This window comes from Mauremys mutica, chromosome 17, assembly GCF_020497125.1.
Source record: "Mauremys mutica isolate MM-2020 ecotype Southern chromosome 17, ASM2049712v1, whole genome shotgun sequence".
NCBI classification, from domain to species: Eukaryota; Metazoa; Chordata; order Testudines; family Geoemydidae; genus Mauremys; species Mauremys mutica.
In genome coordinates this window covers 25,394,826-25,507,059 of record NC_059088.1, presented here as the reverse complement: position 1 = coordinate 25,507,059, position 112,234 = coordinate 25,394,826, and the positions used below count along the sequence as shown (strand labels likewise).

Sequence of the window (112,234 nt, the reverse complement as noted above, 5' to 3'; positions counted from 1 at the left end):
TTCCGGTCTCTATGGCAACGATGAATCGGGTCTGTATAACAGAGACCCACCCAGCTGGCACACGGTGGATTTGAACTTGCAAGCAGAGAGAGGATGGCGCATTGTTAGCTGCCTAACACTCCCCAACCTCTGGTGGTATTAGCTCTTGCCTTTTGCTCTGTGCACCACTTAAAGCTGCCACTCCTGGACTCAAGTGATGACGCGAGACGCTCAATTTTCATTTACAAATAAATACCGAGACCCAGATTCTCAAACCTTTGAGGAGCCGGGCCCAAGCTTCTAGCCGAAAAGCCTGACCTATAAAGCTTCAAAAACCAGAAGCATAAATAAATGTGTATCCAAGAATTATTTATCTCTTGTGATTTCGGGGGGACCTGCGTGTCACCGCTTTTGAACAGGTGGGGCTGGCAGGGCTGCATCTCTCCTCCTTGATGTGCAAAACTTTTTTGATCCCAGTGTGAACTCAAAGCGAGGCAGTTGGAGACACACACACACACCCCCTTTGGAGCCTGAGTTTTGTGCTGGGGTTCATAACCATACAACCAATCCGTGCTCCATGGTCAGAAAGCTCCCAGCCCTGCAGGCAGGCAGGGAAATGCCTCAAAGTTTCTATTTTCCTCCTATCCATTTTCACTGAAATGTAAAAAGCAATTAAAAAAAAAATCACACCGCTGAAGCCCATATTGTCCGTCAGTCAGGGATCTGGCCCATCGACTTTAATGGCACAACAGCAATTGACAGCAGGGAGAAGACTAAAGCTAGATGTATAGGTGCGGCATCTGCTCTCATTTACACTGGTGTAAATCAGGAGTAACTCCACAGAATTCAATGCCCAAGTCTCCCCGCTCACTGGTGTAGATTAGAAGTAACTCTACGCAGTAGAGCCAGGCCCCACCACCCACACACTCTGTTGACAGGTTTCAGAGTAGCTTTGGACAGAACAAGAAGCAATGGTCTCAAGTTGCAGTGGGGGAGGTCTAGGTTGGATATCAGGAAACACTATTTCACTAGGAGGGTGGTGAAGCACTGGAATGGGTTCCCTAGGGAGGTGGTGGAATCTCCTTCCTTAGAGGTTTTTAAGGCCCGGCTTGGCAAAGCCCTGGCTGGGATGATTTAGTTGGGGATTGGTCCTGCTTTGAGCAGGGGATTGGACTAGATACCTCCTGAGGTCCCTTCCAACCCTGATAGTCTATGATCCTACCACCCCTAAGGGCAACCAATGTGGGGAAGAGGAGTGAACAGGGGGCGGGGTCTTAAGGAGAAAAGGCGGTGTGGGGGTGGGGCCTCGGCAGGAACGGGCGGGGCCACAGGGGTGACACAGCACGGGGGGCGGGGCCTCAGTTCTCGGGCGCTCCTGACTCCACAGAGGTCAATGCACGAGAGCGGGTCTACACTGAAAACTTACATGGGCCTCGTTACGTCGTTCAGAGATGTGACCCTTGAGTGGTGTAGTTAGGCTGATGTAGTCCCTGGTGTAGACCCCCGCAAGAATTCTTCTGTCAGCCTAGCTACCGCCTCTCAGGGAGGTGGATTAACGACAGCGACAGGCACACCCCTGCCATGGCTGGAGGGAGTGTCTACATTGAAGCGCGACAGGTTTAAATGTAGACGTGACCTCAGTCTCCTCACATGCGGGTGCACCTCAGAAGTAACTCCCCTGAAGGCAATGGAGTTGCAGTGGCGTAAAGCTGGCGAGAGATCAGAATCGAGCCCAGGGACGGTTTCCCAAACAGCTCGGTGCTATTCTCCACTGGCGCCATCATTTCAGAGCCTTTCCTGCTTTTCTTCCCACATTCCGAGGGTGCTGATGGGATGAAGTACGCGAGATCCTTGGGGTTGTCCCAGAAAAGGTGCAGGCTCCTTGTCTAAAGGGCTGGGGTGGCCTAGGCTACCAAGCTCAAATTCAGCCCGGGCGGATAGTCATTGGATCGCTGATAGATTTGTGACCCCCGTCCCCACAGTAACGGAGCACCTCACCATCCCCGAGGGATCTATGGTGCACAAGATTACTAGTTCATGCTGTGGATGGGAAACTGAGGCACAGAGGTCCACACATGCTCCAAAGTGCTTCGCTTCGAAACTGAAATCAGTGAGAGTTTGTGAATCCCACCTTACATGGTTTGCCTAAGATATTTAGGTGCCTGAAAGACCACCTAGAAAGTCCATGGCAGAGGGCGGAATTAAACCTTGTTCCCCAGAACGGCCAGCTAGCTTCCTACCCACTGGTCTGCCCTGCCTTTTTGGACCCGAGAGCTCTTTGGGGGTCTGTATGACATCAGTAGTGGGTCTCAGTTCTTAGCGGACAGGCTTTACCATCAGAAACGTCCCCCACCACACACACACAGCTGGTCCCCTGGCTCTGAAGAGAAGCTGAGGTCTCAGTGAACCCACTAGGAAATTTAAATTAAAAAATAATGCTAAGTGTTTGCATAAGCCAAAAACCACAGCGCTCATGTGGGTGCCTTAGAGAATTCCAGGCGCCTCTTCCAGCTCAACGCCTCTGGGGTCGGCCTGTTCATGCGGGAACGGGGCAAAGTCAGCTCCCCCGCAGCCCTGTGTGGTGCAAACAGCTGACTGGCAGGAAGCGAAGGCTGCGCCTATTACACTGCAGGGCGTTTGGTGACAGCTCAAGCTGATTGTCTTGAAGGCCGCCCCGTGTGCTGTCAGCACAGCTTCTTTCTTGCTGCAGCACAGCTCCCTGAGCGAGAGACAGGGACACGAGCAAGTAGCTTTGCTATAGGGCCTGTCAGGGGAAGAAGAGGACTTGTCTACATGGCTCCCTGCCTGGACTGCTGAGAGGCAGGAGACCTAGCGTCTAATCTCTCACCTCCGCCACTGACCTATTCACTGACCTTGGGCAAGTCACTTCCCCTCTCACCTTTCTGCTTACATTACAAGCTCTTTGGAAGCAGGGCCTCTGTCTTACCATGCGCAGTGCCTAGCACACTGAGGCCTTAATTTGCTCTGAGGCCCATAGGTGCTACTGTAATGCAAATAATAAGAAGCAATGAAACTGTGTTGCCGCAGTGGGGCTTATGTCCTCCATGAAGGGTGTCATTATATCAATGTAGTACACTCGTGCCAAGCCAATGTCCTTAAAGTAGACAGTGCCACAGGTGGCTCATGAGAGATCCCAGGGCTGCGTCCTCCACTTGCAAATCAGGTGTTGCGCTATGAAAGCTCCTGGTGGTGTAAGTAGGAGGAGAATCATTGGAAAGTCAACGCTCCAGAGAGGGAATTGCAATTGTTGGACCAGCTCCTTAGCTGCAGGGATAGCAACAGAGCTATTGCTTTCATCAGCAGATCTCAAAGCATGTCAGTATCCTTATCTGCATTTCATAGATGGGGAAACAGAGGCACAGAGGGAGGAAGTGGTTTGCATGAGGTCACACAGCAGGTTAGCAGCAGAGCCAGGAATAGAACCCATGTCTCCAGCTGCCTAGTGCACTACCCATTAGGCAACTCTCCCTCCCCAACATATAAGGATCTCGCCAATTATTCTTACATAGCACCTTTCACCCAGGAATCTTAGGCAGTTAAAAGCCAGGGGCTGTTATCTTTCCTGTATCTTATGTTTTTAGTCTGAATGAAGCTTATTTTAGATTTAAGGAGAACCACAAGAAAGAGCAAAAGTGAAGTCTTCATGGAGAACAAGAGAGAGCACAGTGTGTGCATCTCTTCTTTAAGAGCCTGCAGCAGCTCTGAGAACAAGAGAGCTGCTACTTCAGCAGACAGGCAGTTCCCAGAAAGATGTACAGTGGAAGTAGACTGAAAAAAAGGCATTCAGGTTTCACAGCCTCAGATCTGACTGCCTCCATTTTCCCAGGTGGGGAAACCAAGGCACAAAGAGGTTAAATGATTTGTCTGAGGTCAACCAGCGGAATAAAATCCAGGGGCCAGATCCCCAGCTAGTATAAATTGGTGTAGATTGAATTATATCAGCTGAGGACTAACCCTGTAGACTCCATGGTGGTAGGCGCTGGGAACAGAAAAAAAAAAAATAATGGTCCCTATATAAAAAGATCTTCTAATCTCAATATCCTGCTCCAACCACTGGACCATATGACTAACTCTGTATCCTACTCCTGGACCAACCCTTAGATTATATGACTAACCCTATCTCCAGTCCAACCACATGGTAAGACAAATGCTGAAGCCTGCAAAAGGGAAACAGGTTTGTTATTTTTAGGCCTGATCGCTGTTTAAAAATGCTCCCCTATATGAAAGACCCTCTCAAAGGGCCCGATCCTGTGAAGCGCTGAGCTCCTGGTCTCCTGCTGGTGTGGCTGGGAATTGGAAGGGCCCCTGCACCATGCACGGTGAGGCAAGCGTCTGAGAAGGGACCATTTACAACCCTGGAGCATTGAGCTCAGTGACATTCCGATGTCCTGCAATCTCTCCTCCTCACCCGGAGAAGGGAGCAGTGCAGAGCTCCAGTCCTTACCATACTTGGTAAGCCACCACTTATCTTCCCCAGGGGTCATTTCCAAGGCCTGATATTTGACCTGACAGCGAAACCACAAGTTCCCCTCCGACAGTGCCCAAGTCAGCATCACGTGCGAGGAGGATGCTGTGTTTCTGTCCTTTCCTCTCTGCTGGCTTCGCTTTCCTCTCCTCTTGCGTGAACGGAGCAAACATGCAAAGAGCCCCATCCCAGCTCAGCGTGCAAACTCGAACAAAAGAGCACGCTGGAGTAGAGAACGCCATGCAGCAACGGGCAGCCAAAGCTGATTGAATAACGATCCATCCCCCAGCGTTGCAGCAACTGCTAGCCACATCGCTGCCGTTGTCCTGCTACGCGAGCTTGGACTTGGCTCTGTTTACAGCTCACTGTTATTGCTTGTTTCATGGTAGCACCTGGAGTATGCAAGAGCGGGGTGCTGTATAAATCCATAGTGAGACAGTCCCCTGCCCTGAGGAGCTTACAGTTTCAATGGACATGACCCTATGTTACAGATGAGTAAACAGTATTGCCAGCTGTCATGAATTTATTGTTGGTATTATCAGAGAAGCCCCAGTGACAGGCCAGGACACCAGGGTGCTAGGTGCTGTACAAACGCAGAACAAAAAGATGGCCCTGCCTCCAAAGCATGAAAAAATCTAAGTATAAACTCTGTGGCCAGAAGCCCTAGAGATTACAAAGGTCGCTATTGACAGCTGGAGGTGAACAGGGAGAAGAGTGGCCCAGAGCTGCCTGAGAATGCCAGATGGACAGGGAGCCATAGGGAAGGAGCTCTCTGCTGCCATCTGTTGGTGAGCCAGAGGACACTAGAGAAGGGGCCAGGCCTCATTTGCATGCCAGTTTTATGTCACTCTGGGGACATTTCGGTCAAAATACAGTTATGTTTTGAGTTTGGGGGTCATAGAACATAGTTGTCCCTGTTGGAAAATGAAAGGACAAGAGAAATGCATCAAATATGCCTGAAGTGACGGAGTCACCCTGATTTTCTAGGGTCTGGCATGGATGGGTAGCAGAGGCCAGAACAAGCATAAAAAAGGCATTTCTATTTAGGATGCTTCTTTGGTGGTAAGGAATCTGTTAAGGGTCTTATATGCTACGGGTCTCTCTTTGAAAAGTCAGGGCAGAGCCACAGATAGCAAAGTGTTGGCTTTAAGATATATTGAGCTGGAGCTGCAGCCTAGGTGAGGGATGCTGGGTCCTCCCTTCCTGGTACCAAACCATGATCACTTTCACCTGGGACCAGTGGTGGAGCTCCAGCAGCAACACTTCCCTTAGCAGGCTAGAGCCAGACCTTCCCGAATTTTGGACTCCGCCAATCCTGGGACAACAAAGGGTGAGCATGCAGCAGCGGTTAATGCTAGAGTACGTTGCCTCCGTAGTCACTCACAATGGTGGGTGGAGGACAGAGGCTAAGACTAAGGCTGGGTGGGTAGTGGGGAGGAGGGTCCATACCTAATGGATATTATTGATTTATTAATTGTCAGTTTTCCCATGTTTAGTCTGTGCCTGCCCCCTTCACGTCCCAGCCCCAAGCTTGGTTTCAACCCCCTGGCCTGAGTGCCTGCAGGTGAGGAAGTATTGCCCATCCCAGGGGCCACATGGAAGTAATTTACAATAGGGCTACACACAATAAAAGGCCCATGGCACGGCCGCGGCTGACTTGGGGCTATACAATTGCAGTGTGGCTGTTCCGGGCTCACGCTGGAGTCCAGGGTCCGAGTCCCCACGAGAGCCCAGGCTCTAGCCCAAACGCCTCCCATGCTGTTTTAAGTCCCACAGCCCGAGCCTGAATCAACTGACCCAGGCTCTGAGACTCGGTGCTGTGGGACTTTATCACCACAAAGTAGACATACCCGCCGCTGTCCCAGGCTTGTACAAGGGGGCTCGAGCTGGTGTTATTTCAGTTCTCAGACAGAAGGCTTCCCTAGATAATTGAATCCGGCCTGACTTGCTGCTGCTAACACCTGGCAGAAGGGTTACAGAAGTATAGAACAACAGACGGAGACGGACAGACAGACGGGAGGGCGTGCAGGGAAACAATGAGTCAGTATTGGTCAGCATGACTGGCTGAGACAGCAGCACACCAGCAGCTTAACTGGCAAAGGCGAGTTTTAAGGAGGGACTGGGAAGGGGAATGAGGTAGTTTTGTGGATGGTTCCTGGGGGCGTCTCCCAAGCGTGGGAGAAAGCACAAAGATGCTTGTCTGAAAATTTAACAAGTAGGCAATGCTTGGTGTGTTCCTTAAAGCCCCAGCTGCTGCAGTCATGTGATTACATGAGACTCGCAGCTTTTTTTTAAAATAAAGAGCAAGTTTCTAACTCTCAGTGTTGCAGAGAAAAGCTTGAAAATGTAAATGAGTGTAAACTTAAAGGCTCAGAATCCAGAAGACCCATAAAGTGAGCCCCCAAATGGGTGCTGTGTTAAAAATCTCATGATTTTGGGAGGGCCTGACTCATGCTTTTTGAATATATGAGGCTGGCAATATTGGGTAACTGAAGCACAGAGAGATTACAGCCCAGATCCTCAGATGTATTTAGGCACCAAACTCCCATTGAAATCAGTGGGAGTTCAATAGCATTCCAAGGAGTTAGGCACTTTTTGCGGATTTGAAACTAAATGACTTGCCCAAGGTTAAAGAGGAAGTCTGTGGGAGAGTCAAGAGTAGAACGACTGTCTCTGGACTCCCAGGCCACTGCCATATCTTCTGAACATCACCAGCTGTATTGGTTGTTCAGGGGAAGGGTTATCCAGTGGTTAGGTCATTAGTCTAGGACTTAAAGATCTGGGTTCAAGTCCTTGTTCTGCTACAAAACTTCCTGTGTGACCTTAAGCAAGTCAGTGTGTCTCAGTTTCCCCATCTGTGCAATGGGGATAAGAGCACTGCTCTACCTTACAGGTGTGTTAGGAGGATAATACATGACAGAACATGAGGTGCTCACATACTATGATAACAGGGACCAGGTAAGTACCTAAAAAAGACCAGAGTTTTGAAAAAGCTCAGCTCCCATTTAGCCATCACAATTGTGGGTGCTGAGCATTTGAAAATCTGGTCCTGTGAGTAAGTCTCAAAATGCCCTTGAAGGGTCAGGTGGTATCGATAGCTTCATACGTCATTGCTACAGCTCTGTTTCTGTGGTCTCTACCTTTAAATCTCTAAGGTCATTGATGGCTGCAGGGCCTGGGAACCAGTCTGTGTTTATTTCGGTGCAGACTGTTATAGAATAGATGCACACACTGTGCTCTCTCTCTCTCTGAGACTTTATTTCTGTTTTTTCTTTGGTTTTGTTATTTTCTTGACCTAAAATAAATATCACGAAAGTGCAAAATACCTGCTTGCCCTTAGCTTCTCCAGGCACAAAGTACAAATCCCATTTTACAGATTAGGGAAACTACATGCAACATGGTGAGTCTGAAATAGAGCCTCTTTTTTTGGGACTTTCGGTTCCCTGCTCTAACCCACGCTTCCTCCAGAAGCGGCAATAAAACCCAGGAGTCTTCACTGCAGATCTAACCACTAGATAACTCTCTCCTAGGCTCAGGAGTAGAACCCAGGCAGCCTGACTCCCTGGTCTGTGTGTTAACCACTAGGCCATCCACACCTCCCAGCTGCTACCTTTCCAAGCTACCATTTCTTCTTCTCCTTCTATGTATGGCTGGAATTCCTGGTTCCCCTTCCTCACCACATAAGAGACTCACGTTCACACAATTAATCCCTGGCAGATAGCACCCTGGCCCTGTGTTCTGTTCCCTAATGCCCTCTCCAATCCCCACCCATCTCGGGCCTCCTCAAATTCTGTTCCCCACCCTAAATCCCCCTTAAACCTCATTCCCTCCTCAATGGCTGAAGTTCCTGGTCTAATTCCTGATCACTGGATAGCTACCTTCCAAGTGATCTACTATCCTCATGTCATCGAGGTCCTGTTTCCTTCACCAGCTCCTGCCCTGAGTCGATCTTCCTCACCTAATTGCCTACACAGCTCTCTCCTCTTCCTCCAATCAGACTTTCTCTAGATAATTGCATCACAACCTGATTGTCTCTCTCATCTCGGTCTCTAAGGCTCCATTTCCTCACTGAACTGGGCTCGCTAAAGCTGCATTCCTTGGTCTAATTATTCCAAGGCTCCATTGCGTTACCTAATTGCTTTTCTGCCAGCCTGGTTCTCTCATCTAGGTGCTCCCCAAGCACCTGGGGTCAGTTCTGATCTCAGTTACGTGGATGCAAATCTGGAGTGACTCCATTTTAAGTGAATGGAATTACTCCAGATTTATGTTGGTGTAAACAAGAGCAGAATCTGGCTCTTGAATAATTAAGAGTTAATAGGCCAGATTCTGTTCTCAGTTACATTGGTGTGAATCTAGAGTGACTTCACTGAAGCCAGAGGGTGAAATTTGTTGTTGGCCTCACCCAGTAAAGTTACTCTGTGTTAATGCTGGTATAAATGAGAGCAGAATTTGACCCAATGGCCCACTTACATAGGTATCAATCCAGAATTACTCCAAATCAACAGTTATACCTGCGTAAATGAGATCTGAATCAATGTACTCCCAGTTATTCCAAGCCTTTTCTTGCTTGGATCTACCTTCCTAGCTGCTTCAAATACAAGGGGCACATGAACTCTTTCTGGCAGTCCCTGAACTGGAGAGCTTACAAACTAATAGCCAAGAAGAATCCTGATATCTCCCCTTTTGCAGATAGGGAGCTGAGGCCCAGACAGATAAGGGGGCAGGTTTTTTAAAGATACTTATGCACCTAAAGATGTAGGTAGGCGTCTAACAGGACTTTCAAAAGCACCTGACTCCCACTCATTTCAATTTTCAATTCAAATTTCAAAGGCACCTACATACTTTTAAAAAATCTGGACCTAAGTGACATGACCAAGGTCACACAATGAGTCTGTGGCAGAGCCAGAAGCTGAACACAGGTTTCCTGAGTCCCATTCCAGTGTCTTAACCCCGACACGAGTTTCTCTCAACCTTTACTGTATTAGGGCCCTCACAGGAAAAAATAAGTTTTGGGGAAGTCCTCATCTAGCTATAAAGAAAACAAGGAGTGTTTGCAGCCCCCTGTTTTGGAGAACACCCCCCCACCCACCCACACACTGAGAACCAATCTGTTTGATCCTTCTTCCCCTCAAATCCTCACTGCATTCTTTGGATCAAGGCACCCTCTTTGATTTGCTTTACCAGCCAGTCCTTCTGCAGCTCCATTCCCCTCTTCTCATTATCTCCCAGCCTCGGCCTCTTTCTCCAGCTAATTGATCCACTGTTTTGTTTTCTTATCAAATTCCTCCCGGCCTCCCATGCCTCCTCTAATCAATTCTCGGCCCCATCTCCACTGAGGGCCCCTGGGAAGCTTTGTTTCCAGACACCCGCCGTATCTAATCGCTGGGGGACTTTACCTAATTGGTGTAAAACCTGATTTTTCTCTCTCTAATCATTCCGAAGTCCTGATTCACTTATCTAATCGCCGGGCCTTGTACCTACTCTCTCTCTGTCCCTGGAGCTCCAGCACCTTGACTAATCGCACTCTCTCTTTTGGATACATTCCTTCACTCCTGCAATGCCTTAGCTTCCCCCAGCTCTAATCCCTCACAAATGCGGCTGCTTTAGCTAATTGCTCCTCTGCTTGATCCCCGTGGCTAATCCAGCCACAGTTCAGGCCTCTTGCTCACCCTACTGCTGGGAGGTATAGCCAGGGTATGTCTCTATGCCACCTTCCTGGGTGAATTGTCGGCAGCAAGAATAGAACCCAGAATCTTAGGAGCATAATGCGTGAACCTCCTCAGCTTGAGGTAAAAGACCCAGCTCACAGATTCATAGACTTAAGGTCAGAAGGGACTATTATGATCATCTAGTTTGACCTCCTGCACAATGCAGGCCACAGACTCTCACCCACCCACTCCTGTAACAAACCCCTAACCTATGTCTGAGCTATTGACGTCCTCAAATCGTGGTTTGAAGACCTCAAGCTGCAGAGAATCCTCCAGCAAGTGACCTGTGCCCCATGCTGCAGAGGAAGGCGAAAAACCTCCAGGGCCTCTGTCAATCTGCCCTGGAGGAAAATTCCTTCCCGACCCCAAATATGGCGATCAGTTAAACCCTGAGCATGTGGGCGAGACTCACCAGCCAGCACCCAGGAAAGAGTTCTCTGTGGTAACTCAGAGCCTTCCCCATCTCACATCCCATCACAGACCACTGGGCATATTTACCTGCTAATAATCAAGATCAATTAATTGCCAAAATTAGGCTCTACCATCATACCATCCCCTCCATAAACTTATCAAGCTTAGTCTTGAAGCCAGATATGTCTTTTGCCTCCACTACTCCCCTTGGGAGGCTGTTCCAGAACTTCACTCCTCTAATGGTTAGAAACCTTCGACTAATTTCAAAGTCTAAACTTCTTAGTGTCCAGTTTATATCCATTTCTTCTTGTGTCCACATTGGTACTGAGCTTAAATAATTCCTCTCCCTCCCTGGTATTTATCCCTCTGATGTATTTATAAAGAGCAATCGTATTCCCCCCTCAACCTTCTTTTGGTTCGACTAAACAAGCCGAGCTCTTTCAGTCTCCTTTCCTAGCCAAGGGGGCACTAAAGGAGGACAGCACCACATGGACAAGGTGTGGTTATAACGTCTCTCAAGCTGCCTCGCGGTGCTGCTCTCAGACCGGCACTGTGGCATTAGGACTTCTGGGTCCGCGTCCCATGGTCCTTGGCGCTGCGCGGGCTCCGAGTTCGTTCGCAGCGTGTCGGGGAAGAGTTGTTAGCCCAGGAACTCGTTCGAGTCAGTCTTTTGCAGCATGGCGCACTCTGGATTCCTGGCCGCGGCCTTCGTTCCAACCAGCAGCAAGGCACGGCTCCTGCCCTGAGAATTGGCCGGCGCTGAATGTTGGCAGAATACACAGGTCCCTCGCTCATTACAGGAAGGCTCAGCTGAGACGGGAGGACAGGCTTGAAGGCCCTGGAGATCTTGGTTCTTTTCCCTGGCTCTGTCATGGGTTCCCTGTGTAGACACGGGCAAGTTGCATGGGGGTGTTTTCCCCCAGGACTCCCCAACCAGAAATGGGCCAGATTTTCACAAGAGTCCAGCTCCCGTTGAAGTGCCAGATCTTCCAAAGAGCTGAGGGCGCTGGGTGGAGTAACTGGCTCTAAGGGTCACAGTGGGAGCTGCTGGGGCATGAGCACCTGAAAACCTGCCTCTAAATGAATGCCAAGTTCTGTGGGGACTGAGCCCCGGGGTATCTGTCCTTCTGTGCCCAAACTCCCATCTGTAAATGGAGGAGGCTGGTCTTCCTTTTGTCTGGCTTCTGTATGTCCATTGTAGGCTCTTCAGCATAGGGTGGGGCTGTTTAGGTATCAGTCCATCACCTTGCACAACGGGGCCCGATCTCAGTTTCGGTTGCAAGGTGCTATTGTAATACAAAAACTAAAGGCTCCCGTGTATTTCCCATGAGATTTCAACCCCTCCCAGTGGTCGTTCCCGTGCCGACGGCATCGAGATGCTGCACCCCGGCAGAAAAATCTCTCCTTTCAACTTTTAATTGGGACCCTGGGCTCGACCAGTTCTGATTCTCTGCTGTACTTGTTTATCTGGGAGGGATGCAGGGAGTGTGGCTGGGAGGAGACAGTCCATGGCTGTTTGAGAATGAGACAAGAAGAAGAAAAAAAGAACAGATTCACAACAGTCAAAGCCTCTGGCCCTTCTGGAAAATGGGCTAATGCGGGATCTCCCCACATCATCCAACAATTGCATCGACTGATCTGATGCCACCTTTGTGTGGACTAGTGGTTAGAGCGAAGTCCTGGAAATCAGGATTCCTTTCCTAGTTCTGGGAGACAAGTGTTGTCTAGAGGTTAGCTTGCTCGGGTCAGTTTCCTGAGTTCTATTCTGTTTGTCCTCAAGCAAGTCATTACCCACTCTGGGCCTCAGTCTCCCCATGCATGAAATGGGGAGAAAATGCCCTCTGGAACAGTAGAGGGTTGCCCTGCTCAGCTATTTGATATCTGAAGGTGAAAGTGCTAAGTTGTTAATGACTGCAAAGTGCTGTGAGATCCTTAGGTGCAACATATTAACTAATTAATAACTTAGTACCTAGGTGAGTCAGACACACTGGTCCGGATTCCAATCAGGTTTACCTTTGTGAAAAGGAGGAGTAACTCCAGGGAGGTCAATGGGGTCACACTAGCATGTGGGAGAGCAGAATCTTGCCCGCAGAAGCTGAGAACATAGGGCAGACTCTGTTCTCAGCTATGTTGATGTAAATCCAGAGTCACCTCATTAAAGTCAACAGGGGGACTCTGGATTTACACTGGTATAACTGGCATAAGCCTCTGGCCCTAACTGCATTAATGTCAAAGGAAGGACTCCGGATTTACAGCGGTGAGACTGAGATCAGGATCAGGCCCTAGCTCTGTCAGTGTCAGAGTGACTCTGGATTTTACTCTGATCTTGGAATCTGACCCTCCCACCTGCCCAGGGTCTGTAATGAACTGATTAGAGGAAAGAACAACAGGGCTGATTTGGTACCATCCTCCCCATGTGGCTGTGGAAGGAAAGGGGGGAAGGGAGGGGCTGGGAGCCAGGGCAGAGGCTGGGAGCAGGCAGTGGAAGGCTGCATCTCTGGGGGCTCTGCACTCTGCCAAAGGCAAATCAAGGACACAGAGGCGAGAGGGCCATGGGGAGGCAGCTGAATGGCAGAGGTGGTGCATCGGGGACAGAGGGGTCTGGCAAACCTGAGCACAAAAGAGGCTTTGGCAGGAGGTGGCGCCAGGGTTGCTTGGAGCTGTTCGGCTGCTGGAGCAACATAAGGCCCACATGGGAGGCAAGGGACAAAAATCTGAATGAAAATGTGTGTGTGTGGGGGGGGAGGGGTAACATTGCACCCTGCGTGACCTTGGCCAACTCTCTCTCTGTTCCCTATCTGCACAGAGGCCTTCTGAGGCAATAAAATCATACCTGGCCTCGATCAAGGTAAGCACCTAAGCTAAATACGTAGGGAATGTTGCCTAGTGGTTAAAGCAGAGGATTACAAGCCGGAACTCCTGGGTTCTATTTCTGGCACTTGGAGGGAGTTTTGTCTAACGGTTAAAGCAGGAAACAGGCACCCTGGTCAGGCTCCTGTCCCCTCTCTGTGCCTCAGTTTCCCCAGCTGAGAAAGGAAAGTCATGATACTGACACAGGTCTGTAAAGAGGCTTTGAGATCCACAGACCACCTAAGCACAGTGCCTGCAGGCACTAAATACCCTCAATGACACATGCACCCAACGATGCCCCAGTCCTTCCTTGGGCTGGGAAGCCCATGGGTTTGTCTATGAGCCAGCGGCAACCCCGAGGCCAGAAAGAGAATGAGTTGGCTTTGAATCCAGGGCAGCAGGCAGACCCTGCAAAACGGGTGAGCCCTTCTGTTAAGGCCGCACCTCCTGGCTTCGGCTCAAATATGTGCCACTTGGAGACAGGATTGTTCATTATTTAATTCAACCAATCCCCTTAATTAACGCGGAGTTGGAGCTTTCTGTGCACCTCGGGCTGCAGGAGGAAATTTAAACCGAAAGAAAAAGGCCCTCGCCCCTTTGCACGGCAGGCTAGATAGGAGGGGTGTGTTGCCTAGAAGTTAGGACGAGGGGTGGTGCGGGGATGGGAATGGGGGGGGGGGTCAGGAAGCTTGGGTTCTTTTCCCCGCTGTGGGAGGCAAATTGGATCTAGTGACTAGAGCAGAGACTTCTGTTCGTAGCTGGGTGGCAGTGGTGGCTGATGGTCAGATCAGGAAGACCATGAGTGATCAGAATTTGTGGGGTCTCTGAGCCCTGGGAGGGGATGTTGTCTATAGACTAGACCTGGGCCCCTCCATAGTAATGGAAGCCGAAACCCTTCGGTCCAAGGTCACCAATTTGAATCCTGCTCTGGTCGGTAGCGAAAGAAAGTGGCCACCACCCACTGGTGACCTACGTGAAGTGAGTTTGCTGGGCCTCAGGCCAGTCACTCATGGACAGGCGTCCGTGTCACAAACCACCTCCACCGGTCTCCCTCGCTGGCAGCCTCAAGCAGACACAGAGGGCTGGACGCCTGGGATGCTGTTGCAGGGATAAACCGTGGATTTGAGGACCAGCATACAGGAGTCAGGGGGCCTGGACTCAGGCACATCGGGGCTGGCCCCAGACCCTGGAACGAACTCCCCCGGGAGCAAAGGATCATCCCACATCTCCTCACCATGCCTCCAAGCAGCCTTCTCTGATAGAAACACAGAGCGGTGTGACCATTTAAGTAGGAGACCCTACCAAAACAACCCACCCACCCCAGCGCATACTCCCTTCTCCCCTGGGCTTGAGACAGAAGCAACCACACAGGAGGGATGCGAGCCACGTGGCTGAATGCGCGATTGGAAGTGGCTCAAAGGCCGTGATGAGGATGGAATAAGAACCTGCCTAGAACAGAAACACACTTGATGCATCATTAAAACTTGAGCCGATTGGGCTGCTCAGAAGATGAGCCTAGCCAAGGCCAATGAGGCAAAGGTCTAGAGTGTCTCCAGCTGGGGGTCCTGACCCAAAAGGGGGTTGCAAGGCTATTGGGGGGGGGTCACGGTATTGCCACCCTTACTCCTGCGCTGCCTTAGAGCTGGGTGGCCAGAAGCAGCAGCTGTTGGGCGGGCGCCCAGCTCTGAAGGCAGTGCTGCCATCAGCAGCAGCGCAGAAGTAAGGGTGGCATGGTATGGCAGGGTTGTCCCTTTTGGGGAGGTGGGGGTCATCACAGCCTGAAATATTTTCAAAGGGGGGGGAGCTCAGCAAAATAGTTTGAGCACCCCTAGCCTCAAGGATGTTAACAGCCCCACTCTGCTCTCCTGGCATGTGCCCTGAATGGCAGCCCCCCCAGCCCTGGAGATGAGTGGGGCTCGGTCCGGTTGTCCCGTCAAAAGCAGATGACCCCAAAGAAGGTGGAACACGCTAGCTGCCTGCTGTGCCAGCGGAGCCATGACCCACGCAGGAGCCGTCCCAGCTCAGTGGAGCGTCTCGGCGCTGAGCTGCCCTCCTCCAGCACGTCGGGGGTTAATAGGCAGCCATTGACTGCGTGGGTGTTTCAATCCAGCTCTGTGCGGCCCCAGAGGGGAACTCTTCACCTGCTCCCCGGGAACAAAGTTCAGCCCCGGGGGACGCCTCTGGGCGTTCCTCACCGGCTGGGGGCTTGAAAGCGCCGCTCTGCCTGCTGAGGCAGGTTGCTTCGGGGCTGTGGGAGTGTAGAGGAGTTGGGGGGGGAAGGGCCCCCACCCATCCATCCATCCTCCCCTGGAGGTGGGCATGATCCTGTTCTCAGCCCCCGCCTGGCTGGGCTGGAATGGTTCCCCTGCAGATCATCTTACGGCCACTGACTGAGCAGGCAGGGGGATGGCACTTGAGATTTCCCCTGTGCTTAATGCAGGGCAGTGGGACTCCGGAGACCCAGCTTCAAGCCCCTCGTCACCACAGACTCCCTGCGTCACGTGGGCCCATCCCTCCCAGTGCTACGGCACCTTTGGAGCTGCTGCCGGGCCGCACTAGGGGGGTTGTACCAGCAAAACTACTGGGGAAAAAAATGCACCCCCTTAATCTGCTTTGCCGCAGGTTCAGCCCAATATTTCTTGTCCATTACTTCACTGGGCACGGGAGAACAACCAAGCACAGTTATACTGGTGCCAAACCTGTATGTAGAGCAGGCCTTGGAGTCTTCTGCTCTAGCCACTAGGCCATGATGCTAACAAACAGCGTCAGTCCTGCCCAAGATACCGAGTCAGGAAATCCGACGGTTCTTAACCTTATGGCTTCTCCACGTGGGGAAGTTAATTGGGAATAAGGCAGGGCGTGAATGTAAAGAGCTAGAGCCATTCTGGATTAACTCCCTGTGTGGACACTTTTATTCTGGAATAGCTATTCCAATCAATTTCCCCATGTAGACAAACCCTTCCTTCGTCTTCAGTGGGACCTAAGCACATGTCTACATTTAAACACGTGCCCCTAACAAACTAGGGTCTCCTGATGACTCTGATTTTTTTTCCCAGGCTGTTGAAATGACCAAAGACCAGTGAGGGAGGGAGGGAGGGGACCCCTCCCAGCAAAGCCTCCCCCTAACATTTTTATTAACAGCGCATTGGTACCCAGGATGCTGCAGCCTGGCATGTCTTCCTTGGCATTGCCATGGCAACCACAGAAACACAACAAACAGCGACAACACACAGCAGACAGTCGGCAAACATTCCCGTTTTATTTGCTTCCCCCGTTCGATTGGTCCTTTTCCCCACTCCCGCAAGGAAGCTGCTCCCCGCAGAAGAGAACGAGAATATTATTCTTTCATGTATAGTGCCCTCCGCCTCCCAGCCATAGGTGCTGAAACTAGGGGGGCTGCCACACCCACCCGCTTGAAGTGGATTCCATCATATCCAGGATTCGCAGTTTGGTTCAGCGGCTCTCAGCACTCCTGCTCCCAGCAGGATCTCAGCATCTTTTGCAAAGTTACAGTGCCATCAGAAAGGCAGCCAGCTCTGGGGTGGAGTGCAGCAACCCCCCCATACTGAACTTTTAAATCTAACAGGCCCTGATTTTTGTTTCCCATCGGTGTTGAGGGATCTGGATTTTCAGATGTGAAACAATCAAGGCTGCTCAGAAGAGGTAATTGTGGCTGAGAACAATGGGGCTTGTTCCGCCTCTTATGCCAAAGGGCTAGTTAACAGCCACACGCTGCTGTGTGCCCTCACCGCGATGTGCCCGAGAGACTCAGATATGTGGTACCTGCTGGCTAAGCCACTCCACATAGATGGCGTCCCTACAGGCATCCACCTCGTTCAGAATAAGGCCCTGACCCAAGTTACAAGGCCTTGTCTTCTCTGGGATTTCAACCATGGCGACTTGTTTCACCAGTGCAAACTGGGTAATGCCACCCCAGTGCAATGGGGCTATATTGGCAGGTAGTGTCTGCATGGCTTGGGGTGTGTGTGTGTGCGCGTGTGAGAGAGCACACTGGGTCAGGACGCAGGAGCCCTGCAGTGTTCCATTCCTGGCTCTGCCACTGACCTGCTTGGTGACCTTGAGGAACTCACTTTGCCGCTCTGTGCCTTAGTTTCCCCTATCTGTAAAACGAGGATGCTCTCCTCTTTTGTAAAGTGTTTTGACATCTGGGGAGTACATCGTTATTGCTGTTGTGTGTGTTATGTTAGCACCTAGGGGCCGCCATCGTGGCCCAAGCCCCCACCATGCCAGGCCCTTTACAAAAAACACAGAACAAAAAGATAGTCTCCACCCCAGATTGCCAACAGGTTAAGACTCAATTATCAGAATGGTCCGTTCGGGGGCGGGGATAACTCTGAATCCTGAAAATCTGACCACGTTACCTGTGAAATATTTCACATGCGCCCCATCTCCTGACCACCTCGCTCTCACGTGTCTGGTAGCATTCCATCACTTTTAAAACAACAACAACAACAACAACCCCCCCCCCCCAAGAATGCACCAATCTGTCACATCATTTAAAATAGTTTATGCTCACGGAGGCAATTATGATAATAAATAACGAGGGAGACGGAGCGGGGCTGGGGAGCGGGAACACTGTTGCTAGGGGTTGCATGGCAACTGGTGATTTGTCTCACTCGGCAGCCGCATCCCGGGTGAGGTGACACGCTGTATGCCGAGCTGGGAAAGTAGAGGGGCCGTGCTTGGTCTGGTGGGAATTTACAGCAGGCGGCCTAGGGGCAGGTGTATATTAAAGTCCTAGGTGACCATCCAACTGCCCTGCCTCTCTATCCCCAGCACCTGACCGCTCCCCCCACCCCAGAACGTCTCAACAATCCAAAAGAAGATGATCCCTCCTCCTGTATGTAGAGCAGGCCTTGGAGTCTTCTGCTCTAGCCACTAGGCCATGATGCTAACAAACAGCGTCAGTCCCTAGGAGAAGCACCTGGGGGTAGGTGGAGGGTGAGGAATAGCACAACAAGGAGGCTTATGAGCTGCAGGTAGGTAGGACAGGGTAGGGCCCCTGGGTTCTATTTCCTGGCCTGATGCATCACCATCCCTCTTTAATGCCTTATTTATTTAGATTTGAAGTTCTTTGGGACAGGGGCTTGTCTCTGACTACACACGTACAGCGCCTGGCACAACACGATCCCGATCCTGGCTGCAGCCTCTCGCTGCTAGTATTATTATATACACATAATAATTAGTATTTGCACTGAGGTAGCACCTAGGAGCCCCATAGACCAGGACCCCTGATGCTAAGCACTCTAGCCAGAGAAAAAAGGCAGCCTCCTCCCCCAAAGAGCTTATTATTTAGATTGTAACAATCAGCCAAGTCACAGCCCCCCCCACCCCCCGTGCCTCCGTTTCCCCCTCCTTAAAATGGGGGCAGCGTGACGTGCCCACCGCCAAGAGCTACAGCTGAATTATTATATAAACTCAAAATATTCTTGTCAAACTCCGGTGACCAGCATCGCCAGACCAACAGAATAGAATCCCCCAGCGGCGTGCGGTTCCCCAGGTTACAACGACATCTAGTGGACCTGCTGCCGGAGATTGTACAAGCGTGGGAGCTTGCTGACATTTTCAGCCTGGCGCCCCACCCCCTTTTTTTAAGCAGGCAGGGAGGAAACAAAAGCGGTCACCTGGCATCCAGGTCCAGGCCCAAAACATTGCCAGCGGCTTCCCAGATTTAAGGTTGGAGTCCCCAGTGTCGTGTGAGTCGACGCGGGCTACGGAATGGGGCCAGTTTACATCAGCTGAGGATCTGCTCCATGGACTTGTGCTCTGACACCAATGTTGAAACACATACACAGCCTGAGGGGGGAGCCCTGTGCTTAAGACACTGCTCTAGGATGCAAGAGATGGGGCTTTGATTCCTGGCATGGTCACAGACTCTCACGTGAGTCCCAATTCACCATTGCCCTCCACATGTGCAGATCTTTACACTAGTGAAAAGGGAGCTAAATGGTAGCGTGTTTCCCCATTCACTTTGCACTGCTGCAGATGACTGCCACCGTGTGCCTGGCAGCAGAGCACCAGACCTGCATGCTCTGTGCCTCAGTTTCCCCAGCTGTATAATGAAGAGAATACTACTGCCTGGGCAGGGTGAGCAACCACAGGGTGGGGGTGAGGTTTCTGACGCACAGACACCCTTGGGATAAGTGTGATAGAAGTGTCTCAGGAGTAAAGCTCCCACCAAAATCTAAACCACAATTTTCAAAGCGGGCAAGTGATTTTTTTAGGTATTCAATTAAGACACCTTCAAGGAGGCCTGATTTTCAGAGGGTGAGGAGACAGTCTGGCCTAGCGATAGAACACTGGGACTTCGGAGACTGCAGTTCAATTCCAGGCTCCGCCCTTCGCTTGCTGGGTGAACTTGGCCAACTCACTTCCCTCTCCGTGCCTCAGTTTCCCCAGGTGTGAATGGGGATAAATGCTACTGGATCTCCTTTGTAAAGAGCTTTGAGATTTAATGCCTCCCTCTTTACAGCAGTATTATTATTAAAGGGATCTCCCGCTGGGCCTCTACCCATTTGACACACCCAAAAAATCTTTGGTTACTTAGGAAAGTCTTGATGGCAGAAAGATTTAGGTTGCCGAGGGCAAGTGGAAACACACAGAGTCCCAACTAAAGAGAGAACTGTGTGCTTCAGAGAAGGATCTATTATTTCTGAGCCGCAAATGGAAGAAAAACCACATAACGCCCCCAACCTGACTATTCATGCACATGGCTCTTTCTCCTGGCGGCGCAGCACCCAACAGGTTAACTACCGCTCGCTCCTATTTTAGAGCGTGAAGCGTTTCTGCAGCTCGCTACAAATTTATTCTTTTAAAGATATAATCATAGTCTTTATGAGATGTAATCATAGTATTTATGTAAGAATTAAGTATGTCTGAAAGTGGCCTAAATTCCCTGCACAAGAGCTGAATAGATACCTAAGCATCTGACTCAGTGCGACTTAAATGAAGCCCATTCCGGGCTAATGTTGCTATTATCTAGCTCATTATAAACCGAGTCATCTGCGATGCATATTAATCTTTGGGAGGTGCAGGCGAGATATGGGGGTGGGGGGGCAGTTTGCTGCCGGAGCCTGTTTCTCAGCTCCATGGAATTTCAGTGGATACAAAAATTAAATAAGAATGTGACCTCCAGGCCTTGCCTGCTTGTCCACACTTCAAACTACACAACAGCCCGAATAGCAAAGCCCTGCCCACGTGAACACCACCTAGCTACAGTCAGTCATCCAGCCGGCCAGCAGCCCCCGCTGCCCGATCATTAACTTCGGCTGAGGTTCGCCAACAGCTATTTTGGAGCAGCCTCCATGGGGCTGGATTGTCAGAGGGCAAATGCTGAGAAATCAGGCCCCTTTAAAGAGATTGGGCATCGGGGGGGGGGGAGGGAAGATATCACTCCTCCTTTTTGGAAATGCCTGGCTTCATAGAGAAGCAACCCTAATTGAGCTGGGGGGGTCTCACTGTGCTTGGTGCTGTACATACACCAAGGGGGAGAGAGTTCCTGCCCCCAAAGAATGTTCAATCTAAACACGGGGGGTGACATTATCCCCATGTTACAGATGGGGAAATAGAGCACAGAGGTTAAGTGAGTTGCCCAGCACAATGAGGCTGTAACAGAGTCAGGGATTGAAGCCACATCTTGCCAGGCCAAACTCTGTGCTTTCACCCCAGTACCAGCCTTCCTGCCTGTAGGTCAGGCTGCTTTTTAACCTCTCAGCCATAAATTTTATACAGTATCTCATTGTGTAAGCTCAGGCTAAGGCATGCTTTGCAAGAGATGGTGCTCCTCACACTGAGCTGTGATGGCCGGGGGCAATGCGAGAATCAGAAGCCACTTATCCTATTTCACCCTTCATAAAAGCAGAGGGAGGGCAGTGCCTTTACATTGGCCAGAATCCCATGAGGGTAATTACATTTCTCTTGCTTTAAGAGATTTCATCTTGTGGTTTGAATTGGACAGAGCTGCTCCAAGTGAAGAATTGTACGTTGCTGTGGAATAACAGATGCGCTTCACCGCAGCAGTGGCTGCATTTCACAAGAGGGTCAAATGATTTTTGACCTCTACTCCTAGTGCTTTGAGATCCCTCTAGACATGAAGTTGCTGCTGTATAAATATCATAGCAAGGCACCTCCTTCGTCTCACCAGACTCAGCCCTTCCCCCTCTGGCAATGGTGGGTCTGGGGGGTAAATCAGCCCCCCTGGGGGCAGTGTTTACCTTCCCCTTCTGTGCTCCTTTGACTGTTTTCAGGGTTGGCCTAAGGGGTAAACCTCCACCATACAAAAAGGAAACAGTTTTGTAAACACAAAAACAAAAGGGGATAGATACCTTTTCCTGCCTCTCCGCTGGGGCAGTGTTGCTCTGTTGCTTGTCCTGGGGTGTCTGTCTTTCCCCTAGCAGGCACTGGGGTTTGGCTGTTCCCCTCTGGGGAGGAGCTCAGCCTGGAAACTGCTTCTTTCCCAGCTGCCACTTCCCTCACTCTCTCTTCCCCTTTGCTCTCCTCAGAGGAGGGGTTTTTTTAAAGGCCTCAGGCAGCCGTTAATTGGATTCAGGTGGCCCTAACTGACCTGAGGTAACCCCTTCTCAGCTTGTAGGAAAAAGGGCCTTTAACATTCTTGTGCTAACATATCAGCCTTCCAGGACCCTCCTGCAGCCCTCCGGCCTGACTTTGTCACAATAGAAAAGTGTTTGTTTGTGGCATTTCGAGATCAAGCTTGGGTCGTTTTTGGTAAGAGTAGATTGAAAAGCATTCGCCCAGTCTCCTTGCACTTTGAGTGGCCCTGGAAACACACATGTTTCGCCTGTTCAACCCACTCTGATTTACATGCATAGACCAGAGGCAGAATTTGGCCCTTATTGTTACTTAAAGTAGTATCTAGATGCCTCATTTTAGGATCACAGTCCTGCTGCGCCAGGCGCTGTCTGTCTAGATCAGTGATGCTCAGACTGAGGCACGGGAGCCGGAAGTGGCTCGTGAATGTGTCTCCTGCAGCTCTTTGTATCACATATTAAAAGACTGTGAGATTTAATTGTTAACCAATCTAAGTCATTAACCAATCAGGATGCTTTTACTATGTTATTAAACAAGTGTAGTTGATAAAATAATAATATTTGGTCAGTCATTTTGCTGTATATATATATGTGTGTGTGTGTGTGTATATAAATAGTAAATGAAACAATGCATTCACACTACTGCGGCTCTTTTGGGTAATGTTGATCATTTATTCGGCACCTGAAATCACTGAGGTCTGAGTATTACTGATACAGATTGTTTCCCCTTTGGCCATCTTATCTATTTAGGTTATAAAGACAGGAACGGAGGCACAGAGCAGGGAAGTCAGGAGCGTCACCCACCCAGCGTCACCCACTAGGCCAGTGGCAGAAATAGAATCCAGGTCTCCTGACTCCAAGTGCTGTGCTCTGTCCACTACACCACGCTGCCTCCTGCTTCAGAGTTGATCTGTATCAAGGACAACTTAACTACTGTTTTGTCCACATATAGATGTTTATTTAGAATAAACCGAGTGAGGCGTGGGCACAGAGAAGCCATGGAGATTTGAATACACCGGGCACAAGCCTGGAGAGGCAGGATTCACACACTATGTACAGCAATTGAATGACAAAAACAAAAAGACAGAAAACAGACAAAAATTCCTCCCAGGGACACTGCAGGAACAGAGCTCCAAGACAGACAGATTTACAGTGCCCCACTTAACCCCTCTGTGAGCGAATAACCCAGAGCAGCAAGACGACACCGTAAGGTGAATTACGTGAGTACATGTACAGGTGTGAGGGTCTGATCCTCATTCACACACAGGGCCCCTTTGTGCTGCACCAGCCGGGTAGTGGAGGCTTGGATTCAGTATAATATCAGGCCTCAACTGTAATTTAGACTCATTTGAAGCTCCCTTTGCTGCCAGAGGGGTGCGAAGGGGGCCCGAGTGTAAATGAGGGTCGGGTCCTCGATTGTTACCAGGATTTCTCTTTAGGAGCCTGTTCTGAGCGATTCCCCAGCGCTCCCTCTCCCGACTGACGTCTGCCAACCCAGCTCTGCTCACCGTTTTTTTCTCCTCTAGCAGTGAAACGCTGCTGACTGCTGCAGCGTTATTCTTGGTTTACTCCAATGCAAAGAGGAGCAGGATCTGGTCTCAAGGGAATGGAGCATGTGCAAACCTGGCCGGATCAGGCCGATTTGGGGGCGGGATGCTTGACAGTTCAGAGCACTTTAGCCCCCATTAAGCATGGCCAATAGCCCCATTCGCTTCAATGGGATTAGTCACCTGCCTAGCAGTTAAGCACATGCTTAGCTTTCCCGAATCAGGGCCAGCGTACTCAGCACCCTGCAGGATTGGGCCTAATAGAACAGCTGGCAATTGGTTGACTGCAACATCACTAGACAAAAAGCGCATCCCATGGCCTTTGGTTTGGGTTAAAAACCCACTGAAACAGCCCCCCAAATGTTTGATGTTTTAGACCTTTTCCGGCCATTGGGCTGGTCGGAAGTCTAAATCCAACATGTATCATTGCACGGAAAGCAGCAGCAGCGACGGGTTTAGCTCAATCCCTAATGATGCTACGTTTTAGAACGGATTCCAAACAGCATCAGCTCTTACTATAAATAGCGAGGAGCGCAGCAGCCGGGCTGGATGGGCGAGCAGCTCCCGTTTGGGCGACGCAGGCAGAATCCTGACGGCGCTTCGCCGTAGGAGAGCTTGCATTTGGCCAGGTCTGTGAGCCCTTCTAGCACAAGCCTCATTTATATTAAGGCCCCTTTAAGTGTCTTTGGTATTGATCTGCCTTCCAGTAACATAGTACCCAAGCACCTCGCAATCTTCAGTGCGCTTAGCCTCACAACCACGAGGGTGACTGATTTACAGCGGCTTTAAGACTTCTTTGTGCTGCCCCAGCATCATCAAGGGAACACGACTCAGGCCTTGCAAGGCTGCAGCCTTATGGAACTGGCAGAATTTCTGAGCGTAAATCCCCACCGCACCCTCCTAATTGGAGAGCCTAGCAGTTTAAGGCGCTGGATCAGGACTCAGACCGGGGTCTTTAAGTCTCAGCTTCTTGAGTGAAAGCAGGCTCGATTCTGTTGCCTGGCAGAGGGTGTACATTGCTACAGCAGGGTAGCATTTTACACTCCTTCCGGCTGGGCTAAAAAGGGCTCTGAGGATCAGGGCAAGAGAGAATCAAGCCCAGCCACTCTGGGTATGTCTGGGTCAGCTGCCTGGGGCTAGCGCTCTAAAAACAGCTCAGGTTGGGGATCAGGCTGGGAAGCCCAGGGAGCAGAGGGGGCTTCAGACCCTGGGCTCCAACTTTGAAGTGCTGCCTACACAGCTAGTTTGAGCACTAGTGTAAACCCAAGTCTGTGGACCGAGTCGGTGCTGGAGGCTGTGTAAACATATCAGTTCCCTGTCTGCATCCTGGAGATAAACCATCCCTTTCTCTCAACTTTTGTCTATCTTCCTTATTTAGACTGAGGCCACGTCTACACTACAGCCTTCTGCTGACGTAACAATGGCAATCCAGAGTGATTTCTGATCCACACGGCTGAGCCAGCAGAAAGCCCGAGTGCCGATCCAGTTACACTGGCAAAACCATGCTTGTTTCACTCAGCGGTGGGGTGGAATAAGCGATATTGCTAATTGTGCAGGTTTGCTAGTACAGGCTGCGTCCACACTAGGAGCACTTTGGCAGGATAGTGCACTGGCAGAGCTATACCTTAGTGCAGACCTGGCCAAAGCTCTATAGGGCAGGGATTGTCTCTGACCATATGTATGTACAGCTCCCGGCACAAAGGACGTCCAGGAGTCCTAAGTTTAGAGCTGGCTCTGTCTTCAGATGGAGTGTAGTATAAATCTAACAGCTGAGGAGGTTATGAAACAGCCAAGCGAGATGATCATGGATGAAGTACACCTGAGACTTTTTTCCTACTAGCTAACCTAAATCTCCTTTACTGCAGATTAAGCCCATTAGTTCTTGTCCTACCTTCAGTACATGTGGAGATCAATTGGCCACTCTGATCATACATCGCTCTGATCATATCTGAAGACTGATCCCTTCCCTTCAATCTTCTATTCTCAAGACTAAACATGCCCAGGTTTTTTAGCCTTTCCTCATAGGTCAGGTTTTCTAAACCTTTGATCATTTGTGTTGCTTCTTCTGGATTCTCTCCAATGTATCCACGTCTTTCCTGAAGTGTAGTGCTCAGATCAGGACACAGGACCCCAGCTGAGGCCTCACTCATGCTAAGTAGAGTGTCTTATATACAACACTCCTGTGTCTTATATACGATACTCCTGTTAATACGCCCCAGAATAATATTTGCCTTTTTGGCAATTCCACCATTACATTGTTGGTTCATACTCAGTTTGATCGACCAGAACTCCTAGTCCTTTTAAAAACGATATACGATTTAATAACACCTCACTACCCAGCTTCTGCAAAATCATGATGCCATTGGGGAAAAAATAAAAGGCTAATTGGTATAAAACTGCTTTGTAAAGCTAATGCCAACTCACTGTCCCAGATTCATGCTCATCCAAAAAGTTGAAGCTGAAATGTATTTTAAAAGGCAATAGTCTCTTAGGCCAGTAGGTGTCATTGTATCAGCAAAGGAGAAAAAGGGGGTCATCACCGATGCTGGATTTTTAGCTAAATTTTCGGCAGATGCTAAAGCAATTGTCCGTCGTTACCATGAATGCCAAACTCAGGGAATTTCTCTTGCCTTTTGAAGGCTGCACCCTTATACCTGCTGGGTCAGAGCCTCAGCTGGTGTAAGTCAGCCATGCTCCATTGCCAATTTGCATCAGATGAGGATCTGGCCAGCAGTATGCCTTGGCAAGCAGTACGAAAAACGCCAGCATCTTAAAAGTTATATATCTAGTCTCTAGTCTAAGATCGGTTGGGCAGAGACCTGCCCGTTTTAACCCATGGCATTAACACAAGGCTTTTCACCCCCAGATCTCAAATTGCTTTATACGGGTGGATGTTAAATTATTATCTATATAATGAAGTAGGTATTATTATATTATCCCTGTTTTACATAGGGAAACTGAGGCACATCCAAGCAGGTCCATGGCAGAACTGTGGATAGAACCCTAGTCTCCTGGCTGCCAGGGTACTGAACCACACTGCCTTATCTATGGTGATGTCTTCGCTGCAGACTCGGATCACGCCTCTCAAGCTAGCCTCGCTCCAGTGTGGCTGCTGACGCGTCGGGCTAAAATCGAGCTGCAGCTCATGAGCCAGCCGACCTGAGTTAAAAGGGGGCATGCGCCCGTGTGGAAGGAATCTGAGCTGGGGCCAGAACTCGAGTTCACTCTGCTGTGAAGACGAGCCCTGTGAAGTGTCCCGCCCACCCGTGACGCAATATTATAAACACAAGTAATTTCAAGGATTCACTGGCTGGTTGTGGTGCCTGACCAGACCAGGCACTTGTAAGCGTTCTCAGTACATGCCTCGGCACAGGCAGCGCAGCGTTACTGGTGCTAGGGTGGCAGGTTTCATTAGCGTCTTAATGGGGTTCTAAAAGTTATTTAAAAGGAATAAGGTGGCAAGAAAGAGGGGGGCTTTTTAGTACAGGCATCAGCCATCCTTGCCCCTGCTCCCACAAACGCGCGCGCTCAGCTTCAATCACCGACTCACTCTTGTGGCACTTTTGATTGAAAACGCTCGGGGGCAGGGGCTGTCTTTGCATTTTGATGGTGCCTAGCACCACAGAGTGCTGGGCCATGACTGGGGGGAGCAGGCACCCGACTCCCGCCCTCCGTTCAAATCAATAGCAGCACTTGTGCTTAAACACATGCAGGAGTGTCTCGCAAGCCCGAGGTCGTGGTTTGTACTTCCCTTCCTGTCCCCTGGGGATTATTCATTCCAGAGTCGCCTCTGTCAGATGTTAACCACTCGCGTTTACCCTCTTTCCTGTCCTTCCAAGATGGACAGTGATTCACCCCCCCAATTCCTTCCATTTGCCAGGGCTACACACCACCCAGAGAACATGAAGATTTAAACAAACAAATCACACCCTTGAGGTCTCCCCTAATTTTGACATGACCACACCCCCTTGCCCTGCACTGTACGACAGATTGCAATTGGTGAGCTGCGCTATGTTGATCCATTTTTCCCCACTGGAACCCCTTGGAGACTTTAAAATGAAGTGAGTGGCCTTAATTAGGGTTCAGCTGCTCTCTATTGCACACTGCTTTATTATTGTAGGGCTGCCCATGGGTCTCAGGCAGCCCACACACAGTGTTTATTATTGTAGGGTGGCCAGCACTGGTGGGTTTATGGGATTTTTCTTCATCTATGGGCAGGCTAATTCTGATTGAGAAAACAGAGGTAGCTGGGGTTTTTTTTGCTGGGGTAGGGAAAAAATAATTACAATCAACGTATCTTTTAAAAAAAGAGTGAAAGATCGAGTCTGCAGCCTACAAACCCTCAGTGTCCTTAAACAGCCACTGGCAAAGTGACCTGAGAGAACTAAACTCAGACCTCAAACATCTAAAAATACTAGTGTAAAAAAAGGGTTAAATATCCATTAAAAAGCCACAGAGACTGCTAACCCCCCTCCCACACACACACCCCACGCCTTGTGCTAAGAGTAGTCCAATACCAGCTGTTCAACTAGGCCTGAGCCTGATCCGCTGCCGTTCAGCAGAGACCCCACCTGGGAGAGGACCCACGCGTGGTACGTGGATCGTTTGCACGCGGCGGTGCGGAGCATGAGCTCTCACACGTCTCTCGCTGGTTTCACCCACGTTGGGGGGGGAGCGTGAAAGAAGGTCCAACCTCGCGCTCGCGTGGCTGAGAAGGGATAAGCCGGAGCTCTGCAACTCAATGCGTAAAGTCGCAGCCTAGTTAAAAAACACACAAAACAAAACAAACAATCGCCTTGTTCGTAGGAAGTGTGCGGCAGCTCGGAGTAATAGTGTTTCCTATCTAGTCAAAGCAGCAGCAGCAGCAGCATGGATAAGGCACTGAGGAGTCAGACCCTGGGGCACCGGCTCGATTGCCGCAAAGGGACCGCAGATCAGCCGTAAGCCCCCCAGCTGCAAGGGGGCAGGCAGATGGGGCAGACCTGCACACCAGTCATTCTAGACCACTGCAAAGCCCCCGAAGGACCATTGCAACAAAAAGGGCAGCTGTAAGGGGTGCTCTGCCCTCTGCCAGAGCATGCGCCAGCCCCTGAATAAGGGAGGCACAAGCGTCTCCCCCTCACCCCCCACGTGTATGCTGGGATCCAGATTTAACCCCCAAGGCAACAAGATACAGCTTGATGTAGAAGAGCTCGAGTGTGCCAGTTCTGGGCACGGGCGAGTTAACGGCAATGGCTCCGGCTCTGTAGTCTTCCCCTTTCCTTGGCAAGGTACCGTTCAGAAGCCGGATTCTGTCCCTGAAATCTCTTTGGCAGGTTCCCTCCCTCCCCCCATCCCACCCCCCAGCTACTTCCTGAAGAACTTCTTGTTGAGGAGGAAAATGAGCAGGTTGACGTTGACTTTGGCCTTGTCGAAGAGCTTCATGACGGCCACACCTTCGTACTGCAGCTGCAGCAGGTCCTGCGAGGGAGAAAGTCCCACTGGTGACAGGTCTTTGGGAGAGCCCAAGCCAACGCCCCTGGTGGTCAAGGGAGAATCTTTCCCTCGACTTCCAGGAGCTCTGGATCCTTCCCTCAGCTCCTTCTGAGCTGCTGTTGGCACATCATGCTGGGATTCTATAGCCAGCTGCATCCCAGGCTCTCTGAGCAGTGGATGAACGTTCAGTCTCCCAGCACCCCCGCCAGCGGTAGGGATTATCCCCCATTTTACAGATGGGGAAACTGAGGCAGAGGGGAAGCAACGTGCACAGAGAGTCAGTGACAAAGCTGGGAATATAGAACCCAGGAGTCCTGGCCCCCCCTGCTCTAACCACTAGATCACGCTCCCTTCCAGAGCTGGGATTAGAGAACCCAGGAATCTTATCAACCAGTTCCCTGCTCCAAGCACTCTTCCTCCCTAGAGGGGTTTACTCTGGTATAAATTAAGGATTCTAGGCAGACATCTCATCAGCCTCACTCTCCAGAGCACGCTGGCTGGGATCCCCCTGGGGGTGTCAAAGCTAACTGCCTGCTGGGTTTGCATTCCCGGGGATACTGGCGCCCAGCGGAGAAGGTACGTCACAGTCTATGGCGCAAGCTAGCTGCACGGTCAAGAATAGAACTAGGGAGATTACAGGTCTCCTGCTCCAAGCACCAGACTGCTCTCCCCTATCAGGAGCCGAACCCTAATTTATGTTCCTGGCTTGGGAAGGGAGTGTGGTCTAGTGGGTAGAGCATGTGGCCTAAGCCAGGACTCCTGGGTTCTATCCAGTCCCCTGCTCCAACCATGACATTAACCCTTAGGGGTCTATGTAATGCATACCTCTTGGACGGCCAGAGTTACAACGTAGCTGTGTCACCTCTGAACTCCAGCCACAGCTTGGTGCATTGACTCCACCTCTGTTCTGTGCTGCGGTTATGCTCAGCACAGAAGCATCCCCATGGGCGAAGGCACCAGGGCTGGTTCCCTACCTGATAGTGGAGCTGGAACTTCTCCATGTCGATCCCCATAAATTTGGCCTTCACCTGGAACTTGCCGGCTTCCCCACACGGAATGATGTCGAAGATCACGTTCCGGAACCTGGAAGGGGAGAGAGTTAAACGAGGGCAACGGAAAGGCTGAGACAGCAGCGCCCGGACGCCTGGGTTCTAGTCCCGTTCTGGAAGGGGAGTGTTGCTTAATGGTTACGGGAGGCTGGGAATCAGGACTCCTGGGTTCTAGTCCCACCTTCTGCCGCTGATCAGCTCTGTAGCCTTCACTCTGTTTGCTGTTGTACAGTGGGATAGATTATACTCTGATTCACAAGGAGTATATTCTAACAACCAGACTTGGAGGAAGAAAGCACGTGAGATCATCTCAATTGCTCATTTTTTGGCCAGCTTCAATAATTTTCCCTCTTACACTGCCCTGCCCGAGGCCCCTCTGACTCACAGCCTCTAGGCTGAGGCTGTCAGCAAAGGGGAAGTGAGCAGAGCCAGGCTGAGATGACCAGGTCTTATCACACGGGCAGCTAACTGAGTGGCTGTTGGACTGGGGCAGCTTTCAGACCGGAGCAGCACTGGTGGCGGTGAGGCCACTTACTGGCTGACAGGCAGGTCTTCTATCTCCAGCAATACGCCCTTCTCAAAGAGCCGCGCCGCCGTGTAGTGCAGCGACTGCTGCTTCTTGCTTTTCCCGTTGAGCCTTAAAAGAAAAGGAATTGGGGTGGGAGTTAGACGCAGAGAACGCCGGGGGCTGAAATGAGGTCACGCAGCAGCCTGCCTGGTACGCGATAAACGCAGAGAGTCGCTTACACTGACTCATCCGACTCACAGATCTGGACCTACAAGTCAGATCTCCAGTGGGGCCGGAGGGGGGAAGTCAGTGAGGTGGGGAGAGGCACAGAGGGGTTTCCAGATTAAAGGGATGCAGGGGAGAAGGCTCTTGAGCCCAGAGAGGAAGTATGTGCTGGATGAGCAGAGGAGGCCAACTAGCAAGGCGGCTTATGAGGTTAACTAAAGAGGGATGTAATGCTACATACAGAGTGGGGAAGAATTCCTTCCTGACCCCTGATCAGCTCCCGCCATGAAGCATGACATTCAGTTACCCTCTGGCTTATCCTGCATGAGGGTTGGCAGTTACAGCTTTGAGCTCTTTTCCGGCCCATACGTAGCCCAACGTACTTGCTGCTGGCAGCCAGGTTGCCCAGACACGTCCGGATGTACTGATTGTAATAGTCGATTTGCTCCTCATAAAACGAGGCCTTGGAGTTGAGGCCGCGGAGGGTCTGCCGCAGTTTCACTAGCTCCCCCTTGCGGTGCTGCCGGTAACGCCGCTGATGGCGGATATCCTGGAGCACGGGCAGGGATGAAAAAACAAAAAACAAACAAACAGCTGGAAAACCCCTTGCCTTGTGCCAGTTTACCGAAGTGAGAATCACGGCGACTCCTGCGGGGTTACATAGCTGACCGCAAGCTGAACGCCAGTCGGATTCTGGGAACAAGATAAGGACTACGTGGCTTAAAGTATTGGATTCCCTTTCAGGCACTTACAGGAACGTTCCGAGTGGCCGCCTACGGGCCGGATCTGGCCCACTGAACAATTCCATTCGGCCCCTGAACGCCTCCGCCCCCTCCAACACTAGCTGCTCCTAGTAGCTCTGTTGGACAGATCAGTATCGAACGTGAACTCCGTTATTGTCAGATCTGAGCACTGCACAATCAGTGTCTTTAATCCTCATCCAAGGTCACGCAGGGAGTCTGTCTGTCTGCCGGAGCCCTCTGTCTGTCTGTCCACCCTAGCGATTAATTTGGCTCCCATCTGAACTGAGCCCTTCCAGTATTAATGGACTCTGTGCATCCAACACCTTCGGCTTATCCTGTTATTGAGCCTGTTCCCAGTCCCCTGGCCTTCTCCTAGGTTCTCTAAGCCGGGGCAGGCTGCAGGGCGTGGTACCTTGGCCATCTCGTTGATGATCTCCTGGTACTGATTGGCCGAGTCCACCACCCCCAGGCTCTCCAAGTGCCGCAGGTTCCGGATGACTTTCCGCTTCTTCTCTTCCATGGAGAGCTGGCTGTTGCCAGCCAGGGAGCGGTTGCGTTTCAACCTGTCCGGGGTCTGGGCCTCGCGCAGGGCCCGTCTGTGCATCTGGTGGTGATGGAAGGCTTCCTAGAGAGAGGGGGGGGACATTTCTTCCATCAACATGGCACCTGCGGGAGCATCCCCAGAAGCAGGTTTCGAGACTTGGAGGCCGCGGGGAGAGCACAGGAAGTCAGCCCCCCAGCAACCGCACACACGCACGAGCCTCAGGCCAGAGAGAACTACGCCTCCTCCCTGAGCAGAGTGAACTCCGGCTTCTCAGACTGGGTGGGGCACAGGTGGGCCGAAGGGCTCGACAATGCTCCCGCGCCAGGGTGCGATTGTCACAGGCTGGCCTGCCCCTTTCAAAGGCCAGGAGGCCACTGGCCAGCCCCGGTTCAATTATTCGCCCCTGAGCCATAATTAGCTGCCTTCCAGCCTAAGTGGGATTAGCTGAGCTCAGGTGACAGCCCGATAAACAGCTGGGCCTCAGGAGAGGGCAGAGACCATGCTGGGCTCCTGGAGAAGGCCCTGATAGGGTGTGGAAGAAGCAGGAGACTCGGCTCTATCCCAGAGCGGATAGGGAGGCTGAAGGAGAGCCCAAGTGGGGCAGAAGCAGCTTTTGTTTGGACTTGTTACCCCGGAAGGGGTTAAGTTTTAGTCGGTGACTTGGCTGGAGGGCTAAGTCAGGGCATCAACTCCAGCTTGTGTGGGGAAGGCTGAAGGGGCCCACCTTGGAGGAGGAAATTTAGGCCGGGAGTGCCTGCAGCACCACCACACACGACTAGCAGGGGGCGCCATGGGGCAGCCACACCTGTGCTATATGCTCTAGTGAAGCTCCTCCCCTTTGCAATGATGTGTGCTTGCAGTATATATGTCAGCCAGTAGATGGCACTGTGTGCTGTAGCAAGCTCTAGGCAGGGTGTTAGCCCCTGGTAAACAAAGGAAGCAAAGCTGGGACTCGAGCTGGGTGAAAGCCTGTTTGTTATGTGTAGCGGTTGTCTTTAACAAACACCTCCTGTTTAAGACAGGCCTGCGATTCACCCAACCCCCAACATCCCCCACTGCTGGCCAACCCCTCTCTGCTATTCTCCACCCCACCTGATCCTCTGATGCAGGTGTCCGTAAGATCTCCAAGAGGGAATCCCCCGTCTGGGACTGGATCACGTCCACTAGCATCTGTTTGGTGCTAAAACAAAAGAAAGGGAGCACAAGTTACCCGTTTTGGTGGCTGCGGAGGATGGGGGGTGGGTTGAGCTAGTTAGCTGCAAGGCGATGAGCCAAACAGTGGAAGATTTCCTTGCAAATGCCACTACCAGGACATTTAAACATAGCAGAGCAAAACCAGGACTCCAGACCAAGATGGCCCTTTACTGGCTTGACTTCTGAGTGTCAGAAAAGCTTCATTGAATTCCTTGGGCCACAGGGTCCCTTTCAAAGGAGGACGCACCACGGACTCGCTGGATGCTGGATTGCCACGTTCAGAGGGCCGCTCTCACCTCAGCAGCAAGCTCCTTGTATCCGCCTCCTCGCTACTGGCCTCCACTGCATCGAACTTGTTGGTGAGGGTGAGCGAGACCTCCTGCTTCCCGAGCTGGGCCAGCACTTGCTCGGGGCTGCCATCGCCTGGATTCGGAGCGCTCTCGCCTGCAAGGCCAAAGAAAGCCGGGAGTAGCTACTCGGTCATTCATCAGGGAGAGGTGTGATCAGAGCCAGAGTGGGGGAGATCTGGGTTCTACACGGCACCCTGCCACTGCTGTTTGCAGGGTAAATCAATCAGAGCCCCTCTGTGCTTCTGCTTGCAAAGCAGAGGCTTTGATCAATAAACCATCCCACATCAAATCAGACGTCAAGAATTATAACATTCAAAAACCAGTCGGAGAACACTTCAACCTCCCTGGTCACTCGATTACAGACCGAAAAGTCGCAATACTCCAACAAAAAAAAAACCTTCAAAACAGACGCCAACGAGAAACTGATGAATTAGAATTAATTTACAAACTGGACACCATTAAATTAGGCTTGAATGAAGACTGGGAGTGGATGGGCCATTACACAAAGTAAAACTATTTCCCCATGCTAATTTTTCCCCTATTGTTACTCACGCCTTCTTGTCAACTGTTGGAAATGGGCCATCCTGATTATCACTACAAAAGTTTTTTTTCCCCTCCTGCCAATAATAGCCCACCTTAACTGATTACTCTCGTTATAGTTAGTATGGTGTAGCGAGTCGGTGTGGCTCCCCTCCTGCCCAGCAGAGGGCACCCCCTCCCAGAAGCCCAGCTGGGCTGAGCCACCACTTCCTGTCCCCGCCCCCCGGAAGTCAAGGGGCGGGACAGGAAGTAGAAAAGGAGAACGCCAGAGCTCAGTCAGGAGCCAGCCACCGCCGCGAGCAGACGTGCCGGCCGATATGGCAACACCCATTTTTTCCATGGTGTGTGTGTGTGTGTGTGTGTGTGAGAACTGTATTTTCCACTGCATGCATCCGATGAAGTGGGTTTTAGCCCACGAAAGCTTATGCTCAAATAAATTTGTTAGTCTCTAAGGTGCCACAAGGACTCCTCGTTCTTTTGGCTGATACAGACTAACACAGCTATCACTCTGAAATTATCCCACTGAGTGGTACCTGGTGCCATCTTAGTCCTTGCTAATTAGCAATCCTCCCAGCTCAAAGGAGGAAATGTAATAACCCCGAGCATCATAGAAATAAGTAATGGACCCTCCCAACTTGATCATAAGGATGAGAAACAAATGGATGCGACAGTACTGCCCACCCCACGCAGTCGAAAAACCCACAAGATGGGCTTAAAAAAAAAATCAGGAGGAGATCTAACATATAAATAGGGTTCTCTTTGCCTTTCTCCACCCCCACCCACCCGATCATAATGCACACAGGTCATGTTTTCAAGCTTTTTCCTGCAACTACGAGGACTAGAAACTTGGTTTTCTAAAAAGAACGTGAGTGGAGGTTCTATCAGTCGCATGACTGCAGGGGTTGAGGCTTTAAGGGAAAAACAAAAACCCAAGGAGGTGGCAACACTAGTTACTCACCTAACAAAGTAAATTACTTGGCCCAGGTGAATGGAATTTAGCCAGGCTACTTTCAGAGGTGGTAAAAGGCAATATATGTTCACTTGAAAGAAGACACGAGGGGAGGGGCGTGCTTGAAACTTACAAGGGGTCTGCACGTACCTATTAGAGACTGGACGGTAGGCAGCTCATCAAGGTCTTCCAGAAGCTCATGCAGAGGGTCCTTGTGATCGGGCGAAATGGAGTCCTGATGCTCTAGTAACAGCTACATCACCAGAGCGAAACCATGAGCGAGGTGGAGAGCACAGAAGGAATGAGATTAAAAACCGTATTCCAGACAGCAAGCGCCCCACCATTATATAAACCAATGCCTTGTCTGGAATATGGCACGTGCACCGCTCACCCCACGTCAAAAAGGAGATTTCTGAACCGCTCTCTAATTCTGCAAAGAGCACGCTGAGACGCCTCGGCACCGTCCCGCCGCGGCGAGGTGGCAGTAAGTGGCAGGAGCAGGGCACGCAGCCACTGCCTCGCTGAGCCCACGGGCAGGAGCAGAGCTGACCCGACCCGGGGGGGGGAGAGGGGGCAAATGGGTTTGTTTTCCGACCCCACCCCCAGCACTTGTCGCAGGTACTGGTTGGGTTGCCGAGTCCAAGGTTTGAGTCCTTTATGGTGATGGGCACCAGCGTGAGCCCTCCTTCCCCTCCCGACCGCGGCAACGGGTGCAAGGCAGACGCAGAATCCTTTCCAGACGGTAGGTTTCGGGCCCCTTTACCTTGTGGGTGTTAATGAGCTCCCCCGCTGTGATGTAGATGACCGGCTTGGCCACAGCTACCATCTCCGAGTACTCATCCACATTAAACCTTTCTTCCGGCTCAGGGACGGAACAGGCAGCACAGATGAACTTCCTAGGGGGAAATGGGGGGGAAGTATCCCTTCCGTGACTGCTGAATCCAGTCCAGGATTTAGGGCGAGTAGGGAACAGGCTGGGGAACTAGAGAGAACCACAGGACCTGCCTGTGTTGGGCAGCCTCAGTCAGGCCTCTGTCTTCTGTATCCTCAGGGGGGTAAAGCAGGAATGATACTGTAGGAAATTTCACTGCAATGTTTTATTGATCCAGTGACGGGAAGCAACAGCTGCTGAGCATGCAGCAGCTTATCCCAAAGCTACGCGGTTTTTCGTGTCTTCCTGTGGCCCAGGTCGCACTTCGAGACGCGATGCTGGGCTAGCTGGATCCCAGGCTGGCGAGTGCGGCGTTCCTGGCTGCAGGCTATGCACCCATCATGCCGTACGGTACGTTTGGCTGGGGGCTTACACAGGGGATGCCTACACTGCAATCAAAAGGTGTGAATGCAGCACATGTAGACATACCCGAGCTCGCTCGGATCTCGCTACCTCAAGTGAAAACAGCAGTGAAGCCTGGCTAGCAGGAGTTGTACAGGTCCACCCGGGGAACACAGCGGATTAGCTGCAGCGTTACTGCTATTGTTACTCGCACTAGCTCCGGACTATCTACACGCCCTCTGATTACCGTACAGTACGGTACAGTACACTTCACAAGCACAGACGCCCCCCGGGTTACGCAAACCCGCCTTGCGCAAACCCGCACTTCCGGAAAAAGTTCCGTAAGCTAGAGATAGGAGGGGGGTTTGTTTTGGGTGAGTTTTTTGGCGTAATGGTCGGGTATACGTTTCCGACTTACGCAAAATTCGAGTGACACAAGGCGGATCGGAGCGGAACGCGTGCGTAAGTCGGGAGGGGTCTGTACAAATCTTGGGCTATGAGAACCTGGTTCCTGGATCGTACCTTGAGCCTGCTGCTGCCCCAGGGCCAGAGTAGCTCCTGCTGCTGGGCACCGCAGTCCCCCCCACACCTCCCAGCAGGACTCTTTCCCTAGAACAAGCCCCTGGCTCTAACGAACAAATGGTTTGGCTCCCCAGGGGTTCGTTATAGCGAGGGCGTACTGTATCAACCACATGCTCCGTCCTGTGTGTTTTTGTCATGCATTAGCCAGCGGCATGTGCTTCTGAGCACCCAAACAGGCTAGAACTCACCAAGCAACGAGGCGTGAAAGGCAGGAGCGCTCTTGCGTTACCATGTCCTGCATCACCCTCTCCTGCCCCTCTAAGAACACACAGCTCCCACTTCTAGTGCCGTCTTCCCTCAGTCCCCCACTGGAGTCATGGAATGGAGGGTGCTGACTGAGCACCTCACAGGATCGGGCCCCTTCCAGCAAACCCTAGAGATCTGACGCTCTTTGGGGGCAGGGACGGTCATTTCGTTCTGTGTCTGCGCGACACCGGGCACCGTGGGGGCTTGTTCAGGACTGAGCCCCCTAAGTGAGGCTGCGATACAAACAGTCGATCAACCCTGACGACCCTGGTCAATTTCAGGCCTCAGCCTGGGCCAGGAGCTCTGTGCTGCTCCCGGTGCAGAGAGACCCTCTGCCACTTCTCTTCTGCTTCACAAGCTACCGCATTAGCCAAGTCCATCAGCTGTCCCCCCGAGAACCAGGTGGAGAAGCAAACACATGCATTCTTCTAAGTGCCTAAAAGGTTTTTAATTACGGACTAATTTATTCACTGGGGCCGAGGGGAGTGCCAGGAATGCTGTTTAATCATTGCACATTCGTTTTTACTCTGATCTGCTTATTGAATCCTGACGTACCGAGGGGCACACGCTAATTACTCTCAACTGTTGCCAAATGCCAGAAATGACAGAGGACAGGGGAGAAGAAGGGGCCGGGGGGAAGAGTTGAATAGAGTTTTGACTCTCTTCAGGGACAGTTTAAATTGGACAGCACAGAGGAGGCATCATTGCAATGGGATCTCGCACTGTGTGTGTCTGTATTAATTTAGAGCTGAACTGGGATCAGACCAAAGCCTTGTCTACACTAGGAACGTTTTGTCGCGTTCATTGTACTGGGCCTATTGAAAGTGATACAACCCCACCTAGGATGGATACAGTTACCAGTAGAAAGGAGCATAGACTGGAGAGTCGTGCAGGTTTGGAGAGCTAACATAAATTATGCTGATCTAAGTACAGTAGAACCTCGGAGTTACAAACCCCAAAGTTACAAACTGACCAGTCAACCACACCCCACATTTGGTACCGAAAGGATACAATCAGGCAACAGCAGAGACCCCAAAAAAAGAAAATACAGTACAGCATTGTGCTAAACGTAAATGACTAAAAAAATTAAAGGGAAAGCAGCATTTTTCCTCTGCCTAGTAACATTTCAAAGCTGTATTAAGTCAATGTGTAGTTGTAAACTTTGGAAAGGAACAACCATCCCGTTTTGTTCCGAGTTGCAAACATTCCCGAGGTGTTCGTAACCCTGAGGTTCTACTGCACAGGCATTCTGGTATAACAGAGGCCACACTATGCTTTTACTGGTGTAGCTTGATCGGTTTAAAAAAAATCACTCCCCTCATTCCTATTAATCACTTGTATTCTCAAAGTGCCTTGAAGCCTGAGCCACGGACCAGCACCCCACGGTGCTGCCTGCTGTAAAAACACAGAACAAAGAAAATGGGCAGAACTGGCCCTAAGTGTAAATCCTCTTTTCCACCCAGGTCCCTAGCTAAGGCGGCGGCTGCTCTCAAAACTCAATTAAGCTTTGCTGTTACCCCAGCTTTGCAGCAGCACTAGGCAGAGGAAGCCTGGCCTTGTGGTTGAGTCCTTAGCTTAGAATTTGAGACCTGGATTCTGTTCCCAGCGCTGCCACTGACTCCCTGCAGGAGACTCAGCAAGTCGCCTTGTACCTCAGTTTCCCCATTTGCGAAAGAGGGATGAATAATAGCTCATGTCGGCCTTGTTTGTTTCAATTAAACTCTTTAGGGGATCGGAGCAGTCTCCCTAAATGTACGTTCAGCACCTAGCGCAATGGGACCGTGGCTACAACTGCCACCGCATGGCACCAACCTGAACTTAGAGTGGGTTTCTTCCAGGTACTGGTTCACCACCCGCAGATGGCCGTTTTCCCCCTCAAACATCTTATTGGCCGCCGCGTGCTGCAGGATCTTGGCAATGGAGCCCAGGTTGCGCCGGTGCTCCGGGTGCAGGGCCACGCCGGCAGAGATATCAACGATATCGAAGCCGTCCGGAGCCACCACGGCCGGGTTCATGAAACGGTAATAGAGCAGGTTCCCGACAATCTAGAGTGCAGGGAGCAGAGAAAGGGAAATATTATTACTAATGATGCCTTGCTCTTATTGGGCTCTAGTCTTGTCTGGATGCTGCCTAAATGTTTGTTCCAGGTTATAACACATTGGTAGTTTCCTGTACAGCTTTACAGTACGGGGCCTATGAAACACAGTTCAGGAGTTCTGATGGCAACCCACAGGGGGCAGCAATGCACACACTCTAGCCAGCTCATTACCCTAGGATTATCCCTCTTACACAGATGGGGAAATGGAAGCACAGAGCAGGCATGTGACTTGCCCAAGGCCACATGGTATAACTGGAATCCAGATCCCCTAGGCCATGCTGCCCCTCTGACGGGATACTAGAGGGAGGGCAGGACGGCTATCCAACGCCTCTCTAGTCTTGATGTTTAGAGGCAGCCAGCTGCAGAGACCTTGCTGCTGTCACCTTGCCCAGCTATCTACGTCCTCTACGCACCTTGCAGATATCCTCCTCGCCGGCGTCTGGGAATTTCTCAGCCAGGGACGTCTTTAGGACTTTGGCCACGTAACGCATCCCGTAGCTAAGAGAAATCAGAGAAGAGGCTCATCACGTGGGCAGAGGTCAACCAGCAGGCTTAGAGTCACATGTGCTAAGGCCAGAGCCTGTTAACGATCATCTACTCTGACCCCCTACACAACCTCTCCCAATGGTTCCTGAATCCAGCCCAGGACAGCAGATCTGCGGGAAAGCTTTCCAGTCTTGAGCCGCTGGGGGAAATCCACCGCATCCCTAGCCCAGTTGTTCTAATGGCCAATTACCCTCCCCATTAAAAATCTGCTCCAAAGCGCGTTGGTGTCTTTGGTCTGTGTTTGTGCAGCACCTAGCACCGTGGGGTCCTGGGCCATGACTGGGGTGCCCCGGCACTGCAACAAACACAGCGACTTGGTACAAGTGATGTCTCCACTGCCAACAAAGCCCCAAGCCAGGCCCGGCTCTCCCTGGGCCAGACCTTGCCTAAAATGACAGTGTAAGCTCTTTGGGGGCATCTTCCTGCACGTCAGGCCAGCCTGTGATGCCATACGCCACCCGGCGAGCCTCTCCGAGAGCTCTCAAAGCCCTCTGCTGTCTCTTAGGTCATCTCCATGGCACCACCCTCTTGCGAATGGAGATGCAGAGTATTACTCAAAGTATTATCTCCATTTTACAAATTGCGGGGAGGGGGAAAACCGAGGCATGATTTGCCCAAGGTCGGGCAAGGAGGAAGCCCAGGTCTCTCCAACTCCCAGTCCCACATTTTGACTGCTAAATCCCACTCCATTACCGGGATGTGAACTGCGGAAAGGAGAGTCGCACTCCAGGAAAGGCAAATGAGTCAGAACAGACCCACACCCCACTTCTGCATCAGCGAGACGACACCTGCCGCAGGAGACGCCTCCCACAAGGCTCGCTAGATACGTTCTTCCTTGAAAGCACCTTTGGCATTAATTAATTAAACTAGCACAAAGAATCCTGCCTGACCCCTTTCCTCTGCAGGTCTGAGCGCTCCATGGAGGAAGGTCGGGACTGTCATCCCTGCTTTACACATGGGGAAACTGAGGCACAGAGCAGCGACATGACTCACTCCAGGTCATACAGCAAGTCGGGGGCTGGGAGTAAAACTCTAGCTCCCAGCCCAGTACCCTCTCCAGTAGGCCACGCTGCCTCACCGGCTGTAACAGACGGGCCCAGGGCTACCTACGGAATTTTCTCCACGGAAGAGGTGATGGCAGAGAGGAACTTGTCCGTCACCGCCAGGAGGTTGCGGATGGAGATGTCCAGCCGACGCTGAACCTCGGGGTGGCTCAGGGCCTGCTCGGGGCTAACATCATACGGGAGCTTGCTGCGGACAGAAGAAAGACACCCTTAAGCGTCAGCACAGGGCAAGCCAACGTGGCCTCTGTGGCGAGGCTGGGCCTGGGCGGAGCCTGACCTCTTTTGTCCGCTCTGAGACTCCAGCTGGTTGATCCAGGCCTTGTAGATGTCCACGGGGTTGGTGCGGATGCTGAGGGTTTTGTCCTGCAGAACCTCCTGCACGGGGCTGCCCAGGATCTGGCGCAAGGCGTTCTGCCCGCGGGCGTTCCGGTAAAAGCTCACCACCAGCCGGATCACGGTGGGGTTCCCCGTTAGGATGTCACGGAGCTGGTCGACTTTAGACCTGGACGGGGCGGGTGGGGTGAGAAAGGACAAAACTCTGATCTGGGCTCCAAGGTGCAGCAGCACAAATAGCCACTGAAGACAAGCAGCGCAGTTACTGTGCCTTAGGAATCTGCCAAGCTGTGGAATCAGCCGGCCGCCTGGTACCACTGCCTCCCTCCTGTGTGTATAGATTAGTCCAAGGGGGGTGTCCATGCCCCTCAGAGAACTTGGTGCTCAGACTCTAAAGGCCTGGCTGCACTAAACCCAGAGGTGTAACTGCAGTACGTGTAGACACACCTGAGCTAACTTGGGCATCAAGAGCAGCGAGGCCACGGACGCACGGGTTTGCTGCCTGAGCGCACCAAAACCTAGCCCGCGTCCTTGCACTGACAGCTAGGGAGCATCCACGTGTCTCAGAGGGTTCTAGGAATACCAGAGGCATCCAACCGAGACGGTTTCATCTGAATGCAGGGAAGAGACAGACCACCAGCTCCTTAAAAGACAGACAGGCCTTCAAGCCCCGGTCTTGGCCTCCCTAGCCGATGGTACGTGCCCGTAGCACTTACCTGATCTCCTCCTGCAGGGCGGTTTTGAAGAGCTGAAGGAGCAGGTAGGCCTCTCTGGGGTTGGACGCGTAGTTGTAGAGCGTGAAGACCACTGATTCCATGAACTTGGTCGACTTGTTCTGGGGCATCTGGAAAATCAGCTTAGCCAGGTACACAGGGTGGGTCTGCGGACAGAGGAGAGGCGTTAAAGAGGAGAGCTACCCTGGGGTCTGAGGGCTGGAACAGTCGGCGTGGTCTGGTGAATATAGCCCTGGACAGGGAGTCAGGAGACCTGGCTTCTCCTTGCAGCTCTGCTGGGCGACCTCGGGCAAGTCACTTCCCCTCTCCGTGCCCTCCCATCCTTTGTCTTGCTTGATTAGACAAAGCTCTTTGGAACAGGGACTGTCTCTTGCTCCGTTCACATGCAGGCCTGGAACAATGGGGCCCTGATCGGTTATGGCCTCTAGGCGCTACCATAACACTAGATAACAAATTAACGCCCATCGCAGGAAAACTAATGAGCAGATCCCAGCGTCGCAGCCCCCTGGGGTGCACACGCGCGTCCCTGGGCCTGGCTGGGGCAGGTGACACAGCATCCTGTGACGGTAGCTCAGCGGTGGTGCTTCCTTTTAAGGAGGGAGCTGGTCCAGACAGAGAAAGGAGCCCCCAGGGGAGAGGAAGGAGCTGAGGAGGGAGTCTGCACAGAGCATAGGGCCAGAAGGGACTGTTGGATCAAGAGCCCCCGGTGCCAGCAGTGCCCAGGTCCCTGCAATGGCAGGGAATTGATTCGGCGAACCACCGCCCGCTCCTGCATCAGCGAAAAGACGACAGTTGCAGCAGCCGCTGCCTCCGCTGGGTGTGGCTTTAGGAAAGGCCAGGGCAGCAGAATCCAGGGTTTCCATTTGATCTGATGCCGACCTGTGGGTAACCCCATGCCTTGAAGATGGGGTTGTGCGCGGACTCCCTGAGCCCACATGCAGTCCCCCCAGGGAAACCGAGGCAGCAGGCACGTGACCAGGTGGGTGGGGTGGGAGGGGAAGCAGACTGTTCCCACCCCCCCAGTAACAAAGCGGCCCCCCCCACACCCAGCTCACCTGCAGCAGGTAGAAGAGGTGCTGATAGGCCTCCAGCTTCTGGCGCTTCTCCTTGCTGAGCGACTTGAGCCCCTTCTGCTTGTCGATGGCCATCAGGTTCGACAGCTGCTCTTTGTTCTTCTTCGTCAGCTTCTTGCAGTGGGAAACCACCTCCTGTCATGGGGCAGGCGAGCAGATAAGGGGGAGGGTAGCAGGAGCGCCTAGGTGATTTAGGAGCATCCACCCCATTGACGTAGGTGAGACCGAGTGACTTGGGAGCACAGGTCTCATTGGATTTGCAATGGGAATTGTGCTCCTAAATCCTCTGGGAAAATTCTACCCCTTTGGGCCTTGGGAGTCATGCAGTTTTGCCATTTACACACCAGAGGGAAATTCACCCCTCATAAAACCACACCCACCAGCTCCACATGGATGGCTGAGGCCTGGCTCGCTCTGCATTCAGTTGGCAGGCTCCCTGTTCCACCACAGGCCTCGTGTGAATCAGCAAGGTGCTGCCAACCTCAACAGCAGGCAGCGGGACTTAGTGCGTAGCGCCAGATCTCCACCGGAGAGGGGACGACTGGCAAGCCGGGTGCCCTTGGTCGATTACAGAGCAGAAATACAGGTTCAGTTGCCCTGAACTGAGATAAGCGTGAAGGGACAAACTCAGTTCTGGGATAAGCAGGCATAGCTCCATGCCTACACCAGGGCTGGATACGGGAGGAGGTTTTCCAGAGGCACAAACAGGCACATAAAAAGGAGCCTAGGGGATTTAGGAACCCCAGTTTTAGTCCAGTCCAGGGGAGCGACTCCAGAATCACACTGGTGTGACAGAGAGCAGAGCCTGGCCCCTGAATGGGAAAGTAGGATTAGTGGAGGAAAAGCCATGAGAGAGCTGAGCTCCCCCCGCCGCCCCATGACCCCCAGACCTGCAGCGTGATCCTGTTCTTAACCAGAAGCCCGATCTTGATGTCCATTAGGTTGAGGTCGCTCTCCAGCTGCTGGTTGGAGCGGATCCTCTTCACCACCTCCTCCCGCAGCTTCAGCAGCTCCGACTCCTCCCAGAAGTCGTGCTGGCTCTGCTCCAGCAGGTGGGCGAAGCGCCGGACGATGCTCAGTGGCGGGTCCCTGGCGTGGACTGGCAGGGGACAGAGGGAAATCCCCCTTGAACGCGGTTAAATGGCTACCGAGGGCTTGTCCCGCTCAGGGCCAGCATAAAGGGGCCTTAAAAAGTGGGTGGGAATGGGAACCAAGAATGCCCCCTGCACCGGTACCTCCCCAGCTGGCGTGGAGCTAGTGCAAGAGCTCTGCGCCTGCTCTCAGCATGGGCATGGATAGGAGGTGAAGCCAGAGCATGCTGCTATGTGGCTATTTGTTGATTCCAAGCTCCCTTAGGAAACACGGCCTGAAGTTAGAGCAGCCCAGAGGCTGCTCTACTTTACACCAGGGGCTGGCATAGTCTGGTGCTGTGCAGAGACCACAGGGACTGCAAAGGGGGCTTCAGCCCATACCCGAAGTGTAGGAATGGTAATGAGAAGGCAACATCCTTGCGATTAATTAAAGCCACATCTGTATTAAAAAAAAACAAAAAACAAAAAACCCACACACACTAGACAGACAGGCACTTACCCAACATCCTGTAATCCCCACGGGCCTTGTTAGCTCTCACAAAAGCCTGGATTTTAATTACAGCATTAATCTGCCAAGACAAACAAAAGGGAAGAGGGATGTTTCCTAAAGCATCCCTATAGCAGGCAGCAAATGTAAAAAGAGAGAAATTATATATACCGTATATATATTTTACACACACACACACACACACCCCATGCAACCAGCAAACTGATTAGCTGGGGTGTCAGGCAGAGGGAGCGTACTCACTGGGATCCTTCTAGACAGTGAACTCCTAGCCAGATACCTGGGGAAATGGTCTGAGCATGGGGCAGGGAGTCGGGACTCCTGGGTTCTATACCTAGATGTGAGGTTATGTGTTTTGAGCAAGTCATTGACCCGCCCTCTGCCTCAATTTCCCCTTCATCTGTGAAGTGGGTTTATTCTCTTCCTGGCTCACAGGGGATTTGCAAGGTTTTATATGTTTGCAGAGTACTTAGGGTAAAATTTCCAAAAGCATCTAAGTCAACAGGACTTAGGAGCCACAGTCACTTAGATGCTTTTGAAAATTTTACCCTGGGTCTTACCAGCTGTTGCTTTCTTCAGGAGCCGCTACATTTGGCAACAGGCTAAATGAACTCCAGACACTCAGCTTCTCAATTTTCGCAGGCAACAGACTTCTCTACCCCACACCCCTTTACCCCAAACTTTCAAAAGGGCTTAGCGACCTTGGGTGCCACACCTGAGAGATCTTAAAGGGGTCTGATTTGCAGAAGGAAAGTGCTCGGTGTGATGTTCACACACAGAGAAGTTAGATTAAAAACCTAAATCCTTTAGCTAGGAGGTTGCAATGTCACAACTTTATTTCTTAGAATTCAGAACGATAAACACACAAGAACCTAAAAACAGAGAGAGAGAAAACAGACTGCTCCCTAAGGCGGTGAGGCACCACTCACCCCACTTTGCTTTAAACTGGTTCTTTACCAGCTCTTCTGATCAAACACTTACTCAAGAACCCCCTCGTCTGCAAGCAGGGCCAGGAATGAAGGAACCACACAAGTAAACGCACACACGCAGCTCGCAATTCCAACACCATTCTCAAAACAATGCACTCAGTCCTGTCTGAAAAATCAGCCTTCTTGAGGTGGCTCTCATCCGGCACCCAAGATCACTAGGCACTGACAAATCAGGTCCGGAGGTCCACGACACGTCCCCACCCCTTCCTCTTCATCAGGTCCCTTTCCTGCAGATTTGTACATTTCAGGTGCATACTTACATAGAAATCCCACAACCTAGGGGCAAATTCTAGCCCCCGACCTAGAAACACAAAGCTCCACCCTCATCCCCAGGTCCCAAGCTGGAACGCCACATTTGCTGATTCACTTTAAGAGGGCTCCTCTTTGCTCCAGCACAAGATACAGGAGGATCTGAGCGTCTCCCTCAGGCAGAGGAAGAAGAGGGTCTAAGGACTCTCAGGGTACGTTTACACTTCGAGGTGGGGATGTAACACACTCGCGCCAGCTCTCAGCAAACTCGCTTGCTAAAAACAGCACGTAGCCACGGTAGCACGGGCGAGGCATCCTGAGCACACACCTAGCATCTCTGATCGGCGCGCGCTCGGGATGGCTGGCCCGCCCACCGCCGCCGCGGTCTATTTTTAAGCGCACGCTAGCTCAAGTACGTCTCCTTGAGCTGGGGGGAGGGAAATCACCCCCCCTCTCTCCCGCTTCAGGGGTGGGCGTACCCTCAGCCCATTTGCAAGAGGCTCTTTTCATAGCCTCTGGGGTTATATTTTCACTTGCGCTCACGGATCAGCCACTCACGTTCTTCCTGAAGTAGCGCAGCCGTTCCCGGTACCTTTTACGAGCTCGCCACATCCTCACGTATGCCTGGATCTGAGAGGAGGGAACAGAAGAGGAGAGACGGATTTGGCCATTTTAACTGGACACAGGAAGCCTTGGAGGGTCTTCTCCGAGACAACTATTTGATCCATTTCATTTAGGCTCCCTTATTCCATCTACACAGCACTAGGGGGCGCTGGGCTCCCGCGGGTGTCTTTTCTGATCACAGATAATGCCAAGATTCTTGACCCACCTGGGGTCAACATCCAGTTTGGGAAGCTATGTCCTGCCTCCCTAAGTCTCCCCCTGCAACTAGATGCAGTGACTTAGGACAGAAGTGAAGAACGTATTCTTGTTGATGTGAAACAGCTGCTACATTCCACCCCAGAGGTGGCTGCACCTCCACAGGGATTCCCATATCTAGACGGGGAAAATAGCTGCAAATAGGATGTTGTTGCTACTAGAAAACAGAGGAGCAGGGTGTGGTGGTGGTGGGGGGGGATTACAGAAGCAGACAAGGCTCCAGTACCTTTATCACAGCATCTCTGGTTTTTTGCAAGTACCGTAATCTTTGCAGGTAAGCTCTGCGCTGTCTGTATCCTCTCCAGCATGACTGGATACCCCAAGAGAAAAATCAATCAATCAATCACACACACACCAATCAAGTACAGCGTGACATTTCTGGGGTGACCCAAGGCACCAGCTTCCAGCGTGGAAAGGCCTGGTCCGTGCCCACAGGAGGAAATCCTCACACTTCTGCCAGCCGCTGGCAGCCCAAGCTGTCCTAGGAGAGCACAGAATACTCTCAACAACCCCTGCGCCTCAGCTCACCCTGCCTCGGTTAGTCTTCAACAGAGCCTGTGAAACCAGGGCTGGCACCCGCTCCAAAAACCCAAGCTGCAAGCCCCCAAAGAGAGAGGCGGCTATGGAAAAAATACAGGCTTTAACTGTGGCCACTGCATTGCTGATTTTGCGTGTACGTTCCACCCTAACCCCTCCCTTGGGTGTGTCTTCTCAGGTGGCAAGCTCTGAGGCAGGGCCTGGTTAGCACCCCGTACAGCACCTAGCACACAGGTCCCCCGTTCTTGTCCGGTCCCGAGGCCCTACCATAATAGACAGGATGACTAATAAAAGGTGTTCTCCTCTTTGTAAATAGGGGGTAATACGGGAAGTGGTCAGGATGCCTGTACAACACCCTGAAGACCCAGCGCTATATAAATGATGTCGTGCCCATCAGCGTGTGATCGGCTCGGCAGCCTGGCAGTGCTTCTCACTTGAATTTTGATAACAGCCGGTAACTGCTCCTGCAACAGATGTCTGCGGGCCACGAATTCCTGGCGGACAAGGTAGCCCCTCATGCGGGCCTGCAGCCTCACGACGAATCCTGCGTTGGATTCCCAGAGGCGTTCCCGATCGTGGGCCGCAGTCACTCCTGTGATCGTCGACTGCAGAGATAGTAGACACAGATCAGTTCAGGAAGGACTTTGAATGCGTCAGACGCACGTACACCATCCACCAATGAGAAGGGAACACCCCCAGCAGGGTCAGCAGCTGGGGTTGAACCCAGGCCATCTGGTCCTAAAAAGCACAATCCGCTGCTGTTTTGAGCTGAAGGACCAGATCCAATCAGCTCAGAGGCGGGGACAGACTCATAAGCTTCTTACTCAGTTCAGCCAATAGAGGGAGACAGAACCACACTTTGCCAGTGCGTTACATCCAAAAGTACATACAGACCCTCCCCGACTTATGCAAAACTTGAATTTTGCATAAGTCAGGTTTGCGTAACCCGGGGGCGTCTGAATGCTAGCAGGATTCAGTGACAGGACTGGATAATCCTACGGCTGGAGAGTGCATAAAAATATCCCTCGGCTTTTGGAAGCACTAGAAACCCTCATGCTCCAGGGCATGAGAATCTCTAACGGGGTCAGGAGGAAACATCTCCCTAGGGCAGGTTATCCTGTAACAGCGGGATTCTTGCACCTTTCTCTGAAGCAGCTGGCACCGCTGCTGGAGATAGGTCACTGGGCTAGATGGACCCCAGGTCTCATCCAGTCTGGCAACTCCCATGAGCCGGATGTTTAAGAGCTGGGATTGTTGCTTCCAGTGGTATGACCCAATCTCTCTTGCAAGCCTCTGGAGGGCTGGAGAACTAATGGCTTTGTTATGAACATCTCTGAAGCGCTCCGACATGTCCCAGTGGAATAACGGGCTAGAACCATGGATGCAGCCAGAGCGTTTACCACACAGCGCGTTCGCCTGGACGCCTCGCGTATCAACATCCAGGGCCCAGCAGCCGCAAGCCAGACTCTTCAGCACTTCTCCAGCCACGAGGGCTTTGATCACAGCCCCTAGCGACTGCCCCTCACCTGGATTTCCTCCCGGCTGAGGTGGGTGGAGTTAAGGACACAGTCACGCGGCCGCTCCCAGCTGCCTTCGAAGCTCTGCAGGCTGAAGTAATACACGCTGCCGTCTTTCAGCTGGTGTCTGACCCAGTGGTGTTTGGCGTTCCCTGAGCGTTGCCGTTGGGACAGGATTAGGGGAAGGAGAGCGTTAATAGAGCCCCCCCCCGCCCCACACACACACCAAGAGGAGAGGCAGCCGTAGGGTTAAACCGATCCAGCAGCAAAATGGATTTCAGTGGCCTCCGATCAGGTTTTGAAACCAAGGCTCAGCTGGTGGAACATTTAGGCAGCTCTCTATAACCCCGTCCCCAGCTTCAGAGTTCAGCTTTCAACTCCCTGCGCTCCCCACATACATCCAGAGCAAGAGCCTTCTCCCTCGCATCGGATGCCCTGCCTATAGCAACTATCTGCCAGCCCCCTCTCTCGTTTTGACACCTGCCCTGTCCTATTTCTCCCCTCGCCGTCACCCATCCTCCTCCTCCATGAGCAGCTTGATACCAACATACCATCTAACCTCTGTCTTCCTGTCCCGGCTGTGTGACTGCACCACCCAGCCTCTCTGCTAGCTCCCTCTGCACCACACACTCAGGTTTGTAGCTTATGGCTCTGCACGACCGATGCCCATGGTCTCTCATCGCCTCTACGTATGGCGCTTATGCAGCCCTTCCATCAACGTAGGATCTGAACACAGCTGTGTCCAGTGCATTTGTCCTACGGGAGCTGAGGTGCAGAGAGACTTGCCCAGAATCGGTGGCACAGCTGGGTCTCCCAAATCCCAGGCCAGGGCCCCCATCCCCCTCGTTCAGCCTCCCCTGGCGGACGTCCCCACAACTGGTCACACTGGGTCAGCCCGATGGTCCGGCTAGCCCAGGATCCTGTGTCCGACAGCAGCTGGTACCAGGCAGGAGCCTACAAACCCGGGCAGCTAGCAAGACCACCCAGTCTTCCCCTCTCGGCTTGTGGCAGTCAGAGCTTTAGGGTCAGCCACGTCTTTCCTGTGGGGTGCGTGGAAATGGGGGGTTACTGATCGGGATTGCGGTAGCCCCTCGGGGTCCCAGTCACGGACCTGGGCCTGCGGCGCTAGGTGCTGTACGGACACAGAATGCTCCCTGCCCCAAAGAGCTCTGGATGTTGGAGGCTAACCAATGCTACCCGCTGGCGATTCAGCCCCGCCCCCGCCGTTTTCAAGGTCAGAGGAGTCCGGGGCCTTTTACCCGCTTGTCCCTTGGCAGCCAGGAGGGCGGCGAGCTGTGCCTGGTAGCCCCCTGCACATTCTGCCACGATGCCGCGCAGGGAGACGTCCGGGTTACGCAGCACGCGCGCCGTCTGAGCCGGCTTCCCTTCTTTTATGGCCTGGTTGACGGCAGCAATGCCGAGAGCCACTGCGGGAAGAGACGGGGAAGGAAGGGGTTAGAAAAGGAAGAGGGTCCATTCATCCACACCCCCGCAGCGAGGTCCAGGCCTGCCTGGAAGGAGGGGACCACGGCCAGTGGCCTCCAAGCTTCCAAACAGCCGAGTTCCTGCTTCATCGGCAGCCCAGTTCACCTTCGCACCAGCCATTCCCAGTGCGTAGTTAGCAGCCGGTGGCATGAAGCTTTGGAGAAGGGGATTAACCCTTTACGCCCCCAGGGAATGTGGATTCCAGAGGGTACAGAGTACAGGTTCCTAGGGGCTGCTCCAAGTCAGATTGCAATTGGAGGATCAGGGGAGAAGCCGGACGTCTCGGAAGGATCGCCACTGGCACGGCATTCAGCGGTGTTCACTGCTGCGGCTTATGGGTCAGCATCCCAGAACTCCCGAGCCCAGCTCATCTCGCAGGGCCTACCCTGATCCCTGGGGCCGGCACCTTGAGACCTCAGAGGAGAGCATCTCGCAAGCCCTGGATATTCAGGGAGGGTGGAAAGACAAGCACCACCGGGCTAAAGAGTCTCTCCCCATCCTGCATTTCTTGGCGCGCAGGGGAATAACGGAAGAGGGCCGGGCTGCAGCTCCAGCTTGAACCTGCTCCAAGTTAGCTTCCGAGCCCTTACGTCTCCTGGCTGCCTCGGTGTCCTGATTGGCCTTGGAAACCCCTTGCTGGATCTCCTCCCACCAGAGAGCTGCTCCATCATCTCCGGTCACCTAGGAGACGGGAGGCAAAAAGTGATGAGCTGGGGAATCTTTACAAAACACATGCAGAGGCGGTGCTTCCGTCACGGAGATGCAACCACCTCTGGGGAAGGGGCGGCCGGCAAAAACAACATTTAACGGAGTGGGAGGAATTTGGCTTAAAGGCCCCAGGGCTTTTCTGGAAAATGCAACGGGACCTTTTGGAACCAGGCGGAGCAAGACGCAGGCAAGAGCCTGGAAAGAAAAAAAGGCAGAAATTCCCCATGTTGCACGGTGGCTTTGGGCTTCTAACCCAGGAGTGTGAATCCTTAACCCAGCCTTGGAATGACAGTTCTCCTCCGTCCCTCACGTCTATCAAGCTGGATCGTTCTCTGCCACACGCTGGTTTTAATGTGTCCCAAGCAACAGACTTTCCACCCCCTCCCCAGCAGCTGCTCTAGGCGGCGCAACGCCAACGGTCCTACCTGGGCTTTCTGCCTTAGCGCGGCGGTCAGCACATCGTGGTAACGCCTCGCTCCTGGGAGCGTCACGGCAGAGAACCCGGCAGAGGGCAGCAGCAGAGCAGTGAGCGTCTTCTCCGGGTCGTTCTGCGCCAGCGCCTCGTTGATCAGTCTGACGGCGAGGATCTCTGTGCCAGGAAGAACAAAGACAGCCGGTGATTCAGAGCCCAGTACAGCTCACGGAGCCCAACGCTCAGGTATAAAAGCCACTTACTGTCGTTTTCGTCTTGCACCGCCACGTTGGCGCTGTTCACGCAGGCCTGGATGTCGTTCCAGCTCAGGAACGCAACCCCGGCTTTCCCAGACCGGCGCTTCAGTTTCAACAAGTCGTCAAAATAGCTGAAAGGGGAAAGACAGAGCCAGCGCTTAGCACAGGACTGAAAGGTCCCGCATCCAAGGGTCTGAAAAACGCTGTTAGAAAATGTCAAAACGCCCCGCCGCAGGAGGCAGTCTCTTGGTTTCCAAAATGGGGAAACTGAGGCACAGAGCGGTGACGGTCACGCGTTGAGCCAATAACATAGCTAAGACTGGAACCCAGCAGTTCCGACTCTTAGTCCCGGCTTTGGCCACCCAGACTTCCACCCCTCCTGCCACAGGCAGGAATAGAACCCAGGAGTCCTGACTTCCATACACAAATTCACCGCTAACTTTCTTAACATAAGACCAACATTGTTTTCTCCTCCAGCAACAGATCCCTCTCTTGCCACCTGACCAGCAAGAAGCTGGGTCCAAGCGGTGGCTCCTGCAGGCTGCTGGGGAGATCTGCAGTCAGCCCCAGATGACCTCTGGTAACAGAACCAAGTTACGGACAGAGTTTAACCCTTCAGGTCGTGGGTTCCTGCAGGTCCTGTTTCACAGCCTCAGAAACCTCCCACCCAGCTCGACCCACCTCACAACTGTCAGGGGCCTGGCTCTGCCATTTTTAAATACCACAAAGCCTTTTAACTCATTCACGGCCAATTCACTCCACTGGAATCGTTACACGGGGCGTCATTCCCACTGAAATCCACCCAATTACCGCTGCGCGTTTGCATCCTCGATATCAGACAGGCCCAGGGCAGGGCTGACCAGGCTACTCCAGAATCCATAGACGTCCCCAGCTTCTAGCGCCCGGTCGATCAGCGCCACGGCCGAGAGCATCTCCACTGCAACGTACAGTTCCTCCTGCCCCAACTCACCCTGCAGAAGTTGGGAGGAGGGAGGGAGAACGGACACACACAACGATGATCCTTTTCTGCCCCCCAATTCCTACAGCACCCAATGTGAATCCATTTACAGTAGGGGAAACTGAGGCACAGAGAGACTTGTCCCATGCTGTCTGTGGCAGAGATTGAACCCAGAGCACCAGCCCAGGGCTTTTAGCACCAGGCCAATGAGCCGTAGCGATTCCCCCATTGTGAAGGTGGCCCCCAGGATGGCAGCAAAGAGCCGACTGTCCGACAGCCTCTGTCACCGCTCCTCCTCTCCCCGACCCCGGAGACGCCGCCCTGTCCTCACCTGCGGATGGTGTTGCTGTAGCAGACAGAGCTCGTGCTGGTACAGCTGGGCGGCGAAGGGAAACGCCTCGGGCAGCTGGGCCTCGGGGCTCATCAGTTCTCGCGCCGTCTCCGTCGCCTCCCCCCGGCGGATCGAAGCGTTGATGCGGCTCACGGCCCGCCTCACTGCGCGCCCGCGGGACAAAGGAGGCAAATTAACAGCGGGGGGCGGAACTCGGGGCTCAAAATCGAGTTCACGCCGCTTGCGCGGGAGCCGCCACGCTGCAAAAAAAGAACGCTCCAGCGGCACGGAGCGACTGCATCTCCGCCGCGTGGCGAGCTCCAGCTTCACCCCACCCCGGCCGCTGGAGTCTGTAGCCCGGCTGAACTCGAGCCAGAGATCTCCGTGTACGGACGGGAGCCGGGTCAGGGGCAGCACTGCTGCGATCCCGCCGGCTAAGACACGGGTCTCCTGGAGCCCCGGCTCTGGGCTACTGAGGAATCGTTCTGCCCGGTTCCATTCAGCGGCGATAATCGTGGGGTGTTGACTTTGGGACGACGGGGGCATCTGATGGCGGAGATCTGGGGCCCAGGCTGCCTGAAATCTGCTTTGCAACCCAGATGCCACGTGCCCCGTGCTGACGGTCCGTTACCTCTTCCGTACCACGTGCATTTTGAGCTGCACAGGGGGACTCAGGGCAGGCGTGACGCCCTCTGCCCAGGCCCGGGACTGGCCCCAGCGGCTCTTTGCTGCCTTGGCAGCAGTGCGGCATTGCAGGGCAGGGGCAGGATGGCTCCATTGGGCCAGGCAAAGTGCCCCCCAAGCAGGGACAGAAGTTAAGGATGGCCCAAGCCCCAGCAGTTCCCAGAGCTGATACAAGCTACCTCCCTTCTGCCTACCCACTGGTACACGCCCGGCCCCTATAGCAGCCTGGGCATAGCCAGACGCCAAGCGTGACGTTCAGACCCTCTGCGGCTGGGGCGCTAATGCGTTAGCATTTCCGACACACGAGAGGGAGCAAAGGCAGCAAGTGAACAGAGACAGGGAGTCCCTGCGGGGCAGGCGTCTCTCAACGATTCATTGGCCTCTCTGGCGAGGCGGCCAGCAAAGGTGCCAGTTACAGCGGGGTTGCGGCGTGGGTCACTAGGAACTGGAGCAAGGCCCAACTGCATCAGGAAGAGGCCGAGAAGCCTGGATCTGGCCTCAGACAGCGACCCTGGCTGTCCCCTTCGCTGCATGGGGGACGTGGCATGACTTACTGGCGTGTTCCTGATCTCCCTTCTCATTGGCTGCGTAGACCCCCGCCTGCACCTCCTCCTGCTCCAGCAGGTCCACGTAGCCCAGCTCCTGCGAGGAGGAAAGCAGCAGGAGCTTGCACACCAGGGAGACCCGCCCAGCCAGCCTGCGCCCCTCCCGGGACCACGCCCGCCATCCCTCCAAGGGAAGTCGCTCACATGCAGACCGGCTGCAGGGCTTCCTGAATGTCCGTGTGTCACAGGAAACCTTTAGAGCCTGGGGCTTTCACTTGATCCAGACCCGACCCAATACAGGGTGTCTGGACTGCTAGGGCCTGATCCCACAGCATCACCTGGTTTCTGTCCCTGCAATTTTCCTCCCCCGCTCCAGCCCTGCTGGGCCTTACCAGCGCTTTCTGCTCCCGGTCGGTACTCAGCTGATCCAAGTACCAGGCTGCGTTTTCCCGCTGCACACCGCGCAGGGCCAGGACGGGATCCTGCAGGGCCCGGCACAGAGCCGGAGGGTCCTGCCTCTCCAGAGCATCGTCCACGTATTCCAGCGCTCCGTGCACTAGAAGAGAGGCACGGAGACACCGCTAGAGAGCCACTAGCCTGGGGCGCTTGGTACCATGGAGCCCTGGAGTCAGCATCATTTGGTGAGGGAGGATTTAAAAGGGCAGGGGATCGGCTCAGGATTGGGCTCCACTGACCCAGCCGGCTGGCTTGGAACGTCAGCTGTTCTGTGAATGGTCCTTTGTCGAGGAACCCGTTTTGAAAGGGCTGGTTGATGTGTGTGCAATATGCTAGCTCCATCCTGTCCCCTTATAGCAGCTGGCTCACAGAAAAGAGCCTGCTACTGCTGCCAGCTGATGGAGCGACTCTCTGCCCCCTACTGATGACCCACGAGCTTTGATTTTCTAGCATACCCGCAACGAAAGTTAAAAACTGCTCTTATCAGCAGAGCTCAAAGCTCTTCGCCAAGGAGGGCAGTATCTTGATCCCCATTGTACAAATGGGGAAACTGAGGCACGGGGCGGGGGAGGAGAGTGCCTTCTCCAAGGTCACCCAGCAGTGTGGTGGCAGAGCAGAGACTAGAACCCAGGTCTAAGGCATCCCAGTCTAGTACGCCAGCCACTAGGCCACACCCACTGATGGTGGCGCTCGACCTTGACTGATGACTAGACCAACATAAGTCTGCCCCAGCTTCAGCCAACAGAGCTGCTCATGCATTAGAGGCTTGTGCTTCAAAAATCCAGAGGTCTGGGGTTCGATACCCGCTACCAGCCACCCACACAGGGGCAATGCATTAGGGCTTGTCTACACACGAAAGACAATCCGGAATAAGGTTGTGAATTTAAAGTGGATTAGCTATTCCTGATTAATCCACTTCCAAAACGGAGTTAAACTAATTCACAGTGACCACACAAAAGCCCCATAGGAGCAGGAGGCAGAGCTCAGTGGTTTGAGCATTGGCCTGCTAAACCCAGGTTGTGAGGTCAATCCCTGAGGGGGCCATTTAGGGATCTGGGGCAAAATCAGTCCTTGGTCCTACTAGTGAAGGCAGAGGACTGGATTCAATGACCTTTCAAGGTACCTTCCAGTTCTATGAGAGAGTATATCTCCATATATTATTATTTATACAATAAAAGGCACTTATCCTGGAATAGGAGCATCTCCATCCCTGCAGTCAATCAGGCCTAGCGATTCCCTGGGTAGACAAGCTCTTATAAAGGAGTTTACCCAGGTTACCTGCTTCAGGGATTCCCTTTGTGCCAGGGGGAGTCAGCGAAGGAACCATGTGGAGAACCTCAGGCTGCTCCTGAAATGAAACCCTTTGCCCCATAATGGGGAGGGAGAGATTCCCCGCCTATTGCTCTTGATCAGGACTCTGAAAACAAGTAGTGGGGGCACAGCCTCTGCTCTGAAGAACCCAGCCTGGGTCTCACATGAAACAAAGCCTTTTGGGAGAGCTAGTTAGTGTTGGGCAGATCTCCCACGCCAAGAGGACGTGCTCAATAAGCAGCATATCTACTCCAGCAGCTCTCGGGGGGGCACGTTGCTTTGCTCACCGTTGACTTTGTTGATGTTCCCTTGTATTTCTGCCTGAGTCAGACACCGGTCGTAAATATCCTCACTTTCCGGGCTCTCCTGCAGGTACTGAAGAGGGAAAAGCCACCCACCATTGCACATCTTCACCTAGATGCACCCCGCTTTTCTCCAAACGCACCCCCATATCCACCAGCTCTGCCCACCCAACGTTCCTCCTGTGGCCAGGTCAGCCAGCTTTAGGCCAGCCCTCCACTTCCTTTCCTGGCTGCAGAGAAATCCACCCTGCGTTTGCTCTCGATCCATTTCGAAGATGACTCGAGCCCTGAACTTTAGGTGTCAAAGCGCGAGGAGCCTCCTCCAATCATGATGCACTTCACATCGCCGTGGGCCACATTTAGGATAAGAACCTACCACTACCACCAGGTAACACTGAGTGCTCTGCCCTTACCTGGTTCCTGGCATTGCCAGCTTTCTCCATCTTCACCTGGAACAGCATCTCCTGGTAGACGGCAGCGAGGTTCTCTCGCAAGTTGAGCAGCATGGCGCTGGGATTGTGCAGGGCCGCCATGGTCTGCTCCACCACCCCCCTCTCCACGGCTTCGTTGATGGCGAGGACGGCGGCATGGACTAGACCAGGCGCGGCAAGAGAGAGAGAGAGACAGAAGAGCATCGTGTGGTCAGAGGCTGGAGCGACAGGATTTGAGACTTTCCATTTATCTGTGGCCCGGATCTACACAGTGACAGAGCGTTGCAACTCCTGGATTTTAGGGGGCTTGAAAAAACAGTCACCAGAATCCACAAACCCTGGGTTGGGCGGTTGCTCTCTATACAATGCAGGGGGAGAGAGGGGCACCTGGGACCGGGATCCACAAAAGCCAGCGCGCTAGGCAGGGAGGTGCCTAAGGTAGCTAATGGGAGATGCTGATGGGTCCCACCCCTCTCCCGGACTGGAGGCAAGGTTGTGATCCACAGGCAGGATCCACTCTCCTGGAGTCAGGGGTCTAAGCAGCATGCACCTACCGTAACTCTCCCTTGACAACCATTAACCCTGTGGATCGCTAACCACTAGGCTACAGCCACTGAAGGTTGTGCTCCATTGGTTGGTCTACTGACGGCTAGACCAACACGAGCCTGCCCCATAAAGAGGCCAAACACATTCAGGTTTACAGAGCTGGATTAAGCCAAAAGATCCCAGGGAGGGACTCAGACAAGCGCCGCTGCGGGAAAAACCACCCCTCACGCGTTATCCTAGGGAGTAAAATCACCTGCCGCCTCATCCACGGAGAGCTCGCTGGCGAGAATCCCGCCGATCTTGCTGAAGGCTGGCATCTGCAGGCCGTATTTCTCCAGCTCCCGCTTCATGTTGTTAATTTCCTCCTCTGGAACAGAGCAAGCCCAGTCAGTGAGTACACACCCGTTTGGGCCGGGCCTGGCACCACACTCCTGCTGACATTTCTGTGTACCGTGAGGATGGCAAGCAGAGGCCCCAAGCAGGAACGGGCCCCGGGGATGCCAGGCACTGTACAGAGACTGAACCCCCACCCTAAACGGCAGGTGACGTCAATGGACATCAGCCAAGTTAATCCGCACCAGGAGCCCCCTATGCGGTACCACAGGCTTCACTGGAGCTGTACATGTGCACAGGGATCCAGTGCAGAATCAGGGCTATACGGTAAAGAGACATTCAGTGTCCCAAAAGAGAAAAGCTAACGCAGCCAGCAGCAGGATGTGTTTCTGTCTCTAATGTCAACAGGGCTGAATTGGGTCCATACATCCCAAATGAGAGAGTGTGGTCCAGTGGGCAGGCCTGGAGTCAGGACACCTGGATTTTATTCCCACCTTTGCCACTGATCTACCCTGTGACCTTGGGCAAGTCACTTCCCCCTCCCTGGGCTTCTGTTTTCTCTCCCACACTTTGCCCATCATGTCTATTTAGACAGTTCAGGGCAGGAACGGTCTCTTAACATGTGCACGTACAGCACCTGGCACAGTGGACTACTGATCTCTTTAGTTAACTACTGAGATACAAAAAAAAAAAGTCAATTTTCTATCTGAGCTTAAGGAAAGCTCCTTATAAATAAAAAGCCTGCTGAAGCATCCCCTCTGCAGAACAATTCCAGAGATACAAGCAGTAAATACAGATCAGCTAGAGTTAACCAGGAAACCCCCAGAAACTAGCCCAGATTTGTCCTTTACCATCCCATACCTGTAAAGTTCACTTTCCCGTATAAATCCTGGATCTGTGGAGCCAGCCCCAGCTTAAACAAGTATAAACTGAAAATTTAAAACAAACACACTTCATGGATGAATTTAACAATCCAGTTTTTTCCTGACACACAGTAACACGCACACACTACAGGGTTTTTAATCCATACAGTAGATGACCCAGTAAGCTCTGTGGTCTGGTCATTAGAACACAGAACTGGGAGATCACGGTTCTGCAATGCCAGCTCTGTGACTGGCTTGCTGTATGACCTCAGGCAAGTCACATCCCTTCCCGGGCCTCAGTTTCCCCATCTGTAAAACAGGGACGATACCCCTTTGTAAAGCATAGACACCAGCACTCTGTGACCCAGACTAGCTGTCTGCTGCCTTCCAGAGAGACTGAGGTAGTTGCTTTGACCTTGGAAGTGCTAAATAAACTGGACCCCATCTCTCCCTCCCTCTACCAGTCACATGTGTTCAGTCAGAACCCCCCCTTGTCTTAAAAGGGAGGGGGACGCTGTCAGGGTGTTCTCCCCTCAGCTTTGGGATCAGTCCACCCCTCTGCTCTGAAACAGCCCAGACCCAATGGCTTTACGGGCCTGGGGCACCCCTCCCACCCCCTCCATGCCCCATATTTTGCGTGGATTATATTTATAACATTTTGTCACGGCATTTAGAGTCTGTGGCAGGCCTCTCTGTGTGCGTTTGAAAACCTAGGCCTAATATTTCCAAACTTGGGGGCCTAAGACTGGGCACCTAGAGAAAGTGGCCGGATTGTCAGAGGCACTGAGCACCCCCCCCACACACCCAATGGGAGCTGCAGCAAAATACCTTTGGGGAACAAATTTAAAAAAACAAACAAACAGGGGACGTAAGCATAGAATTGGATACCTAAATCCAGTCACGCAGATCCCACACACACACACACACACACACATGCCATGCGTGGGAGTCGTCTATCAGACATGGCGTTAAACATGTGCATGGGAGTTTAAGGATCGGGACCCAAATCTGAGAATTACTGGCCTCAGGAGATAAACATACAACAGCCACCAGAGGGCGCAGGTATCATTGATTAAAATCTACAGGCAAAAAAAACAACCTCCTCAGTTCCTGTAACTAGGGCTCTACCAAATCCACAGCCATGAAAAACACATCACGGATCGTGAAATCTGGTCTTGCGTGTGCTTTTACCCTATACTATACAGATTTCACGGGGGAGACCAGCGTTTCTCAAAGTGGGGGTTCAGACCCATAAGGGAGTTGCAGAGGGGATTGCAAGGTTATTTTAGGGGAGCCGCGGTATTGCCATGTTTATTTCTGCGCTGCCTTCAGAGCTGGGTGGCCAGAGAGCGGTGGCTAGTGGCCAGACGCTCAGCTCTGAAGGCAGTGCCCTGCCAGCAGCAGCGCAGAAGGGTGACAATACCATACCGTGCCAGGCCACCCTTACTTCTGTGCTGCTGCGGGCGGCAGCGCTGCCTTCAGAGCTGGGCTCCCGGCCAGCAGGCAGAAGTAAGGGTAGCAGTACCACAACGCCCCCTCGCCGCCCCCCCACAATAACCTGGCAAGCCCCCTCCCTTCCAACAATTCCCTTTTGGGTCAGGACCCCTACAATTAGAATACTGTGAAATTTCAAATTTAAAAATAGCTGAAATCATGAAATTTACCATTTTTAAAATCCCGTGACCATGAAATTGACCAAAATGGACCGTGAATTTGTTAGGGTCCTACCTATAATCCCAGAGACACGCAACCCGTTTACGCGTTACATCCTGGATTTCTCCCTCACCTCAGAGCATGAATGCAATAGACCACCCGTGGCATGTTCTTCTTGTCGTAGATGTCTGTCGTCTCCGGGTGAAAGATCTGTTGGCAATACAGACAGCACCCATGTAAGTGCCAATTAGCTTTAACTATTTGGCAGCACACTATAGCCAAAGGGCTAGACATGGGCTGGAGACTCAAAAGACCTGGGTTTGATTCCCCGTTCTGCCCTGACCTACTGGGTGACCTTGACCTGCCTCTCAGTTTTCCCATCTGTAAAATGGTGACAGTGATACCGATCTCCTATGTAAAGTGCTTTGAAGACCTGAAGCTGAGAAGCGCTAGGGATTATCGTTACAGTCTTTGCTGACACAGAGGGCCAATGCTGATCCGTGTGGGGAACAGCTTCCACATGGTCCCATGGGGAGAACGTGATTCAACAGACCACTCTGTCGAGCATCTGGCAGGATTTTACAGCCGTCTAGACTTCTACTATTAATGCAGCAACCCCTTAACGCCCCCTCCTTCCACGAGTTTCACTCTCGGGTCACTGCAACTCTCAGATGGAGAAGGGATCGCTCATGCAGACCTGACTGCGCCCTAGAAAGTCTTACGCCCCTGCTGGGCAGGAGACAAAAGGAAGGTTCCTTCACGTCCACAGGGTTTCAAATGAAGATTTCATTAGCCTGACCAGCTGCCTTTGACTCCACAAGGTGTTGATGATACACCCGGCTGGGTGGAATCACTCGAGCGGCTCCCGCTCACGCAAAGGGGCTCTGTGTTTTTAATCAAAGCAGAAAGCACGTCTCATCTTTTCCAGGCTCTGCTTTTGGCCCGGACACGCTGATGCTAATACATTACCGTAGGAAGCCCCAGGTGGGCCATGGCCTTGCGCCAGTGGTTGATATTATCCGTGTGTCGAAAATGAAGTCCAGTTGCCTGGAAAAAAAAAAAAGGAGGAGAGATTAAACACGGGGTTAGAATGACCCTTCCGTTTTGGGTGTGTTATGCCATTGTTGCCCACTAGGGGGTTTCTTGCGCCTTCCTCCGATGACGCTGGTCCTGGACACCGAACCGAATGCACCAGCTACATCTTGTTCTTCCAAACCCATTTAAGCCAGTCCAGGCCACGAGCAATGCAGCGGTGACCCTGATTAACCGTCAGCTCTGCATGGACCAGGTCTGGAGCGAGCTCTGTCGGAAGCCCGCCCAAAAAAAGATCACCCATCCATCCACCTTTGACGCAGGAGAGGCTGATGCAACGCCAGCGTCATGCGGCGCTCAGCTTACTCATAGACACAACATAGCAAAGATTTGGCACATGAGCCATTTGACACCTGCAAGGAAATCAGGCAGGTCTTGCAGCACACACCAGTATCATCACCTAGAATTAAAAGGATTTCTTGTTCACACTGAATCGCATCAATCGAGCGAAGGCCCCAATCCTGCACAGACGTATTTGTTTGTACGTACTGCAGTAGCACATAGGTGCTTCAGCCAAGGACCCATTGTGCTAGGCACTAGACAAACACACAACAAAAAGAAGATAACAATAGTCCCTACCCCCAAAAAGGGCTTAACTTTAGTCACAGTAAATAACCCATCAAAAAATCAACCAATCGGTTGCATTGCAGGATCAGAGACTAACGTGTTAATTGCATTTTCTTTTTAAATGTTCTGCTTTTCAAACAATTTTACAAACATTCATATAGGGCCAGATCGGCCAGAGACTCTCACACCTGAATAACTCTGCTCACAGGAGTCAAATTAAGCATGTGCTTAAGTCTTTGCAAAACGAGAGCCTTCGTTCATGCAGCAGGGGTAGTTAATCTAAGAGGATACGAACAGATTCAAAAGCATCTACCCAATAAAGATTTTCCCATTGATTTCAGTGGGAACAGGATCGGCCCCTACAGCTCTGGATTCCTTATGTTTTATGCATCATCACATCATGTATCAGAAATAGACACATGGGCTGCATTTATCCAAGACAGTCTTTGATACGTTGGAAATAGAAGGGGACTTCAAAAGGCCCTCGGGGTCTAGAATGAATCACCAACAACCTTTAAAAAGGAGCCTTTTTTCCTGCCTGGATTCCCAGTCACGCTAGGTGTCTGGAACAAGGTGCAGAGATTTAATCATTTAATTTGGAGCAGGGATGGGATGCTTACAAAAGGAGGATGGAACCCACATGCCGCTGTGTCAGCAAATAAATTAATTGCTACAGTAAAATAAATTCCGTTTTAGGTCACGTATAACCAACCTGTCACACATCCAACACAGGCAGCATCTCACATGCCAGTTCCATACTGTGGCTAAAATGTTGCGGTGTTCAGAGAAACTGAGCGTTTAAGAGAAAGTCATTGGACCTAGCAGAGTGGATTTAGGTTAAACCTATTAGGGCCCTTAATTCTCATTCACACCAAGCTCCCCCCGCCCCACCCCCCGGCTTTTTACAGCGCTCTGGCAGTGTAAAGTCTTCTGTGCATGAATGGGTTGAAATTCACCCCTTTACAGAAAGCTAGCAAAAATGCTGATGTGCTTAAGGTGGGATTTTCATCAGCATTGACTTGCACCGGTGCAGAGTTAAGCCAGCGTGGCAGGCTTTTGAAACTCCCAGACTTCAAGATTTTAAAGCCCCATTTTGAAGATTTAAGCGGCTCGTTAGCGTTTGCATTGGCCTCTTAGAGGGGTAAATTTCTACCTTATACAAGGGACACAGACTGACAAGCTGTGGGCACTTGCTCCCCACATGTGGTTATCCAGTTGAGTCCCCTGGCCAGCATTTCTAAAGCTGAGCTCTGAAGGTTTTATTCTGCCACCCATCACCACAGTATTTGAGCATCTAAAAAAAAAAAAAAAAACTCAAAACTTTGGTGGCAACACAAGTTTCAGACAGGGAATCTCTTGATCTGAAGAGAAATGGTCTTCTACTGATCTACACCCTCTCTACATGGATTGATAGTGCTACCCAGCACTTTATAGAGCTGGATAGGCACTAATTAACTTTCACAACACCCCCTTTAATTTAGAGGGGGGCGTTATTCAGATTATTAAGTGAACATAGGCTGGTCCGTTTCATTCATGCCTCTCATCAGTTTCACTCCCAACATTTACTTCAGAGAGGATCTGGTTTGCACAAGTGCTGAGCAATGGCAGTTCCCGTCAGCTCCAGTTGGAGAGGTGCCAGTGGTTTAAGTTCTTTGCCCGAAGCCAGACAACGAGCCAGGATTGGAACCCAGGTCTCCAAAAGTCCCAATCTCAAACTCCCTCCCTCTAACCCAAGCAAATCCCGTCACCCGACTCCTTTACCTCGTAGCGCGTCTGCTCACGGTCATAAATCTTTTTCAGCGGGACGATGTCTGGTGCAAAGCAGTGTCCCAGCTTGGCAAGGACGACCCCGTTCCGTAAGCTCTCCTCCAGCTCCGTAGGGGAGGCCAGCTCCTCGTTCAAACAAGCCTCCATCCATCTGGAACAAAAGACGGAAAACCGGTTAGGGAGACAGTTGTTTTCACAAGACCTGCACTTGATGCGGTAGCAGCGTACTGGTCTCCCACCAACCCTACGGGGCGTTCCAGACACAGCATAGCCACCGGGTTGGGCTTCAGGATACTGAGATGTGTAACGATGAAAAAAATATTTTGCATCTGTTCAGACAGTGCTTTTTCCTCCTGGGTTTCTGCATTTTACAGACAGGAGACAGCAAGGCACAGAGCTGACTTGGCCTGGCCAAGGTAAGTGGAAAATGCAGCAGTCAGGAATCCACTTGTGCCCGAGCCCATGCTCAGAGCCCTTTGCTTCCACTTACTGTTTGCTGGTAGTCTAACAACATTGCCTCTGGCTTTCCAGGCCGGCCACCCTTTATTCACAGCAAAAAGAAATGTCATATCTCCCCCCCCCCCCCCGCTTTATATTTCCTATAAAAGCCAGAGTAAAAAATGGTATTGCTGATCCCTATAAGCCTATCTACTGGGTGAGTGGGTGGGGGTGGGGGTGAAAGACTGACAGCAAAGACAACCTTGAAGGGTCAGGGTGTGCAAGATTTTCTTTGCTTTATTGTAAGCAGTTTTCAGTTACTCCTCCGCACTCCCCCCCCCCATTGCCTTTCATGTCCCTTCCCCCTCTCCTAGGGGTCACAACCCACTTGTGAAGAAACACAGATCAGCCCATGCATGCCAGCATTGCGGGGAAAGGAGTGACTTCAGAAGTCCCAACACCGGTGTTTGATTTAGAAGGCAAAACCTGTTATGCAGGAGACAGTTAAGGTAGGTCAACATAACCCTGACAGGGCCCCTCTCATGAATCAGTCATCCTTCCTATGGGAATGCTCGCTCACCGTTTCGCTTCCTCTAAGCGACAGAGATATTGATAGGCGACATTCTGTCTCCTCTGCTCATCCATCTCATCGGCGGTGAGACGCTCATCTGGACAATTCGAGAGAGACGATACCAGGTCAAGCGTGGACAAGAGTTTAGGTTTTGTTAAAACAATAATAATAATTAATTAAAATATTTCAATTAAGATTTCAGAAAACTTGGTAAAAATATTCCCAGGATTTCCAATGCCAATGGCCTCTCAACATCTCCTGCGTTGTTTGCTGCACATATTTTGCACCACCGTGCTAATGCACAAGAACCTGAAAGTGAATTCAACCGGTCTCTTCTCACTGTCCACACTGAAGGAAATGCAAGACAGAACCACAGCATCAGTGGTGAAGGACAATTTTTTAAAACTGTCGGTTGCAATAAGCAAAAGGCGTTTGCCAAAAATCTGAGTTTTTAAATATGTATTTCTAACCGCACTCTCCCATTTCAGCTCTTAGATTTATGCAAAATTACTTTTTAATACCAAAAACAGTATGAATTTTGTGTTTCGGTGGCCACAGCAGCAGACTCTGCCCCAGCGCCATGTCCTGACTAGATGAGCATTAGCAGAAATTAAAAGCCACAAACTTCCATTCCCACCATGGAAAACACCAACTGAAGTGACTTCATCTACAGTTATGAATCACAAGCTGGCTGAGGCGATGCACACACTGAAGAGAACAGTTGTACGGTACTAGAGGGGGGATGGACTATCACATGACTTAATAACCCTTTCCATCTAACGGCTATTATGTTCTGGCTGTCTACTTTCTTTTTCACATGTAAACAGATCTGGTTTTCCCTTCCCACGCTGCATGGCTAGCCAAAAGAGAGAGAGAGAGCACGCTGGGTTAACAAGTCCCTGTTGTACTCAGTCAATAGGTCATATTTAAAATATCTTCAGCCAGATTTGTAGTTTTTGCACTCACACACGCCTTGTGTGTTCAAAGCTTCCTAGAGACAAAATCAGACACATACACACTCTCTAAAATCCATATTCCCTAGAAATCTTGCCAGCCCTTCCCTCCCATCTCCTGCTGTGTATTGGCTACTATCTGAAAGGGCTCTGCCCTCACTGACATCCTACCCACAAAATATTACCCCTACCCCTATGCTCCTCTCCTTTAGGCCCCGTTACCATAGCATTCAAGCACCTCACAATACTTATTCTCCCATCATCCCCATGGAGTGCTATTGTCCCCATTTTACAGATGGGGAAAACGGAGGCTCAGAGCAACTAAGTGACTTGCCCAAGGTCACACAGGGGGTCTGTTGCAGAGGAAGGAGTTGACTGTGGGTTCCAAACTGACCACTAGATCATCGCCTGACTCTAAAGGAGAAACAGGAATCGCCCAACAAGACCCACAAACTGTGCCCTAACTGGCAACCATCACTCTGTCTGTCCGTCCATCTCAGGGCCAGCACTCCTCCCCCCCACCGCCAGATTCCTTTGATTATCCATCCTGGACGCTGTTTATCCTGTCAGCCCTCTCAAGCCCTACCCACACACCACTGGCTGGCTGGCCCAAACCCAGCTCTCTGTCTGATCCCAGCCTGCCTGCCTGCCTGCCTCTCCATCTGGCACCAATCCCTGAGCACCCCAATTATCTGTGCCCTATCTACAGTCCGGTCACTGGCCCCTACCCCACCTGCCCCCTCCCGCACACCCAGACCTGTCCCCTGTCTGCCCCAGGGTCGGGACCACATATCCCTATACCCGTCGGTCCCCCCGCCCCATCTCCAACCCATTGTCCGCCCCCACCAGCCACTCCCGGGTGTCTGTCTGTCCGCCCCTTCCAACACACCCCTTCCTGTCTGCAGCTCCCCACTGCTCCCGTCCATCAGCCTGGCTGCTTGTCCCCTCTCCTCTCCTGCCCCACAGCAATGTCCGTCTGTCCCTCCCAGCAACCCCCCCCCAAGCTCCTGTCCATCAGTCTGTCCCCCAGCCTGGCTGCCCCCTTCCACCGCACCCCTTCCTGTCTGCAGCCCCCCACCGCTGCTGTCCATCAGCCTGGCTGCTTGTCCCCTCTCCTACCCTGCCCCACAGCAATGTCTGTCTGTCCGTCCCAGCAACCCCAGCTCCTGTCCATCAGTCTGTCCCCCAGCCTGGCTGCCCCCTTCCACCGCACCCCTTCCTGTCTGCAGCCCCCCACTGCTCCCGTCCATCAGCCTGGCTGCTTGTCCCCTCTCCTACCCTGCCCCACACCAATGTCTGTCCGTCCCAGCAACCCCCCTGCCCGCCCGGTCTCACTCACAGCCCGTCCGGGCCGGCCCGGACTCCGCCGCCGGCTCCATCCCGCTCCGCCCGGCTCGGCTCCACCCGGCTCGGGAGTCGGGATTTGAATCTCCCGCCGCCTCCAGTCCTCCCCCAGCTGCTCCAGGACACGTGGCTGCGCCGCGGGGCAGGCTGGGGAATGTAGTCCTGGGGGGTGGGGGGTGGGCACAGAGGGGGGAGGGGTTTCTTGGGCACTGAGCACTGCCCAGGGGGGTTCCCCTGGACACAGGAGGGTGGGGAGTTACCCTAGACACAGGGGGTTCCTGGGCACAGTTGTGGGGGGGTCCCCTGGACAGGGAGGTCCCAGGGCACAGCCTGGGGGTACCCTGGGTATGGGGAACAGCCTGGGGGTGGGGGTAGTTTTGCACTCCCCCCACCCCGGGGCTCATCTGATCCCTGGCTCCACAAACCAGGCTCCACATCTACCCCTTGTCCCCACTGCCCCTCCCTGCCCCATGCACTGCAGGCCATAGGATGTGGGAGGTGGGGAGGGGAGGAGGGTAAGTGCTAGAAAGGGTCAACGATACTGTCCCAACCCCCACTCCCAGTAGCCCTGTAGTGTGTAGGGAATGGGGGGGCTGCCACTGCATCTCTCACTGGTGTTTGAGTCCCCTGCAAAACAGCCCTTACATTAGTGGGGAATAGAGACCTCTCTCTCCCCCAGCCTCTGACATCTGCACCCCCAATATAAACCAATAGAGAAGAAGGAGATCTAGTGGCTGGAGCAGGAAGAATAGGCAGCAGGACTCCTGGGTTCTGTCTCCACCAGTGGGAGAAGAGTGGGGTCTTGAAAGTCAGGACTCCTGGATTCTGGGACTGACTCACTATCTGACTGTGGGCAATTCTCTTCCCCTTTCTGTGCCTCAGTTTTTCCATCTGTGAAATGGGAAGAATGAGATGGTATCACAGTCACTGACACTTAATTCTTCAAAGCTGTCACTAATGCTGCACCCATGGGGGTCATTCAGAAGTTTGCAGGGACAGAACTGAAACATGTGTCCCCTCTGTTCCAAGCACACAGATCCCTGCCACTTTAACTACAAGAGAATCTCCATTAGCTCTTAGCAGTATAGGGCCTGTGACACACAACAGAGCCCTTCTGATTCCACCCAGCAGAGGGCAGCAGACCACGCATGCTAGCCAGTTCCTTGCAGCCTTCACCTACCTCCCAAGGGTGTTGTAAGGTTTAATTAATTAATGACTGAGGCACACAAGTGAGAATGGCAGGGTGTTATGTTCACTCTCTTAATACACCCCAAAGGGCTCTGATGTTGTCAGTGGAGGCAGGTGATTGTGCCGCTTTGTCAGGTTGTTTTGTGCTGTTCATGCAACCATGCCCTGGAACAATGTGGAATGCAGGGCCAGATCCGTCCCTGGGGTCAATTCCACTGGAGCCCGGGGAGTTACACCAGGGCTAACTCTGGCCTGTGATTCTCTGCAGCTACTTGGAAAGGGGCATGTCTTCAGCACCTGTCATGCATCATGTCCCGATCTGAATGAGCTGGAGCGAGGAGTTGGCCTCCTTTGTTTTACAAAACACTCTGCAAAAGCCACTGATGAAGTGACCCGTGCTAATCCTGTTGGCTTGCACACTAAATTACCCAGCAGCTGCAAGGGCTGTGGGTATACCCCTAACCCCCATGCACCCTGCCCAGTGCTGGAAGTCAGGGTGCCAGAACTAAGGAAGGAGAAGAGAACAGCCCTACAATTAGACTGAAAAGCAGTGTGGTCCAGTGGCCTGGGGCTCTGGAGATTTGGTGTCTGTTCCTGACTCTGCCAATTACTTGCCGGGTGACCTTGGCCAACTCACTGCAGCTCCGTGCCTCAGTTTCCCCACCAACCCTGTGTCATGTCTTATAGAGCATAAGCTCTTTGGTCCAGGAACCTGTCTCTCACTGTGTTTACAGACAGTGCTGTGCCTTGCCCAATGGGGCCCTGGTTTCAGTTGGAGTTTCTAGGTGCTAATGTAATACACATGATCACATAGCTTGACTGGTGTGCAAATCTCTTAATGCCCTTTGACAGTGGCAGGAGACAGAGATATGCAGCGGATGGTGTCTCAGGAGAAGAGCTGCCAGCTCCCCTCCAGTGGCACCAGAACAACAGCTGGGGCTGGCTAAAACTCCCACAGAAATGCAGGGGGAGCAGCAGCATCTGATGGCAAATTGGTTGCTTATGTGCAGTGAGTTTGATGGGTCTCAGCCATCCACAAACCCAGCCACCTCATTGTCCACCTTACTAGAGGCTCCAAGACTGAATGGGTCATGAAGAAAGGGTGACCAGACGTCCCGATTTTATTCAACCAACTTTTATTCCTTTAACATCCATAAAGTGTGATTCATAAACACCCACCCCAACTGAGAGCCCTGAGAGGCCAATTTAACCATCCATCAGGTGACATGGCCCAGCAGGGGAGGGCCCAGCATTGTTGCAGCCGGTTGCCATGGGGCGGCCTAATGTGTCTCAAGCAATCAGAAGGTGATTGAGAAGAAACCAGACCCCTAAGGGCCATCATGGGAAAGCATTCCCGGGAGGAAGAACCCCAGAGCTCAATAGAACCATGCAGGTGCCCCTGCCTGGGTTTCACTCATTTCCCTAGCGCTTTCTTAACACTCAGAGGAACAAGCAGCCTGTTGCAGGCTTGAGTGCAATTCAGGGGGAGCTGGTATGATCAGAGCACGCAGCTCCAACTTTCCGGGGTGTTGCAAGGTTGGGCATTGAAGCAGCCTGGCCTAAGGATGATTTCAAGGTGCCTTAGCCATTCCTGAGAACCAGTCATGATGCTTCTTTGAGACCACCGGCGTTTTGGCATCAGAACCGTGATCTGCACCTGCCATCTAAGATCTTGGGCGCGCTCTGCAAACAGTCATGAAGCATTAGGTAAGTAATGTTATGGATTGTTCCTGGTTTGCAACTGGGAAAACTGAGAGGGAGATTTTTCATGGTATTTAGGCACCTAAATCCAATGGGAGCTGTGACATTGAAAATCTACCCCAGCAAAGTTAAGTGACTCACCCAATGCCACCTGGCAAGTCAGTGGCAGAGGCAGGACTATTAACCAGCAGGCTATATTCCCTCAGCTACTGTGCCATTAGCTAAACCCCCTCCTTTTGTCTTCTGCAGGCCCTCCATGTCCCCTCCTCACCCAGATTCAAGTAGGAATCTGCGGAGGGAGCAGAGAGATTAAGGAACTCCGAATGTTGATGTTCTGTATAATTAGGGGTCTGATTCTCATTTACACTAAGGCCTCTTTACATCACTTTGGCAGTGCAAAGAGTTGCCCCCACTTTAAGCCCCTTCACGCTGCCAGAGCAGTGTACAGGGGCTGTAATGCGAATGAGAATGAGGCCCAGAGCAGAGTGTAAACAGTCACCGTTGTCTCTCCATTTGAGTCGTCATCTAGCCAATCTAGGTCTATTTAGTTCTTTTAATTTATCTCCCAGCCCCTTAAATGCTGTTGTTAACCCCACTTGGACACGTTTCCCAGTCACTTTGGTACCTGAGCCCTACCAGGTCGGTGTGATTCTTGCAGGTCTGATCGAAATTTTAAAAGCGTCAACGTTGGGACGTCCCTGCAGCCACCCTAGCTCAGCTACGCCACACAGGGATAGGCAGGAAATGCTAACACGGCACCCAGTGACCCCAGATCCCATGCATCGATAACTCAGCTGTGGTGTAAACTCTGCTGATTTAACAGCAATAAGACCAACCCCAAGGATTCAAAAGCCTCCCCCGAAATCATGAGATTTTAAATAATAATACATTTTAGGCTCTTTTTAGTTCCCTTTTGGATTATTTTTTTTAATAGTCTCTAGGGCTGTGCCCAGGTCACGTTTTCAAGCTTTTTCTCTTCAACCGTAAGAGCTAGAAACTTAATTATTTTTGAGAAAATGAAAGCTGAGATTGTCATGTCATCACAGCAAAGAGTCCTGTGGCACCTTATAGACTAACAGACGTATTGGAGCATGAGCTTTCGTGGGTGAATACCCACTTCGTCGGATGCATGTCATCACCTGACTCTAGGAGCAGGCGCTTTCAGAAATACATCAAGTATCCCAGGGGCTGCATTTGGCCCCATATACAGCAGCAGCAGCAGAGTGGTGCATGGCAAAATATTAGCCATCATGGCTAGGAACTTAGGAATTGATCAGACCCGTGGTCCATCTAGGCCACTATCCTGTCTAATCCCAACGGCTTTAGAGGGAGCCAGCAGAAGGCTGCTATGGGATAGTCCCCCCTTCGTGCCATGTCCCCACGCCTGGGAAAAATTCCTCCCATCTCCCATGAATTAGACGTTGGCTGCTTTTGGAGCTTGGTGTTAAATCTGCACCCTTGGATAGATCGATGTGTAGATTCCAGAAGGGACGATTGTGATCATCTTCTCTGACCTCCTGCGTAACACAGGCCAGAGAACTTCCCCAAAATAAGTCCTAGACCAGAGCTTTTAGGAAAACATCCAGTCTTGATTTTAAAATGGTCAGTGATGGGGAATCCACCACGACCCTTGGTAAATTGTTCCCATGGCTAATGACCCTCACTGTCAAAAATTTACACCTGATTTCCCGTTTGTCTAGTTTCAACTTCCGGCCATTGGCTCATGTTGGACCCTTCCCTGCTCACGTGCTGCTTGTGGGAGCGGTTGCCTGCAAGGAAACGCTGGTGATCGCAGCCGTGCAATGAAATATCCCCCGCGGATGTGGGGGGGGATAATGGTGGACCGGAGCAGTGGCCTGACTAGAGGCTAACCTAATGTTACTTTGGGGTCTGATTCAACAGCCGTTGTAGTCAGTGGGAAGACTCCCATGTTGGATCAGTCCCCGTATGGACCCATCTGTGTGACCCCCTCCTCTTGTCTTCTGCAGGCCCTCCGTGTCCCATCATCGCCAGAACTGTCGATGGCTTCGGTAGAATCCACTGGGTCAGAAGCTCTCCCTGTGGACCCAGATCTCCCCGCACCTCTGGCCTCCAAGAAGAAGAAGAAGAAATGGAAGGAGAAGGCCAAGGCCCCTGCGGAGGCAGGGGAAGGAGGAGCCAAGCCTCTGAAGAGCCAAGCTGAGATTGAAGGCCTCACCAAGGCAGGCCACCAGGCCCTGTTGCTTGGGGAGGCTCAGGAGGCCTTGGCTTGCTTCAAGAAGGCCTTTCTCTTGTCATTGGAAACCCCGAGCGCGCAGGTCCAGAAGGCCTGTGCTTTCAACCTGGGGGCGGCCTACGTGGAGACCGGGAAGCCAGAAAAGGGCCTGGAGTTCCTACTCAAGTCCCAGCCCAAGGAGGGAGAGGCTGGGGAGCACTTGGGAGACCTTTACTTTAACATCGGGGTGGCCCATGAGGGGCTACAGGACTTCCCCAAGGCCCTGGAGCATTTCCGCAAGGCCTTGGGTCACTACTGCCCAGCCCAGGCTGGCAGCCAGGCCGGCGCCTATATGAAGATGGGCTACTGTTACTTGGGGATGCAGGACCCTTCGCGGGCAGCCCAGTGTTTCCAGGAAGCCGGGCAGGCCTACACCGCGGCTGAGAAGCTAGAAGGTGCCGTGGTGGCCCTGGCTGAGGCCAGTAATTACATGCTGCAGAGCCGGTGGTACGGGGCAGGGGAGATCATCGAGGTGCTGAACAAATGCCAGCTGCTGTGTGAGAACATCCCAAACAAAGTCTTGCTGGGTAAGGCTGGGTGACTTGGGACTACCAAGCCAGGCGAGCTGCAGCTCCGTAATTCAAGCCTATAACAAGCCTGTAGTGCACGGCCCTGTCCTTTCTTTGTAAGGCACTTTTACATTCCTAGGAACCTAGCTGGAGGCAGGTGCCATTTTGTGTCCCTTGAAGCGCAGCGGGTTTCAGAGGAGACACACATGCTGTGCTCTCCCTCATGGAGGCCGCCGGCTAGGGATCAAACCTGGTATGGATCTGTGCAGCTGGTGTGAAAGTGGTTTCCTTCGTATGGCACAGTAAATTCCTAGGAGCGCTCTGCTGCCGCTTTGTGTCCCGTCCAGATGCAGCTTGTTGTGAAGGAAACACACCCCCTGTGCCTGCACCTTCTCTCTCTCTCTCTCTTTCTCTCTCCCTTTGTCTAAAACCAAAGTTGTTTAGGCCAAAAGTACACAGTGGCTCTTTTCATATGGAAAGAATAACAAGGTTGGTCAGGAGTGAAAACCACTGCAGTCCAACCAGCAGCATATAGACCAGAAGAGACGAGAAGGGAGTAGCTGCTTGGGGGGCCTCTACCCAACAGGGCTTGGTGGGTCTGAGTGCTCCACAGGCCACTCACCACATCACAAAAGCCCCCAACAAAGTTGACGTTAGCTGTCTCCTTTCAGCAGAGGACCCAATGGGCCCTGGGTAGAGTAGCTCCAATGATGGGTAGTCAGGGATGTTTGAGGAACAATCCAGCGGCCTCCCTGTGGGATGGACTAGTCGGTTGTTCCCGACTCTAACTTCTCCGATAAGGTCATTTGGTTTATGCTGCTCACTTAGTCATGCATTTGAAGTCTGAGTTCTTGCTCCTTTCTCTTGTCTTCCGACCTTTCATCTGGGAACCCAAGACCGACCACAACCCAGTTCTCTCTCACTGTACAGGCAAGGTCTACAACGACATGGGCCTCAGTTACGCCCAGCTCAAGGTCTTCTCCCTGGCAGCCGAAAGCTTCGAGAAAGCCCTCCCGCTCTGCCAAGCCAACCAGGCAGACCGGCGCAAGGAAGCCGTGGTGCTGCAGAACCTGGGCGCCGCCCACAACACCTTGGAGAACTTCGGCGTGGCTCTGGGGTTCCACCAGAGAGCGGCTTTGCTGCACGGTAGGTGGCAGCAGGGCTGGAGAACGCAGGGCGCTGGAATCGAAGGCTCTGGGACTCTCCATCTAAAACCTTTCGCGAACACTAAAGGGAGAATTTTGATCTCTGGGCCTCTCAGTCTAGAACCTTTCAGGGGGGCTAGACTATAAAAAGAGGAAGGAGACCAATAACATTTTGTCTTCCATCCATTAACAGCACGGACCCCCGGCTACTGATTCAGCATGGAGAGGGATGTCACCCGTCTTGGATACCCCAAATTAAACAGCACCCCTCTCCTCCACCCGTGTGCCTCTCTCTTTGACATGCAGACAGTGGGACACAGCAGACGCTCACAGCACTTCCGAGCTGATGCAGCATTGATGGTCTCTGGTGCATTGATGATGGCAGTTAGAACATCTTAGGAACACATAAATTGCCACAGGGGATCTGACCCATGGCTAGGACCCACTGGGTCAGAGGAAGATGAAAAAAAAACCCTAGTGGACAATTATAGAATAACCAGAAAGTCTCTTAGCCCATTCAGTTAGTGATGAGACCCGTATGCTGAAGCATGAGCGTTTATAACCCAAATAATTTCTTTATCTTATCTAATGTAATCATGGCTGATAAATGCCTAGTCCTTGTTAAAATTGTGTCCTCACTGTCCTGTAGCAGTGAGTTCCACAAGTTAAATAGGCGTTGTGATTTTTAAAAAAGTACCCATGGGATGGAACAAAGGGAATTATGGGAACTTGACCTCAAGCTCCCACAATTTCCCATGGGGAGACTTGGTATCCCACAATAAGAAACTTTAAAATATGTTCTTCAGACAATTGGGGTTAAATAATTTTTGCTTTGGGCCAGCAAAGTGGTGCTGTTTCTGTTGAGGGAAATATAGAGCCTTTTTTTTTTTAAATGTACTTCATGCTTTAGCTTCCAAAGATGTTTCAGGACTGGTGGACTTCTTGTAAGACCTGGCAGTTTTTCAATCAGCACCTTCTTTAGTTGATTAGATTACTGGAAGAATACTTCACTCATGACGAATAATACTTAACTTCAAGCTAGCTTTATGCGAGAGAATTAATTAACTGACTTAGTAAGCCACTGTTCCCCGTATGGAGGCTCAGACAGACTCATTTACAAAAGGGATTTTTCATTGTAACACACAAAGGTGAAAGCCAGTGTTCAGTATGAAGTAGGAGATACTTTGGTTTGCCTCTTGGTGGCAGCTGCAAATACACTGCAAAAAAGTCCCACAAGGCCCTGTGCCAAACGGTGGCGCAGGGGACCCTGGGATGCCTAGTGAAACAATGAGGAGTCCGGTGGCACCTTAAAGACTAACAGATTTATTAGGGAAATAAGCTTTCGTGGGTAAAAAAACCCGCTTCTCCATGCATCTGAAGAAGTGGGTTTTTTACCCACGAAAGCTTATGCCCAGGGTGCAGCACACTCCAGCGCACAGCCTGTAATGTTCCTTGAGCTGGCTAGATCAAAACTAGTTCAGGTGTGCCCACAGGAGCTGCAGGCACACCTCCCGATTGCAGTGTGGACCTACCCAGCGCGGCACCGGCTCTGAAAGGGGATGTGTTTGTCTGTTTCCAGGTATGCTGGGGAACAGAAAGGCTCAAGGTCAGTGTTTTGGCAACTTGGCCTATGCATTCAGCCAGCTGGGGGACCATGAGGCTGCGGGGGAGAACTATCTGCACGCCATGCAGGCCTTCAAGGATTCGGGTAAGGGGACCTGTGGCTCAGGATGGGGCGTTCGCCATCCCTAGCCGTGGGCAGGTTTTTCTCCCTAGGAGCGTGTTGGGGGTGTGGTAACAGCCTGCACCGCTCAATTCTGTTATCTAAGCAGCCCCCCCAAGCTAAGCAGATGCAGGCTGGATCAGCCCTTGGGTGGGAGGCCGCCAAGGAAGCTAAAAGCAGCTGGGGAGGTGCTGCTCTTCCCTCGGAGTCGGCACTGCAGGAACGGGCTGGCACAGCGCTAGGGAATGCTGGGATGACGTATGACCCTACTGCTCTGTCTTCTGACCCTGTCTCCCCGTCTGCGTCCAGATGACCTCCCTGGGCAGTGGCAGGCTTGTGAAGGGCTGGGAGCAGCCCGCTTCCACCTAGGAGACCCCGAGAAGGCGATCCTGCATTACAAGGAGGCACTAACGTTGCTCTCGAAGTGCCGGGTAAGGCGTCTGGGTGCGTAGACCAATCCACACCCCACCAAGCCTGACCCTAAAGCCAGTGGCCACCGTCTGTCAGGACTAAGGCCCGGGCTGTGCAATTCGGGGTGTCTGCGCCCTCGTAATGAGCGGGTCTCTCCTCCTCAAGTGACGGCTGGGAGGACGAGCCCGCTACAGCTTCGCAAATGGAGCAGGGTCTTTTAGCTCTGGCTCGTGCTTTGAGGTCCTGGGGTCCAATCCCCACCGCCAGTGACCTCCCCTCCCCTCCCGGGGTACAATGGAAATAATGATACTGACCAGATTGATCAGTGGGGGAGGGTGTGAGGCTTTTATTAGGCTCGTAAAGTTCTCGGAGAGCCTCAGGCCTGGGCGATCTAGGCGATGATTCGTTCATCCAAACGCTTCCTGTTTAATTTGGGATCCCTGCTAGGAAAGCAATGTGGGGGGAGCAAGCGGTTCAAAAGCACGACCGTGCCCCGATTCGGTCAGACTGGCGACCCAGGCCCACATGCGGGATTGTAGCACCGGCCACCCCTTCTCCCCGTTCAGTCTAACGGGGCCCTCTCTCTTCCCAGCAGGACGTCCCCGAAACCGCCCAGGAGCGGATCGTGAACAAGCTCACGGATGCCATCCAGTACCAGCTCTCCCTGAACAGCCGCTTCTCCCACGGGGGCGGGATCGCCGCGGCTGCACCGCTGGTGAGTAATGAACGGCTCTCCCTTGGCCTCTGGAGACCGAAATTAGCCCTGCTCTGCGTGATCAGCTGGCGCAAGGTGTTTAGAGCAGCGGTCGGTCCCTGGTGGGTCTGCATGGCTGACTCTGGCACGTTCTTGAGGCTTGGTTCTCAAATGCACAAAGGCTCCGTATGCTACGGTGGCTGCATAACATTGGCCAAAACAGCCCCCTGAAAACCTCCAAGCGGGGCACAGCTAAGACCTAAGGGCACAGCAAGAGACAATACAGCTCAGGTGACCAATCTGCTCTGTATCACTAAACAAGGAAAAGAGGTTTGTTTGCTTTACCTGAGATCGATCAATCTATCCATCCTATCGACACACATCTATCTACATACACACCCGTCTATCTATCCATCCACCCGTCCGTCTACACACATACCCGTCTATCTATCCATCCATCCATCCTATCGACACACATCTATCTACATACACACCCGTCTATCTATCCATCCATCCTATCGACACACATCTATCTATCTACATACACACCCATCTATCTATCTATCCATCCATCCTATCGACACACATCTATCTACATACACACCCGTCTATCTATCCATCCATCCTATCGACACACATCTATCTACATACACACCCTTCTATCTATCTATCCATCCATCCTATCGACACACATCTATCTGTCTACATACACACCCGTCTATCTATCCATCCATCCTATTGACACACATCTATCTATCTACATACACACCCGTCTATCTATCCATCCATCCTATCGACACACATCTATCTACACACACACCCGTCTATCTATCCATCCATCCTATCGACACACATCTATCTATCTACACACACACCTGTCTATCTATCTATCTGTCCCATTGAGGTGGATCTCCCTATCACTCCCAATGTTGTAGTTTCTAGGCACTGACTCTCTCTATCTCTCTGCACAGAAACACTTTCCTGGGACGTTACAGACCTCCAGTCAGGTCCGGTTTTCCACAGCCCTGCAGCAGGGGCATGGGAACAGGCCCCAGCCATTGCACCAGGGAAGCAATTCGTAAGTAGGGCAGCATGGACAACATGACACCAATCACTGTGGGGGGTCGTTCCCCTTCCTTTCCCGTCTTGTTGGACGTGGTCAGTACCTTAACCAGAAAGCCACCTTCTTCTCTGTGGCTATAACAGGTCCTTCGTGAAGCACATCCCCCCAGCAGAGACCAGAGAGGAGCAATACGAGTCTGTGCTGGGTGCTTCAATGCATGGGAGACCTTCTCCACAGCGAAGGGCCCGGGGTGACTCGCAGCACACTGGGAGGCAGCCTCTGCAGGGACCAAGTTACAGGGCTTCAGGTAAGAGGCTGGGGGGATTGGAATAACGTTTGGTACGACAGCAACGTGTCAAGGTCCCTACGCCCTGTTCTCATCGACTTGAATTTCAAAAGGGACCAGCATGATCATCTAGTTTGACCTCCTGCCCACTGCTGCACATGCAGTCCCAGCCCGGAAGGATGTATATCTCAATGACAGAGGATTATTATATGGAGTGTAGTGGTACCGGGGTTGGTCCCAGGATGTGAGAGAGACAAGGTGGGGGAGGTAAGAGCTTTTATGGGACCAGCTGCTGGTGGTGAGAGAGACCAGCTTTCGAGCTTACCCAGAGCTCTTCCTCAGGTCTGGGAAAGGTACTCCCAGCCTCACAGATATAGAGCGATCGCTCTCCGTCACTATCAGTTCTCATTCTCAAAGGAAACCTGCCCAACACTTTCAAAAGACGAGCCTGGGAGCTTAAATTCCTGACTCCGCTCGACACGGAAAACCATGGACTGAACAGAGACACTGGATTTATGGCTTATTGCAACCATCTGTAACCCACTAACCTCCTCTTTTTATCCTGTGACTGCAGAAGTTTTAATGGGCCACTCTGCCTTGCATGATCCCTTACAATATGAGCTAACTACTTACGCTAAGCAAATCTGTTCCACCTGTGATGCTCGGCGTTCCTTTCCCAGCCCTGAAGAAGAGCTCTGCGTGACTCGAAAGCTTCTCTCTGTCCCCAACCAAAGTTGGGCCAATAAAAGCTATTTGCTCACCCACCTTGTCTCTCTAAAGGATTAGCTCCGTTTTACAAATGGCAAGTTACAGCACAGAGAAATAGAAGGGACTTTCTCAAGGTCACACCCGGAGTTCGTGTCAGAGCCAGGATTTGTACCCAGCTCTCCTGAGTCCCAAATCGAGGGCCTTAGGCACAGGATTCCTGGGTTCTGTTACCAGCTCTGCTACTGGCCTGCTGGGTGACCTTGGGCAAATCACTTCCCCGCTCTGTGCCTCGGTTTCCCCATCAGTACAATGGGGATGATACTGACCTCTTTCGTAAGGCGCTTTGAGATTGGCTGATGAAAAATGCAATATATCAGATAGGCATTGTATTATTAATTATAATGATTACCTAACCATTTAAACTTCTTCTTTGAAGAGGTGGGTGCTGCACAGACAACAGTCCTGGTGGAAGGATCCACGCTAGATCACAGAGACCCACGCTGCCACCCGGTGCTAGCACACAATCGCTGCGAGGAGCTCAGCAGCGCTCTCATGGCTCCAGAATATCACAACCAGCCCCAGGCTAATAGGTGGGTACAAGAGAGAGACTCAAAACAGGTGCTGGCTGGTAAAAGTGCCCTAGGAAATTGTTCAGCATGAAGTTGTGACACTGATGGTGGACGGGGACATTGCATCACGAAGTGGTGTAACCATAAAGACGCTCAGTGCTGTTGTATCATGATACAGATTTCACAAGAAGACTGAGGGGGCCTTGACAGGCTCTTGGAGAGACACAAAGTTTAGTGTCCACGTTGGACGTTAACCTAAGTTATACATAATTGTAGATACACTTGTCCTGGGTTCACCTGAGCCATCTTGCGAAGCAAGCGTGCCTTAATTTAACAGCAGTAAATCAACGTCTAAGTCAAGGTGGCCGCCTGGCCTTTAATTTCATAACATAAGAACTAGAGCCCTTCAGGGGCCCAACCAAAATGGTGAAGTCAAAGGTAGCCCCAGTGTTGTCTGCTAGTTACTGCAATGGACAAGGAGTCTGGACTCCTGGGTTCTATCCCCACTGCAGGGAGCAGCACTCTCCAATGGCCAGGGAAAGGATGACTAGGAAGATGGGTAGGGGCCTATCTTGGGACTGGTTTCTTGGGTTAAAAAAAACCAGGTGAGATCCTGCCGTCCCAGTTCCCCTAGAAGCAACCAGCCCTTTTTCTCTTCCATGCTGGGCTCTGATTGGCTTTTGCCTGCTCCTGGCCTTTCTAGCCAGTGGAGGACCAATTCTGGTTGGTCCTGCCAGCAACTGACCCTGGGTGGCCGCTCTAGGCAGTTCTTGGAGGTCTGAATTCACTGCTCTTTTTCTTCAAAAGGAGCCCTTCTTCGAGGGGCTTGCACGAAGGCAGTGGGGCCTCCAGTAGGGGGCAGCAAATGCCTAGATCACCCATCCGATGGAAAAATACTATATTACAATATGATTCTTATATAGTAGTTACTATTGCTTAACATGTGTGGGGAGAGGGTCAGAGGGGTCACAGACCCAGACAGAAAATAATAATAATTGAGCAGGGTCGCCATGTGGTGCACTTCAAGCACCATTTTACCAAAGTGGGTGCTCCCAGACGACCATAGACCCCCCACACACACTTTTTTCAGCCCACTTTAAGCACTGGTAGTTCCCACCCTTATAAGACTCAAAATGAAAGGCTAAAACAGGTATAAAAATAATTAGAATTGATATTAGCTAAAATTACACATCCTATTAGATAAAAGATACATAATATTAACTCCAAGCAGGTGTAAAAATAATGGTCATTGGTATTCTGATTGGAGTCACGGCTGGGGTGTGATTTAGTGAAGGGAAAATACATGAATCTCGATGTTTCATTACACAGAGAAATGAACAATTAAACCTTGGCTTTTGGTATTTCTGAATTTTGTAGGGTTTGGAAAATGAGAAATGACCAATGAGAGCAACCGTAGCTCGGGTTCTACGGAGTCTTTTTGTTTATGAATTAGACATGAAGATCTAGGTGTGACTCCTCATCGCCACAGCAACGTAAAGAGGCCCTAGTGTAAATGAAAATTCAGACTCTAATTTAGCCTGTCGTGTGTCTGATTATCCTGTCACTGTCATATCAAAGTGCCTTTGCTTTGTTCGCCTAGCAATTTGAACAACACTTACCTGCACCCGGATCCTTTCTACTACAACTGCCTGCAGAATGGGAGACTCCATCATTCATCGAAAAGTAAGCAGGAAAACAAAATATTGATGCCGTATAAAGAAAGCAATGCTAGGTACTGATTCCCCATCGGGCTTCACTTTGTGCTGTCCTTTGCAGCATGTCCAAAGCTCTGTGAGTCTTATGATATTTGGGGTTTTTCTTCAAGCCCCAGCCGCTGGAGTCAGGTGATTGCATGAGACTCTCAGCTCTCAGGGTTATTTTTAAATGGTTCTAGCCCTTGTAATTGCAAAGAAAAGCTTTGAAAACATGAATTGAGTAACACTAGAGGATAAAAATACCCCAGACTAAATAAAAACAACCCTAACATTTATTTTTAAATTATTACTATTTTAAATGTCATTATTTTAGGGGGGCTGATGCATTTTGAACACTTGGGGGTGGCAGTTCTGCATGCACACGGATACAAAGTGTGCGTAGTATGCTATGAAATCAGAGGCAGCACAGTGCAGTGGATAGAGCGCTGAACTGGGTGACAAGAGACCTGGGTTCTCTTATTTCTGAATAAGTCCTTGAAACAGGCCATGGGGGCTGTATGTGGTCATTAGACATCATCCACTGGTTTGTATTAAGTGTGTATCAGGGATTGGACATTTATGTGGGGATCAGGAGTAGACGGAGCTTTCATAATTAATGACAGCAAATTCTGGAAGGAATCTCTCATGCTCCAGGGCTGAAGCTGAGACCTATTAAAAATCAGCATGAGATCTACGTAGGGGACAGATAATCCCCCATCTGCCTACTGCAGAGGTTGCACAGAGTTTAATTCATAGAGTTTACGGTTAGATCATATAACACGGGCCTTTAAATTCCACCCAGTCACCGCAGAACTGAGCCCAAGAACTTGGGTTTGGCTAATGTGTCTCTTCCAGACAGGCTTGCTCTGAAGATCTAAAGAAACTGAAGGTTCTTACACCTTTCTCTGACCATGTGGTTGGCCACTGTCACAGACAGGATTGGACTAGGTGGATGTTGGGAGTGATCCATTCGGCTGTTCCTATGTTTATCGGGCCAGGTTCATGCCTGGTATAACTCCATTGTCTTCCACGGAAACCGAGCTGTAAAATACAAGCAAACGGCCAATATTTTGTATCGACTGGAAATAAATGTTTCCACTAGGGGCGTTGCTGAGTGTTGCTCTTTTCCATCAGATTTCACAGGCCCTCACGACTACGAAACCCTACGACTGAGAACGAGGACCCTGGAGCGGTAGGTGATGCTGCAGTGGGAACAGTTCCCAAGCCATGGAGGTGGGGTCATTTGTTGGGAGTAGGTCCATTGGGAGTTGGGTTGGGATCATGCACTGAATTTGCCCCACCAACTTCTCTGCAGCACCCCAGTGGGGAAATAAGACCATTGCTCAGGTACTGAGTAGAGCTGGAAGAAGTGTGGCCTAGCGGTGGGAACTTGGAAAGAGAAGCTAGAATGGCTAGATAGTGGAATCCGCTGCCCAGCCAGCTCACCTGTCTGATCCCCCGGCGGCGTGAGGCGTCACTGCAACTCCTCGCCCTGTGTCACAGCTGGAACACCTAAAAACAACGTTAATTGGTTAATTGCTCCCCTCGTGTTTGCTCTCCTCCTAGAGCTGCTGCCAACCCAGCTGGATGTCTCCCCGGCGAGAGACCGGAGCCCTGGCCACAGCAAAGGAGACGCAGGTTCGAGTCCATAATGTGCACGCTCATGTGATGGTAAATTACAGAGGCTCGGCTTTGCTCTGCTCTGAGTAAACCAGGGATGCTTAGACATTGTCTCATAGCAGAGTACAGGGCACGTTTACCTTTCTCTGTCTACAAAGCCCTCCACAGACTTCCCCCCAGCTTCTTCAAGGCACCGTCCTCCTCTCCGTCCCTCCACCACTGGTGCAAGGGCCTTCTCCTCTGCACCCCTAGCCCTCTGGAGCAACCTCCATCTTGCTGAATCCCCAGTTCATTTCGACCGAGACACGATGTCTTTCCACAAGTTGTTGGGCTCAGCATAGGGGTGGCTGAGCACAATCCTCCAGCCGTGTATTAGCCAGACTAGAGGACCACAGTGGTCCTTCCTGACATTAAAAATCCACGATGCAAGTTTAGATGATAAACTCTTTGGGGCAGGGCCCGTTGTTTTGTACAGCTCCTCGCACCATGGGGTCAGGATCCATGAGTGGGGCTCCTGGGTGCTATGGCTTACAAATAATAAAATGCAAATATAGCTTTCCTCCTTCCTTTCTTGCCTTTTTTCTCTCCCTCTCTACTGCTGTTTGACTCTGCGCACTGTACAAATAACTGGCAATCAGTCGTCACCGTACGTTGCTTTGCAATAGTTGGGCTGTAAGCTGCTCTTCAATGGGGTGCTGTATTTTACTATATATAATGGATCTGCTTCAGAGGCACCTTGGCTAGGTTCCACTTATTGCCCAAGTGTTACTCTGTTGTAAACAACAATGATCTCTCCTGTCTGGAACCTCTGCTGCATGTAAGATACACCAAGATGCTCCTGGTCAATGGATAAGGGAGCCCTGGTTAGTGTGAGATGGTCTAATTTACACCACCTCTGAGTTTGGCCCTTGGTCACTGGACTATGGAAAGCCAAGGGCTGCTGATTTCATGACCCCCCCCCCCAACCCGTTTCCTGGATCACAGTAGGGCCAGTGCAGACTTCCACTGGCTTAAGATCAGGCCCTGAAATCATGACCCTTCAGCACTTGAGCTAAAGGAGTAACTCCCTTAGCTGGCAGCTGTAGTAGACTCTTAACCACCTCTCTGGGTCAGCTACTGCAAGGAGACAGAGACCCACACTCATAAGAGCATAACACACTCCTCTACTGTGGGTACACCACTCTTAGGCCATGCACTAGGATCCCCAGATGGGACTGTGAAGCCTTCCTTCCGAGCCAAGGCACCACTAGCACTAGATAAAGGGGACTAGGGTAAAGGATCAGAGGGTGGAACAGATGCCCACGAGGAAGGAGTGGGCTGAGGTGGTATCTCATTCTTGGATACTCAGTGGAAACTGTTACCAATAGAGTAACCAAATCCTGCAGTCCTTACTCAGGAAAAACCTCAGTGGCAAACTCCACTGAGTGAGGACCCCGGGGTTTGGTCCAATATAAACAAGTAGAGGTGCAGGATCAGGGCCTTAGACTGTGAGCTCTTCGGGGCAGGGGCCGTGTCTCAGTGTGTGTATGTACAGCTCCTAGCACAATGGGCCTCTGATCTCAGTTGGAGCCTTGAGCTGTGACCGTAACATGAATAATAAAGTTAGCAACAGCTCTTTTTTCGTTCTCAAAGTGGCATTCACAGCAACATCTGCTTTAAATTCACATTCTCTTGGTTACTGTTTCTTGCTGTAAACTATTATTATAAATAAATCTGTATTTTGTACAAAGGTGTCACAACTTTTGTCTGTCCCCCTTTCTGCTGGATGTTACTTGGCACCCTGCACGCTACAAGCGCTCACCAGAGGTGAGGTGCACCCCCTGCGTGTGAGATCTGTGCACCACAAAATCCTTACGAAATACACTTCTGTGCATGGGATCTATGAAGTACTAAATCCAGGTGAAATTCACCTCCATGCGTGGGATCGATGCACTACCAAGTCCTGTGCTTGGGATCTATGCACCACTTACATCCTACTTAACCCCCTTAGGTACATGGTCCTTTGCACAGGGGCAAGTTTTACCCACAGAGAAAATAGCAGAGTAAAATCTTCCCTTAGCTGATCTGATAGTGTTTTTCACCTGCTTTGCACTAGGGTGAATGATTGCACAGGATGCAGGATGATGGTGCATCAGGCTCTGTAGCATGGTGGTGCACTCGCTGGCACGGAACCTCCTGCTGGTTGGTCTGGGAATTAGCTCTTTCAGCTTCAGAGCACCTCCTGCTGGCCAGTGTCTCACTTGCTGCTGCCTGCTTCTCCCTTTCTTCAGGTACCACCCTTTAGTTCAGGCCCCACGTTCCTCCTGGCCCGTGGTGCCCCTTCTCTGGGGTACTGCCCCACAGCAGTGCCCCCACACTAAGGAATCCTCCCCTCCCTGGGGAACCCCCAATTCCCCAAAGCCCACCTTGGCTCAGTGCCCAACTGCCAGCATTCATCCAGCCCCTTTTCTCAGGGGAAAACTCTAGTCTGAAATGGCTGCTCATCATTGGCAAGAGGGTTGGACCTGCTGCCTTTTCCTGGCCGCACCCCTGCAGCCTCCATACCACCACCTGGGGACTCACCTGGCCAGAGTTCCCCAGCTCAGCCTGTCCTTCCCCAGCACTGCTCTGTTCGAGATACCCTTCTCTAGCCAGGTCCTTCCCACTCCACTACTGGACTAAGACTCCCCCTGCCTAGCTCCCAGCCCTTTTATCAGGGCCAGCTGGACCCTAATTGGGTGTGGCCACACCTGCAGCTGCCAATCCAATCAGCCTCCCTCGGGTGCTTTCAGCCCCAGCCCTCTCCAAGGGCCGGCTTTGAACTCTTTCTGAGCCCGAGCGGGGTGACTGCCCCGCTACAGGGTCTAACCGCTCATTGACTTGTTTAAGAACCTTAACACTTCATGCATAAAGGCCCCAGTCCTGCAAATGCTTAAACAGGTGTGTGACTTTACTTGCATGGACGATCCCATGGACTTTAAGGGGACTACTCACAAGAATAAAGTCCCACACATGCTTGTAGGCTCATGGCTTTGGAGAGGGAACATCCTCATTTGAGTTCTCTCCTAAGGCCATGATTAAAGGATCCCTCTCCTAGAACAAAGGAGTTTCACTCTATGTGGTTTAGTGGTGGTTAGAAACCACGGAATTGGGAGTTTTGAACCCTCTCACCCTCAAAGGTTCCAGAAGGTTCGGATTCAGGTTATTAGTTCTTGGGTCATCGCAAGGTGTGATTTCATACCTGAACCAAAACAGTCCATTGAAGCCAATTGGTTTCAGTACATCAGGCCCTGTCATCTCACTGTCACTCACATAAATACAAGGGTTGTTTAAAAAAAAAAGTTTTCTAAAACCTAAATTAACACAGAATTTATTTTTATTCGTATAATTTCTATTGTACTTGGACGTGAACAGTTCCTGCAACTCAAACACAGCAGCCTTTTCCTACAGCAGGTGGCAGGCAGGGAGGTGAAACTGACAAGACACTGGCTAGAAACAAGTGAAACTGACTAAGCCCCTGATATGGGGTCCCAGTAGATCTGGAGTCCCACTGACATCACAAAGGTGTCCTGCACAAAACAAGTTGCAGGGATGGTCTCCTACAGCCAAATCCTAACCTTGTGATTAAGAGGTTGACCTGGGATTCAGGTGATGTAGGTTCAAGGCCTGGCTCTGACACTGTCTTCCTGGGTGACCTTGGGAAAATCACTTAATCTCTCTGTTTCAGCTCCCTTCTGTAAAATGGGAAGAGTGGGCCACAGTGTATCTCTGACTATGCATCTAGCGAGCACCCAACACAATGCAGCCCTGATCTTAGTCAGGGCCTCTATGTGGTATCTTGATACAAATGATAATAGTTAGATCCATCCATGCACAACCTCACCACCATAGGATTTGCCTGCAGCAACAAGGCCTTAGTCTGTTTCCATTTGCCCTGATGAGTGAAGAGCAAGAAAATAAAGCAAACCACATCTGCAGTGGAGAGTGAATTAGATGGTTTTACAACTCTGTTTTAATAAGCTTAAGCATTACTGGCACCCACCTATAGGATATTTGTGGCTTTTATTTACTGCATCACTTTTGTAACCCTGACAATGTCCTCTTTAACATGTCAATCAGGCTCGCTAGAAATATTTTTTCATTTGCTCAGAAGGTCGCAGTCTGAGTCAAACCCGAGTTTAAGCACACACACGATGCCAAGCCGTAAGACACCTGCCCTATAAAGGGTCACACATATATTCCATTGGGTCTTTATGGCTTTTTCTTATCGCTCCAGCACATACAATCCCCCTTGCACCTTCTGAGGTCACTACAAGTGCTGAGCCTCACAAGCCCTGTGTGTTTTGTAGGGGTTTCATAGTCTAGGCTGGACAGGTTCCCATATTCAGGTGGATTTCCCATATCCAGAGGCTTAGAATATCCAGAGGCAGGGAAGCTTGCATGGCCAGATGCTGTAGGGTCCTCATAGCCAGAGACATTTGCATTGCCAGTTGTGGAGCGGTTTTTGTATCCACGGGCAGCAGGGCTCCCATATCCAGAGGTTGCATACCCAGAGAGAGCAGGGCTTGCATATTCAGGCCTGTTTGTATTCCTGGCCGCAGGGGAGCTTCCATAGCCAGAGGCAAAGGAACTGGTATATTCAGAAGTATATCCATGTGCTGAGGTTGAGGGACTGGCATGTTCAGAGGGGCTGGTATATTCAGAAGGGCTGGTATATTCAGAGGCTGAGAGGCTGGTATAGTCAGAAGGGCTGGTATATTCAGAGGTTGAGGAGGGGTTGGTATATTCAGAAGGGCTGGTATATTCAGAGGATGAAGGGCTGGTATATTCAGAGGCTGAGAGGCTGGTATATTCAGAGGATGAAGGGCTGGTATATTCAGAGGCTGAGAGGCTGGTATATTCAGAGGGGCTGGTAGATTCAGAGGTTGAGGGGCTGGTATATTCAGAGGGGCTGGTGGATTCAGAGGCTGAGAGGCTGGTATATTCAGAGGGGCTGGTGGATTCAGAGGCAGAGTCAGGCGCTGCCGGCGGGGCCTGTCTCTTCAGCGAGCTTTGCAGAGCCCGAGGGGGCTGCATGGTCCCGGGGGGGGGGGGTTGCACCGCCGCGGGGGTGCAGAGAGCCGGAGGAAGGCCCGGCTCCAGTCCCGAATCCCTGCCCAGTGCCCAGCCCAGGCTCCGGGATCCACCCCCACGCCGGGGCGCCTGTGCGCAGCGCCTGCTCCGTGCGCTCCGGGGCGGAGCGGAGCGAGGCTGGGCGGCTGCAGCCGGAGCTGGATGTCCGGGCTCAGGGCGCTGCTGGGGCTCGGCCTGCTGGTCTCTTCGGGCCCCCGGCTGGTGGCGGCGGGCGGGGGGCGCTGCCCGGTCCGGCGGGGGTCTCCCGCGGGGAGCTGGGGCGCAGGCCGGGGGCGCAGCAGCAGCGCCATGCAGAGCCCGGGGCGCAGCGGGGTCACGTACCTCAGGTAGCCCCGGGCCTGCCCCCGCCACGGGGAGGGAGCCTGCGGGGGGGGCTGCAAAGAGGCGGGGCTGGGGAAGAGGGAGAATGGGGGAGCTGCAGGGCTGGGGGCGGAGAGGGGAAATGGGGCTGCAGGGGAGGGGAGAAATGGGGGGCTGGAGGGGGGGGCTGCGGCAGAGGAGAGGGGAAATGGGGGGCTGCAGGGGAGGGGAGAAATGGGGGGCTGGAGGGGGGGGCTGCGGCAGAGAGAGGGGAAATGGGGGGCTGCAGGGGATGGGGAAATGGGGGGCTGCAGCAGAGCAGAGGGGAGATGGGGCTGGAGGGGGAGAAGGGAGGGGGAAATGGGGGGCTGCAGGGGAGGGGAGATGGGGCGGGAGGGGGAGGGGGCTGCCGGGCACCAGGAGAGGAGCTGAGGGAGGTGGTTGTACTGCAGGGGATGGGGAAAGCAGGAGGGAGGATCGTGGGGATTCTGCAGGGACCTGGGGCACTTTTCGGAGAGGGGGAATAGCCCATTTGTCAGGGACTGAGAGGAGGGGGAGGGGGTCTCATAGGTGGTTGCTGGGTGGAGAGAAAAAGTCTTAAAACTAATTTAAAATATGGAGACTCAGGGGATGAAAACACCCCTGTTTGTACCTGTGCAGTGTGATTCTCTCTCCGTCCTCACCCCGGGCCCCAAGTAAGCCCTGCTCCCGGCCTTCTTAAATTGCCTTTGACTTTGCTTTTACAGTTTGGTAAAACGAACTCCCAGCCCTGAGGCAGTAACGCTCCCTGCAGATCAGTGGCCTGGCTTCAGCACTGGGGGTAAAGAGGCAGCCTCGTCTAGCCCGTCCGACCTTTGGGTGCCTTCGTCACCTGAGGCGGCGATGCCCCTTGAGACAGTGGCTCCCTGGAGCAGCTTATCCCTGTTATGAAAGGGAACGTAAAAGCTGAGCATCCGGGTAACCGGAGCAGCACCTGGCTCTTGGCAGGGTTAGGACGGGATTTGACACACGTCTGAAGCGCGACTGTTGCCAGGGACGGGATGCCGGGCCCGTCGATCCGATCTCCAGAGAGTCGAGTGGTCAGGGCTGGCAGGGCCAGAGCCAGGTGGCCGGAATGGCTGGATCAGTGATCATGACACGGTCAGGCTGGAGGTGCAATACTCCAGGAGGGTCGGGGAATCAGTGCTCTGATCTGGCGTGGGAAATCTGGCGTCCCGTGAAGGAAACAGATGTGTGTTTTCACGCGGGGGTTGTTAATTAGAATCGGTCAGTACCCGCGGGAAATGCCAAGACTTTGTTTTTAACCCAAATAGAAATCTTGGCCTTGTTTTGCAAAATGAAATATTCCAAAAGATTTCCTGTGGCCCTCCTTGAAACAGTTCGTGTTCCCACAAACGTGATTCAATTTGTACGTTTTCATATGAAAGGGGACAGGGTAAAGTTCAAAGGAAACGCTTTGATCGCTTCCCAGGCAAAATATCACCGTCGGTACATTCCCCCAGAATACTCCGGTGTCTCCAAATCAGCATTTTTCCCAAACAGAAAAACGTTCTGTTGGAAGATTTCCAACCAGCTCTGTTATTCCTACGGGCCTCTGATCTCAGCAAGAGCCAGTCGGGAAACGCTAGGCCAGGGGTTCTCAAACTGGGGGTCAGGAGCCCTCAGGGGGTCGCGAGCTGTCAGCCTCCACCCCAAATCCCGCTTTGCCTCCAGCATTTATAATGGTGTTAATATATTAAAGTGTTTTTAATTTATAAGTGGGGTCGCACTCAGAGGCCTGCAATGTGAAAGGGGTCACCACTACCAAAGTTTGAGAACCCCTGTGCTAGGCACACCCCAGCAGTGTGAAGCTGTTTGATGGTGGAGATCCCGAGGAAGACAGGCAGGATGTAAACCAGGAGAGATTGCGAGTGAGCCTGGGATGGTGGATGATACTTGCGGTGATTGGGATGGTGGAGCTGTTACATGTGTAACTTACGGCCTGGCTTCACGGCAGAAGTAGCTGGAACAGGGGTCGGCAACCTGCGGCCCGCGTGCCAAAGGCGGCCCGCGAGCTGATTTTTAGTGGCACTCTGGTGCCAGCTGGGGTCCTGGCAGCTGCTGCCTCAGCCTGCCGCCTGCCTGGATGCACAGAACCCTGGGCCAGCAGCGGGCTGAGCGGGGCCGGCAGCCAGGACCCCGGCTGGCAGGAGCTGACGGATGGAACCCGAGACCGGCAGCGGGCTGAGCGGGGCCGGCAGCCAGGACCCCGGCTGGCAGGAGCTGGCGGACGGAACCCGAGACCGGCAGCGGGCTGAGCGGGGCCGGCGGCCAGGACCCCGGCTGGCAGGAGCTGGCGGATGGAACCCGAGACCGGCAGCGGGCTGAGCGGGGCCGGCGGCCAGGACCCCGGCTGGCAGGAGCTGGCGGACGGAACCCCAGACTGTCGGGGGTTCCATCTGCCGCCCACACTGCTGGTCTGGGGCTCTGTCTACCAGCCCCTGGCCGCCGGCCCCGCTCAGCCCGCTGCCGGTCTGGGCTTCTGTCCGCCAGCCCCTGTAAATGCACAATGTATTACTGGCATGTGAAACCTTAAATTAACTTCGACTTGGCACACCACTTCTCAGAGGTTTCCGACCCCTGAGCTGGAGGGATCTGCGACTCCTCTCGAGTCAGCCTCGCTCGAGTGAGAACAGCCACAGTGCAAAATAACCCTGGCATGGCGGTGCCCACGCGGGCGGTGCTCGCTCATGGGTGAGGCAGAGTCTGCTGGGCTCCTTAGCGCTGCAGGGAGCGGAGCTGAGCTGCTCTCTGAATTCCTTCCCAGTGCCTCGCGGGGGATCCTGCCTGTCCTTTCGGGCTGCACGGGGGGCACTGCGGGACGGTACCGGAGGACGAGCTGCTCTCGAGTGGCGGTGTGAGCCGGGTGGTCCTGTTAGCTGCTGAGAGGCAGCACCTGTGCGAACGGCAGCGAAGACGAGTCCTTCAATCACACACGCCCGGTGGCTCATGTCCTTTGCGTCTCCTCTCAGCCAGGAGGAAGCACAAGCCATCGATCAGGAGCTCTTCACGGAGTACAAGTTCAGCGTCGACCAACTCATGGAGCTGGCGGGGCTGAGCTGTGCGACGGCCATTGCCAAGGTGAGCACTGCACACCTGGGCTCCCCCTGCTCTCGGGGAGCCCGGACCGTCCAGGGAGGGGAGGGAGCTCTGTGCAGGCCCTGAAGGTAGCGGCGTGGCCCCTTGCAGCTCCTGCAAGTGATCGACCCAGGGTTGTAAATGAGGTTCTTAGAGCAGTTTGGCCTGGGAAGCAGCTTCCCGGGTTTATAAGGCTGTATCTGCCATCCCAGAGCACGAGACTATACACAGCAGGATCATCTCTCCCTCTCTCACACACGTGTGCATGCAGGCCACTGTAATGCAGCCACCTCTGGGCTGGAGGCCGCCAGCTAGGCAGCATGGCAGGATGCATCATTACCCGGGCTTTTGGCAAGCAGCACAGATACCTTGGAGGTGGCGTTATCGGCACATCTCTCTGTGGTCGGTTTCAGGGCTCCGATCCCTGCTACCCCTAACTCTTCCTACGAATGGCGTGTTGTGCTGTTTAACTGAAGCCTGTTCTTCTCCCCCCCCCAGGCCTATCCGCCCAGCTCCTTCACCAAAAGCCCGCCTGCGGTGCTGATCGTCTGTGGCCCGGGGAATAACGGAGGGGACGGCTTGGTCTGTGCCAGGCACCTGAAGATGTTTGTGAGTAATGCTGGCAAAATGTGCCAGCCCTGGAGACTTAAGTCCTCTCTGCCCAGAGCAGATACAGCCAAGGCAGCAGCCGAGCAAGCGTCCTGCACGCGTATACGCTCCTGCAGGAGTGAGCCAGCCGATGCCTGGGAACCTCCCTGCTCCATTCAGCTCTTAGCTCTTCGGCTGAGATGTTCCTTAGGGGGCCCGTTCCTTTAGGACGGACCAGCCTCCCTTCCTCGCATACGGATTTTTCAGCGAGCAGCCCTGGGTGAAGTTCTGCCGACGCACTGTGCACCGGGGTGCTTGGTCGGCCCTGGGCACAAGGGTGTAGCTCTGGATGAGAGAGGAGGCGCTTAGGGGAACCATAGGGACAGCATCAGCCCACACTGGGGCGTCACTTGGAATTGTTCTGTCCCTGCAGGGCTACGAGCCGAGCGTGCATTACCCCAAGCGGCCCAGCAAAGCTCTGTTTGAAGGGTTGACGACTCAGTGCCAGAAGATGGACATTCCCTTTCTCTCGGAGTTCCCGTCGGAGGTAGGGCGCGTGGCCGGTAGGCCTAGAATATCCAGCATTGTTACTTTCGTGCTGTCTTGGTCCATTTCATGGCTTCGGTTGTCTACGCCTCACTGCACAAAATAGGGGAGAGAGGCTCATGTGCCAGACGCAGAGCAAGGGCTGGTTTCCTCGTCCAGCTTCGATTCTGAAGCCTATTGCGATGGCCTAGTCTGACTTCCTGTCATTAATATTCACCAAGTGCTTTGGGATCTCAAGGAAGAAGGGGAAGTGAGGTGTCAATGGGGAAAGGCTACAGGACGGCGCGTCTCTTTGTCCTGGGTTTCTACAGCACCTAACACGCTGGGGAGCTGCTCCATGACGGGGCTTTCAGGCACCACTGCAGTACCAATAAATCCAGTTACAGTGGAAATGAGCAACGTGGGTTTATTACTTGCTCGTGGGCATCTCTGTGGTGCTTATCGCCGCAGCGTCTGGGCGTCCCCTGTATCCCTGACAAATGTGCCTGGTGCTGCCACCGAATTATCTGGAGAACAGGGAGGGGGTGTGTAAATGACTAGGCCGCAGTCTGCTCTGTTACGCTGGTGTAAATCAGGAGTCACTCCACTGAAGTCGGTGCGTTTAGACTGGTGTAGCCGTGTTCTCCTCCTACAAAGATACTGGGCTTGATCCTCCTCTCCCGTACGCCAGTCTAACGGCAGTGGAGCGACTCCTGCTTTACACACGTGAGGTTAGAATAAGGCCCTTTGTATTTAGCTTGTCACCTCGGATTTACCTGGCTTAAGCTCAGCCCCCCCCAGTGTAAGTCCATGCAGTTACTCCAGATTTACGCCAGTCTGAGACCAGGATCTGGGCCCGCTGGAGATGCTGGAACTTGATGTTCCTTGCCTAGATATGCTCTGTAGTGTGCATGTGCCGGGGAGGGTGGAATCCTGCTGTTTTAAGCTCCTGACCCCTGTTTGCCTGCAGGCCATGCTGATTGATGAGCTGTATGGCTTGGTGGTGGATGCTATTTTCGGATTCAGCTTCAAGGGAGCCGTGCGGGAACCTTTCGGCAGCATCCTCGGGACCTTGGAGCAAGTCACCGTCCCCATCGCCAGCATCGATATCCCCTCCGGTTCGTTCCGTTCCGGCGCTGTCCGGACCCTTTGGCATCCGTTAACTTTTCTCTCGATCACATTGGCTGCATCAGCAGGGTTGTGATGTTTCTAGTGGGCCTCTAAGGTCATGGTGACATGCTGGGCTTTGCAGAGATGTCACTGGTCGGGACAGCAGCAGACCTGCTGGGTTATCCCAGGCTTCTGCTGTGAAGATTTGTACTATTGATTTAAATTCACTGGGCCAGCCAAATCCCAGTCCCCAGCTGGGGCCAGTGCCTGAGGCTTCAGGGGATGGTATGATGGGATAGCCTAATTTTAGCAATTAATTTGGGAATTGATCTTTGATTATCAGCAGGTAAGTATGCCCAGTGGTCTGTGATGGGATGTTAGATGGGATGGGATCTGAGTTACTACAGAGAATTCTTTCCTGGGTGCTGGCTGGCGAGTCTTGCCCACATGCTCAGGGTTTAACCAATCGCCATATTTGGGAAGGAATTTTCCTCCAGGGCAGATTGGCAGAGGCCCTGGAGGTTTTTCCCCTTCCTCTGCAGCGTGAGGCACGGGTCACTTGCTGGAGGATTCTCTGCAGCTTGAGGTCCTCAAACCACAAGTTGAGGACTTCAGTAACTCAGACGTAGGTTAGGGGTTTGTTACAGGAGTGGGTGGGTGAGATTCTGTGGCCTGCGTTGTGCAGGAGGTCAGACTAGATGATCATAATAGTCCCTTCTGACCTTAAAGTCTATGAGTCTATGACACGCTTGGGCAGTGGGCAGTGCTGGTAGGGTAGGGAAAGTGAGAATTCCTTCTTGACCGTTGCCGGCTTGTGCCCTGTGAGTGAATTCACAAGCTGGCTTTGTTGCGTTCAGCTGGTATTTGCTTTGTCAGCTGTCTTGTTCGTCAGCGTGAGGTTACTGTGCTGAACTGCGACTCAGGAAAAGCAGGCTCCCAAGTCCCAGCTCCATGTGACTGTGGGCAGATCTCTCCGTGCCTCAATTCCCCAGCTATAAAATAGGGGTAAATCCTTCCCCCCCCCGCCCCGCAGCACCTAGCACAGTGGGGTCCTGATCTCAGCAGGGGTTTCTAGCTGCTCCCGTAATGCACAGAAGAGACATTCTGGGAGTTGTTCCACCACTGTAGATTGGCGAGAGGAGAATTGAGCCGTGCGTATTTCATGGGGAACTAATAACGCTCTTACAAGTCACGTCAGGGAAGCTCTTCAGACATGGGAGGGAGTTTGCCTGGAGTGGGGCTTACTTGGCTAACTGGCTCCCCCTTGGTTTTTTTCAGGCTGGGACGTGGAGAAAGGCAGCCCCGACGGCATCCAGCCCGACATGCTCATTTCTCTCACTGCCCCCAAGAAGGCTGCGCAGCATTTTGCTGGCCGCTATCACTTCCTGGGGGGCAGGTTTGTGCCAATGGCTCTGCAGCAAAAATACTCACTTAATCTGCCGCCCTACCCCGAGACTGACTGCGTCCTGCAGTTACCCTAGCCGGGGCCAGGCAGGATTGGCTTTATCCAAAATCTGAATGAGAGGGGGGATTGGATGGCGAAGCAGAGACAAGTTCTGCCCAGTGTTTGACTGAATCAATTGGGCGTTGGAGGGGGGGCGTTGCTGGTTAGTAGGGGTGGGGGCTAGCTGTGCTGCACTAGTAGGGCAAAGTGCCTTTGACTTGCGCTGATCTGACGGGTGGGGGCACTCAGCACCTTGTTTGGTGCTAGGAAATCCCCGGCATAGCTCTGCCTGGCGCATGCAAAGCCAGCTATGGTTGGCACACGGGTGCTGGGGATTGTGCTTGGTCTGACCCAATGCCCTTTGCAGTCGGCAGGAGGCTTTCCGTGGGCTTTGGATCAGAACCGAAGGGTTAAAGTTCATTAAGGGTGAGGGTGTATTTGTTGGGAGTTACCGGTGGGTCTAGGAAGGGAGCTCTGACGCTAACTCCGTTTAATATACTACACACGGAAGGGCCTGCGTTCCACGGGCTTTCCAGCTGTAGCCACCTCTGATGTGTATATAAAATCCACCTTGTTTTTTTCTCTGCAATAAAAGATTTATTGACACTAAAAATCTCTCTGAATTGGCCTTTCCTTCCCCCTCTTCCCATCCATTCTTATGCAACTGACCCATGCTGCAAACATACCGTGGGTGAAACCCTGGCCCCGTGAAGTCCGCAGCAAAACTCCCACCGCCATTACTGATGTTGCAACCGCAGATGGGAAGCAACAGCCAGAAATGGGATTTCTAACGATGCAAAAGCTGGAGAATTGAGGTATTCACAAGTGGCGTGATCAGCTGATTCCCTTGCAAGGCAGAGCCGTGCTCAGTGCTGAGAGTGGTATTTTTCGTCTCCTCTTCGCTCCGCCTTGTCTGAGGTCAAAGGGTTTGTCTACACAGCCGTTACTGTGCGGTGAAGCTGCTGCACAGTAACGTCCCGTGTGGACGCTGCTGCAATGCACTGAAAGTGCCTCATGCAGTAACCTGCTCTGTGAACAAGCCCTAAGAGCATCTGCTTCCGGCTGGGCTCCAGCAGCATCAGGGTTAGATCCCGGAGGAGAAAAAAACCCCACCCCGGCTATAAACTCCCCCGTGGCTCTTTTCCAGCAGTCGGACACTAGCCATGTCTTTCCACCCAGGTACCTGTGTGCAGAGCGGCCCCCCGGGGTAAGGGCCGGCCCGTTAACCCCTGCAGCCAAAGGGGCTTAGAGCGGTTGCTGAGTGACTGGGAAGAGGCCCCGCAGGTGAACGTGCGGGGGCCATAGCAGGCCTGCGGGTGGCACCCCCCTCAAACAGGATGAGCCCTCGCTCGCTGCACCTTCCTCTTTTTCTTCTTTTTGGCCCTTTCCCTGGGACTGTCCCGGTCCATCCTCCCCTCGGGCTGCTCCCTTGAGTCCGGCAACTCGCTCTCCAAACCCTCCGCCACTTCCTCCTCCTCTTTCTTCTTCCTCCTCTTCCTGGCCCACCTCTCCTCCTCCTCCTCGGCACCACCCCCCCTCTCTTTGGCTCTCTTCCGCTTTTTCTTCTTGGCTTTCTGCCGCCTCTCAGCCGGGTTGCTGCTTTCGGGGGCCGAGGCACCCGCCACTGCCTCCTGCTGAGGCTCTGGGGCGCCGCCTCTCGGCGCCTCCTTCGGGCTGTACTTAGCCAGGAAGGCGCGCTCTTGCTCCTCGAGCCGGGCCAGCTTGGCACTCATGGTCAGACCGTGACGGGCTCCCCTGGCAAGAACACACCAGACAGGGCAGGTTAATGACAACCTGAGAAGAGATCGTGCCTAGGCCTGGGAGACCTGCGACCGCCCTCTCGTAAGTCAGCCCTGCAATGTATCCTCCCCGCTTCCGCTACAATTGCATCTGACAGACTCGGCTGGATACTGGCTGCCTCAGGATGCTGGGGACTAGCCTGTTTTCTAGTGCTTGTGGCAGCCACACCCCCCTTCCTTGGGCCTGAACTGGACTCCAGCTACTCCCCAGGTCGGGCTAGCAAAGCAGGAGGGCCAAAGGGGGAGGGATAGCTCAGTGGCTATTGAGCATTGGCCTGCTAAATCCACGGTTGTTAGTTCAATCCTTGAGGGGGCCATTTAGGGACCTGGGGCAAAGATCTGTCTGGGGATTGGTCCTGCTTTGAGCAGGGGGTTGGACTAGATACCTCCTGAGGTCCCTTCCAACCCTGATATTGTGTGTGTTGAAGTGTCGGACGGGTTAGAATAGGTCATGCTGGCAGGGCCTCTTTGTTAGCAGGGAGCCAGGGCAATATGCCACTAGGGGGCAGCGCACAGGGTCTGAGCTCCAGCCCCACGCTCCCACCCCACTCACAGGTGGGGACGGGTTCCTGAGATGTGGAATCAAACAGAACCACCCCCCCAGCTCAGCCTGCTCTGGATAGTCCCCCAGCCAGGGAGGCTATAATCCAGGACCCTTAAAAGTCCACCTGAGCTGCAGGAAAGGCAGGTCATTCAGTGGAACTCCCCCACACCACGCTGGATAAATGGAAGGCACCGGGGCTGGAAGGGATCCTGGTGCAACAGGGGGAAGGGGGAGGAGGTGGCGTTCCAAGCTGACACTAGCCATGTCTTTCCGCCCTCTTACTTGTGTGCGGTGCGGCCGCCGCAGGCTCGGACCAGCTCCTCATCCGTCAGCCTGGGGGAGAGAGACAAGACAGTTTGCAGCAGGGATCCCTGGGGTGCTAACTGCTAGAGGGGTCGTGCGCTGCAGAGCTTCTGTAGGCCGAGCTGTATATCCCAGGGGAGGGAGCAGCTTAGGACACTGCCGCCTGCGATATGCATAAGGCAACAGCGGGGAAGAGATTTCCCCCAGTGGAAACCAGGCGTTCCCTGTTTTCCAGTTGTCCCCAGGACTGAATGAATGAGTCAGAGGCTGGCTGGCGGGTGGGGAAGGCTGCCCCACTGCAGCTGCCAGCAGAGCTGGGATGGGGGTAAACAGGGCATGCTCCCCATGCTGTTCTATTCAGCGGGCCCAGGGGCTCACACTGTCCCACCCCGCCCCTACTGGACAGAAAGGGACAGCTTGCAAGTCCCAGCGAGGAGGGGAGAACTGGCCATTTCGCTCCTAGGGGGCCACCGAGAAGCCAAGTCCTCCGCTCCCCCGGAGAAATGGTTCAGTCCCCAGGCAAACCCTGAGCTCTCCGCCAAGTCGGGGTGGGGAGGAAGACCCAGCAGGGATCTTGACCCCCCCTCCCGCTTGCATGCGGCACAAGGACTCCTGCTGCACTGCTGGGGACAGACACGGGGGGAACGACAGCTCTAAGACAAGGGAGATCAGCTAGCCATGGGATGCCACAGCAGTCACATGAACTTCTGCAGAATCGGATCACAGAGTAGGACTGTCCCGCCCCCAACCTCCTTGGGGTCCAGTCTGTTCTCACAGGATCTGGCCCTCTGAGCAGAGTTGTGTCCTGTGGCTGATGCCTTTAGCATGTGGCCCAGCCCAGAGGCTCAGAACAGCCGCTCCCTGCCCCCACGCCCGGCTGGGCACTTACTTCCTAGCACTAGACAGGTCCAGTTTCTCCTCCTCGTCCTCGCTGCTCTCAGAGGTGGAAACCTGCTCCGTTGGCTCCTCCCCTCCTGCCGTCAGCGTGGCCGCCTGGGACGGAGACAGGTGCAGTCAGAAATCACCGCGCTGGAGACACCCCCACCACCCCACGGTCTGTGCTGCAGGTGTAGGGAAAGCTAGTGGGAGGGTGGGGGAGTAGGGGTTGCATTAGTCCAGAGAGGCAGCACTGCAGATTAGACTGAAAGTCAGGACTCCTGGGTTCTATCCCCAGCTCTGCCTCTCTTGGACACAGGTGATGGTTTCTTTCTAGGCCTCAGTTTCCCCATCCCCACATCTATGCACAATTCAAGAAGGGTGGTGAGAAATTGGAGAGGGTTCGGAGAAGAGCCGCAAGAATGATTAGAGGATTAGAAAATGTCCCATATGTGACTGAGCTGCTTGAGTCTACCTATTTCGTGTAACAGAGAGAAGGGCAAGGGGTGACTTGATCACAATTTACATGGGGAACAAATACGTAATCTTGGGCTCTTCCATCTAGCAGAGGAAGGTCTAAGATGAGCCAACGTCTGGAAGCTGCAGCTACACAAGCTCAGACTGGAAATGTACCTTTTGAACAGAGAGAGTCATTACCCACTGGGACGATTTACCAAGGGGCGTGGTAGATTCTCCATCACTGGCAGTTTTTAAATCAAGATGGGATGTTTTTTTTCCAGAAGATCTGCCCTGGCAATGACTTTGGGGCAGTTCTCTGGCCTGGTTAGCCAGGAGGTCAGACCCCAGAGTCAACTGCATTTCAGCACAGGGAGCATGATCCCTGTGCACCGTTGCTATGTGCTGTCAGACTTCTGCCCTGTTTTACCCCAGAGGCAGCGGCATTTCAGAGCTCAGTGAGCGAACCCTATGCTGCATCCTTATACGCTGTCCAGCTACCACACTCCACCCCAGAGGGGGCTGCATTTCAACACTGGGTGGGCAATCCCTGCGCAGCGTCACTATGCGCTGCCGGACAGCTGGCTCGTTTCACTCCAAAGGTGGCTGCAGTTCAGCAGCGGCTGAAGCATGTGTGTAGTGGTGGGATCTTTCAGGACAGAAGGCACTAGAGAAATGCAAGACGTTATAGCCGACAGCGCAGGAGCCTGTCTGCAGCAAAGGGGAATCCCGAACACCGACCCGCCCGCCCTATTACCTTCACAAAGCGGCCGTACAGCATGCTTCTGGCACTGGGTGCTTTGCGGGGCTTCTTGTTGCTGATCTCCCCATCCTGCTCAGAGAGCTTTTTCATTTGGACGCCATCCTGGAAGATTTAAACAGGCATCGTGTGATCAGCCAGGCCTCACAACAGCCGCTAGTTAGTTTAATTACGTGCTCCATATTTCACACTTACATACTGTTAATCATAGAACCGTAGAAGTGCAGGACTGGACGGGACCTCAAGAGGGCATCTAGTCCCATCCCCTGCACTCCTGGCAGGACTATGTCATAACCAGACCATTCCTGACAGGTGTTTGTATTCGTATCTGTATTGCAGTACTGCCTAGGAGCCCTGGCCCAGGGCCCCATGGTGCTAGGTGCTGTACAAACACAGAACAAAGAAACAGTCTCCGTCCCAAAGAGCTTCCAATCTAAGTACGAGACAGGAGATGACCGGTGGATACACTCACATGGGGAGGAGAGGGGGGAGCCAGGAGACAATGCCACTCAGTAAGATGGACACTGGCTGCCTAACGGTTCTGGAGTTTTTCTGTTAGCATCACGGCAAAGGAGAGTTTTCAATTTCAAATCACTTTGCCAAGGTGGCTCGGTCTCATCGGCTCTGTTTTAGAGATTGCATGCCTCAGTTTCCCAGAGGGAGAACACCATGTCCAAGCCAGCACAGCGAATCAGTGGCGGCGGCAAAAAGAGAAAGCCGGTGTCCTGCCACCCAGCCCAGTACCTTTCCACATGAGACCCTTGGACTAGTGAGCAGAAAGGAAAGAAATAATCAACTGGAATGTTTTTCCTGATGACTGGTCCAAGGATGGTCTTGTGGTTAAGGTTCAGGTGGAGCCTCAGGACTCCCAGCTCCTACACTCCCAGCTCTGGCACCATGACCCTGGACAAATCATAGCACCTGTCTGTGCCTCAGTTTCCCCATCCTTAAAAAAGGGATGATTATACTGATCCCCTTTGTAAAGCCCAGTGTCTCGTCAGATCAGGCCCATGACGCATGGTCCTTAAGAACATATGTGACAGTCACCGCCAGTACTGAACCAGGGATCTCCCGAGCAAAAATCATGAGTCACACCAGATTGAGCTAAGGAGCCAGGCTCTGTAGCAGGGGGCTGTAACAGACACTAATGTCAGAGGACTGGCCACACTGAGCAGCGAGTTCCAGGACTCTATTCATTACAGCTTTGGCCAGGGAAAACACCCAAAGCGTTTTTGGAGAAGTGAGCAGGGTCCGGCTTTGTTCTGGGAGGGCGTCTCCTATACAACCACGTCTGTAGCCTTGCGTCGGCCACTCTTCGTCAATCCCATCTAGCTCTGAGCACACAGATCAAGATGTCCAGCCCTCTCTTATCCCCCCAACCCCTAATCACCTCCTTTACCTGCCCAGCCTCCACCGAGATGTTCGCCGCCGACTTGTTGAAGAGGTGATCCCACCAATGGAAAGTGAACTGCTCTGCTGGGTCGTGACCCACCTGGGTTGGAAAAGAAAGGGTTGAAAAACCCTGCTGTGCTCCCCATCAGGATCTGCTGATCCAACACAGCTGTCGGGATCCTTCCCAACCCAGTCCGGCTCTAGGCCCCCCTTTATTTACAAAGCAAAGAGCTTTTGCAAGTGTGGGACATTCAAGGAGCTTGAGGCGTATGCGTGTGCAAGGGAGGGCCCTGGGCTGGCAATGGGGTGGGACAGCTCAGCCCAGGGGGAAGCCAGTTTAAAGCCAACCTCATCTGTTGGCCTAGCAGGGACTGGGGGAGCGGCCACGGCAGCGGAACCAGCTCTGGGAGGGAAGGCAGCAGAGAGAAGGAGCAGCTGATTCTCTTTTGCCAATCCAGAAGCAGCGCTGATGGAACGGCATCGGGTATGGCAAGGAGAGCCTTTGAAAGACAGAAATAAAGGGGGCCCAGAGAGGGCCTTCATTGCCTCAATCGCCCCCACACCCCAAAATAAATCTTGCAGGGGAGAAAAAATAAGACAAACCCACAATTTCAACAGACCTTCCCCACTAGGAACAGGGCTGAGACCCATCAACCTCATTCCATGCAGGCCCAAGGAGCAGCCACATGGCAAATGAGCAGGATCTAAACAGCCTATTCGCAGTCCCCGGAGTCATCCAGCCCCCAGAGAACTCCACCTACATATAAGGCCAAGGGGGCACCGCATTATACAGCCTAGAGCAGGGGTCAGCAACCTTTCAGAAGTGGTGTGCTGAGTCTTCATTTATTCACTCTAATTTAAGGTTTCGCGTGCCAGTAATACATTTTAACATTTTTAGATGGTCTCTTTCTACAAGTCTATAATATATAACTAAACTATTATTGTATTTAAAGTAAATACAGTTTTTAAAATGTTTAAGAAACTTCATTTAAAATTAAATTAAAATGCAGAGCCTCCCGGACTGGTGGCCAGGACCTGGGCAGTGTGAGTGCCACTGAAAATCAGCTCGCGTGCCGCCTTTGGCACGCATGACATAGGTTGCCTACCCCTGGCCTAGAGGTACTGATGATAAGTTTTGCTTGTACAGACCCAGGTCTTCCTTACCCCAGCTGTGTCGCATTTCACTTTCACCTTGATGGCTTCAGAGATGCCGTTCTCTCGCTTCCCCAGCCCTTTGCCTAGAGAGAGCACAGCAAGATAAATGCAGGACTTCCCTCACATTAATGGCTCCTGGAGGGGTCGTAGGTGGGGATTGAACCCACAACCTCTTGATCCAAAAAACACAAGCCCCAGCTTCTTAAGCTGAAAGACTAAACAGCAGCAGAACCATAAACCTCTTACATTGTTCAGGCACTAGAAAGGAACAAAGCTCCAACAGGCCCCTTGCACGGAAATGGAAAACCCAATGCAGCCAAGAGACACAAAATTGTGAGCACAAGCATCACCAGATTGGATCAGCACTGAGATCCTCCTAGCCCAGTGTTCTGTGCCCAACAGTGGCCAGCACCAGCTGCTTCAGAGGAGAGTGCAAAAAACCCTGCACTGTTGGGATAACCTGTTCCTGGGCAAGGTTTCCTCCTGACCCTCATAAGTCACAGATTGTCTTAAACCCTGAAGCATGATTATAATTTTGGCCATTCTTATTGTCTACATACACACTCAATCCTTCATTGAATCTGGGCCTCAATGATCTTGTGGTAAGGAGTTCTGCAGTCCAATGGCATGTTGTATGAACAAGTTATTTGCATGTATCAGTTTTGAATGTGCCATGTTTCAATTGTATTGAGAGACAGGAAACAAAGGAGCTCCCGATCCACCTCCTCCAGATCAATCATTATTCTGTGCACCTGGTTTTTGGATGTGTCAAGTCCGTACCTTGTTTCCAGCCGTGTCTCTGTAACTGCTGCTCTGCAAACTTCATCCCTCTGGTCTTATTCTTGGGAGAGCCGTTCATGATGGAGTCAGGTTGCTATTCTAAAGCTTGATGCTACTTGAACCCTGCAGCTTCCAGGTCTCCCTGTGCATCACTCTATCATAGGAAGGTGGTGCATAATTACACATGCTGAAATGACCTTTTGCATTGAGCAGCACCCATTGCGAATGGCCTGTAAGCCTAGAGGCAGTGTGGCCTAGTGGACCAGGACTCAGAAAACCTGGGCTCTATTCCCAATTCCACCACTAGCCTACTGTGTGACCATAGGCAAGCCATTTCACTTCCCTGGGCCTCAGTTTCCCCATCTGTAAAATGGGGACAATGATACTGACACCTCCTTTGCAATGGGCTCTTCGCAAGGGCAACACCTGTCCTACCCAGTGCCCCCCATCCCACGTGAACAGTTGGCCACAGCCCATCAAAACTGATCTGTCCTATTCCAAATGGGAGATCGAATCCAGGGAAAGCAAGACAAGGGGAGCCAAGTACAGCACCCAACCCTTCGCACCCCCCTCCCGCCGACCCCCTATAGACCCCCCACTAGCTCTCTGTCCCCAACAATGCCAGTTCCCCAGCCCCCCGGATTCCCATCCAACCCCCACCCAGAGATCCCCCCAGCCCCCCACCCTCAGCTCTTCAACTCCCCATCCAGCCCCCTTCAGCTCTCCAGCCCCCCCCTGCTCCCCATCCAGCCTTCTCCAGCCCCCCCCGCTCCCCATCCAGCCTTCTCCAGCCCCCCACCTTCAGCTCTCCAGCCCCCCACTCCACCTCCAGCGCTCCAGGGGCCCCCGATGTCTCCAGCCCCTCGGCTCCCCCTACGCAGCCACTCACTGTTAACCCGGATTCCTTCCCCACAGACACATGCCCAGCTCTGCATGGAGGCCGCCATTTTCCCGGAAGTAAAACCTCCCCTCCCTTGCCGCTCTAGGTTTGCGATGAACCATAGAGAAGAAATTGCCCTTCGTGTCTAAACCATAGAGTTTGAATCCTCCAGGGATCTTGCCCTGCAAAGCATGTTCCTTCCACCCCCACCTCCCCTGCATCATGTATCCCATTGCCCCAGCTGATCTGGTCCCAGTGCAGCTAGTCACTGTGGAAAATTTCCCAGAAAACATTGAGGGAAAACTTGTGTCCTCCCCCCACTTCCCCCAGAAAAAAACAACCCTTTATTGTTGTTTCACTTGGATTGGTTTGGTTTTTTGCAGCGTAAAACCAAAATACAAAACAGATCAACATACACCGTCCTCCCACAAAGCCTGGCTTGGCTTTGGCTTGTTTTCCCTTTTGCCAGTGGCAAAGGAGCAGGGGAGGGGGCTGTTTCATAGGCAATTTTGGAAGAAAGGTTTAAAAAAAAATGTCCCACGAAGAGCAAGTGGCATTTTGCTGAGTTGAATGAGGAGGCCGAGATGCCTGGGCAGTGAGCCACATCTGCTTGCATGTTGCTACTTGGACCGGAAGCTGAGGCAGGGCCTGGCTTTGTTCTGTGGTTGTGGTCCACGAGCAATGCTGCTTATCCCCCTCCACTGTCTCCTCTCCCATCACCTACCCCCCTCCCCCTGCCCCATCCCCACTCAAACTGTCTAGAATCAAGTGACCTTCCCATCTGAGTTATTCTGTCCCCTCGCCTGTTATCTCTTTGCCTTTGAAAGGCTGGAAGGAGGCACAATTTTAAAGGGACACGCAACACCACGACAACACCACAACAAGGAGCTCGGATCGCTGCCGAGGGGGCTGACAGAGAAATGCCTCCCCCCTTGCAACCATTGTATGCCATTAAAAGCATTGCTATTACAGAACAAAACCCCCAGCGCTGGATTGCAGCACCCAGAGACAGACCCTGTCAGAAAGCTTTCTGTTACCATGGCGACTGTCACATGGCACTTGGCCCCTGTCAGCCTGAGGATGTTTGTTTCTTCATGCGACTGTACCTAAGGAAAGATGGCCAGATTCCGCCCCCCACCCAGGGTAAATCAGCCTAGTTGCATTGGAATTAATGGACCAGATTCCCCTGGCCCCTGGTGTAAATCAATGTCACTCCACTGAAGTGCTGCTGATTTACACCAAATAAAAAATAATAATATATGGAGATGTACCTATCTCATAGAGCTGGAAGGGACCCTGAGAGGTCATTGGGTCCAGCCCCCTGCCTTCACTAGCAGGACCAAGTACTGATTTTGCCCCAGATCCCTAAGTGGCCCCCTCAAGAATTGAACTCACAACCCTGGGTTTAGCAGGCCAATGCTCAAACCACTGAGCTATCCCTCCCCCCATGAGTGGTAGCTTTGGCCCCAGATTCCAAATGCTACCTTAATCAAAGGCAGGAGGAACTGGTGTCCACCCCACCCTCCCAAGCTAACCATCCTTCCTGGTGTAGCTCCGTAGTTTCAACAGACGTGTACAGATTGATGGTAAAAATCATGTCAGTCACGTTGGGAGAGATACTCAGTTGGTTTAAATTGTCACAGCCCCCTTAATTTCAATGGAGTAATGCTGATTTACACCATTTGGGGCTCTGGCCCATTTCACACCCATGGAGCTATGCCCGTTTACACCAGCGGGGGAGCTGGCCCATTGACATCATGAGAATTTCTGCATCTCTCTGAGACTTTAATGGTCTAGGGCATCTCATTCTAATTTTCATCTGGATTAAAGAATTAGGTCGCACTCCATCCGCAGAGCACTAATCTGATCAGAGCTCTTTATGAAAGGTGCTAACTCATCGTGGGCCCCGGAGCACCTAGGGGAATCGCATTAAAGGAGAGTGACAATGATTTGGCCTTCACCCCAGCCTGGTCCACCCAGGCACCGAGGGGCCGGGATGGCATGCAGCCCACCTGCAAGGAGTACTTCCGGGGCGGGAAGAGTGCCCATGTCTGAGCAACTTAAAGGAACATGGGTGACTATTGTGGGGGTGGACATAGATGTCCCTTCCCCAATATTTCCACTGCAGGGCTCAGCCCTTCCCTGCCCCAGTCCCGTCATTCCTTCCCCATCCAACATTTCAATGAGAAGTAGGTCCCCTTTAGAGGACTTGGAATAAGGTGATATACCAGGAGACCAATAAGACTCCACCAGCGCTGGGAGAATTACCTACCCCTGCCCCTCCATCCCCCTCGTTACGAGCTATGAGCAAACGACAATGCCGCACTAAGAGCATTGCCTAGAAAAAACTTGATGCCGGTTAGGCTGCTCCTGGGCTGAGACCCCAGCGTCTCACTGTTTCCTTGTGCTCCCTCGTTGAGCTGTCTCTAGCCAGCGGTTGTCTCTTATCTCTTGGACAGGGATTGTCTTGTTCTGTGTTTATACCTAGCACCATGGGCTCCTGGTGCATGACTGGAGCGCCGAAGCACCACCACAGTACAAACAACAACTCATACCAATGCAATGATTCAGCTATTTGGGATCCCTATTACAAAAAGACTATACTAAAAAAATGGAATTAAACTAATGCCAGCCTGATATTCTTCAGTAACGGCATTGGTAGGGTCTGCTAAATCCCCTGGGATCTCCTGAGGCCCTAACAAGCGTCCTTTGCATGATTCATTATCACACCCTGCACTTTTCCAGCGTCTTCCCTCTCAGGATCTCAAAGCACTTCGTAATTGTAATGCACAGCTCTTTTCATATGTAGATCTCCAAGTGCTTTATCAAGGAGGTAGGTATCCTTAGCCCCATTTTACAGCTTGGGGAACTGAGACACAGCAAGGTGAAGCAATTTGCTCAAGGCCACCCTGTGAATCCACATTGGAACCAGGAATAGAACCCAATGGCCCTGGCGCCAACTCCAGCACTTTGACCCCTCTGCCCTCCAGTGAAAGGCAAAACTGAAAGACGACTCCAGATTGCTCACTGGCTGTGTTGTGTGTCAGAGAATCCTCTAAAGGCAATTCAGTATCATGGCTGAGGTACTGGCAAGGTAACAAGAAATACAGAAACTGCTATGCCAGCACAGACCATCTAGAGCTTTCTCTCTAGTCCAGAACAATCTAGAATAGGTCGTCCAGAACAACAACGCTAATCCAGTCAGAAAAGGCCATCTAGAACAGTCCACCTAGCCTAGTAGCGTTCTCCTTCTAGTTTGGAGCTGCCTAGAACAAGGCTACTTAGAATCACCTTTCAAGTCTGGGGCAGTCTAGAATGGGCATCTAGAACAATTCATCTCATTCAGGTGAACTAATCCAGAAAATACTACCTAGAATATGTCGTCTAGATCGGTCCATCCAGTCTAGCCCAGAACAGATCATCTAGACTAGTCCATTTCATCTCGTGTCCTGAACCCAACCCCAGCCAGTGCTGGATGCTCCAGAAGCAGGTGAAGTACCCACAAGGTTCTACATATTCCCCCACCCTCCCAGTGTCCCATGGCCAGGAACCCAACCCAAGCTAGCAATCTGCCACCCACGAGCAGGAGCCACCTGACTAGCAGTGTCAGAGTCTGACACAGAGGAATGCAAAGGTGATTGCCAAGAGAAGGGTACACACACACACACACACACACACACACACCCCTATCCCTTCCCACCATGCTATGTTAATGAGATGCTCTCACCTCTATTTCACCGGGCCCTCAGGGCGCTCCATGAAGCCATTTCTTCCTCATTATGAGCAGGAAATGAGCTCTTAGGCTAATGAGCCATGGGCAGAGCAAAAGGGGGAGCAGGTTGTTTTTTTATACTTCATTTATTTAAGCTGTCCACTGACTCTGCCACCCTTGTTTGGGTGTCATGGCGACAGCTGCCATGAACACTAGTGAAAACCACTAATGAGCTGCTAATATCCTGGCCGCTAATTAAACCCCTTTGGAGAGACAGTAGCTGTCAGCCCAAAGCAGGGTTTGTGGAGGCTTGGAGAAAGGGGATTTTGTGGGCAAAGCTCAGAGCTCGGTGCTGGCGAGGGGACCTCAAGCATCCCAAAGGGGTCAGAGTCACCTGTCAAGTTCACAGATGGGTTTGGATTCCCACCCCTTCCAAAACTGGGGGTTCACAGCCATCCCCCAGCAAGTCACGGGCAGAGCTAGGAAGAGAACCCAGGCGTCCTGACCCGCAGCCTCCATCCAGTAGATGACACTCCCTCCCCCCACAGTCAGGATTCTTGGGTTCTATTCCTAGTTCAAGGAGGGGAATACAGCCTAGTAGCTAGAGCAGTTTATTCTCACCTTTGACACTGGCTTGCTGCATGACCTTGGACAAATCACACTGCTGCTCTGTGCCTCAGTTTCCTCACCTGTGAAATGGGAAACACTTTGGAATGCGGGTGGGGAACCTTCCATTACCAATAGCAAACCCTGCTAATCGTTAGGTAAAACCAGCTTCATAATTACTTCTAAACAAATTTCTTCTCCAAAGCTCTCCCCCCATTTCACCTTTTAAGAAATACAAGCTCAATCATTTGCCACTGGGGACTGAATGAAGCAGAACCAATGCACTCAGGCCCTATTGCTAAGAGACAACTCTCTGGAGCACAGAAGAATCTCCGGGCTGAGATACAGTGACTGCCATCAAATTGCTTCTTTTCTTTCCATCATGCAAGTGACTCAGGATGCGGATGCATGACAGGGTTAGCAACTTATCCCTGGGGAACGGCAAAATAATATAGTTAAGCAGAAGCTGAGGTGTTTAAAGGGACATTTTCCTTAGAACAGGCTAAAATCTGACCTGTCTGCTTTTCCCACTTGTTTACAAAGTCCTTGTAAATCTTATTCGTGTGTGTGTGTGTGTGTGGAGAGAGAGGAGCGAGGCAACGCTGTTTAAACCAATGCTTTGAAGTTGTTTTTCATAATGAAAAATAATGGTCACAGTCCCTTCGCTCATTATCAGCAACCCTACAATAAACAAACCAGTGCACACACCTCCGTCTCCACAATAACAAATGAGCGACTCCACAATAACAAATTAGCCTGCTCAATTCAGCCTTCCTGAGTAGGCCTACCATAACAAACTCACGTCGTCGTCTGATGCTGACAAGCAGCCGTACACTGAACAAAACTCATGCATGCTCCCCAGGGCTCACTAACAACCCTACAATAACAAGCCAGTAAGAACCACAATTTTCACATACTTTCAGGCCCCTTTATGCTGCCAGAGTGGGACGAAGGGCCTTTGGGTAAATGAAAAGCAGGGGCAAAGTTGCTTTGCTAACAGCATGTTTTCAGTTCCAGCCCAGGGGTGTTCCTAAGGCCCTGTCTATATTAGGGAACATCACTGAGATGATGAGTGACACAGATGCAAATCCCTGGGGTTCATGTGCTGCGCTGGTGTGATGCCAGTCAGTGAGAGCCCTGATTTGCACTGGTGCAGTGTGTCATACCCCACGTTTCGGCTGCCAACTTGGCCAACATACCAGAGATTGAACCAGGGACCTGCAGAGCGAAAGGCCGCTGAAGGCCTGTGACAAAGTGGGGGGGTTTGTTTTTCCAATGGTTTGTCTGCTGAGGGGGTGGGACTCAGTTTCCCTGAGTGTTACTGGTTTAACGAGGTGAGGGGAGAGTTTGTTGTTACAGAGGACTGGAGAGGGAACTAGGGACCCCGGCCAATGGCCTGGAGGATGGATACCCCAGTGACTGGTGACCCGGAGACCCAGCTCAGGAGTCGCAGCCAGTTCTGGCCAGGGGGAGGACAATGGGCTGCGGAGAGAGGACCCCAGTGACCTGACCAGCCGGTTCCGGCCAGAGGAGGGCAGAGAGGAGAGAAGGCTCAGACGACCCTGTTTCTCTAGAGAGAAGACAATGGACAGAGGCAGGACTTGGGGCCGGTGATCTCAGATGCCCAGCTGGGAAGCAGGGGGGCTCTGGGCTGGAGACGGGGAGCAGGCAGAGCCCACCTGGCTGCAGGGGAGACTGGGATGTGCTGTGCTGAGGGAGGCCAGGCCTGAGGCCCTGAGAGTTTCCTGTGCTGGGTTCAACACTCAATAAACCCTCCTGTTTTACGCTGGCTGAGAGTCGCTCCGGTCTAGAGAACAAGGTTGCATCAACCCCTTTGGGGGTGGAGGCCCCGGGGGTCCAGAGCGAGGGGACTCCCTGAGGGGGCCATGGCAGAGACTGGCGTGCTCAGGCTCAGAGAGGTGCGGCTCCAGGAGGTGGAGGGGCCTGACCCCGGGAGAGAGTGGGCCCCCGAGAAGGGCGGTGGCACCCCCCACGGAGCCAAGAGTGGGCACAACCTGCGAGTCCGTGACCAGGTCCCAAGATGGGGCTGTAACAGACACACCCGGCACAAACTGGGACTGTAGCGCACACTCCCCAGCGGGTGCATCGACATGACACGTTAGAACCCCAATGGCATTTAGGTGTCTAAATACCTCTCATTAGCACTGCGGTGCCTTTGCGCTGGCAGTGTAAAGGGGGCCTGAACGGGGGTGTGACTCCCAGGGCCAGAGTAATGCAAAAGGGCCTCGGTGTAAATGAGAATCAGTGCCCGTGGGAGCTCCCCCAGACCCGAGTAACAGCACAGACGCTGTTACACTCCACACACGTTTCCTCTAATGCAGGCGCCGCCTGAGCGGGGCGGTGGGAATTTGCCTCAATCAGGCACATGATCTGTCAAGGCCCTTTGCTGTGCAAGGGTCCCTCTGCCATCAGCTATCTGGGATTCCTGACTGCAGGACTTGATAAAGGGGCAATATTTTTAGACCACAAGGCTGGGTTTATCTCACTTGTCAGGCTGCTTTTATGTTGGTTCAGGAGATTTTTTTTTTTTTCAGTCTGAGAAACGGCATGACTCTGAACATCTGCCCTTCCCTGCCAGGAGCTCTGAGCACTCACGCTCACAGAGCAGGTCACTGGTATTCTCCCGGAGCCAGGAATGGAACGCAAGAGTTCCAGTTCCCCCCAAACAAGATCATACTCTTTCCAGGAGGGAGCCCAGGAGCCCTGGTTCCAAGCCCTACACCCTACCCACCAGAGCACCCTCCCCTTTAAGGCTTTAGAACTCAGGCGTCCTGACACTCCGACCCCACTGCAACCACTAGACCCCCATTTCTCTCAGGAGTTGAGAAATGACTTGAAGAATCCTGACCACCTAGGCTTCTGCTGCAACCACTAGATCACATTTAGGGTGACCAGATGTCCTGATTTTATAGGGACAGTCCTGATATTTGGGGATTTTTCTTATATAGGTGCCTATTACCCGCCACACTCTGCCCCGAATTTTCATACTTGGTGTCTGGTCACCCTAATCACGCTTCTCCCCCAGACCTGAACATAGAAGCCCGGAGTTCTGGCTCCCACATGCCTTCACCACTATGTCACACACACACTCCCCTCCCAGGGCTGGGAATAGAACCCAGGACGCCAGTTCACCATTATGCAAGTCTTTCTTGCTAGTGATCCAGAGCAAATCTGATCCTTCTCCTACCCTGGAGCCAGCAAAGCATTTACACTCAGCCCTGGTCAGCACACACATTTGATCTCACTATAGCTATGTCACAGAGCAAGCCTCTGAGTGCGACTCCCCTCCCTTATAAATTGAAAACACTTTTTTATATATTTTACACCATTATAAATGCTGGAGGAAAAGTGGGGTTTAGGGTGGAGGCTGACAGCTCGCGACCCTCCCATGTAATAACCTCATGCCCCCCTGAGGGGACCCGACCCTCAGTTTGAGAACCCCTGCTCTAGTGTGAACACCATTATATCAGGTGCCTTATACCATTATAGCTTCCTAGACAGATATAAGCACCTTTATACCGATATGCCAGGTCCACATGAGGGGGAAGGGGTTGCACTCCTTTAAGTAGGCCAGTGCAGTGGCTCATGTCAACTAGGTTTCCAGCCTGTGCTGCCTGCGTAAAGGGGTGCGGAAGTAGGCACTTTCAGACCCCTTTATGCAGCCCGAGTGGGTACAAAGGGGCCTTAGCATGCCTGAGAATCCAGCTAGGACTCTCTCGCCCGTGTTGCCGAGGGATGGGATCGTTCTGCGTCCCGACTGAGGCAGCGTTCATCGCAACGGCATCTGCTGCAGGTGTGTGTGGGGGGGCCCTGGGGAGATGGGTTTAATCCACCACCTCGGGGTCTTTAAGCCATAGGCACAAACATTCCCCCCACCCAGAATCCTTTGCACATACAGGCACCTCGCCCCTCGGAAGCACTGGGACAGCAACATGAGCTGGTGGGCAGGTCTCCCGAGTCCCAACCCAGTCCTGCCCCTGAAACCCTCTCGAGCACGGGCCGATCCAGAACATCACTGTGCAGACTAGGCAGGTGGGGGTGGAGGAACAAGGAGAACACGACGTGCTACGGAAGGCAGCAGGCCATCTCCTCAGCTGGCGTAAAGGGGCACAGCCCAGGCAATGCCTCACACCGTTACACCCATTGGCGCCGGCTGAGAATCTGACCTGAGGCGCAAAGAGTTCCCTGGAGGAGGGATGTTTGCTCCTTCCCTGGCAAAGCGAACGCCCCGCTTCCCGCGCTGGCTCGCAGGATCAGGCCCCTCTAATCCAACCCCCCACCCCAGAAGTGCCCCAGCTATCGGGCAGGTGCAGTGGGAAAGGTCTCTCTTTTTGGGGGAGG

The 112,234-nt window shown here is 52.5% G+C and overlaps 4 protein-coding genes across 7 annotated transcripts; 2 read left to right on the top strand and 2 right to left on the bottom strand.

Annotated features, from left to right (window-relative positions):
• Positions 1-22,948: 22,948 nt before the first annotated feature.
• IQGAP3 (IQ motif containing GTPase activating protein 3) lies at positions 22,949-66,959 on the bottom strand. Its single transcript, XM_044990696.1, has 38 exons — positions 66,844-66,959; positions 64,561-64,648; positions 63,537-63,693; positions 61,086-61,163; positions 60,250-60,326; positions 58,462-58,529; positions 57,521-57,634; positions 56,704-56,882; positions 56,276-56,363; positions 54,614-54,777; positions 54,231-54,318; positions 52,993-53,156; positions 52,514-52,674; positions 51,710-51,834; positions 51,460-51,623; positions 50,917-51,007; positions 50,101-50,268; positions 48,851-48,993; positions 47,759-47,929; positions 47,014-47,097; positions 46,467-46,538; positions 44,665-44,734; positions 43,965-44,173; positions 43,057-43,209; positions 41,984-42,147; positions 41,212-41,436; positions 40,981-41,121; positions 39,738-39,822; positions 39,039-39,271; positions 35,889-36,021; positions 35,276-35,378; positions 33,583-33,730; positions 33,185-33,272; positions 31,961-32,173; positions 31,189-31,355; positions 30,608-30,709; positions 29,998-30,106; positions 22,949-29,008 (listed from the first exon to the last, which is right to left on the bottom strand). Exons 1-38 carry the CDS (start codon positions 66,881-66,883, stop codon positions 28,895-28,897), a joined length of 4,941 nt encoding a protein of 1,646 aa, XP_044846631.1. The 5' UTR covers positions 66,884-66,959; the 3' UTR covers positions 22,949-28,894.
• A 2,377-nt stretch (positions 66,960-69,336) lies between these two features.
• TTC24 (tetratricopeptide repeat domain 24) lies at positions 69,337-83,909 on the top strand. The gene is made up of 12 exons (XM_044990697.1): positions 69,337-69,743; positions 71,726-72,518; positions 73,431-73,646; positions 75,225-75,353; positions 75,678-75,799; positions 76,375-76,494; positions 77,445-77,551; positions 77,680-77,843; positions 78,967-79,120; positions 80,700-80,782; positions 81,928-81,985; positions 82,360-83,909. Exons 2-12 carry the CDS (start codon positions 71,759-71,761, stop codon positions 82,460-82,462), a joined length of 2,016 nt encoding a protein of 671 aa, XP_044846632.1. The 5' UTR covers positions 69,337-69,743; positions 71,726-71,758; the 3' UTR covers positions 82,463-83,909.
• A 3,710-nt stretch (positions 83,910-87,619) lies between these two features.
• On the top strand, positions 87,620-95,222 carry NAXE (NAD(P)HX epimerase). 2 transcript variants are annotated; one of them, XM_044990702.1, is made up of 6 exons: positions 87,620-87,851; positions 90,837-90,945; positions 91,441-91,551; positions 91,964-92,077; positions 93,026-93,173; positions 94,444-95,222. In XM_044990702.1, the coding sequence occupies exons 1-6, from the start codon at positions 87,667-87,669 to the stop codon at positions 94,644-94,646; spliced, it is 870 nt and encodes a 289-aa protein (XP_044846637.1). In that variant the 5' UTR covers positions 87,620-87,666; the 3' UTR covers positions 94,647-95,222. The 2 variants fall into 2 exon arrangements, with proteins under 2 accessions (XP_044846637.1, XP_044846636.1); XM_044990701.1 differs by lacking the exon at positions 87,620-87,851 and adding an exon at positions 88,441-88,520.
• A 131-nt stretch (positions 95,223-95,353) lies between these two features.
• GPATCH4 (G-patch domain containing 4) lies at positions 95,354-103,687 on the bottom strand. 3 transcript variants are annotated; one of them, XM_044990698.1, is made up of 8 exons: positions 103,564-103,687; positions 102,675-102,828; positions 101,904-101,977; positions 100,747-100,839; positions 99,345-99,452; positions 98,145-98,248; positions 97,235-97,285; positions 95,354-96,364 (listed from the first exon to the last, which is right to left on the bottom strand). In XM_044990698.1, the coding sequence occupies exons 2-8, from the start codon at positions 102,751-102,753 to the stop codon at positions 95,938-95,940; spliced, it is 936 nt and encodes a 311-aa protein (XP_044846633.1). In that variant the 5' UTR covers positions 102,754-102,828; positions 103,564-103,687; the 3' UTR covers positions 95,354-95,937. The 3 variants fall into 3 exon arrangements, with proteins under 3 accessions (XP_044846633.1, XP_044846634.1, XP_044846635.1); XM_044990699.1 differs by having other exon boundaries at positions 103,501-103,619; XM_044990700.1 differs by having other exon boundaries at positions 103,474-103,598.
• Between the last annotated feature and the right edge of the window lie 8,547 nt (positions 103,688-112,234).

Coding starts and splice junctions, on each gene's coding strand:
- IQGAP3 (XM_044990696.1), bottom strand. CDS start 66,883: ATGGAGCCGGCGGCGGAGTCCGGGCCGGCCCGGACGGGCT. Junction 64,649..66,843: donor CGGGCCGGCCCGGACGGGCT/GTGAGTGAGACC, acceptor CGAATTGTCCAG/ATGAGCGTCTCACCGCCGAT. Junction 57,635..58,461: donor CGGGAAAGTGAACTTTACAG/GTATGGGATGGT, acceptor GCTCTGTTCCAG/AGGAGGAAATTAACAACATG.
- TTC24 (XM_044990697.1), top strand. CDS start 71,759: ATGGCTTCGGTAGAATCCACTGGGTCAGAAGCTCTCCCTGTGGACCCA. Junction 76,495..77,444: donor TCGCCGCGGCTGCACCGCTG/GTGAGTAATGAA, acceptor CTCTCTGCACAG/AAACACTTTCCTGGGACGTT. Junction 79,121..80,699: donor AACCAGCCCCAGGCTAATAG/GTGGGTACAAGA, acceptor TTGTTCGCCTAG/CAATTTGAACAACACTTACC.
- NAXE (XM_044990702.1), top strand. CDS start 87,667: ATGTCCGGGCTCAGGGCGCTGCTGGGGCTCGGCCTGCTGGTCTCTTCG. Junction 87,852..90,836: donor AGCGGGGTCACGTACCTCAG/GTAGCCCCGGGC, acceptor GTCTCCTCTCAG/CCAGGAGGAAGCACAAGCCA. Junction 90,946..91,440: donor GTGCGACGGCCATTGCCAAG/GTGAGCACTGCA, acceptor TCCCCCCCCCAG/GCCTATCCGCCCAGCTCCTT.
- GPATCH4 (XM_044990698.1), bottom strand. CDS start 102,753: ATGAACGGCTCTCCCAAGAATAAGACCAGAGGGATGAAGTTTGCAGAG. Junction 101,978..102,674: donor GAGACACGGCTGGAAACAAG/GTACGGACTTGA, acceptor TGCTCTCTCTAG/GCAAAGGGCTGGGGAAGCGA. Junction 99,453..100,746: donor TCTCGGTGGAGGCTGGGCAG/GTAAAGGAGGTG, acceptor TAAATCTTCCAG/GATGGCGTCCAAATGAAAAA.